Consider the following 144179-nt stretch of genomic DNA (forward strand, 5'->3'; position numbering starts at 1 on the left):
GAGCACACCACTTCTTACATCCTGCTCTGTAGGCTGTTTGTGCATTTCATTTCATAAAGCACATGGGTAAAATGAATAAGTAGTCCTGGGAAAAGGCACCTAAAAGCCTCCACTTTGTCTCACTTTTCAGGTTATGCAGAAAAAAAACTTTCTTGTATATAGGCACCTCAGCGGGGGAACTGGGACATCCCTCTGATCTGAATTTGCCTCCAACTATCCAATTACAGTGTTCTGTCAGTCAGTCCTGTGACTTTGAAACCACCCTGCTAAGAAAGGCCAGATTCTCAGGTTCCTTGATTTGTGAGTGAGCCTTTACTTAGTGAGGAGAGAGCTGTGTGGCATCCTGAAAATTTGCATAGTGGGGAGCTCAGACAAAAAGTCAGGACAATACTACTTAGGGTCACCCCTATTTCATAAATTCCTACCCAAGCAGTAAATCCACCACCCAGTGGATTAGTCAGTACTATGGAAAGTTTTATATTCCTCCAAATTTTGATCAGAGACACCAGTCACGTCTGCACTATGGGTATGAACAACCTAATGAAGACTTCACATAAGCCAGTGTGAGTGATTGGCTAGATGGTGTGAAAAAAATCAGAGTTTGGCCTGTATAAGCAAGAAGGGACTTGGGATAAATGAAAACTTTATTTGAGATAAAAGGTATTAACTTAGGTTTAGAAAAGGCAAGGCTTTTCTTCTTCCAAACCGTACCGAGTTGTGTGGATTTTGCACCTTAACTGGCATGACCATGGAGTTCACTGAGATTTGTTCAAGGCCAGACAGGAAATCTGGGACAGATCATGCTAATAAAACCCTATCTTAGGACTGTCTTTCTTTTTTGGCAGAAATTAATCCACCTAAGTGCATTATCCTCTGTATGTCAAAATGATGAGATGCTGTCATCATTTGAGCACACACTTTGTAAAGATTTTGGACTGTGAAAGAAGGATGTCTCAGTAAATAATTATAAATTACTCTGTTCAACTAAAGAAAAAAACACCATGGAAAACAAAACATGGACCACTAACATAAAAATATAGAAAATCTGTTTTACAGAGTAGTTTAACATACTGTATCATGCTTCTCAAAGGTGTTTTCAAGATACAATTAAATAACATTCTCAGTAGTGAAATAAGTGACTGGTCTCTACCTAAACATACCTGTTTTTGAAATCTGATCTTGCTAACTTTGAAATCAGTAGACAAGATGGCAGAACTTCTGCAGTGGTGGGCAAGGGATATATTTTACAGCCCCTGAAAGACATTGAGCTAAGACAATTCTCTTTAATCCATGATATGGAAAGCTTTGTGATTGTTAACTATAAAGACAACAATATCCTCCATATCCTCATTACAGAAGAGTGAGAGTGGCTTAATTTTTTCCCCAGTTGTTCCATTTCCTCACTGGGTTCTGCAGAACTTATTGAATATGTGTTCTTAAAATGCCAAGAGCAGGTTTGAAATGCTATATACAGATTATTTTTAGGAGTGAATGTCCTTGATAAAGTACTGCAATTCATGTATATGCAACATGTTAAGTATACTTCAGTGCTATAATCTTGATTTACATTTGTAACAGATGATAATTAGTGTGCCAGGAGGAAAATAAAAGAAGTGATGATGATGTGGTGAAGAACTTGATTAGTGACAACTCTGAAGAGGGTAATACATGAGAGCCAAGAGACTTAGCTTACACCTTTTTTGCCTTGCATTGCCTTGCCTTGTCTTGCCTTCCCTTCCATTCCCTTCCATTCCCTTCTTTCCTTCTTCATTTTACATTTTCCCATAATTCTCCCTTTTCCTTTCTTAGAGCATTTTAAAAGTATCCCACTATCTCTGAGTTCAGAAACATAAGTTTTTATTCATATCTACAAAACCACATTTTTAATGGGCCCATGCACTATTTCACTGTGAAAGTATGAAAACAAAAAATGTCAGAAGTTTAAATCATATTTGGGAAGTGGGAGAGGGCTTGCATAAGTTTTTCTCTTCTGAAGATTCCCACACCTGACAACTGTCTCCAGACTTACAGAGTTATTGAAGCCCCTCTGTCTCAGAGAAATATCTTTAGTGAGTCCTGTGGAAACATACTCTTTAAGGAATATTGAAAATACCTTTACATGTCCAAAAGAATACAGAAAACAAAGGTAAGACTCAGATAAAGAGAAGATAAAGCTATTATGCAGGAAAAAAATCATAAGACTTTCTGGTGAGGTCAAAATTTTTATGTTTTTTTTGCTTAATAGGATGGCAGACCCCTAAATAATGAAGACAAACCCCAGAGACACAGATACAAATATGAAATAAAAATAATAAGAAAATGATCAGTTGGAGAAATTGGGAATAATTGAAAACATTTTCACATTGAACAAATGCATAAGAGAAATTAACAGAAAGAGAAAGTGAAGTAGAAAGTAAGAAAGTGAAAATTACCTTGTAAAAGGAAAGAAGTTTTGGGAAATGGAGAGGGTAGGTGCTGAGTGAAGGATAATATTTGGAAAATTTTGAAGCGAATGTATAGTTAAGATGTTCTACAAATAGCAAGAAAAAAAGAGGGAGAAAAAAATACCCACTTGATTTAAAAGTTATGTCCAAAGCAGGAAAAGGCTGTGTGAATGGAGGTTGTTATTAAAAAAACAACACCACAAAATACACCAAGATGGCTAGAGAGAAAAGAAGCATGGACAATCAAAACCCAAAAATTACAATAGTGAATTGAAAAGACTTATGACAGAAGTAATAAAATAGTCCATAGTACATCCTTCATTTTGCACAAATTGTTAGATTTTTCAACTGAATGGATAAAGATGACAGCAAATGTGAAAGTAGTCAAAATAATTAAGATTTAAGAGTTCTTCTGTGGACTTCCTGAGCAACAGAGGAAAAAGTAAAGATAAGATGAGAAAGCAAAGGACAGCAAAGTGACTCAAGAATGGATGGTGTTCTTTAGTGTCTTCTAGAACATAAATGTCTTAATATGTTCTATAACTCAAGATGGTCCTACCACACATTATTAAAGATGTTCCATTTTTAGTGTATTTTCAGTTTGTGTATGTATTTTATACATCTTCATCCTTTTCCTCCTGCCTGTTGTCTTCCTCCCCCTCTCCTTCCCTGCAGCAGCAAATGTCATGGTGATCAGCTCTGTTGTCTTCTTGAGTAGCCCTTGTTAACAGTTTATTATCAACCCGACTGATTTTGTCCCCACCTTGGTTTGCACAGTTTTGTCTAACATGTTGAATAAATGTTCCATAGCCTTTGTCAGGTTATCAGATAGAAGTTTAATCACATTAAGCAAAGACCTAGTCAGGATCAGAGAGACAATAACAGGTGGATGAACTCCAGTGACTTGCCCAGTGACCTGAGGACACTGAGTTGGTAACTCCTTGGGGCATCCAAGGACAGTGACCAGCCCATGGGGATAAGCTCTCTGTCTACTGCCTGCATAAAGGGATGGGGAGCTAGCAGCCCCTTCCACCAGACTGCGACAGGAGAACTCACTTGGGTCCTGAAGATGTCTGGTTGTGGCAACCTCCAGTAGCTTTGTCACATAATAATTCATTTTATTCTGAGTTTTTGTCCACAGTCCCTTAAAAAACCCTTTAAGTAACTAGCTGTTACTGTGTCCATATTTTTTGCACTCTATATGTTTTCCATGCTATTGAAATATTATGCCACCTAAAATAGTTCTTACATCTGCCAAATAGTCTGTTATTTTTTTCATCCTGTGTGTAAAAAAACTATCTGTGTTATTCTCACACACACCCCCTTTTTTTTATTTTTTTAATTTTTTGTATGAAATAAAGCTTTGCATGTTGATTACTGGATTCTTTCCTGTTTCAGGTTCATTCACTCATGGATTTTTTGGATTTTCTTTTTCATGCACAGGGAAAAATTCATCACAGTAATGTCAGCTGCACCCTAGAAAATATGTGTGTGTGAGTCTCTGCTACTCAATAGAAAACCCCACAAAAGTAATTAATTTTCCATAGATGAAATATTAAGGTCTTACTCATGCCAACATTGCTCATATTAGCCCTCTGTGCAGTAAACTGGATGAGTCCATGCAGTATATAGCATCTGGCTCTAGCTGTTCTTCAGTTTTATGGTGGTGTTCCTGACACCCTAAGATATGACTTATATTTAGGCTTTATTTGAGCCAAAAAATTTTTTTAATAAGTTGCTGATGGTCTTTGCACTATTTTGTTTTTCCACTCGGGATGACTGCTTCACTTATTCCTGCTACCATCTATTATATGGCACTGGAGCTGAGGACTGCAGCAGACCTAGGTGTTGTATAAGTTATTGGAGGAGCAGGGAGTGCTTCTGAGTTCTTAGGGAACAACCTAACACACAGAAGTCAGCTTAAAAAAAATATCTGCTTGATGTTTATCTGACTCATCTTTCTATATATGCACTTACATATATATAGGGTCTTCTTGTAGTCAATGGACAGGATTAAACACTTATCTTTTTGTAAGTTATATATCTAAAATGCATAACATACACTGAAACTAAAAAATGCCTATATCCACCATCAACTATGAAGAGGCTTGACTGTCTCATGGGTAGATATCTGTACTACAGAAGTGCGAGACTGAGATACAATGTCTCTCGGTGCCTGAATCCAAACTGATTGTGATTGTGCAACTTGAGCTTCTCCATGGCACAAGTGTTTCCAATTTGTTTATGCCAAAGCCTGTTAAAATATAATTCTCCTCTTCCATTACACATTTTTTATTTGGTACAGAATATGGTGAGTGTGCAACTAATATTCTGTTACAGATGCTGAGGAATCTTCAGAGGCCCATGTCTAAGAGCTGTACACTCTTAAAATATGCTAATACAAACCAGCCATATTTTATGCCATCAAGATCAGCAATCTTCAAAGAATATATTGCAAGTAGTTCAACATCCTGTTGTCCAAAGCAATTCATTTGTTGTTGTATTGATCCATTCAAACAAGTGATTCTGACAAGTCTTTATAGATTTTATGTTCTCTCCTTGGTACAATACTGTCACATATAAAATATTACAGTTACTGTTCATGGCACAGTCTACATATTAGTTCAGCATGTGTGATAAACAGGTAATCAGTCATAAATCCCATGAAAGACAACTGGCAAACATCTGGAAATGGCAAAGACTACTTGGTTAGAACCCAAATTAGAATTATCTTCACAGATGCACAGTAAAGACAACATCATTTTTCAGTTGAGCAGGCTTACATATTCCTTCCCAGCTTTTAACATTTTTCACTTTTGGAGTCCTCTTCAACTTCCCAGTATAATATAATACTTCTTTTACCAAACTGTTGCTATAACATTTCTGTTAGAGGAGATACTAAAATGTCCTGTTAATTACTATGTAACTATTATTTAAAAAAAAAAAAAAAAAAAAAAAAAGTAATTCATTGCACTGTAAATTTTGCATAGATATTGAAATTAAAATATTCCCTGTATTTCAGGCACTTTAAATGAAACATGACTTTTAATCACATGAAGTATCAAATTCTCATTCCATTACCTTTGACTTAGATTAGAGTTGCACTTTATGCCTAATTGGTTTAAGAGTTCTTCTCTTCAGTGATAATTACAGATTATGTTTTCTAAATGTTTAAGTCAGTGGCTCAGTGCACGCTGTACACATGTACAGCATAAAAGAACGCGATCTTTCCAGGGAAATATAATGCAAGAAGCTTAAAAATAAGAATACTGGAATATTATTAACGTTCAATTAAGTGAATATTATTTACTTGAAGCTACGTCAATTTGCTAAGCTTTGTTTAGGTTAGTAGTAGTACTGATATATGTGGTACAACTATAATGTCCTAAAAATACAGTAACATTAGGAAAAATCAACAGTGTAGAAGAGCTGTTGCCTGTTGCCTTCAGTTTTGTTCATGCTGAGCAGGAATTACTCCAGATGTAGTATATTTGCAATCCAGATGTAGTATATTTGCAATCCATTTAAATTACTCCAAGGTATAACTTAACTCACAATGTGATGGCATATTTCCACAAAGCCAGGCTATGATTCCACAAGTAATTATATTTTTTAAAAAAACAACCTGATTTGAGACATCTCCATCTTCTCCTTCATCTGCTTTTACATATACCAGCACTCAGCCACCTATGAATAACATAGCTGTACATTTACCTCAGGGAAGTGTTGCAAGCCTGGCCACTAAAATGTACAAACAAGAAAACACAAATGAAAAAATTAAACAAAATAAAAATGTTATAATCTAGGCTGCCAAATTTTAGCTAAAGTAGATGAGATGAATCCAATTTTTGTTTGATTAAGTATTTTGTTATTGAGTTTAAGGAGGCTTCAGTTTCTTCTTTTTTGTGTTTGTAGATGGAATAACTGGAAACAGGGGGTGGGGGGGTGGGGGTAGGGTGGGGTGGGGATTATTTTTACTTGAGTATTCCACACCATGGAAGAAATAAAGGTATACTCTACCTAATATTTAACATCAAAACGCGTGTCTGGCAAGTAAATCAACTCTGACCAACAGTGTTCTTTGAAAAAACTATAAAAACCTACCCATGGCATAATATTGTGCATAGACTAGTCTCTTTCTGCCTTCTAACATAATTCATTGCCAAGGATTTAACTCTGCAACTAATTCTGCAGTCTAAACTGCTGTGATAATACCTTTCCACAATATTTTGCACTGTTTTCCTCCTACTTTTTTCAAGATTTTCTTTTTCCCTCCACCTTTGCTTCATTGTTTTTCTTTTAACAAGAACATTTAATAAAAGCAATAAATACTTTCTATCAACAGCATGTCATAATTACACAAACAGTAAGGTTCCTTGTTTGAAGGGATACTCAGACTCAAAATCTTTCTAGAGACTGAATAAATAAACAATGTGAAGTAGCCAGTCAATAGATATGGAATAAAATAAGGATGTTATTGATTTTGAGAAAGAATTCTTAAATTTCAATTGAATATATATTAGATCTTATTTTTCTTGATGTTCAATATTAAAACAACCTCAATAAAAATCCAATTAGATGATGCAAAGTAAGACAACATATCCAATTTATTATTGCTGGAAAAGCTAAAAATTTCTAATTATTTGAGCTATTATTTGTGAAAGTTTCCCATTGAACATTTCAGTGCTGCTTGTCAAATGAGGCTATGCAGGCAATAACCATTAAGTATGAAACCCTGAAGCTAGCATATGCTAAAGCGTGAGAGAGATTGAATCATTAAAACTAGATTTTCCCTCCTAAATAACCTCCTAAAATAACCTCTGAAGACTCCTTTTAAAGAGCATTGGAATCTGATCCTTGAAAAACTATTTACTACGTAGATATCAGATGAACTATGCAACACAGAAATTACATGGTCTGCAAGTTTTATTAAATGTCCCTTCCCCTTCCCCTTCCCCTTCCCCTTCCCCTTCCCCTTCCCCTTCCTTTTCAATATGTTGTTTAGAGCCAACACTAAAGGATTTGCGACTTTCTTTCATATTTTGAAAGTAATTAGATTTTTTCTTAATTAGTCCTAATTTGCATTTTAATTTGACATTCATCATGATTAAAAACAGAATACAGGAATTGCACCTGTGTTCCTAGTTCTAGTGGCTTTTAACATTATTTCACATTGAACGTTCATTATGGTAATCTTGCAAAACGTGCAGAGTAAACTGGTGCTTCACACAACATGGAGTATAGTGTGTCAAGAAAGTAACCCTTAATTTTTAATTGAAAATGTTCTCAGTAGTTTTGGACAGTCTGACATAAATATGGCTTGCTTTTATTTTTAGTACTTGTGTTAAGCTATATCCTTCCACCATGCTGGACTGCAGAGAGAAGCATAACTTAAAATACAATTTAATAGAACAATTTCCAGAAGAATCATGGTTTTTCACTCCTCTCATATTAGTAGTTACAAATTTACCTATTTCATTTTGAGATGTCACTATCCACATGAATTACCATGTACCCTTTTAATCTTACTTTGTTGATAATAATAGTAATTTCATTCTCCCTCCAGATTCTCCTCACCCACAGTAACACACTGAAGACAGCTAAGTTGTTCTCGCTGTTTTGTTAATAGTTCATCTCTTTATTTCATAGTTATCATTCTTCAGGAAAAGAAGAACAATTGGAGCAACTCAGCTTCAATTACTCTATATTTTTGCTTCAAATCTCCTGTGGCTTTGCCTTTCCTTCTCTTAATATTTATAAGCAGAAGTCTATTTGTGCAATAATCTTGTCCTTTACATCCAAATAGTTTTGAGTGTCTTCTAATCATAAACAGAAAAAGGAAACATTTAAAATGTTTTAAGTCTTTCTCACTATTTAAAGAACAGCTTTTATCATTAGTTATTTATGTCAACATTTGAGATCTATTATTAGTTGAATCATTAATTAAAATAATAACTATACGGGGAAAATAATTCCAACTAATCAGAAAAAAAACTTTGTTTCATTGACTTCCTGTTAATGATGAGTGCTTTAATATCTGAAAACATAATAATTATATCTATAATCAACTAGAGTGGTTTGTCATCGCAACATTTTTATACTTTCATATATTTCACAAAAAGCTATAGTGTAGCATTTGTATAGATAAAAATTCCACAGGTAACATTGCCCTGTCGAAAATGGTGATTGCAGAGATGTTAGAAGTAATTTTCTGTTCACTCAAAAAAAAAAGGAAAAGATTATTCAAAATGAGTAAAAACATATTAAAGTGTTCACATTGTTAAATGGGGTGGTTAATAATAGTAAAAGAAACTTTTTCCAGATGATTGCATATGACAAGTTCAGTGAGCCTAAGTGGAAATGAAAGAAAAACAATGCAGAGAAGATGTTAAAAAGTACCTTTTCACCTGTAGAATAGTAAATACACAGAGCTGTATTGCAAACAATGATACTGAATTAGAAATATGAGGATCAGTCAAGGAACAATTAGAATACATACAGGTAACAACAAAGTTTATAAAGGTGCTTTTATAAAGGCCCACAGCTTTCCTGCTCTCTCCATTCATTTAATGTGTTTTTAGTACATTTCTTCACCACAATGTTTTAAACCCTGCCAACTTTTGTGATTTAAACAGGCAAATTCATTGATGGATTGATTTTGTTCTTGATTAAAAACCAAAAAACAAACAAACCCCACAATTATAACCACAAGAAAACGTTGCAATGGAATGAGTCCTCTTATGCAGAAAACAGGAACATACCTTTATGGAACTGATGAGTATGAAAACTGCTCTACTGTGATATTTATGCCTGCTAAAATTTTAGAATATTTTAAAGGTAGAATTTCCTGATGAGAATATGACACGTAGGATGGATTGACTAACCATATATAGAGGTCTTAAAAGTCTGAATTGGAGTATTTTGTTTTTTGCATACTCTTTCTGGTATATATGTGGATAACTTCTAAAAAAATCAAGTAAACACTTTAACAAAACAAAACAAAAAGGTTCAGTAACTATCATCCTACTGAGTATTGTCAAATAGATTTATATGCATTAGTGTTGAACACCTTCCTTAGGCTTTCATATCATGTAGTCAAAAATGTCTTGATACTTCAGGAAAAAAAGGAAGTATAAATAACATATTGCATTTGGAGTGGGGGGCAAAGCTGAAGCTGAATGAACTTGAATCTACATTCAATTTTGAAGTTCTAAGTTGTATTTCTTCCTCTCCCCATTCTATTCTATTAATACCATTCCCAAAGTAATAAAATGGTGGCGGAATTTCCCTAAGAATTTAACTGGGGATTTCAGTTAGAACAACATGGAATAGGAAGCTTGGAAGATATAATGGAAAGTGATAGTCACTGAGATGTCCTTTTTAGTTTTATATGTAGCTTTGGGCAGTATTTGCATTAAAGAGCACACATAACACAATTTCCCATGCTTAACAGATTCACACTGCAAAAAGGTAAACAACTAAATATGCATGTGTTCAGAGCTAAGTTAACTGTGCAGTGAAAAGTCCAAGTGCTACAGATATTAAGAAATTTGCAGTTAATCAGCTGTCTAAACAGGGGCAACTATTGCCATTTTTGACACCGAAGCATATTGCATCCCTGAACTTTTCATTATTTATTTGATTTGTGTTAAAAATTACCAATTTGCTTCTAATAAAGGTAGAAAAAAATCCATGAAGTGATTGTAACTGAATTAATTACAGACAGCATGAAGGATATTTTTATCGGCTGCTGGCTTTAAAAAAAAAATAAAATCATGCCATGGAGTTTAAGAATATTGTCATTATAATTTTAACTTTTTGCAAAATGCTTAGATCCAGTAAATTGATCTAGTTATTTTCTATAGATTTATTTAATACCGATGGCAGTTTATGAGATATGGTGGTATATTTGTGCTAAGTAATGAATAATACATATATTTGCTGATTAGAGAGGATCAGTTTTCCCAGGTTCAAGATGAAGAACAGAAAGCTGCCTGCCCAGTAAGTCTTTCTGATGAGCTTCTTTATTTGTTTATTTATTCATGTTTTGTGCAGTGTTAATTTCTGGATACACTATTAGTCTTGCATGTTTTGCCAGTAAGTTGGCAGGACTGACCCAGGGTGAGTCAGTCCTTCAATCCCTGCTATATCACAAGGCATTGCCAGAGAAAAAATTTCTTCCCCCATTCTGTTTGTAAAGGATGCGTGGGAGGTCCTCCTTGGATGACCATGATCAAGCAAAAAGAAATGCTAATTCTAACTGACCACGTGGGAAACAAAAGACGTGTTGCCCTGACAAAAGGCAAAAGAGTGTATGTCCAGTAAAAGCTTTCTAATGAGAATAGTTTAAACTGTGGAACAGAGAGGCTGAAGAAATATTCCTGCATAGAAACAAGGATGACACTCTGCTATTTATGGAAGGGAACAGCGCTGGCTAGGATACTGGGCTGAGGGGTCATGCCAGTGCCTTATCCAGCACCCAGTCACAGTCTCACTGTTTTACTAATTCACAGTGACTGCAACTCACCCACTGAAAAGATTCAAATATGTTCTGTCAGGATCACATAGATTCAACAGCACTATTTGTTGCACAACAGCCTGAAGAGATACTCTTAGTTATTCCCATTTCTGTCTGACCTTTTTATCAAATATTTTGCTCCTTTGTAACATTGGCATTTCTGCATTCAGATAAGGAGCAACAGCAACTGGAAAATGAATGATTTTGTAGAACGATGTTTTAAACTGCACTAATTTTCCTTTTTTTTTCATATTCATTTCTTATAACATTCATATATATATGAACGGAATTCTATTTCATTTCCTGTAATTATTTTATTTTTTATTTTTCTTAGCTATTTAAAAATGTTTATGGAGTAGGATGCACTATAATTCTGATTCTGTAAAGGCTTAAATTCCTGTTTCTCTCTCTTGTGTGTGTACTATAGATTACAGACATAAGCAAAGCTAAGCATGAATGTATATGGGGGTTTGGTTTTGGGTTTTCTTTTTTTTTCTCTGGATCAGGCCTCATAAATGTTTTGACCAATACTAATCTAAGCATGTTCAGAGACAGATTATTTTCGGATTTTCTTTCTGACCATCTGGGTGTGAACTACTACTAGCAAAACTATAAATGTGAAGAAAATACAACAAATCAGATTTTCCTAGGAAAATGGATATTCAGTTATTTATTTTTACTCATCTCCACAGAATAAAAGAATACAATTTCATTGAAAAAATGTCAAAAAGTGGAACATTTAACATTTTAATATAACATTACCATGCAGTTTATGTGCCACTGACAAATCAATGCAAATTATAGAGACAAAAGAAGAGGGGGGGAAAGCATGTCTTACAGTACACACTGAAAAAACAGGACCTGAAAAGGTAAGATCTAATATGTTAAATAAGTTTATTGTTTCTATATAGTTCTTAGCCACTTGAAGGAAGGAGAAAAATGTTATATATAATGACCTTAGCTTTAAACCACAGATTTAGCAAACAAATATTAGAATATTGGCTACATGTTCTGTTTACACATTACATAAGAATATAAAAATATTTTTTTACCAATTCAGACTAAACGATCTAGGTCCGTGACCGATTTCTGACATAGATTAGCAGTGACACCTGAGGAGGAGCGTAAGACCAAGGCAGGCTTCCAATTATTTCCATACCTGTACACTCTTCCAGCCTTAGGACAGCTTTCTATGGCTCAGGAACAGCAGAAGCCAAATGTATTTTTCAATGTGATTTCCTTCAATAACCTTTTGAACCCATGCAGAATTTTTGTTTCCAAACCGTTTTACAGAAAGCTGTGCTATTCCCTATGGAAAGCAGATATCTGAGCACCACTGTGTAAGGAAATGCCTCCTCTTACTTGTTCTAAGCCAATATCCTGTGTCTCATTCATATTCCTGTATTTCAAATAATAAACAAACCTTCCTCAACCAGCCTCTCCAGGCCTCTCACAATTAAAAGACTTTTATCAGCCTTCCAGTCGGTTGTTTCTTTTCCAGGCTGAAGATACCTTATGTATTAATTGGCCCTTGAATGGAAATAATTCTGTATCCTTCCTGCTCCTATCAATGACTTTTTCTGCCTTCTCTGTCTGTTGAATCCTATTTGAGATCAGAGGAACAATAACTGAATATTATAATGAAATTGTAGGTACATTGTGGACTTAGAGTGAAATAGTACACTTTTCCTCATTTGCTTTTACTCCTTTGCTATCAATTTTCTGTGACTTCCTTTTTTAAGCTATTTTTGAACATCAGTGTTGACTGCTCTGCAGAGCATTTGTTACTAACTTATTATAAGCAATACTATGATTCCTTTTGTTTTTCAAGAAAGTTCTTTAGGTGTTCAGGATAAATGACACAAAAACAGCTTATAACTTTGACCTTGTGGTAGATGTTATTAGAGAATTAATTCTAATGAACAGTCCTGGCATTTTAAAGTTCAAATACTAATGCTTAGAATAGAAAATTAAAGAAAATTAATGAATATGTAAAGTTATGAGTATGAATATTAATGCTATCTATGTAAGTCTGGACTAGTTTAAAGGTAACCACTTGGAAGTTTAACAACTTTTAAATGAAAGACAATTATTTTTCATCTTAATTGATGGTGTGTTTCTAAGAGTTTTTTAGGCTTAGCTGTTACTATAAATTACAGTTAAAAAATTATACTTGTTAAGCATGAACTGTAGATAGAAACCATTTTTAAAAGTCCATTATAATGTTATAGTCACAGATCCAGTTACAATCAATGCCATCTTCAACATTTTTTAATAAAATTAGTTTACCATCAAGAGAACAAAGATCTGGTGCCTGGACATACTAGATAGCTGAATGAAAAATTATTCAATCCATTCTCCAGTTTCCTAAGGCTCTGTATGTACATATCTGTTGGAAAGAGTATACAGAAAAAAATCTCCCACTTGCAGATGTTATCATTCCCACCACCATAAAGCAGAAAGAGCAAATGTATCTAAAAGGAAGTTGTAAGGAGTGCTTTCCTAAGTTTATTTCCTAATTGTTTATTGCCACAAGGCTATTAGTAGACTTCAGGGTGAATTCCCTGCTCTATTGTGCTAGTAATTAAGAATGCAAACAAGAGCGGTATAGTTAGAGATAGAGAGATCTCTATTGTGCTAAAACTTAAGCTAGAAAAACAAATTAATAAATAAGCAAATAATGTTATCTCCAAAAAGCAGTATTCTAGAGGCTTGTGATGCTGCCTTCTATGTGTTATACTACAACGTCAGGACCCTTAAAACAGTACTGCCTTGTGGAGAAGCGGACTGGATGAACTACTTCATCACAAAATCTGTTACGTGCCTTGATAATAGATCATGGCTTCAGAAAGTTAACAATGTAAAAAGTATCATGAGCATGTGTAAGAGATAAACAACAGTTAATTTGGTTTATTTTTCTTCTTTGGTATTGGTAGATCTGCCAGGCCTGTGGTTTGTGCTAAATATTCTGCCTGGAGTGGGAGTAGGTAAAAAGGAGTTTGAATATCATAGATGATAGTCCATTTTTTTTCTAAGTAATTCAGGCTCTGACAAAGCTATCTGTACTTCTGCTAGCTAGTGAAGGAAAAGCAACTGGAGAAGAATGAGAGAGGAAACGGCACTGATGCTACAGATGTTCCTATATGATTATAGTCTTGAAAATGAGGCCATTGGACCTCAAAGCTCCTGTATGCTATAGACCAGCGTCCTCAAACTACGGCCCACGGGCCGGATACGGCCCCCAGGATCCTCAATCCGGCCCCCGGAATTTACAGAACCCCCCGCCCCTCCCCTGCTGGTGGTTGAGGGGGGGGGAAACCAAGCAGCCGCAGATGACTGCCTGCCACTTCATCCACGCACCGGCCCCCTGTTTAAAAAGTGTGAGGACCCCTGCTATAGACAAAGAGGTGGGGGAAGAGATCCAGATCCCAAAGGATGCATTACCAACCCTTCCTGCTGGAACTACTTTAAAAATCAGCAGTATTCAGTGAGTGCTGAGGGAAGTCTTCAGCAGATGTAAAGTGCATGAAGAAATGCAATGTCTGAGATACACACAGATACAAGGTAAGCAGCACTAGAAATGTAAGCAGTGGGGATCCTACACTAGGGTTCTGGTTTGTATTTTCTCTGTATTGTTTTTGCTTACACAGCAAAAAGCCTGACCTGTTGTTTTAACTTTGTAGCAAGATGCCTGCCCTTAACCCCTGAATAATACATCTTTTCTATACTGTTGAGACAGTTTTGTACTATGGGGCCAAAATGAAACTAAAATTGTTGAATCCCCAGTGAATCTAGAAATTGTGACTCCAGAAGAGGTATTAAATCTCAGTAAAGAGGGACGTGTGTGTACTCTTAAGAAAAATGTGCCTTGGGTGCTGGGGACTGATTCCAGCAAATTGCTAGAGGAGCTGCTTATTTTCTGATGATAAATTTTAGTAAAATTATTAGGAGCTCCTGTGTCTCTAAGCAAGCCTTAAAATGACATATATACTTAAGCAGAAATGCTAGAAAACTAATCATTCATATATATCCTTTAGTAATATCTAGGGATGGAAAAGGCAGGATGGAGGAATACTTGGCATTACAAAAGGCATAAGGAGGTTAAAGTCCACTTATCCCCTCTTGAATCTGTGATTGAGATATATAGTTAATTTTCAAGCTTTTGTTAACACAAACATTTTATTACTGTTGTCATAGGACCCAGCCTTATAAATCATAGTGCATAGTTGCTTCATGCTTGAAACCCTGAATCCAGTGGACGTGTGTGTAGTCTATAATGGTAAAGAAATCACGTTTTCTGCATTTTTGTTGAAAAAATTAGAACTGAATAATGGCATAGATGATTTAGAGAGGTAGTTTGTTTTTTTTGTAAAATATCTCTCTATTACAACTGAAAGCCAGATAGATTTAAATGTATAAGGCTGTTTCTTGATAACAGAATGCAGCAGTATGTTAGAGACTCTCAAATTATTCTAGAATAAGCTGACGTCACCATGTACTGTTTGTTTCAGTATAATCACTATGGATAATTACCATCAAACAGTAGTTGTGCAACATTATATAGTTAAAGGAAGGTTAATCAATAGTTTCAAGAAAGAACTTAAAAGGTTTTCTTGTGAATCTGAATCTGAAACCCAAATTGCCGAAATAAGTTGAACTGTGGTCAAGACAAGCCCATACAGGGAAAGGTAACTGAGGTTCAGTTCTTGGTCAGCTGTAACTAGAGGGCTGTATATTGTTTGAGACCCCAGAAGTTTTCTAAGATACCTGTAAGGAGCCTGTGTGATGCTTAGTTAACATAGTACCTCCTTTTCTTAGGAAATGAATAAATATGTACAACTTTTCCAAAAAATGTGATGCATAAACATATGTATGGTCTATATAATCTTGCCTAAATGTAACACGACATGCACGTTAGGTGGAATGATCCCCCACACATCCAGCACTGCAATAAAGGAATGCCTGTTTCTTAATGCTACCTTGGTGTTAAGGAGTTTTCTTATTCATGATTTAGGTGACAACATGTCTGCTTTATACAGCACAGCCTTGGTGAAGTCCAAAAGTATTAGTTGCATTAGATGGTAATTTGGTCATTTTGCCTCTACGCCAATGCTAATGTGCACAATCCAAAATCAATCCATTGCGCCTTACCTTGTGAACTGTGCCTTATGTTCTTCTACACAGGACAAGTAATGCTTGGCAGGATGTTCTTCTGCAATTAATTATATATGAAAAATACACAGGACAAAATGAAATTTGCTAATGGCCCCTCAAGACTTTAAGTTATGATACTATGACAAATGTCACAAGTTTGTGCTGAAGAGGAAAGACTGCATATGCAGATATGTCAGTGAAAAAAAAAAAAGAAAAACACAACACAACTGTTTTAAACACTTGTTCACCATAAAAATTAGAATACATTTTTTTGCTAATGATGCTTATTAGGTACTTGAAAAACACCTGTGTTCTCACTCATGTTTTACTTTGCAGGTAAAAGTACACCACTGTCAGAGCTAGAGCATTTTTAAGCATCACTACCAAAACCAAAGTCTGCCAGGATTTAAACTTTTTGTCTCAGTGCACTTACGGACATACTTAACTCATAAAACTTCCTACTCACTCTAATCCAAGAGCACTGCAGGAGACTTATGCCCTGGCTTCTTTCCCAGTTGTTGCTGCATATCTGATCTGGGAAAGCAGTTTCTGCAAGGAACAGAGTGCTGTTGTGAGCTCTGTTAAAGAAGAGATTTAGACAGGTTCATCCAAAACTTCCACACCAAATACTGTCTTCCCTTCCTTCAGCTAGAGTTGCAGTTTTGCTGGTATGTCAAGGATCTGCATACAGCAGTCTCCGTTAACAGGCAGCTATTCCCTTGGGGCTAGGGGAGCCCACCAGAACATTTTAACACCAGTGAAATTTTCCTAAGTCCTATTTCCCTCTTGCACTAAGAATGGACTGCACATACAGTCCATGCAGACTATCACCAAACCCTGTACAATACCACACCGGAAAAGGAAGTGTAAGGAACCTGCCTATCTTCCTGTTGAGAATTCCACCTACAGAAAAGTATCAGACACCACTACTGCCCGTACTACTACCCATATGCATTTAGAAGTGTATAGGGAATCACTAGCTCATCACTTCTTGTTAAAAAGTGAGACAGAGATTGATCCCTTCCTAATAATATCTAAAATCTACTCTTGCTTCACATTAAATTTGGATGTCTGAAATTAAACCTATGTGAACAATAGGCTTCATATTTTTTTCAGGGAAAAAACTGTAAAACCTTTTGTTCCAAACAGTAATTCACTGATCTCAGCAAGTGCCATTCAAGACATATTTTAAGCCTTATTTAAGATGGGTTCTGAGAAAGTTCTTTTTGGATTCTCAGTAGATACACTAGAATCATCATAGAATAGCTCAAGTCAGAAGGCACATCAAAAGATCATGTGGTCCATCATTTCATAGGAAAGGGAGCCTAGATGAGATTATCTAGCATGCTGTCCAGTCACATCTTGAAAATCTCCAGTGTTGGGGACTCACCACATGTCTGGGCATCTTGTTACAGTGCATGGTCGTCCTCATGCTAAAAAAATATTTCTTTCTTGGTCAAGATGAAAACCTCTCCTGGTGCAGCTTCTTTTCTCCATGTGGCTTCTTGTGAAGAGAGACTCCATATTCTTTGTAGATGTCCTTTAGGTACTTGAATAATGTAATGAGTTCCCCCTGAGCCTTCTTTTCTCCAGGGAGAAAAGACCTAGCTCCTTCAGTCTTTCCTTATTGGGCAGGTTTTCCAGACCTTTGTTCACCTTTGTGGCCCTGCTTTGGACCCTTTCCAGTCTGTCTGTGTGTTTCTCTAACTGTGGGGACAAGAACTGGACACAGTAGTCCAGGTGTGGCCTGACAAGCGCTGAATAAAGTGGGATGATCATGACTCTGCTCGTAATGTCCCTGTGGATGCAGCCCAGGATCTGATTTTCCTTTTTATCTGTGACAGTGCACTACTGACCCTTGTTCAGCTTGTTGTCCACCAGGACCCTTAGGTCGCTTTCAGCAAGACGGCTCCCCAGATACACAGAACTTACTACAAAAGATGGGTTACAACAACCTGAGGTATAGTTGGATGAAGCTGGAGTAACAAGTCTTAAACACAGTTGAGAATCTTAAAAGTTGATGATTTTTGGTCTTGGAAGAATTGCACTAAATGTGCTCCCATAGAAGAATATTAATCTGAAAACTAGTAAAAATAAAATTCTTAGGCAAGGGTCTCCAAAACTCTTAAGCTCAAGAGGTTTTTAATTGTTTTTAAAAAGTTTGATTCAAACTGAAACCAAAGTAGTAATATTAAAAAATCCTAGAATTCCTGGTTTGGGGAAAAAAAAAAAAAAAAAAAAAAAAAAAAAAAAAAAAAAAAAAAGGAAAGTAAGAGTCTGCTCAAATAATTCAAAATAACTGCCCATAGTCTAAATGGTCAATTAGAGAAAGCACAATTTTGCATACATGCATGTATTATGTGTAAAATACCTCAAGGTAGCATATCCAAGTGTTGGAGATGCACTTCATTTCCAAACAGTTAGATCACAGCACTCAGAATGGACAACTAATTTCCCCTTTGTATTTATGGCTTGAGACTACATCAAAGTGGCAATGCCCCAAGATATATGGTGTTCATCTCCTCTTACTTTCAGTTCCCTTTGTAGGAACTAACACCTGGAAGAACTGATTACTGAAACTCTGGCTGTTATTAAGAGAGAAAAGAGCAGCATGAGTGATTGCCTTCTGATTATGTGAGCAAAAAGAGGGCTATGGTGACTTATAACTAATCTATATTCTAAGGATATTTGTCGCTTCTACAGTTCAGATAGTTTTCATCAAAATTGTAAAAGAAAGACGTAAAACTTCTTAGAGATCCTGATTCATAATTCATACTTAGCTAAATTGCAAAGTTATTTTCTTTGAATTTTCCCATTCTTTGCATCAGGTACTATGACCAGTAAAGAATAACCCTATCTCAGGTGTCTTGTCACATTTGGAAATCAATTTTATTCTTCCCTATTTAGCCTTCTGAGTATCTCACGAAAATATGGTTTACCATTCCTTGCAATCAGTTGGTTTTCTACTGTTAACCTGTAGAAGTTAAAGGGGGTGATTTTTTCTTTTAAAGATTTTTTTTTTTTAATTTTTTAGCTAATGTGTCATATACTCCTAAATAGGAGGGTCCAAAAAGTGTTACTAAAGCGAAGAGGGAGACCAGAGTGCACTTCATTGGTGGATCACTGATTTTCCATAATTGGAATTAGGAATTAACTGATTCCCTGTTTCCAGACTAGTCTAACTCTCTGTCAGACAGATCTGTCCCAGAGGAATGTAGTCCAAAACGCTGTGAATGCCAACCACACATGACACTTAGATGCATCACTACTCAGCAATAGTTTTACAGCTTGAGGTTATGATTATACCAACCAACTGAACATAGACAAGACACGGGATTAAGCACTGGTGAGTCCACTACCTGTTAGTGTGCCCACTGGTGCTGGGTCATTAATCATTCATGCAGTCCAGGGTTGCACCTGTACACCTTGGCACACTTCAGAGGGTAAAATGGTATGGAGAAGTATTGATGAAACCACTTTTTTTTTTTGAAGGAAAAAAAAAAAAATAAGGGGGAGGTGGGGCACAAGCCACACCATGTGACTTGATTTCAGGGTTATAAAATGGACCCTGTTTCTTTGTATTTACCCGTTAGACTATGGCTGAGCCACACCAAGAGAATTGACTTTGGCCAGGCATGGTACAGTCTTTTTATAAGAAGTTTAAAACACATTTTATTTTATTTTAGGATGAATAATTTATGTAGCATAAGCATAATCTAAAAAGTCTTATGCTACCAGCTCCTTAAACAGATGGAGAGAGAAGTAATTTTGCCTATCTCATCATACTTCACCCAGCTACCCATCTTTCTGATGACAATAGAGAAGTGTATCACTTTCAGGACACAACAGAAGCTGTTAACCATGATTATATCATGCAGCCTTCATTTTGCAGACCTGTACTTAGTTGGAATCAATTCACTTTTTAGGTGATAAATGTGCTATCCTAGACACAGCTGAATAACCTTTACTTGGAAAATTTAAAATATTACAAGTACCTTAGAAGATTGTTGTCTTTTGACTCTAGACTATTCATTGATTTAAAGGGGGTATTCATTTATAAGGACAAGTTCTAAGAACCCACCTGCCATTTAGGGAATTTAGTATGCTTCATTTTCAAGATCCTGATCACTATATTCCACAATCTGATAATGAAGTTCATTATCATTGCTAACAAAGTGCTTATGCTTTACTGTACCTTTAAGTATTAGGTTTGGAAAGTTTGCAAATGGCATTTTGAGTCACCAATAGAAGTTAACTATTTGTTTAAAGCTCTTTACAGACTAATATTAATCAGGTATATGTATATCATTTTATTGATCAAATATAACCACAGACCTATTATTCTTTTCTGATAATGCAGGTGAACTCAGATTGTCCTGGGCTTCATTGTAACACTACTGCAGGTTTCTCACTTGGCATGGGAAAAGCGTAGTAACATTTCTTCACCTTAGGTCTATTACAAAAATAGTTTAACCTTACCATGTTTTTTTCATCTTCTCTGTTTAGATTTCAGTTTTTTGAAAAAGACATTATCTCTTTTCCTGTTGAAGTGCAATGTCTGGCAAAATTAAGACCATAACTTTAATGGTAGGCTTAAGATAGAACCATAATAAAAATTTGACTATTCAGCTATAAAACAGTGTTTTGTTATATATGAATCTGTAATGAATTTCTCCTATGTACTTTTAACACAAGTTACTAACTTTTTCCAGTGTTTTTTTACTGATTTATGACAGGAAAAAGATATAAATATTATTTTACCATTGCTTTTAAAAATATGATTATAAACACTAATAGTAATACATTTTAGTCTATTCATAAGGCAGGAATGGAAAAGAATAGAAATAATACTTTTTTATTGTTGCAGGTTTTGGCTAATATGATTGGAATTAAAGCGCAGATTTCCGAAAGTCAAAAAGTGAGATGATCCTGCACAATCTTAGAACAAGGACTCCATAGCAATTAATTTCATCTCTCTAGGTACTAATGAGGGGACGAGAGATTCTTCAATGCTTAGAAAGGAGTTTATTACTAAACCTGTATCTTAAAGCTCAGATTTTTATTAGCACTCAGTTATGCCCAAATCAAAGTCGGTTCAAATTTTGCTATAAATTCCAATTGGAATAAATCCACATAAACTAAATGTTTTTAAAACCCTGAGTTGAAAGGGAAAGAAGAAACCACCAAGAATCATTGTCTGATGCATATAACTAGGTCACATAATTAATGTAATGCTGTCCTAAGTACTCTTCTTTTGTCTTAAATGTGTCCATTAATCTTCGGTGTGTGATAGTTGGATCTTCATCTTAATTGGACATTAAGGGCTTCAAGACAGGAAACATATCTTTGCTAATCTGTGCTGGTTTTGTATTACAAATAGTACTGTCAGATTCTTAATGTGTGCCAAGGGTATAGGTGCACTATTATTTTATGACCAATTATTCTTTCTAATATTTACAAACAATATTTTCTTAGCTCTCTAAGGGCACATTACAAAATCCAATTTTTAATAAATATTACAGTTTGAATTAGTGTTTACTTTGAGAAGTTATATTTGTAAATTACTAAATGGCCAAATGTAACCTTTGTATTACAAAGTACTCCTTTTATGACTACCACTACAGTATGTTCATTACATTCAGATCCATTATTAAAATTATTTTTTAAGTTTAATAATACACTATTTGGATAGCTATCTTAAAATGATAAACTGATCAGTGATCTCAGTTTAAAGTTCAAAATGCTGAGACTCTGAAACCATGCTTCCTTATGTGTTTTGGACTGCTGCATCATTTTGGTGCTTCTAGGCATATAATTTGAACTCTGCATGATTCAGTGTCTCAAGATCTTTTCAAGGCAACCTATATATCAAAAGTTTTGGCTTCTCAAAAAAGATGCTGAAACAGCTAATGATAATAGTGATGTTAGAGTTTAAGAGAAACAGATTTAAGTAAACAAATTGCTTTACTGCCATTAATTTTGTTGTAATTAGATATGTGTAAGAATGTTGAAGCAGTTTAGAAAAATACATTGATGCACATGATACACATACATGTGCATATGCATATAAATACATGTATCTGTGTGTTTGTGACTGTGTATGTGTGTATGGATGTGTGTACTTATGTACAGTTGTTAAATAATTCAAATTTTCAGGGACTTTGAAAAATCTGGCAACCCCAGATTAAGAATGTATGTGTGACCTGGAATGTATTAATAAAGTTAACTTAAACCATACATGGCAAAATGTTAGTAAAAGACCACATCCTGAAAGAGTGGCAAACTTCATCTGAAGAAAAAATTGAACTGATTATCTAAGTTTGGATGGTCCACACAACGTGCAAGTTATCTATAAATATTTTATAATTTGCTAAATAATAACAAGTAAAAGTGCTATAGGAAAGAGAGACCTTCTGTGGGAAAACCAACTAGCCCTGACTAGGATTCACAATATTTAACCAGGAAGAACCATCAAAGTTTATGATAACTAACAGCAGGGGAAGGTTTGCTTCTAGAATGAGTGTGTAGCCCATAGGCTGGCTTGTTTTACAGGTGCCCCAAGTCTTTGAATTAGGTTTTTGGTATAAATGTTCCTGAGTGCCTGGGAGCCCTGGTGCCTGGCCAGCCTTGGCTAGGCATCAAAGGAAGATGTCACTGAAATGAGTAGGAGATTGCCTTCATCCATACCCTTCTCCAGGCTGTGTGTGTGCCTGTGTATACGTGTGCAGGCGTGGGGACCTGGCTGTGCCCACAGTCCTTGCAGAGCCTGCAGTGGGAAGCAGCAGAGGGGAGGGAGGGCACTTCTGTTGTCTCGTTCTCATGTCCAAGTGTCAATCCATAATTACTGAGGCATGTCCCCCTGATAACAACGATTTTAAACCCCCAGCTCCTTCAGAACCTGATTTGCCATTTAGACCAAAGGCCCAGGCATGGCCTGCCTGCTATGGTGCATCCACCTCTAGCACAATCACCTCCTCTCTTCTAAAGCGCTTTCCTGTCACTTTGTCTAAGCTGGTTTGTCAGCCAGGTTGCCAACAGTCTTGCTGTTCAGACCAGCAATTCTGTTCATGACTTCAAAAAGGCACTTTATACTCTGAAAGCTTCCAAGATCTCCAGAAGCATATAAGTGTGTGTTAGGTAGTCGAAACCCAGCTGCACATTTGGTCAGCTGAACAACATCACAAGTGTCATTAAATACCCGTGTGCTGGCAAATGAATTATGCCCTTAGCTCATATCTATACACATACCTCTAGTTACCAAAGGGTGGGGTTTAATTCTGTCTTTCAAGTCATACAAGACGAACCTTACTTACACAGGGTACCTTATGTGAAGATTTAAGTTCTGTGTGGGAGCTGAACACCTTGAAGACCCAAGAATTATCATGTGTACAGAATTATCTTCTTTTGTACAGTGCCTCTATAATGTCTTTTAATGTCACAAGCAACCCTCTCTTTCTGTAAAATAATCACTTTTCAGTCTCCTAGACTTTTGAAGTTGGAGACTGGAATATTGGGATTTTAGTTTCTTTGCTTGCTTTGAACCCTGCAGTATTGGTGTAGATAAGATGGTTCACAGCTGGAGCTGTTCTTGGCCTCAGCTTGGAGATTGCCACCATTGCCGTAAATAAAAAGGAGAAAGTCCATTAGGATATGTCTACAAGGCTGTGAAAAAAGTGGGCCAGAGTATGAAGTTGAACACTAGATCACAGATTATCCACGCTGCATAGCTATTAGCTCTTATCCTGACAATGGTTTGAATCGAGATACTTAATACAATTTTTTCTCTTCTCTCTCCCCTCCCCCTCCCCCCCCCCACCCCCACCCCCACCCCCCGCATTCCTGGGTAGTAAAATAGATGTGCAAACTGACCTCCATCATCTTCCCATAATAAGGCCTAACAGAGATGTATCTTTTATTGAAATCACTACACAGGAAATACTTCCCAAAGTACTTAATTTCTGAGAACCATGGGTTGTCAGTTTCAACATATAGATCAATAATGTATATTATATTATGTTATGTTATGTTATATTATGTTATGTTATGTTATGTTATATTATGTTATGTTATGTTGTTATGTTATGTTATGTTATGTTATGTTATATTAAGTTATGTTATATTATATTACATTATATTATATTATATTATGTTATGTTATATTATATTATATTATATTACGTTATTATATTATATTATATTATGTTATGTTATGTTATATTATATTATATTACATTATATTATATTACGGTCTATTATATTATATTACGGTCTATTATATTATATTAGGTTCTATTACGTTCTATTCTATTCTATTCTATTCATGTTATATTCTATTCTATTCTATTCTATTCTATTCATGTTATATTATATTATATTATATTATATTATATTAATTATATTATATTATATTATATTATATTATATTATATTATATTATATTATATTATATTATATTATATTATATTATATTATATTAATTATATTATATTATATTATATTATATTATATTATATTATATTATATTATATTATATTTATTATATTATATTATATTATATTATATTATATTATATTATATTATATTATATTATATTATATTATATTATATTATATTATATTATATTATATTATATTATATTATATTATATTATATTATATTATATGTAGACCATAATCAGTCAGCTAATCATACTTAAAATATTCCCATAGAGATGTTTTGAAAACAGTTATACAACAAAAGATTGTGAGGCGCCTAAGTGCTGAAACACTAGGGATCTAACAGCTACCTGATGGACTTTAAAAAGTGTGGATGTATTTTATGAAAAGTACATTTTAGGTGGATAGCCCTGAAATACCCAGTCAAGGTCTGAAAGGAAAACAATAACTGCTAGTCATGCATTAACCTTAAAGACAAGGTGGTTTAGAGAAAAGGCTAATTTTTTGTTGTTTACTAAGAAAACACATTTCGGTAATGAAAACCTATTTAAAATGAAAAAAGGAAAAAGACAACATGTATTTCAAGTTACCAGAGATCATTATGAATTTAGTACACACTTGAACTTGAAAACTGTAGTTGTATCCATTTACTAATTAACAACTTGCTCAATGGTATTACAAATGAAACAGCTGCTTTCTTTAGCAAGAATAATGTGTTGTTGTTAAATTTATAGGGGCAGAAGATGTGAGTTCAAAAGACTATCAGGAAGTCTTTAATACCCTCAACAATCTTCAGTGAGCATATTTATAAGCTTGAATCTCATCAGCACTTAAATCACGAAACTTTAAAATGCAGAACATAAAAAAATTAACTAGCTAAAAGGATGAGAGGAAAACTATTATTATTAATAATACTACTACTAATAATAGTAATGATCATTATCATGATGATGTTTAGGAGCAGGGAAAAGCATTCAAATGAGGACAACACACAGCTCTGTAATTTGATATTAATAAACAAATTAGGCTGCAATAAAATGCAAGCATCAGAAATAAAAACTTTTTTATCAAAATGTAAAATTTCAGAAGTTCAGGGTTTTTGGCTGTCATGAAATGTTCCTTTTGATATCAGGTGGTTCATGGAATTGAACGTGGTGTTCGTGGTTTGACTTTGAGACGGTCTGAGCAAATGAGTTGTGAAGGGTTAATTCAGGTAATAAGCGCTTTGTATGTCTTGCTGTGCGTTTAGCGAAGCACCAACTGGCAAAGCCTTTTATTCAGAAAAGAAACTTGACAAAGGAAGCACCTCCACTGGATGGATGGGGTTGGTATGAAGCTCATCCCAGGCAATGAGCTCAGCAAAACCAGAGGACAGGTATCTCCAGCAGGGGCAGATGGTGACCACGGACTCATTGACCACCGACTCAAGAAATCCCCCAGACCCAAAACAAGTTGAGACTGAGCATGCAAACCAATTGACACGAGAAGCGAGAGAACTATTTGACAAATGGGAAACGGAGTACTAGGTAATGAAGGAGTTGGGTAACTTTTAACCAATGAAGGCTGATGGCTTTGTATGCTGAACTGTATAAATAGTGTGAAATTTTGACAACAGGGAGCTAGGCATTTGTGCATTACCACCTAGTTTCCTACTTCAAGCAAACTAGAATAAAGAAATAAGGAATACCTCGACTCGGTGTGTGAGCTGGTGCTGCTCACCGGCTAAAGAATCTGTTTACTGCACAACACTTACCTTTTGCACATTAAATATACATCATCACATTAAATTCTTTTTCTGTGTTCTTGATATGCACCATGAAAACTGAATGTGAAAACTGAAGCCAAATTTATGCTCTCAGAAACTAAATGTCACTTACTATGTTTCAGTGGCCACACATTATGGTTTCGTAGAAGAAATAATTACACTAATACAGGATGTACGAGGTCACCCAGAGGCCACCAGTCTATGACAACATGTAAGCCACTCCTTCAGGTTAAGCTTGGATCATTGAAGCCACTGAAAGTGCATACCTACATTCTTACCATGGTTAAGTGCCTAATTCTGTGGGTAATTAGGCTTCTGGTTTAATTTTCCCTCTTTTGTTTGCCACCAACATCACCTTGATTCATCTGCTGAAAGGTATAGCAGACTTTGAGATGCAGTTGCAGCAGGGATGGAAGGACTTCCGAAAACCCATGCTACCCCTGGACCAGGACTGGAGGCCAGATGAGGTATTTGAGGAAACCTCAGAAGTTACTAGACCATTATGTCTAGGGGACACAATCAACCTTCGCCCTTACTGTCATTCACATTTGAATGCAGATGATTTACAACCAGCCTTCAGGCAAGAATTTTCTTTTGATTGCAAACAAGGCACAATGGTGCATGCTGATCCCTGTAGTCACACCTCATTTGCAATGAACTGCTACCCAGTGTCACTGAAACATCGCATAAAACTCTTCTTACTCTCTTGAATTTAATGAATTGTGTCCACAGGACATTTTTGACAGTAGGTCAAAAAGTTCCCCCACAGAAAAGCAGAGGGAATCCTTACTAAAAGAGGGATGGGTCTCAATGGCTCCCATCTAAAAGTTACTAATCTCTTCTTAGTCACCCAATCTCCTTCCATAGTTAATGTAGACACAAAGATTTTTGGCAATATACATGACAAATCATCCCATGTATATATTTAAGCAAATATTTTAAGATAGGTTGAATGATCTTATACATGTGCCTCTCTCTTATTGTTGTATTTTAGACTGACTGTTAATTTATTAGATGCTATTATCCTCATCTTTACTTACACCAGGGACAAAAAAATTAACTTCAGTATTAAATGAGTTGCTGAGATATTAAATGATATTGCTGAGAAATGTGAAGACATCTTTTCTGTGACTGTTTTTATCTTGACTACCTATATATGTATTGCTCTGACATTTTCACTAATTGTAATTAATACTTGATTTGATGATTAAATTCCAATCCCACTCTTTCCTTTCTTTAGGAGGAGGTATGAGTGGGTGATTGTTAACATTTTAGCATCAAAATATTAACTTTCTGGCTTTAATCATTCGTTCAAGTCCCACACCTACAAGGTACCAATGATTCAACTTAGCATTGGATTTTAGGATCTTTATAACAAACTAAACAAAAGTCCCAGTTTTGCAGAACGACTTTTAAAATCTTTGACATTGTCATTATTTGTGCTGCATTTTCTAGTATAGCTCATATCACTCTAGTAAAAACTTTCAGCCAGGTGCATTCAGTGGTCGAATCTTTGCATAAGGGAGGAGGATGGAACACCAATTACAGAGACCACTGATACTTATGAAGTATATAAACAGCCAGAGGGTGGACTCCTGGCAGTGATAACAAGAATCCAGTGTGTTTTGACAAGCAGTGACCTTTTTGCATAGTCTGAAATCTTTGCTAAGACTTTGTAAAGAACAGATGCTTAAATCTCAATGTTAAACAAGTGTAATTTTAATAAATTGCTAACCCCATGTGTATTCAATATACTTGTATGCAAGTATGTCATGTCATTAATTTAAAATGCACAGCTATATAGTCCTTGTTCCCACAGAAGACCTCAGACTTTTTATGGACCGTTTTAATTATGAATCATTGAGATATGCCAGAAGGTTTGTAAAATAAAATACAGTGGGTTTATGACAGCAGTCAGCTGCCCCATCACACAATAAATACATGTCATGGGTAGAGGACATTAGGACAATTCCATGGATCCTGTCAAATTACTGTTTGTCATAAGAATAATATTTCTGAATGCTTGGTGCTGCCAAAGACATTCTAAAACTAAGCAACTGTGAGTTCAGATAACAACCAGGCTGTTTTCAAGGGCTGGAAACCAGAAAAACGGACAGAACCAATAAACCCATGGACTGGATACTATTATACAGATGCTCAAGGGCAGAGTGCTTGTTAAAAAAGTAATTGATTGGGTTTTTTGCATGGGGAATCAGCTTTCTCAAACAGAATAGTCAGCTGCTGGCTAGATAGTGGCAGAAGTCTGTATTGCAATGGTCAATGTTATCTCCAGCTGGAGAACATACGTTTTCTCTATCTGGATGTATAATGCTCCATGAGCTCCCATATGAGACTGAACATTTTTCTGTAGGTATCTGAAAGCTCTCTGTGCAGAATAATTTGTTTATAAAATTAGATATCTAGAGGCATTTTAGATGTTGTGTCGTTCCTGATTTCAAGATGTGGCTTCACAGATCTCCCATAGATCCTGTGCCAGTGATGCCAGTATCTCAGGTATTCGAGGGCATCTAAAACATATGTTTAGGCATTTTAATTGCTTTCTTAAATTTATGTATCTAAATTTAGCTGTATATAGTCCAATACTGAGAAACACTATGAGGGAGTCAGTTCTGTCCTCCAGTGGTTTCAACCCATCTGAACTATTTTTGAACTCTGTGTTAGAATGAAATGAACACAGTCCTAAAAATGCTGGTTTTCTTTTGCACTTTAGCACTAAAGATGACCCTGTGTTTTGATGAACAAAGCATTTAATCTCACAGGTTGTAATTACATGAATGAACTTTGAATTGCTTATGGCAGTATACATATCTTTTATAGACTCTGGAAAACGTAAACAGTTCCAGACTGCCCTGAAGGAAATAATGTTCAAACACTTTAACAGCAATGTAGCTTAGTGAAAAACCTCATAAGAAGGAAAGATGAATGTATTTTAAAACACAACTGATTTGTCTCTCACACTCTCATACCCACAAGCCCCAAGACGTGTAAGCAGTGTGCAGGCACCAAGATGCCTGTATCCAGGTAGTCTGTGCAGGATTGCTTGCAAGGACATGGAGGAGCCAAAGTATTGGGTGTTAAGCCCCTCCCCACACTTCCTGGGTTCCTCCTAGGGGTGTGTTTGTTTAGGATTTGTCTCATTGTACCCTTTAGATGCAGACAGTGATTAATCTCTCCATCCTGCCCCACCTCTGTGAGTCACGAGGATTTATTCCCTGTCTCTGTTTCAGATCTGGTTGTCCTGAGTATTTGCAGGTAGCAGTGTGCTAGAATCTTGTTGAACTGCTACTGTAAGTGTTAGCAACACATGACATTTTTATAACCCTTATACCACTGATATTTTGTCCCTGTGTGTTCATATTCACACTCCACATACCAATATAAAACATTTCTAGTGTGATTTTCCTTAGCTCTATAATATTCCTGGGCATTGATTTTCTAATGCATAGTTACATTTTGATACCTGCTGGCAAAAAAAAAAAAAACAAAACCCAAAAACAAAAACAACCATATTTTATGATTAATAAACTTCTCAAAAGATTACCAAGGTCCTGGTATTGTCCCTTAGTATTTCAGCAGCGTAGTTTGCTAAATTTTCCACTTTCCTGGCCCAGGATTACACATGAAGATAAAATTTAGTTCCTTCAATGCAATCATTTAATCTCTAAATTCCAGTCTGGTCAAACCTTTATACTGTCCCTCTTTCTTTATAGGAACCAGCTGAGCTTTATGGTGTCCTTCCCACTTTCTCATTCTCCATCATTCACCTTTCATTATCACTTTTTATCTGTGACAAACTGGAAAAAGTTTAGAAAGGGAAACACCACTTGTCATTGACAGGACAGAGGAATAAACTTGTTCAGTGATGGAAAAAAAACCATTTATTTCACTTGTAGAAAATCTGAATACTCCTTCACTGCCTGTCCTCATCATATTTTACAAGAACTACTACATTGGTTCATCAGAACTTGGTTGGTTGTAATTGAGATGCAGCTGACACTGACACTGGCTAAAGAACTTGATTCAGGTTCCACATGTGGGAAAAAGCAATTGATGATAAACTGTCAATGCCTGAAGGGCAGGGACATCCTGGATCTGCCTTGGCCTAGGGGCAGGAGAGGCTCAACTGCAAAGAAGTGGCACTGGAGGCAGATGATGCTTTCTCAGACCTATACCAGAGGCTAGCTGGTGTGGTGCTGGCCAGCGCCAACATGCTTGAGGCAGGGAGCAGCAGAATAAGCAGAGTAAGTAATCAGGGAAGAAATATCCTTGGTGTGTGGCTGCAAATGCCTTACTCATGGTCTGACAGATCTCTGAAGGTCTTACCAAGAGGTAAAGGGATGCCTCCAGGGAATAAGGGACGGGAAAAGGAACAGCCCTTTCCCATGGGGATGCTGTACAAATAGAGAGAGGGTGACTCTTGCTAGCACTGACCAAGTGCTACTCCAAGCAATAGAGAGTGTGCCTGTGGCTCTGACCATGTTCCTCACCTCATAAAAATGTTCTGGTAGCAAGGACTTTGTGCATTCTCTGCCAAACTGGGCAGCTGACAGCTGGGGTCATCTCAGAGACTTCTGCCAGACACACTCTTACTTATGTCTGCTTGCCCTTGGTTACCTCCTTCGGCATCATTGTCAACCTCAGCTGCTATGGCCATGACCCTGTTTGATTCTTCAGGACATGACATCTTCTTTGCTCTTCCTGTGATGCCAAAGGCACCTACTGGTGCTGCTCTGCCTTGAGGGACACAGCCACAACATAGGAGTGTGACTACTGTGCTGGCCTGGTCACCAGTAAGAGGAGACCTGGGTTCACTCAGAGCCCCCAGGGTAGAGCCAGTGGCTGGCCAAGGCCTGGGTGATAGGTGCTCAGGGTGAGCTTGGCAGAGTCTCTTTGCCCACCACTCTGGCCTCTCCTGCCAAGGGTGTGTGAGACTGCACTGATGACCTTCTGCCTCTCTTGACAGTCCCCAGCACACACCCAGAGCTGGCCAGCACCAGCACAGGCAGCCAGGCTGAAAAGCCAGCACTTCTCCACCTCCACTAGACTCCCTTTGGCAGCTCTGCAGGTTGGGGCTTGTGGCACCCCCAAGGGATGGCAATGGCAGACAGGCCCTGCCAGAGGGATGAGCCATGGGGCTGGTTGCACATGCCTGACTTGGTATACTGCCTCACCTGAGAGGTACACTGTCCTCCAGACACAGGGAACTATGCTGGGTCTTGCTGTCAGTAAAGATAATTTTATTTTTGCATTGTGGCAAGAGCTGTGGAATTTAAATTATACATGAGATTTAAGGATGAAAGTCCACTTTGTCCTGTAGATAAAATTGTGGTGATGACGGATTCAGAGTAAAACCAAGTGCACTAACATCATTAATTCCTGGATGACCCAGGAGCAACCCAGTTTGTCTCTGCATTGATGAAGTAAGGGATGGAATCCAGATGATGGACCAATTTGAGACAAAGTCTGTTCTTCATTTGCTAGCTGGAAACTTAAATCATGTTTTCACCTGCTAAATTTTTGTTTAAACCACTCATCTGCTAAAATTCAAAAACATGAATTCACAAATAAGGATTCTGTCAGAAAACTGTAATTTCCTTTTGGTTTAACAAAATACAGTCACCTGATGTTTGAGTTAGGTTCTGCTCTTATACAATTCCTATTTTAAAACGCTGTATTAATAATCAGCCTTGTGATATATTAAATGTAACCATTATCATAGGTGGTGCTACTTTGAATAAATATAGATATATTGTGCTGGTTTTGGCAGGGATAGAGTCGATTTTCTTCATACCAGCTAGTATGGGGCTAATGGTTTTGATTTGTGACCAAAAAAATGTTGATAGCACAAGGATGTTTTTGTTATTGCTAAGAAGTGCTTACAGAGTCAAGGTCTTTTCTGCTTCTCACCCCACCAGCGAGCAGGTTGGAGAGGCACAAGAAGTTGGAAGGGGGCACAGCTGGCCAAAGGGATATTCCAGACCATACGACATCATGCTCAGCAATAAAACTAGGGTGGAGGTTGGAGAGGGTGGGGTGTTGCTCAGGGACTGGTTGGGCATCATTGGGTTGGTGGTGAGCCATTTTTTTTCATTTGCATCACTTCTCTTTCTTGGGTTTTATTTCTCTTTCTTTGTTATTTTCCTTTTCATTGCACTATTATTATTATTATTACTACTACTATTACTATTATTATTATTTTTTTGTTATTTTCCTTTCCATTGCATTATTATTATCGTTATTATTACTGTTGTTGTTATTGTTATTGCTGTTATTATTATTATTTCAATTATTAAACTTTTTTATCTCAATGCGTGAGATTTTCCCTTCCAATTTTCTTCCCCCATCCTGCTGGTGGGGAGTAAGTGAACGGCTTTGTGGTGCTTAGCTGCAGGCTAGGGTTAAACCACAACACATACTTAAGGTATAATTTTTTCCATTTTATGAGAAGACATACCATGCTATCGGTTCTTAAAAGAAGGCACTGTGTGCTTCTTTCAGTAGACTTTCAGATCTTGCTGTCCTCTTTCTTGAGCGGGTTAACTCTCTTAGCCACCTATCCTGTTAGCACCTTGTGGAGAGAAAAAAAATTAGTTTTCTTTGGCTAATTTTGCTTTTACTTGATATGCAATTTTTGGTGTTAATAAACTGTAGAAAAAAAGGGGGTTGCCTGTGTGTATGTTCCTGTATGTATAATAGTGTGAAGATGAGTCTTTTGTGTAGAAGATATTTTCAAATAACATTGTGATGTATGTAAGAAGATACAAGATCAAAACTGTGACACCCACCTAAAAAACTTGTTCTTCAGATCTTTCAGTATCATACATGCCATGCTTGGCTGATTGCTTCCCTTAAGTCTTCTGTCACAGAAGAAATAGAAATAGATCCTTTCTATAGCAGAGCAAATGTTGCCTCTAGGTTGCCTTTGCTGTGACATCTTATGAAAAGACATCTTTTTTCAGGATGTCAGATTCTCTCTGATTTATTATATGAAGTTTTTATTCCCATGTTCCTTTTCATAGTTGAATTGACTGTTAAATGTTGATAGATGTTTACCTCCAGCACTGTTTCCTTTACTTAAGATAGGGAAACCTGTATTTACTAATGGTAATAGTGAAAAATCTTAATGCTAAGCTACTAATGATGTCCAAAATCATTTAGTGGTGCCTTGGCATTGAGAGTATTGGATCTTAACTTATCACAGCTCAATTACAGCTTAAAAATAAGGACTTCAGAAATATATTTTGCAATGATACAGTGAACTCTATTGAAAATAGCTTTGACACTGTCACATAATTCTTTCTTTATCTGGGGCTCTTGAATGTTGCAACAACCATGAAAGGCTCATGGAATCAAAAGCTGCACAGCAAACTGCTTTCCTTGATGCAAGCTTTAGGCAATGTGACTTAGTTCACTCCTTATTTATGAGGCTGCTAAGAACTCTTGGCATGCTTGTAAAAATGAAAATAGTAAGTGGGAAAGGCAGTCTTATGCAGGACTCAAGGATTTATCTGTGTTTTTTACACAAATACCCAAAATAAAATGCCATGAAATAAATTAATTATGTAATTTCACCTGGAATCCATCATAAAACTGATTTTGAAGCTATATAGGCTAGGTATTTACCTTGTTTCTTTCTAGAAAAATGTTAGATTTTGTGACATTTCAAGTAAAATCTCAGATAGCAGTGTGACTGACAGTGAAAAGTAAAAGTATTTCTTAGTGGAACTTCTTTGTTCTAAAAATATGAAGAATTGTCTATTAGAATAGTTGGCCTCAAATGAGAAATTTCTTTTTTTCATAAATGTCAGCCAAGTTACTATTTCCCAGTACACCCTGCTTTTTTGGTGTGACTGATCAATAAACCCATACAGTGAGAGAAAGACAGACAAGGATAAGATACTCATGAAGCTCAGGGGAAATCGTAGGGAATGGCAGACCACAGCTATTCCAAATAAAGCTGAAATTACCTCAACACAAAGCGATCCAGGGGTCACTTTTATTTTAGCTAATTGGCTACAACAGTTGAGTGGATCAACTGGCTATGTTAGCTGACCAAATCAAGGAATTATATCAGCTGAATGAATCAACCAGCTGTGTTACTGTTTGTTCATGAGTTAACCAAAACATTATAAATGCTTTCCTGATATTAGCTAGACTGCTATGGTGGGGGAGAATGTATATATGGCTTAGTCCAGTGTGCAACATAGAAAATGAAGAATCAGCAAAGAATGTGGAGGAGAACTGGTTTAATGGGCTTAAACTGGTTTAAACACATATATTACTTTCTAGATTTTGAGGCTACACAACATCTTAATTGTGAATGTATCATAGAAAATGGTAATGGGAATCACAACTTTATTGTAAATCAAATGTATATTGTAATTGCTATATTCTGCTAAGCATAATTTGTGTTGTGATTTAAGACATTGCTGTATTGCTCTGTTAAATCAAAATCCTATGTAACATCAAATACCTTTTGCAGGGAAAAAAAAAAAAAAAAAGCAAGCAAGTAGTTTTGGTATTAAACCTTCCACATGAGAAATGCCTAAAAGAATCTGGTGAGAGTGTGTTAGATGCTGACATTTGGTTTCTTGCTATTTTGGTTTTATGTATGAAGAGCAACTCTGGATTCATTTCCATTGAAAACACCTTCACAGAAAGCTTACTACCTTTGTGGACCATGAAATCTCAACCCTCTCTAGTATCCTGGTGAAGGTCAGTTGTAATGCAGAAAAAGAACACAAAATCTCAAGCAGCTGGAAGCAGAGCAAGTGAAAGAATGCATGGCTATTTAACTTAATAGTTCTACCATGTAGTAGGGAAGGAGGGACTGCTGCATTTGGGATTCCTACTTAGGTGTTTCCTTATTCTAACTAAAAGACTGTTTAAAGCACTATCTTTCTGAGAAGAAAGGATAAGAAAGGTTATAAGCACAATCCTATGACATAAAACTATCAGCATTACCTTTTAAATTAAAAATCTTCATGTTGTTTTCCCAATGAATAACCATAAAGAATTCTGGAGAGAATAACAGGTCTCACTCTTTATATATGAACCAGGTACTTCAACTTTGAATAATTTTCTTCTCTCCTTCATAAGTCTTCATAGCTTCTTGCTTTCTGTAAATAAGTATAGCAAGTTGCCTGTCACTCCTCTGGAGTTATAATATACTTACCATCATAATGCAGATGCCACGTCCCAAGGCAGAGAGATAATTTTCTAATACATAATGTTTGAGGATCTAGTTCCTTTATTGGATTTAAGTTCTGAATCTGTTTGGGTTTTTTTTTTTTTTTTTTTTCTGTAATATTAAAGCCTAGCAGGGCCAAAATCATTTAGGAAAATGCCTTAATCTTCCTTGAAGATTATCTTATAGCCAGGGAAACTCTTGGGGAACAGTTAAAATGCTCTATTTTGAGTCGAAAATTTTCTTAACGCATCCCCCTACAGTAATTTATTCATATCTTTATGTGGGATATAGCATATATACTTCAAAGAATTATTTTTTAGATATGTTTTGGTTCAATTTTCTGCTCTGAAGCTTATTTTACATGTAGCAGATGTTCCAAGTCCACACAGTTTTCTCTTGTATTGCCTTCACTGCATTGTAGGAATTGAGAAGCTCTAAGCAAGACCCTACGCCTTTCCTTCCTGTTTACTGGAATTTCTTTTCAAAGCAATATTTCAGCAGCCATTTATTCTTCTTATTATGGACACAATAATGAACATGAAAACCTATGAATTCTTAGCTGTATAGAGTCTAGAAAACTTTATATGAAGGAATTTAGATATTTTATTAGCATTTTAACTGTGAGGAATTCAGCAAAACCAAGCAATTTTAAAGATTCTGAAAACTGAGCAGCTGCAGCATCTTCCTTTTGTAGATGTAAAGATGACTCTGAATAATACATGAAAGATGGAGGCGTATAATCATGTTAGGAGTCTTTCATCTCTCAGTTACTAATTCAAAACTAACCTATAATAGTATTGACCTTATTGACCAGAAGAATATGTAAAGTACTGTGACCTCAATCCTTTCCCTGGTCTTAAAACATTATCATGCTAATAGTTGTTTCAGATTATCGGTCGTTAACAAGTATTTCCATTACATTCTTAAAACAGTCAAAACAACGTAATACTAGAAAATGAAATGTTGCGTTAATGCCCACAGCACATTATAACAATGACAACAAAAGTAGGGTAAAATATGGTAGTATTTTTCAGACATGAAAGTAAATACTAGAGGAAAATATCTTCCTTTGAAGAAAGTTCATTACTAAAAGAAACCTAAACACAAAACCTTTATAATATATAATTAATATTGGGGAGAGGGGGGACGGGGCAGCACGGGGGCAGTCCTTTAAGTTATTAATTTAGGACCACTACAATAGAACAGACTATTTCAGTTGGAAGGAGCCTACAACAATCACCTAGTCCAACCCTCTGACCAATTCAGGGATGACCAAAAGTTACAGCATGCTGTTAAGGGCATTGTCCGAATGCCTTTTAAACACTGACAGGCTCGGGGCACTGTTGGAGCCAGGTTGGATGGAGCCTGAGCAATCTGGTCTAGTGGAAGGTGTCCATGGCAGAGGTGTTGGAACTAGGTAATCTTTAAAGGTCCCTTCCAATGCAAACCATCCCATGATCAACCACCTCTCTAGGAAGCCTGTTCCAGTGTTTCACCACCCTCTTGGTAAAGAAATGCATCTGTTGTCAGTTGTTTCATGTGATCTTAAGGAGCTGCTGTCAGCTAATAAATGATGGGTTTATGTGGAAGGAAGAAATGCTCCTTTTTTGTCCTTGTCAACTGTGCTAGGTTACTGACCAAAATAATGTTCCTAAAATGCTAGAAAGGAAGTAACCAAACAGCTGTTCACCATAAAAACACAGGCTTCCCTGCAACATGTGGAAAAAACTGCATTATTCCATAATATGATATTTGTACCTGAAAATAGTCAATAACAGTGATTCCCACCACAACCACCCCCCCCGAGTCTGTTTAATTTACTCGGCAAAATAAATATATTATCTTTAAGAATGAAAGGGTCATGAATCTGGAAAATTAAAAGAAAACCAAAAGTGTTTTATCTTTAAACATTTTCATTAATAGGCATGTAGATAAATACCAGAATGTACTGATAGATATATTTATACACATACATATATATATATGATTTATCTGATTATTCCAAGGTGAAAGAATACCCTCAAGATAAATATGACAAGTTTTACTAATAAAATATCCACTGGATCTCTACACCACAGACAATTTTCACTCAGAATTTCTAAAGTTACTTTGATGAGACTGACTCACAATGATCACTCCCAAAGACAAGTTATTGACAATTGATCTGTGTATGACAGATCTGTCTTAGTCTGTTGTGGAACCACAAAATTAACTATTTATCTATCAATATTCCTTGTTCAGGAAGTGTGCTGACACATATCAAACAGTTGTGAAAAGAAGGAAAACACTGATATATTCATTCAGATCTGGCTCAGGAATGCCCTACCTGGGTATATAGTTTAAGCATAGCCAGATCCATAACTCTGAATGATTTTTGTCTTGAGGGTCATTGGATAGCATGGCTTCTTCCTATAATAGTATATCTTCTTTAAGAGGTAGGTTAAGTTAGGAAGTGTAAATTTTCCATTCCTCTAAAGAATTTGTAATACTGCATAGAAAAAATAATTCAGAACTTCTCCAGTTATGGAGAGGAAACAAAGGAGAGTTTCACTGTTTCACTATTTAACCAGTTGAGAAGGTGATTTTTCTGTAAAAGACAGATCTGGGAGACCACTTCTCTGAAAACCTAATAATTAGAAGTTAAACAGGACCCATATGTGCTAATGCAGGTAGGCCGAATCTCTCAGTATGGAAGAAAGGAAAAATGTTCCTCTGTCCCCAAGATCAGATGTAGACAATGACATCTAAGATTATTAACAGAACAAGATGCACAGACAAACAAAGAACTATATATGACAAATAATCCTCTTTAAATAATTCTGAAGAATAGAGAGAACTAAAAAGAAAGCATAGAGTAGAAGTGGTAGAGGAGAAAATTCTATCCTAAGTCTCTCAAAGGCTAGATAAAAAAAAAATAAAATTACGGAAAGAGTGTGAAATATTATTTCCTTAAAACAATTTTATTTACAATCTTCGAGATTTAACTCTGGGTAAACATTAGTAAACAGGAAAAATAAATTAAACATACTTTTATAACACTAACTTACTATCATAAATATTCCATCTTTACTTCTTACTTCAAATTATGGAATCAAATTTCTGTCTTGGACAAAATTGTTACACATGTTAATCTCTAAGTACCTCCATTTCATGTTTAGCTGGGACCTATAGAATTCACTCATGAATAGGATATTACCTTTCAAAATCATGTAAATGTAGTCATCCCAGACAAACCTACTTTATAGTAAAGAATGGATACGTATTTATGTAATTCATTCCATGGTCTCAGAATACTTTGAATGTTGTATTCTCATATATTATTTATTAATTCACTTGATTCTATTATTGTGAGAGTACATGGTCCATGGGAGTTTTACTCTATATATTATTAATAAAAACAATTAAGCTTCATTTTGCTTGAATGAATTTCATGTTGTTGAATCAAGTTTTGGGGGTTTTTTCATATAAACACAGTTGAATAGAACTTAGGCATCAGCTTTTTTAACCACTGCTACTGTAAAATTACAGATTTTTCTTGTGAATACTTGCCAAATAAATACAGACTCCTAATTAAGCAGACTGCAATTTTGCTATTTAACTTCATCTACATTTTTATATTTGTAGGAGCAAAACCAGAAAATGCACAAGGAACAGAATTTGTAAAGTAAGCAATGGTTACTTACAGTATTTAATCATGGCCGGAAATGTATTTTACTTTTTCCTGACTGTGATGTCTGAAGACTATTTGGTGCAAAGTATTTCCCTTTTGTTAAAGCTATGGTACTAATCAGCATTAATAAAAAAAAGAGGCAGAAAATTGTGTAATCTCTTGATTGAACTGGTAGCATAGAAACTGATTAATAAACCCACTGTAAAATGTGGCATAGGAATTAGTCAAAGCAACAGAAGTATCATCAGTAAGGAGTGTTGTAAAGTGAAACCTTAACCTTCTTGGAGGCCTCAGGGTCACCTCCTTACTCTAGACCTTCAGTTCCATGTCACTGAAGTGTATTTCAGATTTGATTCACAATCCTTTCAGTTTCTTGTTCCTAATCTTATGTGTTTCTAATGCTCTATGCTAAAGGCCTAGGCATCTTTTTCAGAGGGTAGTATTTATCACTTCCCTCCCCACTCCCCCATCCCCATGGGTTACGATTGTTGCTTCTGATGCTTTTAACTGAAATAACTAATCTCAGTTTGTTTCTATGAGAGTCCGCATCATTAAAGAGTACCAAATCTGTGACAAGCCTTAAAGGCACAGGAGCAGGCTGTTCCCTTGCTGAAAGGTGGAACTGGTGGGGGAAAAGACCAGCCTGGCTGAACAGAGAGCTTTGCCTGGAACTTGGCAGGGGAAATAAGTTTACCACCTTCAGAAGAAGGGGCAGGCAACTCAGGACTGTAAGGATGCTGTGGTGTTACATAGAGCAAAGATTAGAGAGGTGATAGGTCTTTTCTCCCAGGTAAAAAAATGACAGAACAAGAGGAAATGGCCTGAAGTTATGCCAGGGGAGGTTTAGACGGGATATAAGGAAAAAAAAATATCACTGAAAGGGTGGTCAAGCATTGGAACAGGCTGTCCAGGGAGGTGGTGGAATCACCATCCCCGGAGGTATTTAAAAAATGTGTAGATGCAGTTCTTAGGGATATGGCTTACTGGTGGGCTTGGCAGTGCTGGGTTAAGGGTTGGACTTGATGATATGAAAGGTCTTTTCCAACCTAAATGATTGTATGAGTCTATAAAATCTGTGACAAAGGAAGAAGATTCACTTAAAGCTAAGATATTCCAGATATGATCTGTTGTCCCATGCCTGTAACTTGCTAGATGTATAATTAACACTTCAGTGTCTAAGCTCTAAAGATCTTGAACTCCATTTCACTACAGACTATAACTGCTGAAGTGTCAGTTATAAAGATGTTCTCTTTAGTGTATGTTTGGTTAGTTTGAAGTAGACATTCCTGAATTTTCTAGAATTGATTTCTAAGTTTTGTACTCTCAACCATCATAAAGGAGTATAAGTGTATAACTCTGTATAGTCAGAGTAGGTTTTTGTTCTGTTTTTTTTGGTTGTTTTGGGTTTTTTTTGTTGTTTTTGTTTTTTTTTTTTTACATGGCAACATTTTTTATTACAAACCCTTTGGGGTTTTGCTTGAAAAAATATACAAGATAAAGGCATTCTACATAATTGTTCTTCTCTGATAGGACAGTCATGCTGATTTTAATGAATTAGATTACTCCTAAATTCTATTACAATACATTTTAAACCAAAATCTATTTCACATATCCGAGGCATCATGAGCTGTACATAATTTCTTGTAAATTTTTTACCTAATGTATATATAAATTCTCCAATATTTGATATCTTGCAATGAACTTCCCACACAATTCACTGCTTTGTTAGTCTTAGACTACAGAGTTTTCCTAGGAAAACTATTTCCAAGAATGTGATATGTATTAATGCACCCTAATTATGAATCGTATGTGATTATTCCGTACAGTGCATCTGTCCATGGCTAAGCTAGTCATGTTGGAACTGCTTTGTAGTCAATGGAAAGATACACACATGCTTTTAAGGTGGGCTTCCTGTCATCAAATATACGTAGCTGTTCTTTATGATGACATGAAGGGAACCTAGAAATGTCTATTTGTTTAACATTATGCAGAAAGGGAACCACAACACTTGAGTATGTTACATTGAAAGAAGATCTACTAATCTTCTAAAGCATGACACTGTGACTCTATTTGAAGAATGACAGCTGACAGATACCTACAATAAAAGTGAGTTTGAGAATTATGCTTGACAGTTCCAGCCTTCAGCTACCCTGCTTGCTTAAAATACAGTGATAAAGCAAATATCTTATTTGAGGTTTTATCCAATCCTAGTTTTAAAATCTCATCTTAAAATATCTGGATGAAGAGCAATATTAGCCACCAGACAAGCCCACAGTCTAACTCTGTGATTGCTTTTGATGACACTAAACTGGGTGATTAAGTGAACACTTCAGAAAGGAGAGACAACTTACAGAGAGATCCAGACAGGCTGGAAGAGCGAGCTTAGCAAGAACAGTATGATGTTTAACAAAGGGCCCCTCACAATGAGAAAGACACTGAGGTGCTGGAGTGTGCTTAAACAAGAGCAGCAAAGCTGGTGAAGGGTCTAGAGAACAAGTCTCAGGAGGAACAGCTGAGGCAACTGGGGCTGTTTAGCCTGGAGAAAAGCAGGCTCAGGAGAGACCTTATTGCTCTGTACAACTACCTGAAAGAAGATTGTAGTGAGGTGGATGTCAGTCTCTTTTCCCGGGTAACAAGCGACAGGACAAGAGGAAATGGCCTCAGGTTGTGCCAGGGAAGGTTTAGATGGGGTATTAGGAGAAATTTCTTCACCAAAATGGTTGTCAAGCATTGGAACAGGCTACTCAGTGAAGTGGTTGAGTCATCATCCCTGAAGGTATTTAAAAGGTGTGTAGATGTGGCACTTAGGGACATGGTTTAGTGGTGGACTTAACAATGTTAGGTTAATAGTGTACTCAACCTTAAAGGTCATTTCCAATCAAAATGATTCCATGAAAGGCAAGTGCAATGTCCTTTACCTGGGATGGCATAACCAAAGAACCTGATACAGGCTAAGATCCGTGTGGCTGAGGAGCAGCCTGGCTGAAAGGGACCTGGGAGTCCTGGTGGACAACCAAGTCAGTAGTGTGCTACTTCAGAAACAAAGCTAAATCAGATCTTGGGTTGCATTCACAGGAGTATTACTAGTGTAGAGACATGACCATTCCACTTTGCTTGGAAGTACTGGTGCATGAAAAGATGAACACAGGCCAGCAATGTGTGCTCGTTGCCCAGAAAGCTAATTGTATCCTGAGCTGCATCAAAAGAAACATGGGCAGCAGGTTGAGGGAGGTGATTCTACTCCTCTACACTACTCTGGTGAGATCCCACCTGTACAAGAAAGACATGGATCTGTTGGAGCAGGTCCAGAGGAGGGCCACAAAAATAATAAGAGGGGATGGAACACCTCTTCTATGAGGAAAGGCTGAGAGAGTTGGAGTGGTTCAGCCTGGAGAAGAGAAGGCTTCAGTGAGATGTTATTGTGGCTTTCCAGTATTTAAAAGGGACTTATAAGAAAGATGGAGACAGACTTTTTTAGTAGGGCTTGTTGTGATAGGGCAATGGGTAATAGTATTAAACTGAAAAAGGGTAGATTTAAACTGGACATAAGGAAGAAATTTTTTTTTATGATGAGGGTGGAGAAACACTAGAACATGTTGCCCAGAGAGGTGGTAGATGTTGCATCCCTGGAAACTTTCAAGGTCAGGCTGGATGGGGTTCTGAGCAACCTGATCTAGTTGAAGATGTCCCAGTTCATTTCAGGAATGATTGGACTAGATGACCTTTAAAGGTCCCTTCCAATCCAAAACATTCTATGTTTCTACTCGGTACTTGTCAGGCCATACCTGGAGTACTGTGTCCTGTTCTGGTCCCCACAATTCAAGGAAGACACAAGCAGACTGTAGAGGGTCCAAAGGAGGGCTACGAAGATGACTGAAGGGCTGGAGAACCTGTCCTGTGAAGAATGACTGAAGGTGTTAACGCTCTGTAGAGAAGAGAAGGCTCAAGGGGGGGGTGGGAAGTGGCATGGCAGGCGCAGTCACCTTATTCCAGTACTTAAAGGGCAGCTACAGAGAGGACAGAGACTCTCCCTTCACACAGAGCTACATGGAGAAGAGAAGGGGAAATGTGTACAGATTGCACTGGGATTCATGTTGATATAAGGACTTTTTTTTTTTTTTTTTTACAGTGAAAACAACCATTCACTGGAACAAGATGCCCAAGGATGTGGTTGAGTCCCAGTCACTGGAAGTTCTCAAGATGCAGGTGGGCAATGTCCTAGATAATCTCACCTAGGCTCCCTTTCCCATGAAAGGTTGGACCAGATGGTTATTCTGGACCAAACTGGTTATTCTAGTGAAAAAGTCCTCAATTAATTGTTTTATATAAGACTTCTTTTCCCAATCCTTACCCTTTGGTTTTCATGGTAGTATAATCAACATCTAAATATCAATTAATACATGAAATTTTTCAACTCTTTTTTTCTCTTTTCTTTTGACCCTGCAATCCTAGCCATAATCCTAATCCTCATTTGACTCACAGCTCGTGGGCCAACATATTCACTGAGGATGAGTGCAAATATAAACCTTTTTTTTTTTTTTTTTTTTTTTTTTGTCCCTTAGCTTACAATAAAGGGAAGTTTCAATAATAAATTGATTTTTTAAACTATTATTTTCTGAAGGGCACCTATCTTACCTAACTTCAACTATAGTCAGTCACAGAATACTGAAAACTGACATGGACATCTAATGCCTAGAAATCCTGATCTCAGAACATAGAATGGAGAATGCTGGTCTAAGTAGCTATAGATCAAACCTAAAGTTTCACCGCTGATGACCATAGCACAAATAAATAGCCATACCAGCCTTTATAGGTCAATGTAACCTCTGGCAACACTAGTTCTTAACTCTATCCCAAAAAACCTTATGCTCAAACAATCAGTTCCATTCTCCCATACCCAAACTTATTTTTCCAATCATTTTAGGTGTGCAAGCAGCAATGAACAAGAACCTAGACTTTTGTAGTCATATGAAACATCATTTTTTTCCTGTATTAAGCAAAACAGAATAACGAAACAATGTAAATCATACTATACCTTACTATATATCTTGCATATCATACCTTTTGTTCACAGTTGGCACGTAGTCACAAAGAAAAACAACTCCTGAAACTTATTTAACGGTTCAATGGTTCTTCAACTGTCAGTACTCATCGTGCTGTGCTCAGCTTTTCTTTCTTTTTCCCCTTCTTTTTCTTCTTTTTCTTTCCAAATTATATTAACATCATACTAAATACAGGTAAGTGCCTTAGTTCCTGAAGAATCAAAGTGGTTTCTTTCTACTCACATGGCATTTGTCTGGGCTTGCCTTGGCCTGACCAAGTTTTAGTTTGCCTTAACACCTGTCTAGAGGTTATTGTCTATATGGTAAAATCTCTTTCATTGCATAGCAAGCAATAGCCTTTTACTTGATTGAGGCTGGGGTAGACTGTTGCACAAATTCCAAACTTTAGGTGGATGCTATTAAGAAGAAGAAGGTTGTGTTAAGAAAATTCATACAAATAAACACATGTGTCTCTAAGACTGGGGAGATAAAAATCTACACTGTAAACACCCTACTGTTCCCAGCAGAAGCCTTGGGATGATGATAAGTCACATACAACCCCCTTCTCAATTATTCTTGAGGAAAACGGAACATTCAAACACAGTGCAACATTGGAAGGGTAAGCGGAGCACCAGAGAAATTAATAGATACTGGAAACTATTGTGGTTAATACTGTGTAAGAATATTCACTGATTTAGTACAGAAACTTTTCTGTGTTAATTCAATTATCTGGACTGTAGGAATATTAAAACATGAACTACAGTAACAATAATTTCTTGGCTCCAGAAACCTAGTATGTTGCTTTTTTGCACATAACTAGAGGCTGGGTATGGCATGCTGGCATATACACGGTAATCATTAGTTTGATTAAATTTGCAGTTCTTTGATATAGGAAGAACAAGAAAGAAGAAATAATTCAGTGTGCACCCCTCTTATTTAAGCAAAATGAAGCCTACATGCAGTAAACAAATTCTTTGGACATGAATATAATCAATAAAATTTCTGTTTCCTTATAAGTCTTAGTGCTAACCATAACTCTAGCATTTTACAGTCACCAAGTGCCTTCCAGCAGAACTGCAGGTCAATATAAATCACTGGCCTTTAAAAACAGTCTCCAATTTAGTCCTGAAGTCTGGTGCAGACTTAATAAACTGTTTTCCTCATCTTTGCCATTCTAGTACCGACCTTGGCATTAATTACAGCCAGCTGTGTGTAACGTGGCTGTTTTCAGTAAGTTCATGAAATTTTGGAAACCTCTTCACATACCTTGGACTCTAGGTCACAACAATGTTAAACATTATACTTACATATTGAGCTCATCTTTTATAAAGATACAACTGTAACAGAAACAGGAATTTCCACCTTCATCTTACCTACAGACAGATCTCTGACATGTAGATAAAAAAGTAGAATACCATCATACGAGCCTTGTTTTTTTGACAGTGCAGCCCTGCTTTTGGTCTTTAGAAATGCTGATGTTTCTCCAAGAAAAAGCAATATACAATGGTTCTGCTTAATTTAAAGTCTATTACTAATCTTAATCATACCTAAGCAAAAACCATATTTACAAACCCTCAGTATCGATCTTTCATATTTTTAGGTATCACTTTTAATCCAGAGAGGACTTAAATTTATGAAATAATCCAAATTCTTAAACTCTTCTTTTTCCAATATTAAATCATGATTCAATAATGAACACAATTCTTCTTTTAAACTCAAATCTGTATTTTAATAGTTATTTTTAAAAGCAATTCCAGGCATCACTGTCTTCTCCTCAGTCCCTCAGCTCACTCCAAATCAGATTCTTGTTTCTCTTTTGGCTGTGAAAGTCTCCCATGAGACTTTTCAGTACAATTCATTGCAGTTCCCTCTTGAATATCTACCTCCAGTAGTCCAGCTAAACTTTTGGTCTTTGCTTTGACCTTGAAATAGTGACTTTCCCCCATCACCTTTATTTCTTCTGTACAGAGGGCCCATTGATAGCAGAGATAACTGCTTAGACTGGTTCATATCCATTGTCATTTGTTCTCATGACTGTTTTGTTAAGAAAGAGAGCTACTGGAGCTGTGAAGAGTGTTAACTATTCCAACTTTTCCTACAAAGGAAGGTATACAGAGAAGGCTTATGTGCTTCATGGGTAATCTGGTAGATCTCAATGAAAAATATCTGGATCATACCTTTTACTTCATTTTGACCCCAAGATCAATGTCTTCTGCTGGAAAGACTGAAAAACTGTACTGAAAACTGCAATTCACCCTGCCTCTCCTGAAATGCTCTTTTCAAAGAGTGAGCCATGTGCCCACAAGTCTAATTATTTGATCTATGGCACTGTTACTCTTTTATGATTACCCTTAGAAATGTCTCAGCTTCTATCAACTGTCTTAGTCCCCAATTTGGATTTCTGTTGTGTCATATTTTTAAGCCATTACCACAGATGGTCTTGGCTGACTGTTGATGCTGAACGCAAACCCTCTGCAGCACAGACATCCTACTCAGCACTGGTTTTCTGCACTTGCACATTCACTGTATTTCCATTCCTTCCCACCAGTTATGTGCTAAATTTTTATTTCTGTTCTATCAATGATTCAGTCACTGACTTCAGACCCATGATTTTGCACTCCACAGTGACAAGTTCCTCTTTTATTGCCTTAACACAGTAGTCAAGGTTACCACCCTGTTAAAGGAAAAATTCACACAGATGTGGGTACCACTAGGCTTCCTTTAATCACAGCTCAGAGCTGGGCCACCACCTGAGTGAGTGGCAGAGAACAAAGAGATACAGCACAGCTTATGTACACTTATCAAATCATTAGCCAATGTCCAAAGTTTTTAGAAGTTTCCTTTAATCTTGTCAGTTCTGCGAATCCATCACCCGACTGTCCCAGTGGGTTCATCTGTTCAGTTCCAGTCTGCCTTGATTGCAAGGTCCTCCTTGGATCATGATCTTTCGGCCTGCTTTAATTCACACAATCCTTCAAGCACACTCTACTTTTTGAACAACCAATTCTTATTCATCTATATGTTTTTTTTCTAAAATCACCTGCTTTTCTGAGATCATCAAACACAAATTGATCATTTATTGTTTTTTTTATTCTTGTACTGATTAACTTGACTGGATTTTAAACCAGCATTGGATTAAGGCTATACAAGGGCTGAGGCCTGGTTCAGCCATTTAGCAACTTCAGCACTTTAAAGTGCTTAATTCAAAATACATTTTCTTTAACAACTCTCCACATACTACAGCAACCTCAATATCTACTTTAGTTTTAGTGTTCCTGACAGACTATGAATGCTTTTTCCTACTTCTCTCAATTCATCTTTACATTTCCTACTACCATAGACAAGGTACCTTCTAGATGACCCACATCCCGAAAAATAATTTCCTTACTTAGCCTGGAGGGGAAAAATGGTCATCTGTAAATCTGATAGCAACCATGTCTAAAATCCTAGCAAGAAGTTTCAGATGACCACAGTCAACACACTAAAATATCGATATTTTTTTTTTCCAGTTTTTCTTACTATTCTGTTCTACTTCCATAGTCTCTGGCTGCAGTTCTAAAGCACATGGGATTCCCAGAGCCCCATCCAAAAGGACCTGAGCTGCTCTCATTTCCCACAAAGCTATGACACTTCCTACTCACTTTGCTTAGGCAATTCTTCTCATGCACAGAGAGACACTTCAATCAAAATTTACATGACTGTAAAGCAAATAATAATAATAATAATAATAATTTATTTTTAATACATCAGAGAGACATTAACAAGCTAGGCAAAACATTAATATTTTTACAGCCCCATGAAGAAACCTGGTTGACCATTAGTCATCAACAAGAAGAGGAAACGTTTCTACTGCTCTTTAGAATAGGCTGATTATTAATGTCATTCATTTGTCACCTTCTGAATCCCTGTTCTTTCTTTTAGGAATTTATAGCTCTCATGTTTACATTTTCTCTCTTCACTCTGAAATGTTAGTGAACTTTGTTATCAACAGCCTTACTGTCTGAAATCTTACCTTTCTTACTTTGCATAGTTATGCTCTAGAAATTTCCCACAGATCTTTCTTATAATCTAGCAATTTTCTTAGAAATCTGAGTCAAGGTTATATGGTGCCCTATCAGAGACGAGCCTTGGATCATGTAAGAGGAAGTTAGACACCTTACCTTCTGTCTACTTTTCAGCTTCAATCTTGCTTTTTATCCAATTGTCCATCTTCCTCTCTTTCCCTTCCCTCTCTCACCATCTCTCCCTCTCTTTTCCTGCCCTCTCCCCACCCTTCAAGCTAAAAGATGGTGGCAAAGAAACCCTGAGCTCTTAGCTGAGTCACAGAAGAACTTAACAAGGCTACAGCTACATTCTGCTGATGTCCTGCTGACCCTAACCTCTTCCTCAGCTGCATCACTAGAAAGCCTGTAGATTTGTCAGACTTTGTCCCTGGCCACTTCCATTCTTCTGGCTGATGCTGAAAGCAGCAGCATCCATGTCACTTGCCTTTCTTCTACTTCTGAAGTGTATCGTCTTCAAGAACACCAGGCTACATCCACAACTGAGCCTAAGACTGCTGGAAATTTTCACAAAAGACACAATTAATCTAGACTTCTTTTCCATAGTTCTAACCCTAACTTTAAACCTCAGCTTAGGGACAGATCTTGAGAGGGAGCTATAGGGATGACCTTAGTGACCCTGTTTCTTTTCCTGTTGGCATGAGTCCCAGTGTCCTCAGCTTTTATTTTAGCCCAAGTATCACTTCAAGAATCAAATGTAATGAGATATATTTGGATTTTTTTCCCCAAGAAACTGTAATCCTAACCCAAATCTTGACCATAACCCCATCATTTTTTTTTTTTCCCCCTTCCTTATTTTGTTCCCTTTATTTCCCCTTTATTTTTCAAGGCGGGGGGGGGGGGGGGGGGGGGGAAGGCAGCATATTTTTTATATAATTTCTGTAATGCTTGAAATTACAGGGAAATAGGAAATATTTTCCTGTTTATTAGTTGTTTGATTGCTAACAGTTCTTCAATAGTTAAATAGGTTTTTGATTTTATTAGTTTTTCTGTGAGTTTGATTTTTAGAAAAACAAAACTAGTTTCTTATCCACAGATATTTGCACATGCTGCAGTGACATCTATTTTCAGCTGTCATGTAAAACACCTGTTGTCAGTTAACGGATGTGTTTTTCATGAACTTTGTTATTGCTGCCAAGAAATCTGATCACTGTAAAAATATGGATAACACTAAGTTGATTTAGCTTCAGTACAGCTGGTATTATGAGACCAGCTTTTTTAGATATTAATGACCATCCATTCAGTTTTTGGTCTTAGTGCAGTGGATATATTATTTGTTATTGATGCATAAGAAAAAAGTGGAATTATACATGTTGGATACCCAGAGGAAACAGCTCCTTTTCCCTGATTAAAACTTTATTGATCTTTTTTAAAAATTAAATTTAGAATACAATGATGACTAAATACTACTTTAGACTTAGTTTCATATGCCTTCAGATACAGTAGCAGGATACTTTCTTTAGTTTGATTTTACCCTGTCACATATTTCCTGTGGAATTAGGACATTTTTTGGGAAACAGAGCCTTCTGTCTCTGGTAAGACTCCTTGTGGGAAAACCAAAAGCAAACAAACCATCAAAACCAAAATGTTGTTTTCCCTCTGGCCTTTGAAGTACGGTATCTTTGTGTGTGTAGCTGAAATGAGAGCCTAATTGTCTTGGCAGTAGGCAATGCTAGTGTTGGGCAAATAAAGAGATCAGTCATGATGATGGTATTGTAGTCCCACTCCCATGGGCAATTCACCTCAAATGTCAAGGGGGAATGGCCTGATGTTATCCATTTATTCTTAAGTCTTAAGACAACTGCAGGTAAAAAATACAATTGATCAATGGATAGATAGACAGAGAGACAGATGATAGAGTGTATGGTGGAGGTACTGTTAGCTAGCAGCCAAACACCTCCCCAGGTGCTTGCACACTCATCCCCCCTCAGTGAAACAGGGGAGAAAATAGGAAGAGGGACAAGAATGCTTATAGGTTAAGAAGAACACCGGGAGATCATTTATGAATTACCGTTGAAGGTAAACCAGACTTGACCTGGTAAAATTAATTAAATCTATTAAGTATTTTGGTTAACGGAAAACTGAAAGACAAATATCAAAACTACATTTTTCCTCTTTCCCTTTCCCAGGCTCAACTTAACTCCTTCACTGAAGACCCCTTCACTCTGTCCCCGCTCCCCATGAGATGCAGTGAGGGATGAGGGGGGTGTGGGGCTTAGAATCAGTATATGACAATTTCTTTTTGCCACTCCTTCCTCCTTACATTTTTCTTCTGTTCCTGCGTGGGCTCTCCATGAGTGGCAGTTCCTTTGGGAATATCCATCTGCTCCAGCACAAGTCCTCTGTGGGTCACAGAGGTATCTCTGCTCTAGCACTATGCTCTAGCACTAGCCACCAGCTCCTTGTCTGACCTTGGCCTTCCCTTTGCTTTTTCTCACTCTTTTTTCCCACTTCCATCTCTTTCTCTGGTGCTTTCTCCATTTTTAAACATGTTTCCCCGGAGGTGCCATCATCTTGTCTAAGGGGCTCAGCTGTGTCCTGCAGTGGGTCCGCTGGAGCTGGCTGGAACCAGCTGTATCCAGCATGGGGCAGCCCCTGGCCTCTCCTTACAGAGGCTACCCCTGCAGTCACCCCCACCCCACTAATACCAACACCTTAACACATACACCCAATATAGATAGGTAGGTAGGTAGATATCAACATATACAGATACAGAATACTGTTATGAATAATTATTGAGGATGTAAGTGATACTAAAAGAAGTATCATCTACGTTTAGTCCATTTACATGGCATTTAGACCAGAAATACCTATCTGTCTCTTTCCTCTCTTCTCCTGTCTTTCACCTTGTTGTTTATGAGGAGGTGATCCGTCTGTGTGCATACCATCTGCTTCTGGTGACCTTTGTTTGAGAGGGTCTACCCAGAGCCTTTCAGCATCTGCCATTAGAAAACTTTACTTGAGAAAACTTCACACCTTATTGAGCACTGTTCATTATGCTCCTTTGGATGCATCTTATGTCATCCTCTGGTCTACTTGTGGAGTTAACTAGCTATTAGGGCAAATTGCCCCTTTGGTGTCCTCTGAAGCCCAGAGAGATTTAGTCTTTCGTATAGAAACTCATTCTATTTCCTTCTTATCTAGGAGACAGCCTGTTTCTTAATTAAAATAATTCTGTTTGTTTTATTTTTACTTTTTTAGATGCAGTTGTTGCAAAAAATGGCTATGGAATATAGCAGGTCATTGGTCTCTATTTTTGAACTGCAGTGAGCATTTAAATATTTGAAAATGTGCAAATAATACGTAAAAAGTAATGAAAGACAGTGCAGTGTTTTTTTCTTGAGAATAACTATGAAGTGTTGAATAAATAAAATTACAAAAATAAGGTTTACTTGCTCTTTTTCTGTAGTAGATGGTTGAGACAAGCAAACGAAATAAAAATGAGACTACTGCTTAAACTGTACCTTAGTTTGAAAGGCTTATTTCCTCTAGACTGAAAAAACTGTTTTGCTTTTAGTTCAAAGACATAAAACAATAAACCTAGGGATAGTTTACACTGCAGAAAATATCTATGCCTCAAATTCTATGGTATTCTCAAGCATACATTTTCTCAGTCTATGTACAAGGTGTCACGTGAAGGTTGGACCTGAATTTTGTAAAGTATGGACAGTGTTCAAGATCTTGAGCTAGGCTTTTCAGCTTCAGTTGTTGATCACCAAGAGATACAAAAATGCAAACATTTATTTAATTATAGTTATAGGCTATATAACTTCAGATAAAGCTATTGCATTTATCTGACCCGCAGAATTAGACTTAAATATTTCTCTGGTACAAAATTTTATTAATTTAGAATATCTACTAGATTATCCTTTGAAAATTAAAGGAATATTGTAGTGAGTTTAATCTGTACAATTTGTGGTGGAAAATATCAAGAACCCCTCTATAATGAACTTAATTGAATTAAATCCCAGAAAAATAATTTACTTTAAAAGCAGTTAGATACAAGCTGGTCCATCCACTTTACAGAAGTCTAGGGTATCTATCTAACAGTCCAACAGTGACACTGTTGTAACACTACTGTTAAAAAAATGATGTATATGAAAGCAAAAATTAAACGCCTAATATAGAAAAAGGTTGTGAAATAAAATTATAGTATTGTTAGGCAAACACAGAGGGCTCTAAAATGTACTCAAAGAGAGAAAAAGAAACATCAATATATTCAGACTTTTCATGTGTTTATGTACATTTAAGATAGCAAAGGATTATGTGAATTAAGCTAACTCAGAAGTTAGAGAAAATATGGTATGACATAATTGAACAGACTCTAGATATTTTAAAAGGTATTGGCCAGTTGTAACATTTGAAATAAGTCACCACATAAAGTGTAATATGGGTTTATTAAGTTTAGCTATTTATGTGCAATAGCTTTTTAACAAATTGATAAAGGGTTTGTTTAGCAAGTTCTTACTAGGTAAGTCTATCTGATTGCCTTTCTGAAGTGACAACTATGGGGAAAAAAATAATAACTTTCTGAGGTTATCAGATTGATTAATTCGAAGTGTGAATGGATTTAATCTTGAAAGAAGCCACAGTACTTCAGAGAACTCAGGGTGTACAGTTAGTGACCTATTCATTCTACTGTATAAAAAGTGTCAGAATTTCATACTAAGTAATTGAACAAAAAGAAGTATGGAACAGGCAGTTCATGTTCAACATAAAGAAAGTTTCCTATATGTTTAGCTTCATAATTTCATGCTTGAGATGCCAGTACATCATGGATAGCAAAAGGTAAAATAACGCTAGGTCTAAGTGAAATGGAAAACCATTTGGACATAAACTCTAGATCTTTTTTTTCCTAAGTAATAAAGTGCAATTGAAATTAGAAATACGCTTAATGATGCAGAAATAATTTGAATGCCACCAAAGATAATATATAGTTAACTCCCAGCTTATCCATTTTATATCTGACTCAGTTTAGCTAGCAGACTTCACAAACTGTATCTTATATCCGAGGTTCCAAAAAAATATGAATATTCATACAATTTAATGTGATAAATGTGGTGAGGCTGTCTGATCTTGTATTTATGTATTTTATTTATAAAAGTAAATAACCAAGTATTTACTTCTATCAGTAAATAAGCAGTATAGTTTTAATAGATGGAATTAAGATACAATGTGTGTTATACACATCTTAATAAAAAATCCCATCTTAGTAATGTTCAGTAAGTGAATAGAGGTAAAGTGAGGTCAATGCTGCCCACCATTAGAAAACAAAAGATCAACTAACAGTAATATTATTTACAATAATTTTTTTTACTCATTGTATGTCTATCTAGATTTGCAGGAACTAGTCAGTGGGAAGAATGCAGGCTTAAACTACAGCTCTGATGGAATGTGTTAATGAATATTTTATCTCATTTTTCAGCTATCTATAGTGACTTTCAGTTGACAATTGCAGTGATATTAAGTCAATTGCTATCTCTTTTAAAAATCTAATCTGTAAACCTGAATGGCATTAAGATGTTAACAAATATCAGTAATAAATATATTGCAAAGTAAACCTTGGACTCATGCAGACTCACATGTTCAATGTAAGCATAAGAATAGACAAATAATAGATTTTGTTCCATAGAAAGGGACAAAAAGCAAATTTGCTTTTTCTGATAGGATAAAAAAAAGTTCTGATGGGGATTAAGTATCTGGATAAGAAAACAGGGATTAATGGAGAAGAAAAAGGCTTTGGAAGGAAAAGACAGGATATCTAACCTTTTTAGATATTTAGACATTATCATGTTATTAAATGGTAGTATTTTTTCTTACTTTTTTTTTCTTACTTTTAGTTCTGATATTCTTGAACAGTTGACTGTTGTTTTCCAAGGCACTTTTTATGCACAAAAAATATTCAGGTAAAACACTGCAAATTGAAAACTTCACAGCTTAAGGTTCCAATAAACAGTAAATCACCTTGATTTCGGAGATGAATACTAAATTGTTTTAAACAAGACAAGAATTAGCTATCTTTAAGTGAATTAAAATCAAGAAAAAACCCCAGATGTCTCTGATGAAAGCCAAGACTAAATCTTGGCAAAATTTGTTTTGAGATATCATTTCTGAGAATTTATTAATCAGATTTATCAATAAATCCCAATGAATTATATACAAGAAGGAAATTATCAGTTAATTATACACAACCCCTAAGCATTTTTTGTTTCTTTGCTTTGTGTGTTTATTTTTGTCTAGTTGAAGAACTGATTTGCAACTTTTTAGAGTAAACATGATTACTAGGCTTGCTAATATGCTTTTAAACAATGGAATGGTACATTAAATTTATTTTGTTTTATATGTAATCATGGCTGAAGTGATGGATATTTAATATGATTTTCCTATATTTCTCTTCAAACTGACAAGTTAAGGATAGTGTTTTCAACTAAGGTATCTAACTTTTTTCCATTCCTACATGGATTTCTATATCTTATTTCAAAATATATTAGTATTGATGTAATATTTTTAAAAAATAATTTTTCATAGAAAAAATGTTAAGAGCAAAAATATGAGATAATCAGAAGGATTTGGAGTGATGAATGTTAAGACTTCTGTAACACTAGAAAGATTTAGTGTTAAATAAAAATTTATTAACAGATATTAGGCTGAGAACGGAAAAAAGAGAGACACTAAGAAAACAAATAAGAAATCAATCTTAAATATATAAAATCACATTAAGACATGCAAACTTTAACAACAAATTTTACAAATTTTACAAATATGATGACACACATGAATTATGAAATTGTATAGAACACTATATTTTAATTACATTTATCTAAACTTAAAAATGAAAGAGGACCAGTAGTAGAAACAAAATACATCTTGCTGAAAATATATCGCATCCACTACCTGAAAGGAAGACCTGGAAAAGTAGAAATATCCACTCACAGACTCCTCCCCACCCCACCACTGAACAAATGTTTAATCAAAATAGAGGTGAAGAAGCCCATATTCTATAGAACAAACAGTATATTCAGGAGAAAATTCTGAAAACTCACTCTGATATAGTTAGTTAGCTCAATATTATTTATTGTCTTCTTTTCTCTCTGTCTCTACATCTTCTCAATAGAAGCATTACAGAAGCTTTATCAGGTATAGCACCATTTTAAGACAGATCTATGACTCAGCATTGCCCTATTTCCCACTTACATTAGAGGCAATTTGGAATATGTAAACATTATTCCAGAATTAGCAATTGCAAAAGCTGTTGCCTACCCCTATAAAGATATTTGAAATAAAGCAAATGTCAGAACGGGTGTTTCTGCTACAGAATAAGACTAAAGATGGCTTTGGATACTGTGGTTATGTCTGTGTTAGTAAATTAAACTGGCCAAGAGAGAAACAGGAATGACAGAGTACGTTCACCAGCAGCATTTAATTATTGACCATACCATGGTTTAAAGAGCAACATGGAGAACAGACCATTCTCCAGGCAGTTTAATAATGGCCAGTCTGCTTTGGAGGGTGACAGAATTCAATGTTATGGATATAAGCTATTCTATAACAACTTGTCTCACTGCCAGGAAACAGTCCAGTATACATCCAAGTTACTACAAAGGGCATAGACTCAGAAGCTGATCAATACAATTTGGAAGAATATGGCTGCAAGGTTTAAGAAAAAAGTGATTTACTTTAGTTACAGATGTCATAGGCAGTTTGAGGACCTAAGGCTGGAACACTAAGAATATAAAAGACTAAAAATATCTTCCCTTCAGATTCCAGAAGCCAGCTGGAAAGTGCTGGTATGTAAACTTAAACTAAGAAGAATTTTCAAAAATAGCTAACTCATTTATGGGAAAGTAAGAAATGCAATTGAAGGGGGATTTGTGGACCATTTTATCCATCCTTTTCATGGCACAAATCATTCTACTGAAGTTTCAAAACCTTCTTATAGTTCCCCACTTCCAATTATTTAGACAGTTTCCCAGAACTGAAGAACTGTTAAGGTAGGAAAACATCTGGAGATTGCATAGACCAGCTGTTCATGTCAACGCAGTGTCAGCTACAGAAGATACCTCAGAGCCATGTCCAGTTAGGCTTTGATTGTGTCCAACAGTGGGGACTCCATAAACTTCCTGGGGAAGCTGTTTCAGTGTTTGACCAGCATCACAATAATATTTTTTTTTTTTTTAAGGTATGGTTAAACATAATTTCCTGCATTTCAATTTGTGCTGGTTGCCTGACTCTTACCTTCTTTTTTTCCCTGTCATTAGATACTTATATAAACCTATAAGATATTTTCCTGCCCTTCCAGGCTGAACAGTCCCAGCTCAGCATCTACTTGTATGACAGATGCTCCAATCCCTTTTCATCTTCATTGCCCTTCACTGGACTTGGTCCAGTATGTACATCTCCTTTACACTGAGGAGCCCAGAACTGGGCACAGTATTATAGATGTGGCCTCATCAGGGCTGAGTATACAAGATCATCTCCCTTGAGCTGCTTGCAACACTTCTTTTAACACAGCTCAGGAGGCTGTGTTACTTTCACTTCCAACCTAGTGGTCCTTACCAAAAATACCTCTGATATATCTGGCGATCAACTGACCTTTTCAAAAGCTCTCTGACACTGCTTTTTAATATTTTTTCTGTGCCCAAATGGTAATCCTTTTATTCAAGCAGATGGTTGGTATTACCCTATAAGGGTTTCTGTATTTTGTCTTATTTATATTATTTTCATTCTTCCTGTGTGGTGTTCTGTTTCTTGTGTGTGCTGCTTGAGTTTCAACTTTGTCAGCAAAGCCCAACATATTACATGAAGATAACAGGAGGAAAACATAAAACAAGATCATTGTGAAGACCACCTCTTGGGAAAAAAAAAAAAATATCTATCCTGCTAACATCATTCCAACCATTTAAAACACTTTCATTTTATACAAGTCATGTTTCTCTTTACATCATAACAATCATCTCTTTTTTTCTTTTTTTTTTTTTTTTTCCCAGTTCAACAAATTATTACATAGTGCTATCAACACTATTTTTGCTAATGAAGACATATATGGTCTGCTATAGTTTGTTTCTCTAGAGAAGTCATTATCAAATGTATGATTAATCTTTGGTTTTCCACTTTATTTTCTACAAAATCTCTAACTCTTTACTTTACCTGTCCTCCAGTATTCATTAAAAGTCTTATATAGTACCGAACATGCCCCATACCACCACTGCTGGAGCTCAGCAGCACTGGCCTCTAAAGCTTCAGTTGCCTGCTTAGACAGCATTTTCCTGAATCACTTCTCCAATAGGAAATATAAATTCCAAATAAATAACTCTGGGTTCCTATGCAGTTTCCTGAACACCAGCCTAAGGGTATTGCTGACAGTTGCATTGTAGCTATTTGCATTTTTATTTGCTTTAGAATATCTTACACAGGAAGAGTTTTCTATTACGTACATTTTTAACCTGAAAAAAATACCAAAAAAAAGAGACGTATATCCACTTGAAAAATTAAATTAAAATTAAATGTCACCACAGGAATATTCTGTCTTGAAAAAAATGAAATGGAAATTCTAAGAATCAAAGAAAATTTGAATGGGCTTCCATAACAATATCTGATTCATGTACTTGCCTATGTGAACTGGCAGGTACATCTATTTAATTTCATTTGCATGCACATTTTATTGAGTCACTTACACCTTTGGCTGTGAGAGTACCCGGTGTTTCCTTAACAGTGATTTTCTCCTTTTCAGGGTCAGAACTGCTGGTGAAAGGAACAGCAGTAGACAAATCTATTTTTCAGCAGTTCTCAATTGATAAGTCCCAGAGACTTTGCTGCTTGTCTACATCTTTGTTCATGTGGATTGTTGTGGGTACCTACCACAGGAGTCAGATGCAGACGGACTCATTCTTCATACTACCTTTGTTAACAGGCTGCAAGGGCTTGGTGAGGTCAGGCTGGGTGTATCAAACCCAGAGCACTTAGGAGACATCTGTTCTGATTTAGTGTGGGTCTCTGATCACAAATTGATAGCCAGGCATCAGATTCTGACTTGATCTCATAATGAAACACTAATACACTGTAACCTCATGGCTGTAAGAAAATAGAGTGATACTTCCAAATATTTAGACAAATGACTCCTTCCTATTCAGAAAATAATTTTAGATTGTTAGTACACATGAGCAGCAATATGACTATGCTTCTAAGATACATATTTATAAATGACTTTTAAACCCCACAAGAATCTAGTTTCATGGAAAAGTCCTTCAAGTCAGTTCATCTAAAAACATCCTCCAATTTTCTTTTGTCTGCCAAAGTAGCAGAGTAGCAGCTCAGCAGATATTTCCAGAATTCTAAGTTGCTGTCTCTACTGCACCATTAAGTTGAAGTAAATAAAAATATTCCTCTTTTGTTTCTGCAAAACACTACAGATATCAAGAGGGCAATGCAATTATGGAAGAAAAACACTAGGTGTTCATTGAGAACAAAATCTGTCAAAAATGTTTTTAGTTGTTTAGCTTTTCTTCTATGACTGAATTACATCTTCACACTTTTTAAAGGAAAGCAATAAGCACAGTGTTGTTCTTAGATCAAAAGAGTTTGAAAGACGAAATAATTATTGCAATCTCTATAAATTGTTTTGCAGCATACTTGCATCAGTATTTTAAAAATTTCCCAGTAAGATTATTTTGCTGCAAGGACAAATTCTAAGGATTGCAATCACAGTCGCTTTGACAGAGCTGTGTAGGACAAATGCCATTCTATTGCACAATCTTTACTTACCTAAGTCTAAAGAGAAAGATAAACAGTGGGTTGAAGAGGAGTAGGATTTATTACTGTCATGTGTATCCAGAAAGTGGTGCAATGTCCTTTTAAGATAAGGAAGTTACAATACCCCTATATCTTATATGTCATATATGGCACACCATGAAAATTTAGAGTGGTAAAGAAGTGTAGCAACATAAGTAGGGTGCAGTGTATCACCTGACCTAATTAATTACACTTTTTAAATGTTGAAAACAAAGATATGCAAACGTACAACAGCTTATTAGATTAACTTGTTACTACAATTTTTTGATATGAGTGGTTATATATTGTTTATTTGATGTAAGCTGAATTTCAGAAATCAGATCAGTACCTTATAACAAAAATGCATACATATCGCAGACCGAATAATTTCGTGTCCCAGAGTACAAAAACTTGCAATAGGCTTTCTCAGCAAATTAACGAGAATGAAACAATGAATGGGAAGAAGGCATCCTTTCAGGTTTTGGTTATGACTTCACTGTTTGTAATGGGCTAAACAATGTTGTTGTCATCCAGCACTTGAAGGGTAGAGTTATCTTACTGCACTAAGCGGATCACAGTACGAAAGAAGTCATCTTAAAAATTCCCTGGAAGAGAACTGTCTCTTTCTTTACTGCTTAAATAGCTCCTAGAAGATCTAGTATTATGAGTGAGGTTATTTTTGATAGTCCAAAGATAAGAAATAATACTAATGAAAAACAAAACGACAGTAAATTAATGGTACCTTTAAATAGAAGTATTAATGTTATGCTAATAGTTTATGTTAGAGTGTACTATACCTGCAATAATTTTCAATGTAAAGCCAGTTAATATTTTGAAAGACTGGGAAAATTAAATGTATGTCCTAGTAAGAAGCTTTTATTTTAAAAAGTTAGCATGCTACATACTACATGTAAATACAGCAACTTTGAGTTTTATACTAACATTTTCTGAAGTCTTAAAAAGGCAATCTTGTTCTGTGCATTTTAACCGTAAATTAAGAAAGAGAATGCAATAACTAGTCTGCATAATTTATCTTAGTTTTGCATAAGAAACACTTCAGTTTATTGTAGACAAAGGTGCTTGGTATTTTTTGGTTTTTGTTTTTGTTTTTAATCTGTGGGATTTAGTTTTGGTGTGTGTTTTTTTCTTGTTTTGCTTAAAGACATCCTCCATACAATTATATGAATAACAAAGGTACTCTTGTAACTGTATATGAAGATTAACATTAATATCTTCACACAAATTTTGTAATTCTGTCCCCTTGTATGCATCTTTCCATATATTTATTCTTCTGTGCTTTAGAGTTGACTAGTATTATCCACCAGAAATCAAAGAGGAATTTAAAAAAGCATTGGACATGTTAACCAATGCTTGTAAAGTCCTTATTTTAACAGCAAGATTATGTGAATGTATATTGGTGTTTGAGGTCTCCCTCAGTGCAAAGAAATGTTCATCTTTTTTAGCTGCTCACCTAGACTGTCAGATCAAAAGTGTACAATGCTGTGATTGCAAAGTTCATAATCATACATGCAGGTGAAATAACAGGTTTAGTGATTCTCTATCTTCAACTTGACTTGAAAATATATCAAGAATGTATTTCATAAATGGTCCATGTCAATCTACTGATAAGCTTATCTACGACAAGCTTCTCTCATCAAAATAATCCTTATATAAATATAAACCAAAGTCTTATATGGTATCAGCTACATTAAGTAGTTCTCTAAAAAAGTATTTTTAACTGCATGAAGAGTATCTGATCAAAATTATACATTTTATTGTCAAGTAGATTTGACTACTGTATTACATGACTGTTCTTTTTATCCTTAAGCACCTCCTGTATGCATTGAAGAAGGTGTTAAACATTAATTTTCAAAATATACCATATTTAGTGACAAAATGAAATTTTGCAGTACTTATTTATCTATACCTGTTGTTTCACAGTATCTATTTGTCAGACAAGAAACACAGAAGTCTTCCAAGATAAATAGTCTAAATGTATCAAGTATACATGTGTCAATCTAATCAAAGTTACTGATCTTAAGCTTCAAAACACATAATGGAAAATACTCCTAATGACTGGTTTAGATGAACTGTCAGACATCTGGAGAAGATTTCAGGGTTTTTTTCTTTCATTTTTGAGGTGTTTCATTGTTATCAGAGATGACTGTAGAATATTTATCAAACATACTTATTGAAGTAAGGGTGGCATAATTCATTTATTAATCCCCTCCCCCCCCCTTATTCAACATCCTTAAATAGCTGAATGAAAAAGTTTAAATATATACTTAAAAATAAAAAAAGGTGCCATACGCAACATAACGTACTTGATGAAAGACTTGAAATAAAATATCCAGATCTATTCAGTGTTCATCAGTAAGATCGTTTGGGGGAAAACACATTGCATGGGGGACACAACTTGAGTGTTCTTGTGGCTACTGAGCTATACCTCCTTTTTAAAAGCTATGGCATTTATGAAGTACCTAATAGGAATACTTTCAATGTCTTTGAATGTATATCTTCCAAGAAAACAGCACAGCTGTTCCTCAGATTAATTGCCAAGGTCATCTATCATTCCAGGTTCCCTCTCCTCAACACTAAAAGCTCCTAAATGAGAACATTCTTCCAAATTATGCATGATGACTTTCATTGTGAATTAGATTTATGGTGAAAATTCAAAGAAACAGCAGAAAAGGACCTTGGAACTTGTTTCTTAAGCAGGCAAGTTTTTACTTGTTACAGCACTGAGAAGTGTGTATAAAGTTTTCTGATTTTGTGACATATTTTCATATTTTCCAACTAAAAAAAGTAGCGTGTGTGATTGTACCTGTGTATGTGGTGTGTATGTAGGTGTGAAGGAGAGACAGCAAGAGTAGAGGAATTACTGAAAGGCAGTGATGTTTTTCATATAGATAGAAAAAATATTAATAGCTAATTCGGAAAGCAGTTTTGAAAAGATGACTGGAATGTTCTAGGAAGGATACTGAGGAGGAAAAAGCAAAGAAAATGCTTCCTATTGTCTTGCAGATTTAATGGGGAAAAGATATTGGATAAGTTCAGGAAGTTACTTAAGGTATAGTAAGAAATACATGTCAAAAGAAAATGAGCCTGATCACTTAATTTTCAGCCTCAAATATTTGTATTTTAAAAATGTTATATTTCCCGTGTTTTGTCTCCTAGCAGACTTGCACTGAAAAGAACTTCTACAATTAACTCTTAAACAAAAAGCATATTTTTAGTTCAGGGAGGAGAAAGAAACAAAAGAAACTCCAGAATATTTCAGACAAACCACAAGTACTGATCCTCTGATTAATTCTATGCAACTACTGTAGCAGCGATCTGTAAGTAGGGTCAAACTCTCATCTTTCTTGTAGACTATCCTGTCTACCACGTAGATGTTTTAGACTTCATATAAATCAGGTTTGCCTACTTTTGCTTAATGACATTACACATGGAGAACTCCATAGCTGATTTTATCCTCTGGTTATTAATGCAGCTTTTGCTTTTGATATTGAAAATGATACAGAAATACGTTGGAAGGATGATAACCTAAACAAAACAAAACTAAAAATGGCAGTTTTAAAGCAGTAAAAGTGAAAACTCTCTTTACTGCATGGCATCATGGTTTATGTTGAAGCAGACCTGTGAGGCATAAAATTATTTTTTTTCTATACAAGATGGAAATCACAGTCTCCCATGGCTTCATAAAGATTGAAGACTTTTATCCTACTCTATCTTTCTTGTAACACAACACATCAAAGTGCCTGCCAAGAAAAGGATTCTATGATATATCACTAGCAGAAGACCATGGTTTCTTATGATGTTGTAACATGCCCTGCAGTACAGATTTGAGGTTTTCAGTCAATAGCTCTGTGATAACCTTAAGAGACAGCCAGCTTACACAGAAAACAGTACATTGATTCACTGGAGCCAATCTTTTTATTAGTGAAGTCTGCTACTTCTAAGAAGCTGTCTCTAAAATTCCAGAAACTGCTAGAACTCTTGTCACCTTCTAATTCCAGGAGGAAATGACTGCACATGTTTGCCACTGCAGTTTAATTCCAGCAGTCCTTATAACAGAATGAAGATTTTCTTCCACTTTGTTCATGCAATTGCTCTTGCTTCCTTACTCTTTTGCCACATCTTTAAATCATAGGAGGAGGGGGTTTTAAAATATTTTTGTACACTAGTATTCTGATTCCTTCTCCTTCCTTATATTCAGTATCCAGATTTCACTAGTTTCTTTTTTTCTCCCCTATATGTACATTAGCACACAATAGCAACAGTCACAGGAGTGTAGGGGCAGAGGGGACTGACTCTAAGCTGTCAAGGCCATCCTGGCCCCCTGAGAACTGCCTTGCCACTGCTGTGGCCATGGTGCCACAGAGCAGCAGGGAGAGAAGTAGAAGAGGAACTAGGGATCCAATAACTCACTGGGATCCACAGCTCACTAGTTGAATAAGAAAAAGAGGCAACTCCAGAGAATAATTCAGGTCAATAAATGTTTCTTCTAGAGGTTGTCCTGGATGGTCGGTAGACATGTTTAAATGCAAACAGCTAAAATATTTGATGATCCTGGCATAAATTGCTTCAGCAAGTAAACTTCTTCAAAGTATTCCTCAGAGTCCTGTCATAATTAAGGGATCTAGTGTCTCAAAGAAGAAAATATACTTTCCCAGGAGAAATATCATGATAACACTGACAGTTTTGTTTTGATTTGTTTTGGTTTGGTTTTAATTTTGAAAATTTGCCAGGAGAAATATCATGATAACACTGACAGTTTTGTTTTGATTTGTTTTGGTTTTAATTTTGAAAATTTGAGATCAGTCTTATGACTTAGAGGATCATGGAATCCATGTAAGTTTTCGTCTTGAATCAGTGAAGGTGGCTTCAGAAGTGAGGAAAGGGATACCAGAATATCTGAAACACTTAAGTGAAACCGTGTCAGAAGAAAGAATGCTCAAACCCAGGGAAACCTCAGCCACCACACACTCCAGTCTATGTCTATGCCTGAACCTTGGAGTCAGAAGAGCTTTGCAGCTCCCAGGTCTGAAGTGACTTGGGCCATGAGCTGACCAGAGGTCAGAGTGAGACCTGGGCAAGTTCAGGGCTTCAGCATGATCTTGTAGGGTTGCAGGGCTAGTTGAAGAACAGTCTGGGAGTCAAATCTAGCTCTTGAAAGTTTAATAGCTACTGCAGGGAAGCATAAGAGAATAAGTGATGTGGCTGTTATGATGTCACCTGTCTCCAGTTCCGTTTGCTTATGATCTTGTTTGTCAAAGTCAAGCTACATCAGCTTAGAAATAATGAAGAAAACTCAAGCAAAATAAAAACACTGCATAAGAAAATGACCTTAGAACGATTACTATAATGATAAAATGCTAAAGCAAGGATTCATGCTGCAGAAAGTCAGTCATTATCATGTGGTTATCTATTTTGCTCCCAGGCAAAGCAATGTCAGCAAAAGAGGATACAAAATTAATAAATTGCACTTGACAGCAAGACCGTCCTTATCTTTGTGCAGTGCAGCAAGGAATCCAAAAAGTTGTGGCAGCTAGAACCTCTTTTCTGAAATTGGCAGCCTGCACATTTTTGAAAGAATCTGAGGTGGACTCAGCCTCAGTGATGGAAATGAAGCTGGGTCATGTCTACAGTCTTGAGAGAACACAAAAGAGGTATTTGTGGACTTGTCTTCTGTGGAGCTAGAAGTTAGGAAGGCTTCAATACCTACACTTCAAGGTCTTGGAGAAACTCTGAGAATAAGCAACTGCCCTGGAATTGGATACAATATGAACACTACAGGCATTGGACGAGGAGGGAAATGATATGCAGTCTGGGTTCTTAATAAAATGCTAGTCCAGTACTGCTTTAGCTCTGCTTTTAGCTATTCCAGCAGGGTTCAGGCACCTGAAATTCAGGGAATTGAGATCCTGTCCTGTTTTTAACTTAATCATTTTAAAAAACTATTAATGTAGCACAGCCTACGCTAAGTTTACAAAATAAACCTAGTATGATATATTTATTATTTTCTACCACCGTTATCAGAAGTATTAGACCATGAAACCAAGGTGATAAAAAATAATAGCTGAACCAAAGAAACAACTGCAACATCAAATGAAGCATCTAAGTCATTTTGTCAGCTCTCGTTTGACCTTTTTTTCCACAGTTGGATTTTTAATAGACTGAGAGACAGTACTAATGTGTTGTGCTTTCAGCCAAAGAACATATCAGTGCTGACATAGATTTCATGACCCTGAAAAGTTCAGATATGTATCTAACACTCAGACCTAAATCTCTCTTCTCCTTTTGTCCTTTTAAGTTAACTTGTAGTTTTTTATCATTGCCATACTGCTTTTTTTTTTTTTCCCCTCGCAAACCCCAAATTTTGTTTAAAACCAAAAGGAAAATTAAGCTTCCTTGATTTTTATGAGGGTCCACTAACTCATTAACATAAAAGTATACTATTCAATCTGAGGAATTAATTTTAATTCTTCAAACTTTTACTTCTATACTTACATGCATAGGTCTACTAGCATGAATTGGATTGTTAATGAGCCTAAAGTTAATTATTTATTTGAAAAGTAGGATCTCATACCAATAACACAGTGAAGACCACAGTGCACTGGCAGGTACGCTGGAGTGAGAAATTGTGCTGCAGTAGCCTAATACCCTAGAATACTTATATCTTCCTATGGAGAAGATACTGTTTATATATAGCTATGTCACATTTATTCCCGTCTCTCTTCAGGGATCATATGCAGATGATTTCCACAGATACTTCAAAAAGCATCAGAATTTTGGTGTCTGGTATAGAAATGCAGCCTGGTAAGCCCTAGACTAGAGTGATGACAGAACAAGACAGAAAGATACCCTGAATAACTATTTCTGAACAGTAAAATACCCCAAAGGAACAAAGATAACATGTTTTACTCTTTTCAGATAAGCAGAATAAGTATTTCACAGTTATAAACTGAAAGGAATTACTGTTGTTTTCCTTTTTCACCTCCACATCTGGATTACAAATATTTTATGTAAAAAAGAAAATATACACTAATTCTTGTAAAAATAATTTAAATAGACATACAATTTCATAAGGCTGAGGGACCTGAGGCTAACACCTATATCTTCCCTTGTGAATTTGTTTGGTATTACATCAATACACTATAGAATATGACCATGACTGTACCTGTTACTTGATGGGTTTTTATTTGGTTGTTCAGATCTCCCACTCTTAAAAGTTTGCTTTTTTTTTTTTTTTTATTCTTTCTATAGCTTTTTAATTGACAGGAGACATGTTATAGTTTAAGCTGATCTCAGCATCTTTCTTAACAAAACGCTGTGGGCTTTGTTTTAGTTTGGTTTGGTTTGGTTTAATTTTTTTAGTTTGTGAAAGACTTTCAAAATATAACTTAACTTACTTGTCAGTTGACACTGAGGCTTCCAGCAGGCTGGCTGCAGTACTCTGAGACTGATTCAACTTGATGACTTTCATACACAGGCTCTTTTTCTATAGAAATCAGGGTGCAGATCTTGGCTCATTTGGGTCTCACTCCAAACGTGGAGCCAGTATGAAGTTAGTGTGGGGAGATGAGAAGTGATTTTGGCTCTCTGAGTTAGGTCATAGCTTTATTCAAACAAGAAAAGACCTTATGAGATTGGGCGCACTCAGATAATATTTTTCATAAGAACAGAAAAAAGTTGAAAATGTACGATTGACAATTCATACTTGGAATATTGTTTCTCTGTTTTGTCAAGGAACAAATACTCTGGTCTGTACATGCCACAAACACAGCTCCAGTGTGAACAGCACACACAGACCCAAGGAGAGTTCAAAACCTTGAACTAAAATATTATTCTCTGTAAAATAACGAAGGACAAACATTAGGAAAATGAAAATCAATACCAGTGTGAGACCCAGAAATACTGCTTCTTTTAGAACATATTCCTAATAGAAACCAGGGGGCATCCTTCACCTTTAATTAAGTCAGAATAGACAAAATGCTCTCGCAGAGTTGCCTCTGGATGATGGTGTAGAAACCTTGTTTGTTGTTTACCAGTTTTTTAATAGCAACACTAAGAAATATTTTCTGTTAAATCTTTCTTGGACCAAGAGATTTTATATATTTCTGAATTCCTTTCAAATCTGTGTATTCTACCTTCTAAATTAAGCCTTGCAATAAACTTTATAATTAACCAATTAAAGTAAGAATAGAAAAAATTGTCTCTGCTTATTGAACAGTAAATAGCAGTAAGGCTGCTTTAGTCAACCAGCTAGACTTAATGTAGACACCAGTCCTACAGGGATCTGCAACATAGCTCCTGTTTTCCACATATTGCCTCTCTAAAGAATTGATGGGGAAGGAGAAGTTGAAACCTTGTCTACTCTGTTTCTGGGTCAGAAAATGAGAAGCAGACTGCAGTCTTTCCTGTACTGTGTTTTTTGTGTTCCTGTCCTTTCTAACCCTAAAGTATGGAGGAAGAAAGAAAATCACAACTGAACTTTAATGCCTTACAGTTCATATGCTGTCTCATGTTCATTTCATTTCAGTAAATTCATAGTGATCCAAGAAGACCACTTACTACTTACAGACTACTTACTGCATGTAAAACACAGGCTATTCAGAGCAGTTAAGCACACATTGCTCTGACTTGCAACTAGCCATAAATTCCTTGTAATTAACAAAACACTCGAGGTTCTTTTTCATGGTCTCTGATTTCGCTTCCAGCTTCTGTTAATGCTTTGCAAAAAAATAGAAACTGGAATATAACAAAATCTTGCTTAAGTAAAAATTTTGGACCTACAGAAATACAGTTGTTATATACATTGTATGGGTTTAAGTTTCCATAACTACTCAGCTCAAGTTTGCTTCTGGATGCTGCTTTAAGACATTTTTGTTCTGGCTGAAAAATACTGCATATGCTCCAGTAATATCTACTGAAATCACTGTACTATCACACAGCTGTTAATCACTGATTTTGTGATTAACACAAGTTTTGTGATGGGGCTGAAAGTCATCTAGATCTTTAATCCGGATATGATTGCTCTTGTTTCTTAAGTAAGCACATCAGAAACAATGAAAGGGCTTCTCATCTTGAATGCTCTGGTTTATAAGAAAAGAAAACAAATCAAAACAAATGTCCCTTCCTCTCAGAAAAAGAAACAGCCTAAGGACTTTGGATCAAACTTCTAATACAGTGAAAATTAGTTATAGTCAAGATAAAGTGTAATATGAAGGACATGCTAAAAATTCCACTGGCCCCTTGCAGAATGACACCTCTTTTTTTTTTTTTTTTCTTAAACTACCAACTTTTAGGATCACCTCCAGGGGCCAAAATGTTTAATAGGACTCCATGTGTTACTAGAATTAAGTGTTATTTCTTCTGTGCCTCTGGAAAACTGCATACCTGTTTTCCAGCTGGGCTATTCAGTTGCTCTAAGAGTTTGTTGTCTTTTTCTTTCTACAGGTTTCTACCTGACTTTGACCAGCCAGCAGGAGAAAGCATTCCTCTCCATGACCTGGTGAATTCTTTTAATGGAACATACCATAGAAACACTGGACAAACAAACAAAAAAGGCATACCACTCTTCACAAACAGAAAAGTTAAACTTATGCAACAAGATGTTCTTACAAAGGTCTCTTGAAGACCTACATATTGATCAAGCACATTTATTGTTTACACAAAATAACATTATAAATGGAAAAAAAATTCAACATCAGAGAACATTTCATCGTTATTGTCTCTCACTATTTTTGTTACAAAGCATATTCCAAAAATAAATATACAGTTAATAAGAGCATAGAATACTTTCTTCTGCTTTTAGGAATTTTGGAGTTCAGCTGACATTGTTCAGCAAATATTCTATAATTAATTGTAATAAATCTCCCTCAGAATTGATTAGGTTAAATTGAGTCATATGTATATGTCCCACTAAAAGCTTTATTATTTATTTTTTCAATCTTGCTTTTGCATACATGCACATACACACATATATATATATATGTGTATATATATAAATAAAATGGGGGGGTATACTTGAAAAAACATTCATAAGATGAAGCAACTACAGCAGAGTGTCAGAATGCAAGTAACCATTTTGTATAAAAAGTAAAATTATAATGCACACATACACTAAAAATCTAGGAATATGGTATTTTGGGGTGTGTGTGTTTGTTTTTTTCTTTGGATAAGGTCAATTTTGTTAATGACAATAAGGCTTACTAGAGTTGTCAGAGACATTTTTACCTATTCAGATGAATACTACTGAGTCCTTATATACTGCAGTGTGTATGTGTACATATGTATATGTTTGTACTTTTACTTATCTTTTGTAATGGCTTTAATTTACCATTATCTTAGGAAATTCAGAGTCCGCTAACACCAGATCTGCAATAGTGGAAAAAAGATCTGCTTTGTTTCATGTCTTGCAATGCCCTCAAGGTGTGACATTATCTAAGAACAAAACAGACAATGTCTTAACTTCTTAATTACTAAATGCACACTTTTGTCTTGAGAAGTCAAAGCAATTGATTTGTAAAGTCTGGAGTTTAGAGTCTACTGTTTGAATCCATTGCTTTGCAATCTGTATCTCAAGTGAGACATTAAATTATCATGTACTGAACCTATTTTAGAACATGTGTTAGAAAATAACAAATAGGGATAAGATAGCTTAAGTTTCCTTACTTTTGATGAGGCTATTGAACCTCTTCAAAGTTAGAACACTATAGCCTACTTAAAAATCAGCAAATATTCCTGCATGTAAGCCTTGATGCATTAGAAATAGGTCTGCGCGAATACTTTAAATTATCCTTGCGTGCACAGATTAGCTATTAGGGCTACCTTAACCATATGAAGGCCATTGTCCTTTCCTTTAGGCCCTTCAGAGCATGGAGTTTCAATGTTCTGCTTCTCCATTTCCAGCTTATCTCTACCCAGTAAGATGTGAATATATCCTACCGCTGATTTCTGAGCAAACATCTGCAACGTCTTCATAAATCAAGACATGATAGTGAGAAAGTGGTGACATGAATGGTGAGATACTGGAACAGCCCCAGGTGTGGAAGTTGTGGATGCCCCATCATTGGAAGTGTTCAAGGCTGGGTTGGATGGGGCTTTGAGCACCTGATCCAGTGAAATATGTCCCTGCCCACAGGAGGGGGGTTGACCTAGATGGTCTAGAGATCCCTTCCAACCCAAAACAGGCTATGGTTCCATGGTTCTGTAAGCAGAGACATGTGTCCAGTAAGACTCTCTTTCTACACCATTTTAGAAGCTAGACCATGGGCTACCTGCATAGCTTGCATAGCTCATGGGGCTTCCAAGTGTAAAGCCCCAATTATGAAATGTGAAGGTGATTTGATAACGACTCACCTAAAACTGATTTCTTCTTGTCTTTGGAACTTTTGCTTTTGCACTTATTTCTGCTGTGTTTCATCTTAAACCAGAATGATAATGGTAAACTAATTGGGGGGGGGGGGGGGGGGGGGGGGCAGGGAGAAGAAGGAGGCACAGGAAACAGTGGGTTGATACTGTTCACCTCATTCAGTTATTTGATGCTGCTTTTTGGAAGAATCCGTATTACCTTACATTCCAATACATAACAGAATGATTGTCTACCCTATAATGAATGCACTGTCAAAGGGTGAAACTAGCCCAAAAGCATCTTTTAAAAGAGACTTTGGGTATGCCTGTTCAGGCCTAGCTCATTGATTAGTTGGTTTGGTTTTGTTTATATTTTCTAGCATGTAGAAGGAAATGCAAAAAAGTACTACACATTTTAATTTCTTTAGTTTTTTTTCACCCATACAATATAATTTGTATGATCTAACTAGTAGTCATTTGGGCGCAATATTAATACAATCATTAGAAGTTATCTTAATATACAAGTTGGCATATGTTTGCTCCTAAAGTAATCTTTACTCAACGAAGATCAGTGTAACAATAGTAATGTACTTTTCCGTGAAGAATGATATAGAAATACCTACCTGACAATTAAACCTTAACTTGCCATTCAAATACAAATGCACTGTAACAGTAAATGTAAATCTGCTATGAAAGTTTAATTGTGATATTAATTTATATATTTGTCCTGGTTTTAGCTGAGATGGAGTTAATTATATTCTTAGTAGCTAGCACAGTGCTGTGTTTTGGCTTAGATGTGAGAACAAGGTTGATAACACACTGAAGTTTTTACTTGTTGCTGGGTAACATTTACATTCAGTCAAGGCCTTTTCAGTTCCTCAGGCTTTGCCAGTGAAAAGGCTGGAGGTCAGCAAGGAATGGGAAGGGGACAGAGCCAGGTCAGCTGGCCCAAACTACCCAAAGAGGTATCCCATACCATTGGACATCATGCCTGGTATATATACCTGGGGGGTTGGCCAGGGCAGGCAGATCATTGCTTGGGGACTGGCTGGACTTCGGTTGGTGGGCGGTGAGCAGTTGCATTGTGCACCATGCATTCCTTTCTTCCTTTCCCTCTGGATTTTACTTTTCCTCCCCCTTCTCATTGTAACTGTTATTGTCATTGTTGTTATTACTGTTCTTTCATTTTTATTTTAAATTACTAAATTGTTCTTATGTCAACCCTCGAGTATTACATTCCTTTCCAGCTCTTCTCCCCACCCCTCTGGGTGAGGGGGGAGTAAGCGAGTGGCTGTGTGGCACTTAATTACCAGCTGGGGTTAAACCACAACAATATTTAAAACACAAAAAAATTAAAATATGGCCAGGTTTTTGCCTTTTTATTCCAACAAACTTAACTCAGTTTGATAACAGTTTTAAATGAATGAAGGTTGAAGAGCTCAAACCTTAGGCATTACCATTTTAAGTATCAGTTAAATGCTTTCAAAAACTGAGATGAAACTAAACACTCTCTACACAGGAAAGAAAACCCAGTTAATTTGTTTTACTAAAATGGCATAAAACCTGATTTTTTGGTTTCAGTTTGTTGTTTTTTTTTAATGGCAAATCGTTAAAAAGCATCCATGAATAATTTTTTTTCTTTTTTTCTCTCTCTCTCTCTTTTTTTTTTTTTTTTTAAGAAATTCTGCCAGGATATGCTGTATTTTAATAATGCATGATTCCTTCTAAATGATACAAAGATGCAACTTCTTGACACCTTCGTTCAACTCTAAATTAATAGAATGGAAAATGTTGGGATGCCTAATAAAAATTCAGCATTTGCTTTTCACTGTCATATTCCTTACATGTTAATTGGAGGTCAAGGTAGGTGGATAAAAGGTTTAATATTTTCAGTTGAAGAAAGTTCCATTATGAATTAAGTAGTCAGCTGAGCCTGATTAGAAATATAGCACTGGAAATTTTTCAAAGAGGCTTTGGACTTGCACAAAGTTAAGATAGTAGAGGAGAGATTATTTTAAAATCACAGATATATTTCTTGCGTAATTCCTGGTTCATATGAGAAGGTTCGGATTTTATGGTTGGTTTTGTCCTTTAGGAATATATGTCTTGTGAACACACGCAATGGTGCTAATGAGTATACACATGGTGTTTTATTCTCTGCCATCTGTTTCACCAGATGAGAGTTGATCTCGAACATGGCAAAATGATGACTTTTGTGTATCCAGATCTCCGCTGACTTTGAAACTGAACTATCCATTTGAACCAGTGAAGTTCAGATCCAGCCCCAGAATGAAAATTTCTATGACAAAATTTTGTGCATTGTGTTGTATTTTATGTTGTTTTTCTTTTCTTTCTTCACCACCCTAAACCAAACACTTACAAAACAATACTGCTTTAAATGTTTTAAACACTTACCTGAGTTTTTATGGAGATGTTGCTAACAATTGCTTTTGACACAAAAGTGAGAGTTTGAGTGAAATTATAACAAAAAGGAATTCAGAATGCACATGAAAGTCAAAGAATTATTTTTTGTTTCAGCTTTGTCCTTCTCAACAGTCAATGCACCGCTGCTTCACAGACATTTCATGACTATGTTGCCTGACCCATGAAATTGCCTTTTTCTACTTATGCATATGTTAACAAACATTGATATATTGTGTCCTCCCTGCACTAAATGGGTCAGTGGTAATGCACTATGGATTAAATGCTTGGGGGGCGTGTGAAGTCTGTTTTGTTCCATTTTTCTAGATTTTTTATTAATATAAAGATTATATTAATTCAAGATTTTTCTGTTTATAATAAAGTCTGACATAATTTGTGTATGAGTAGCATGAACATTTTTTCATATTAACTAAAAATGCATGATACATTTTTTATAGAGCACATGGAGATAAAAATAACCTATATATCTAATGAAATTGATATGAATTGAGGAGGTAATTATAGAGATAGGTTCAGAAACTGCAGGTCAGTTTTACTTAAAAAGTTATTTCTTTCACATCATATGAAAAATCTTTGAATTCTCCAAGTTGTACATTATTCATAGTTTAGACGGTAAAAATGCTTGTGGTCTTGCTCTTTGCAGTTATAACTGGCTTGTGTTAAAAAATCAATTGAGATGGCAGATTTCAACAAATTCTGTATCTCCTAATATTATATGTTCTTTTATTAACAGAAGACTCGAGTGCTGTAATGTTTTATATAAAAAATCAGATTGTCTTTTCATGTTTTATTTTTTAAAGATACCAGATTTTCCTAACAGGTCTTTCTAAAGGCTTATCTTGTTTAGATCCTTTTTTGACAGCGAGTCATTTGATATATTGTTTGGGGGGTTTTGTTTTGTGTTGATTTAAATTTTGTTTTGGATTTCTAGAACATAAAATAAATAGGTTTCCTCAATGTGTAGTATTTCCCCCTGTCTGTTACTTTAGGCCTCTGAAAGTATGGGAGATCTCAGTACTATATACAGGTATCAGCATGTGGATGTTTTCTTTTCCTGTTACTCCAGCTCTGATTTTTGTTATTCTAGGTCTTCTCTGACAAGAGCATATAAAGGAAAATTAATCTCCACCAACATAAAAGTATCAGCAAAAAGCTTTTTTACTAAAAACGATGTCAGAAAAATGCAGTGACTAAAATGGGGAATCTCTTTAGCCTTTTTAAATAAATATTCTTTAAAAATACAAAAATAAGATTGAGCTGGCAGGTGGCATGTAAGATTTAAAAGTGAAAAGCTGAGTTTGAAGCATAAAAGGAAGTGAGGAAAACAAATGGAACAATGAGTTGTTTCTACATTGAATATGTCAGGGTGTGGAAGGAAAGTATCATAAAAGTCAAATAGGTCATATAAGTAATTCTTTCCATTGACTAGATAAGTTCATTGTATTGCAGTTAGAAGAGTTATTTCATTTTGCTGGACTTCATTGGTAATCAAACCTAAAGTGTACTTAGTTAGGCCCTGGGTTTCTTTTGGTGTATATTGTACTTTTAAGCTTTTTTATTTTATTTTATGTCATACAGAATGGAGAATTTTTATGTGTTCTGACAAGAAAGACAATTTGCTCAGGTATTGTGAAAAGGTGAATGCGGGGGCTGGAAGTATCACAGAACCATAGGACCAGAGGATCGTTTAGGTTGGAAAAGACCCTTTGAGTCCAACTGTAAACCTAATATTACCAAATCCACCACTAAACCATGCCCCTAAGCACTGATCTAAGAATGTTTCCCATTCTTGGAGCTGTAGTTTATAATGCTAGGAGCTGTCATAGCAGGTTTGAATTGTATTGGTATTTTTTTTATAATGCACAACTCATTAACTTCTTACAGACCATCTAAATGCCCAGCAACCTCGTAGCACTCAACTGGTCGGAGGTGGGGGGTGGAGAGAGTAGGGAACTTACTGATGCCAGAGATCATTTTTCCTTGCAGAACTTATCTAGGTTCTGTCCAAAATGAAAATATGCATTACACAGTTCTCAATTTATTATATACTCACATGTTATAAACATATGTACTAATTGAACAGTAGAATGAGTTAAAGCTTTTATAAGATTAAAAATTTTGCTCCACATTTTAATCTCTCCTGTGTGTACATACACTCATGCTTTTGCATGTGTATATATACACACTGACTATTATATGTTGCTGTCCTTTCATGAGAGCACTGGTGACACAGCCAGGAGCACTCAGAGCATCAAGAAGGTTTACAGAGCCCTGGGAGTGGTGGTAAGAGATGCTGGAGCATGGGTGAGTTTTTCACCAATCCTCCCAGTCAAGGGGCCAGCCAAATCTGGTAAATCAACAAATGGTTATGCGACTGGTGCCACAGTCAGGGGTTCGCTTGCTTAGATTATGGGGCTCACTTTGAGAAACCTGGTCTACTGGGGGCTGATAGGGTCCATCTGACAGAGAACGAGATGTATCCCAAGAGTATGTCTTAGGTACCTTAAGGCATCTGAAAGAGCATTATGGGTGATGGAACTGAGCCTACATTTCTGCTGACTATAATAAGAACTTGGACACCTAATCACTAATGTCAAAACCTAAATAGTGCAAGTGTTTTAACATTGAGCTAAATTCCATTTCTAAGTCTGATGCTGAATCCTATCACAACTATATTTTCTCATGGTCACTAGTGAAAATAATCACAACTTTTTTCCACTAGTTCTGGATGAGTTAGAGTTAATTTTCTTCATATTAGCTTGTATAGTTGTATGTTTTGGATTTGTGGTAACAGTGATAATAACACACTGATATTTTAAGTTTTGCTGAGCAGTACTTACACAGCATGAAGGTCTGTTTATCACTGTGCCCTGCCAGCAAGTAGGCTGGGGGCACACAAGAAGTTAGGAAGGGACACAGCTGGGACAGGGTACACCAACTAACCAAATGGATACTTGATACCATATGAAGTCACCATATAAGCTGGGGGAAGAAGGAAGGGATGGGATGGTGCTCAGAGTTACAGCATTTGTCTTCCCAAGTAACCGTCATGGGTGATGGAGCTCTACTTTCCTGGAGGTGGCTAAATACCTGACTGCTGATGGGAAGTAGTGAATGAATTCCTTGTTTTGCTTTGTTGCATACACAGATTTTGCTTACCTATTAAAGTGCCTTTATCTGAACTCACGAGTTTTCTCACTTATCCTTCCAGTTGTCTCCACCATCCCACTGGGGGGCAGTGAGTGACTGCCTGTATGGGGCTTAGCTGCCTACCACGGTTAAATCACAACAACCATCATAATATGATTAACTAGTCTGGATAGTCAAAGATCTGACGGGGTATAATTATCTCAACACCAATTTACAGAAGGCAGGTTATGCTGCCTAGTAATGCTTCCACTTTGAGACAAAGTGAGGAACAGTGGGTTTGTAGTTAGGCTGACAATGGTTTTACAATTTTTGTAGATGGAGTCTGCCTTAGTTTAAGGCATAGTGAAGCAGCCACCTCTGTAGTATAAACAGATCATCACAGAGTATTTCTTATTTGCTGCTTGTTCTTATTTTCCTATTCTTTCGAATGGAACTCAGGAAAAGGGACTGCCTTGTTTTTAACTTCTAGTTTTTGACATCCTGATCATATGAAAAGCTTGCTTGATGAAAAATGTACTTTGTTGTCACTCTTGTTTTTCTTGTCTTTACAGACATTACCTCAAATAAACCTAGTTCTTTTCATTATTGCACAGTGATCACTGTCTGCTATTCGAATCATTCTTGGGAGTTGCTTGGGATGATGCTTACTGTTATAGACAAAGCACTGCTGAGACTGTGCTAACACTGTAATGTTGTAAACAGATAAGACCCAATACCTAACCTAGTGAAGTTCACTGTAAGTACGTAATTTATGAGTAAGGATTTTAGTTCCTTTATGTTTCATTTGTTTCATTAAAACAGACTACTACCAAACTAAAATTTTTCTTTCTATTTAAATTAATGAATGTCCTTATATAAGCTAGTACAAGGGGACATTAATAGAAAAAAAGTCAATCTCATTTATGGTAAGGCTTTTTTATAATACACAAGTACGTTTAAGTAATGTTTGAATAATATTCAATTACATTGTTAAGTAATGTTCATACTGTTGGAGTTGTTTATTTCAGTGACCTACTAAAATACCAAATCTTCTACTCAGTGTTGAGAAAAGTAGCAAAATTCAAGTTCCTAAAAAATAGCAATGTATTAAGTATATTATTTTCTTTTTTCAGAATGTAAAATTTCATATTCAACATGTGAAGAATTGGTATCATTAATATTCTAATTTAAATATTCTAAAGCTTAACCCCTTAATCTGAAAAATGAATGACTAAATGTATCATAAGTGTAATAACCCTAGAAATGTGATCATAGACTATTTTATTCATGACTTAGTATGCAAGGAGCCATGAGGATATAACTAGACCTCATTGACTTTAGCTTGCTATTAGCCATTTCAGAGTTCTTTAATAATGTCAGTAAATCATATGGTACAACTGAAGCATCACTTCGGTGTCATTTTTACCACCAACATTTTGTATGGTTTTGATCCTATATTTTTTTCAGCTTCTTTCTTGTAACTATACAGGCACTGGTTCCAAAAGTTTGGGTGAAGGAATATGTATTGCAGTAAAGTACAAGAAGTACCTTATTTAATTTGGTGATCTATTTCTAGACATATCAAACTGCAGTGTAACTGGGTGTTAGTACTTTTAAACACAAACTTCTTGGGACAAGGTTGTGTATCTCTTACACAGAAGATCCCCATCATCAAAGCAGTTTCCATGACCAGGGAGGAAACTATGACTTTGGGTGACTGTTCACAAATATATTTTTAAATACATGGACCTCTCTGATCAGAAAATTTGAAAAATTCTTACAGAAAGTGAATGTTTTCATTATAAAAAATCTTTCCAAATAAACTTACTGAATTCTTTTCTGTCTAATGCTTGATGGGTGGGTGCGTGTGGGCGTCTGTGTGTGTATGTAAGGTATTGCTATTGCAAAGTTAAATAGTAACTATCTGTAGTAGTTTAAACCGAGCCAGCAACCAAGTACCACACAGCTTAAATAGTAACTATCTGTAGTAGTTTAAACCTAGCCAGCAACCAAGTACCACGCAGCTGCTTGCTCACTCCCTCTCACCCAGAGGGACTGGGAGGACAATCAGAAAGGAAAGTAAAACTCAGGGGTTGACATAAGAAAAATTTAATAGATAAAGCAAAAGCCACACTCACAAGCAAAGCAAAACAAGGAATTAATTCACCACTTCCCATGGGCAGGCAGGTGTTCAGCCATCCCCAGGAGAGCAGGGCTCCAGCATGCGTAAGGTTATTCAGGAAGACAAACGCCATAATGTCAAATGCCCCCACCTTCCTTTTTCTTCCCCCAGTTTATATACTTAGCATGACGCCCCATGCTATGGAATGTCCCTTTGGCTAGTTTGGGCCAGCTGTCCCAGCTGTGTCCCCTCCAATTCCCCATGCTCCTCCAGCCCTCTTGCTGGCAGGGCCCGAGAAACTGTAAAGTCCTTGACTTGGTATAAACATCACTCAGCAACAACTAAAACCATCAGTGTGCTGTCAGCATTGTTCTCACACCAAATCTAAAACACAGCACTGCAACAGCTACTGAGAGGAAAATTAACTCTGCCACAGCTGAAACCAGGACACTATCCTTTCCATGATTCCATTTTGATGTTACTTCTTAAATTATAAAACATATTAATTTGATTAGAATTTTAATCTTCTAGATCTGCTTCTAGATCCCTTCTGACTCCTTAGCTTTAAAGCTGACAATTCTGTCTTAAAGGCATTGTCTGGTGATTTCATTAAAAAAATATTAATTTATTTATTGAAAACTTAGATTAATTGATTTTTAAATAAAAAAGAACTTAAAGTTACCTATTATCTTCAAGGAGATATAAAAAAATATTAAGAATGTTTTAAAAATTTTAACTAATTAATTATATCTCGCTATCAAGTTTAAAACATAGCTAATGAGCTTGGAATTCAATTACAAATGCTAATATTTTTACTATTATTACTACGTTTTAACTTTTCTGTAGAATCAATATGCCTAATAATGTGTATTATGGTATGTCTAAAACAATCTAAAAAGCTCATGTCTTTTCAGCTGAACAGGTATATGCCAGTGCCAACAGTACTGAGGGGAAATGGGGATTTTATTATTAAGAAATTTTATTATGGAAGTAAAAACTCCACTACTGTCCAAGACCATAAAAATCCATAAAGTAAAACAGAATAAAACAAGAAATACCTTTAAAAGACTTTTTTTACTTGGTTTAGACATTCACTGAAATTATGTTCCTCATCTTGTTCTGTCTTCCATCAAAATATTCTAACACCCCATTGCAAGTTAAAAAATCCATGGAACGGGAAACAGAGGCAGCATCTCTGGCTAATCAGGAATAACCACATGATCACAGAGTACATTGAGAATCTTCAAAGATGGCTGAACCAGACACAAACACACGAGAAAATCCTGATTGACTCTGTCCAAACCAAATTATCTAATCATTAAACTATTAACCATTTCTCAAAAGGTAATTGCCACTGTTATTAGCAGTCTTTTAGCTACTCATTTAGGGGTGCAATTCACAAGACGTCAATTCAAACCTGGTCACATATGGCTGGAGGAGTCCTGGCCTCTGAGATGAGTGGCCAGTCGCAGCCCTGGGCTGAGCCTTTCTTAATGACTAGATAGAGGCAATTCCCCCCACCTGCTTCCATATTGCAAGAGAATTAACTCATTTCTTGACCTGTGAAACATGATCATACACTTACTAGCTGTTATAAATAATGAGTTAAAACCAAACTACCTGACTTCCAGGCAATATAACATCAAAGTGTAACCTATATCTATACAATAAATAAAAGTCTGGCAGGGAATAAGCACAAACTCTGACCTCTGGTTATCACAGCCATTGGATAGACAATGTAAGAAGAAGAATGCATCAAAAGAATAATGGTCAAGGATTAGACATAATCTTTGAAGTATGACTGTTTAAGTATTTTTGGAAGTGCGGAACTAATATAAGGAATAGACAAAAGCCAGTACCTTAACATAGAAGATCCTCATAACACAGATTAAGGAAGTTAAGAGTCTTCAAGTTAGACCACTACAATTACATTTCTAGGAGCAAATATATAGGCCAGGGCACAGCCTCAAACTTAGACATGAAATCATTCATGCTGTTTAATTGTTACTGTGTTTCCTGGCTCAGTTTTAGCTAGTTAAAGTTCCCTCATATACAGACACAATTCCCCTGAATTCAGGCCTAAAATTGTTCCCTATGGGTAATTTAGTTGTAACCATCTGGGGCATAAGAGATTATAGGCATATGGATGTGAAAAATGAATGCCATTTAAACTCTTGGCCAGACATCACTGTTTGTTCTGGTTTATGTATCATTATAAAGAGTGGTACTCAACTCTTAAAGAGTGCACCCTCCCACCCACAAATTTACTCCAAAGTCAGAAGTTATGTATATAGTGATTTCATGACTTAATATCTCAGAATAACAAAAATACTAGTGGCAAAATTAATAAAATCATCAATAAAAATTAAAAAAAAAATTAATCCATTTAAACTTAGATCACGGGAATATATAAGGCAGTGGCATGACATTCAGTGTTCTGCATACAGGTGTCTTGGCCCACTGAGGATCCAGAGGAAAGTTCATTGCAGTGCTACAGGAAGCTAAAATCTTGATAAATATTTTATGAATGCTTAATTTTTTCATGATTTTGAGCAAAACTTTCATTTGATTAAAGTTCTTATAAACGTGAAACAAATCAATTGAGATTGTAGAAATTTATTGTACCCACACTCTAGTCAAGAAAGCTTCAGCTACGTTGCTTTCATGTGTTCCACACATGGTTAAGCTCTCTTTGATGTGGTAATGACAACATAGTCCCAGTCTTCCATTTTGAAAACCTTACTTTCTATCCAGTCCTTTTCTAGAATTTAGTGCCACTTACTCAGTGTCTATTCATGGAATCACAGAACCATAAAATCATAAAAGAATCATAGAATGGTTTGGGTTGAAAGGGACCTTAAAGGTCATCTAGTTCATTGGCTTTCTGGGATGCAAGTGCACATTTTTGGGCCATGTTGAACTTTTCATCCACCAGCACCTCCAAGTCCTCCTCAGAGCTGCTCTCAATCCATTCTCTACCCAGCCTGTACTGACAGTGGGGGTTGTCCTGACCCAGATGCAGGACTTTGCACTTGGCCTTGTAGACCTTCATGAAGTTCACAGAGGCCCACCTCTGAAGCCTGTCAAGGTCCCTGTTGTTGGCAACCCTTCCCTCCAGCATGTCAACCACATCACATGGCTTGGTGTTGTTGCCAAAGTTGCTGAGGGTGCACTCGATCCATGTCACTGACAAAGACATTGAATAGTACTGCTCCCAGTATGGACCCCTGACGAATGCCACTCATCACTAGTTTCCACTCGGACATTGAACCATTGACCACAATTCTTTGAGTGCAATCATCCAGCCAATTCCTTACCCACCAAGTGATCCACCCATCAAATCCATGTCTCTGCAGTTTAGAGACAAGGATGTCATGCAATACAGTGCAAAAACTTTGCACAAGTCCAGGTAAATGACGTCAGTAGCTCTTCCTTCATCAGTACTGTAATCCCATCATAGAAGACCACCAGATTTCTCAGGCATGATTCATCCTTAGTGAAGCCATGCTGGCTGTTACCAATCACCTCCTTATTTTCCATGTGCCTTAGCATAGTTTCCAGGAGGATCTGCTCTGTGATCTTCTCAGGCACAGAGGTGAGACTGATTGGCCTGTCATTTCCCAGGTCTTCCTTATTTCCCTTTTTAGAAATGGGTTAACATTTTCCCCTTTTCCAATCAGTGGGAACTTCACCAGATTGCCATGAGTTCTCAAATATGATGGACAGTGGCTTAACCACTTCATCTGCCAGTTCCCTTAGGAACTGTGGATGCATCCCATCAGGTCCCATGCACTTGTGCACCTTTAGGTTCCTTAGATGATCTCAGACCTGATCATCTCCTACAATGGGTGGTTCTTCATTCTCCCAGTCCCTGCCTTTGCCTTCTGCAGCTTGAGTGGTATGTCTGGAGCACTTGCCAGTGAAGACTGAGGCAAAACCATCATTGACTACCTCAGACTTCTTCATGTCCCAGGTAACCAGTCTCCCATTTCCTTCCAGAGAGGCCTCACGCTTTCCCTTGTTTTTCTTTTGTCACTGGTGTACCTATAGAAGCTTTTCTTGAAGTCTCTGATCAGATTTAAATCTATCAGGGCTTTAGTGCCCCTAACCTGATTCCTGGTGGCTCAGTTTCTCTGTAATCCCCCCAAGCTACCTGTCCCTGCTTCTGCCCCCTGTAGGCTTTCTTTTTGTGTTTTATTTGATCCAGGAGCTCCTTGTTCATCCATGCAGGCCTCCTGGTGTTTTTGCCCAACTTTGTTGTGACACATAGCTCCTGAGCTTGGGGGAGGTGATCCTTGAATATTAACCAACATTCTTGGGTGTCTCTTCCCTCCACAGTGCCATCCCATGGCACAAACAGATTCCTGATGATGCCAAAGTCATCTCTCCTGAAGTCTGGAATAGTGATCTTTCTGTGCGTCCTCCTCACTGCCCTAAGGATCTGTCTCGAAGGATTTTTTAATTTTGCAGAACCACAGACTTTGAGGGAAAAACGTAGTTGGAAAATAAATCAACAAAGTCCTAATTTATTTTTTTTCTACGAAATTATACCCAGTACTGTCAATAACTATCTTAAAAGATGATGGCATAGAAGTGGAAAAAAGTTCATTTGTTCAAGTTGAAGAATATAATTTCAATGACTTTACTGGCTGTTATATCACAAAAAATATATGTAATAAAAATATCAGGGAATACTCACCAAATAATTGTGAAACAATGCTATAAATATTGTATCACAGGGAAGGTCACACTCATAGTAAAATATTGTGATATTGTATCACAGGGAAGATCATACTTATATTAAAATATTCAAATATTGTATTCCCTGAAGAGGCCAAAGTCAGCTCTCCTCAAGTACATGGTAGTGATCTTGCTGTGCACCCTCCTCACTGCCCTAAGGACCTAGATTTACACCATTTCATGGTCACTGCAGCCGAGGTGGCTCTTGAGCTTCACATTTCACATCAAACCTTCCTTGTTGGTGAGAGCAAGGTCCAGTACAGCACCTCTCCCCATTGGCTCCTGTATCACTTGGAGAAAGAAGTTATCACCAACATATTCCAGGAACCTCCTGGATTGTTTATGCCCTGCTGTGTTACCCCCTCCAACAGATATTGGGTCCGTTGGAATCCCCCATGAGTCCCAGGGCTAGTGAACATGACGTGGCTCCTATCTGCGTACAGAGGGCTTCATCCACTCGGTCTTCCTGGTTGGGTGGCCTGTAGCAGACCTCCACTATAATGTCACCTTTCCTTGTCCCTGCCATCCCTTTAATCCTGCCCCATAAGCTCTCAGTCAGTGGCTCATCCATCTCCAGGTGGAGCTCCATGCACTCCAGCTTGCTGTTGACATAGAGGGTGGCACCTCTTCCTCTTTTCCCCTGCCTGTGCTTCCTAAAGAGCTTATATACTTTCATTCCAACACTTCAGTCATAGAAGTCGCCTCACACATCTCCATGATTCCAAGATCTTAGCCCCACAGGTGTGTGCATGCCTCTAACTCCTCTTTTTTCATTTCTCACATTATGTGCATTTGCATAGAGGCATTTAAGTTGGGCCCTTGATGAATCTGACTTACTGGCTGGAGCAGCTGGAATTCCTTTGTGCTGCTCTTCAGGTGCTCTCCTGCTGTCCTGCTCTCTCTCTCCAGGCTCTGGGCTTCTCTTGCTGGCATTGGCATCAAACTTGATGGAGTGGGATGGATTGAGGTTCCTCTCCACTGGCAACTTTAGTTTAAAGCCCTCTTCACCAGCTTGGCAAGCCTATGTCCAAAGTTGTTTTTTTCCCTTCTCTGACAGATGGACCCTATCAGCCCCCAGTAGACCAGGTTTCTCAAAGTGAGCCCCATAACCTAAGCAAGCGAACCCCTGACTGTGACACCAGTCCCATAACCTTTGTTGATTTGCCAGATTTGGCTGGCCCCTTGACTGGGAGGATTGGTGAAAAACCCACACATGCTCCAGCATCTCTTACCACCACTCCCAGGACTCTGTAAACCTTCTTGATGCTCCTCAGACTGCTCCTGGCTTTATCACCAGTGCCCACATGAAAAAAACAGCAACATATAATATTCAGTGGACTGTACTAGGCTAGATAGTCTCTCAGTAACTTCTTTGATACAATATCCCAGTAAGCAGCACACATCTCTAGAGTGCATGAGGTCAGCAAATGGATGCCTCCATACCTCTCAGAAGAGACTTGCCTATCACTGTTACCTATCACCTTTTCTTAGTTGTGCTGGTTGTTATACAACAGGCAGATTGGGCTGTCATACTCAGCTTCCACATCTCTTCTGATGTGATCTCTCCTCTTCCATTGGCAGAGCAGCAAAGTGGTTTTGCAAGGGCATCTCAGGCTGCAGGGGAAGTTCCTTCTCCTGCAGAACTTTGCCATTATAATCTTCCATTCTGCTGCATTATTGGTTCCCCTCTTTTCTGTGTGCACTGTTGGGGGCGTTTTTGGCTGGCTGGCTGCAGTCTGTGGGTCCATGGCAGACTGCACTTGGAACCAGCTTTCTGACTTCTAAGCCTCCCTGACATTACAAAGCCTTCTCACTGTCTCTGCAGCTCAGCCACCTATTGCAGGAGGTCCTCCACCTGGGCACACGTTTTGCAGGCACATCTGCTGCCTGTCCCTTCCTGCAGCCTGAGTCTATTGTTAGACTGTTATTTATACCTCACTCAAAAACAGTCATTCATAATTACTACCAGGTGTAAAAAATATTACATCAATCAAATAGTCACCCTACCAAGTATTGATCTGCTACAGGTCAATATTGGTAGAAGTCATCAACCATACAGAATAATGGAATAGTCATGTACATTAAAATGCAGACATTCTTTTCCAAAGTGAAATTAAAAACTACAGTAAAATGACTATGTTCTGCAAATTTTATCATTTAATATTTTAGCTTATCTTCAGTTACTAAAGCAAAAATATAACCATTCCCAAAGGCAAACCATAAGAAGACAGAAAATTTCTGAAAACTTTCCAACATGTTACAACTCAAAACAAATGAAATAGAATGTACATTTTAATCTCAGAACATGGTAGTTCAAAATGTCTTTGATAGTATTTTCACCTGAATTCTTTCTCAGAATTTTTACTTCAGTGAGATTTATTTGCCTGAATACATCTAGATAGTTACAGGAGAACATCAGCCATGGAGACAAATACTTCCAGAGAGAAAAGATGGCATTTAGATTCATCTTGTGTAAATTGCTCTCTAGAGGTGCTTATTTCTTTCCATGTTTTTGGAAGGACTAGAGTGATTAGCTCAGGTGAACGTACAGTCTGTGACTGAGATGTCTATGCACAGGCAATTAGTGCCATTTGAAAAACTGTCAAATAGCCAAAAAGACCATATAAGGATGACAAATATGGCAAAGGAGACACATGAACCAGTGATCAGAGACCAGCCCATATACTCCATGGTATCTCAGTTGGCACTGCACATCTATGATTAGGAAAATGACTAGCACATAGAGTGTGATTCAGCTCTGGATTCAGATACCTCAATAAGGGTGTCTTCACATAAGCAAACATGCACATTACCAAACAATAAATGGAGACTATTGAATACAGTAAATAAAGACTGATTCTGCTGCATATACATAGGTATTTATTGCTATCCAAGGTGCATTCCGGTGATTTATTTAATCTTTTCATACAACTGATTGTTGTAGTTTAATCCCAGCCAGAAACTAAGCACCACACAACCATTTGTTCACCCCCTGATCCCCCTGCAATGGGATGGGGGAGAGAATCGGAATGGTATCCCAGCTGAAACCAGGACACTGATACACATGTGTATATATAGCAGAGAATTAGAGATTAGTGTGATGGGAGTGTTTAAATGACTTGTAAATCAGGTCAGTTTTAAAGCTAAAAAAAAAAAAAAAAAGAAAGAAATCTTACTAGACTGATATTTATTAAAAATATGTTAATAATTTTTACTTATTATCAGTCATTATCATTATGTATTCAAAGCTGTCAGTCCTTAGAACTTACATACTACATAAACTGTGAGTATATACTTCCATGGAGCTGATGGCCATACATTGGCACTGATGGCTACCATCCCTGAAGGTTTTTAGTTGCTCAAGTCGAAGTGACCAAACTCAAAACACTTTCAAATGGGAAACTGAACCAGAATGGGTATCTTATTTCCCCCTCCTCCCGCAGTCTGGGGCTCCCTCCTTTAAAAAAGATTTAACTTAGACAATTACCAGTCCTTGACCTTCACAGCTTGACTATACATTGCATGATGTGAAGTGGAGAGTTACTTTCCCAGGCTTCCTTACTTAGCTGATACTTATTTCCTTAAAGCAAAAGTTGTCTTCTGCCAGGCCATGAGGTAGCACTTCCTCAGTAACCATCACTTGACCATCACTTAGTTGCTCACTGCCCTGGGGCCTCTGTTTGCAAACTACCCAAATTTTCCAGATATTTTTCTGTTATCCCATAGTAAAAGAGCACATTGTAACAAGAGACACTGGCTACTGAGCTCCAACTCACACATCCAGTTCCCACAGGGAGCTGATGATGACAGGCCAGCGCTGGGGCCTCACTCATTCAGCAGTCAGCTGAGATAGCACAAAGTCCGTGGCCTGTTTACTAGTAGTGGCAAAGCAATTTTTTATGTGGTGCTGGGTACAGAAATGTTTTTACTGTGTTTCTGTATTAATGTTCTTATGGTTGGATCCCAAACAAGTCAATATTACAGCCTGATTCACCAGCTTCACTGCACTTCTCTGAACACACTACAGTACCTCAATGTCTTTCTTGTGGTGAGGGACCCAAAACTGAACATAGTATTTGACTTGTGTATGTTCAGGTTCCTCAGGTGATCTCCTGATCTCCTATGATGGGAAGGATATCCTTGGCCCAGTCCCTGTCTTGAATTTCAGAGGCTTGAGACATGTGGGAAGAGAGATTGTCATTGAAAACACAGGCAAAAAAGTTGTTGAGGACCTCAGCTTTCTCCATGTCAGCAGTCACTAGTTGTCCTGTCTCATTTATCACAGAGGATACATTTTCTTTTATCTTCCCTCTCTGACCAGCATACCTGTAGAAGCCCTTCTTATTATTCCTCATCCCTTGCAAAGTTCGGCTCCAGCTGTGCATTAGCTTTCCTAATCCAGTCCCTACACAGCATCCTTATATTCTTTCCAGGATATGTCTCTGGTTCCGTTGCCCATACACTTGCTTCCCACACCTTTTTCTTAACCAGGATGTCCTTACTAAGCCATACTGGTGTACTGCTTTCCTTGCCTGATTTCTTACACATGAGAATTGAGAACTCTGGCACTCTCTGGAAAATGTCCTTAAAGAGCTGACAAGCACTTTCATTTAGTGGAACTCCTTCTAGATCTGCTCCTTTAGTTCAACTAAAAGAAACATCAGAAACTTGTTTCTTCAGTATAATATCTTTGCAAGTTTTACACAAATATAAAGTATGAAACATTAGTCTGTGGGAGTTCAAGTCTACTTTTACTGACCCTTGCTATCACAGGGTATTTTCAGCTTGAAAACATGAATGAGCAAACCTAGTGGTCGTATCCTTAATACCATATAGCCAAATCTGTATTGAGAGTCACTCTTAATGCACATTGATTTGCATACGTTTCAGGATGAAATCTCTTCTTTTACATTCTAATAATTAAAGCTGAATTTCCGTTTTCACATTAACAATCTGCATCAAATTGTTTAATTATGCATAATGGTGTTTATATATGCATATGCAAAAGCATGAGTGTATGTACACACAGGAGAGATTAAAATGTGGAGCATAATTTCTAATCTTATAAAAGCTTTAACTCATTCTACTGTTCAATTAATACATATGTTTATAACGTGTGAGCATGTAATAAATTGAGAACTACCTAATGCATATTTTTATTTTGCAAAGAGCATAGATAAGCCCTGCAAGAAAAATGTTCTCTGGCATCATTAACTTCCACTGCCTTACCCCCACCTACCCCTGACCAGTTATGAGTGCTAAGAGGTTACTGGGCATTTAGATGGTCTGTAAGAAGTTAATGGGAGTTGTGCATTATAACAAAAAAACCCCATACAATTCAAACCTGCTATGACAGCTCCTAGCATTATAAACCACAGGACCAAGAATGGGAAGCACTGCACAGACAGAAGAGACATGCAGAGGATCTTGCATTGATTGAGATGATTTAAGCATAGTCAGCAAGCATAAGCTGGTGGAAGAAGCTTCCCTCTAAGGAGGAGATCTTGGGATGGGAGGTGGAAAGGACCTGTGACCATTTTCATACTTGGCTGGTGTTTAAAGAGTGCCAGTGATCACAGATTGTAAAACAGGAACAAAGCAGTTATCACAGCAACTGAAACCTGATGCAGGTGTACAGGAGGCCTAGAACCACTGCTCCGGACTGCACAAGACTACCAGAGTCATTTCAATGAGGTGATGAATTGCCATTGGACAGTGTTAGAGGGTAATAGCAAACATTCTCAGACAGCTCAGGATGCTGCAGCTCCATGTCCCTCCAGGTCCTACCAGCTGCAATGCCGACAATGCATTCCCAGCAGGCAGACACATGGAACATGCATGCATACACCACATATGCACATATATACATGGCCAGACACACATACCACAGAGTACCCAGAGGAAGGCAGAGAGCACTGTCCTCACCCTGCTCCCCTGGCTCGCTGAGCAGGATTGAGGTCCACTAGTGAGAATACATACACACAAGATGGATCCTTCCAGTGCCTCGGCTCAGTCTGTCCAGTAGCTGCCCCTGGATCTGTCTCCCTGGTTGCTGGCTTCCTAGGTCCCAAAGACCAGACAAACATACTGATCAATAAAGTATTTGAAGGCAGAACTTCCCAAATCTTACACAAAACACATACACAAGTTGTGCTGTTGTTTTTTTGCTTTTGGTTGGGGTTTTTTTTGGTGGGGATGTCATTTTGGTTTTGCATACTTAACTCACTGGTTATATCTTCTTTTTTTTTCCCCCACTTATTTTTCAATACATTTCACTTTTGGAAGAAGTAGTTGGTTTGTCTGCTTTCCTTTTTGTACAAGAATCTCAGAAAGCTAGATTCATAATTCCTTCAGGTATTTTGCATGCTTTATTTTCAATGAAATGCACTCATTTATGCCTTTATTATGGTAACTATTATGACAGAAGTACATAGGTCTTTACCATATCTTTATCAAGTCTGAATACTATAATGTTTCTTGAGACAATCATCTAACTTCCACAATAAAATAAATTTTATGAAGTATATTTTAGTTAAAATTCAATAACATTAGTATATGTTAATTACTCCATTACAGGTTAATTGAGCAGAACATTACCAAAAGGAAAAGAAAAAAAAAAGATGTTCTAAAGGCTGCCAGCAACTGCTTGAAGGACATTTACAAAAATGGTAGACCCTTTCAAGCACTATTTATAAAATAATTATTTTCCTATACTTTAGAACATTTGATATTTATTCTTTTACAGATACATTTACATCAACTTTGCAACCAATCTGTTTCTTTCTAAGCTTACCTGTTTTGGGTTTTTCCAGTTTGTATACTCTAAATAGTCATCAGGCAAGGAAGACACAGAGTCTAAACTGCTGTCCTAGGATATGAAAAACTCATGTTTACATAAGTTTTATGTTTAAATAATAAACTGTAGTCCCCTATAGTCCTTTCCACAGGAATACTACTTGTCCAAGGATTTTCCCTTTGCTCTTCTATCACTGAGAATGACTGGTATTGTACTGTAAATCTTTGTTATCCATTTTCACCTTTACTATGCTGAAGGAAGTAACCTCATCAGAAAACACTTTTTTTTCCCACAGATCAGTTAAAAATATACTGAGTGGGACAAGTTTTACCCCAGCTTCCTATAAGTGTATTGGTCACATCATTCTGAAGTGAGAATGGCTATTTTTTGCTGCACTTTGTTTTCTGTCAGTCACTAGTTACGTATACAAGGCCTATACACAGAATATCCAGTGGAAAATTTAAGTGTTTGATTCTAGGAGGAATAGAATAGATCATCCTGTAACTAAAACCACAAGGCTAGTCTCATTAATTAAAATAATTTATGTGTAAAGTGGAAACTACTTTTTTTTGGCCTTCCATAAATCTCTAATATTAGTGAATTAACATTACACAAAAGAAATTTGGTGTTGCCATTATTTATTTTTATCTATACATTTCTAGATAAGAATTTTTCACTGATCTCTAACATAAGCAAGTGATCTAGAAAAGTGTTAACTCACTGAGTTTACCTTTGTCTTCTTGTGATTAAACAATTTTGAATTTTCAGCCTTGTTTATATTATCTTCATCTCAAGCTATGTGTCCCTAAGAATACACAATTCATAGAAAGGATACAAGGTAACAGTGAGAACTAAGGTTTCATTGAACCATGAAGCAATGAAGAAAACATTTGTCATCTTACTGTAATTTTTTAATATTTTTTTTAGTTAGCGGAAATTAACTAGTCTTCTCTGTTTATTTCACTGAAGCCTCTGTATGAAACATAGACAAGACTGAATATAACTGAATATAACTTAAAGTTATACCACCTGGCTGAGTTCTCAATACCTTTGATTATAATATACTTAATTACACAACAGTGGAAATCAGTTCTCTCTAGTTAATTCACAGCTTCACTACATTTCAGTGAAAAGCTTCTAAATTACAGAATCCTTAAAATTCATCTGCATAATCCAGGAACATTTATGAAGCAATGAAACACAGAATACGCTAATTTTTGGCAACAGAATGATTTTGTGTTTGTGTGTGTATGAAATGGATACAAATTAGATAATAATACCCTAAAATCAAATCACACTCATCTGGTTTTGACCCCCACCTAAGCCTGACTTGCAGAGACTATACATCACACTAATGAAATGCAGAAATGTCTATGAAATATAAATTCTCCATACCTGCATGCTCTACATAGCCTGGAATGACACAATGTCTGGGGAATGTTAGATGTCAATATAAAGATAAGGTGAGAAATGAGTAATCATGAAAACCTTCAGACTGTCTTGTCACAGAAGGTTTTATCAAAGCAGAAACTCCCCCCAGCTGAAACTTCCCAAGCCACAATTTTCCCAAGTCATTTGTAGGAACTTCATTACTTCTTTGTGCTCAACACTATCTGTAATACATGATTTATCAAAAGTATTTAAGGCAAACTGAAAGTCGACTGAATAGCTATCTGTATTGCCACTGAATTTGTCCCTGGAATGTCAGATTTTTTCATGTTTCAGAAATATTAGCTCTATTCTTCAAAACAAAACTACAAAACAAAACCCAAAACCTCAAACCCATGAAGAATGGAAAAAGAGTGACAAAGTCGCAACATTTATTCTATGTGCAGAAAGAATTACAGCTACATTTCTCAGCTATCAATTCAAACTATCACAGATTTTAAGTATAAAATTCTAAAAAGCAGTGTTCAATTATAGTAACTGCTGTTGACCTGTTCTGAAACACTTCTGTTTTGATTATGTTTAAGCCAAAATATAGAGTAATCTATGCAAAATTTCAGGCTGTCAGGGGCACTGGCATTGTCCTGTGTACTATCATGGGAAGAACTCAGGAATTAAAGAGAGAGCATAGTTGTGCTACAGATGTGAGATGATAGTCTTCATATTAAATGAAAATATACCACTTTATTTCCTCCTTAGAAAAAGAGGTCTGCTTCAGACATTGGCAGTATTACTGTCCTACTGCAGGGTTTTTTGCCTGTGGGAAGACTGAATGAGATTAAAGGAAAAACCTTCTGCAGTGGTGGCTTGGGAAAAGGGCAAGGAGAAATATTTATGAAAAAGATACTAATAAAAAAGTAGTGTTCAGGTCAGCTAGACTTATTTCCCATTTTCTGTTGAAAAGATAAATTATTATATTCTGAGAAAAAAATCCTCTAAAATGCAAACGTTTAAATTTCAATATTTGCATTTTTTCAAAAATGTACTTTTATTTTTCCTTAAATTCGGAAATTTTATAGAAGTTTAGTAAGAGGGAGTGTGTACATACATGGTTGGGTAAATTTAATGTTTGGTCATCACATTATTTTTTTTTGTTGCTTTTTACTTTAAAGGACAAACAGACAAAATATTTTTATTTGGACTTAAAAATTCCCTTTGATGTTTCCTCCTACTTCCCAACTATTTTTCTTTTAAAAAGGGATTGAATGGAAGTGATGACTCATTAAATTAACCAAAGATGATGAAACTCTAAACTAATTTCTAACAAATGCCATAGAATCAGAATATTTTTTTACAGCAGTTACTGAGCTGAATTTGTTGGTTTGCATTTGTCAAAGTACTAATCTACTGCTTTAGCATTTTACTCTTGGAATTAAGCTAATTGATAAAATACTGAAGGTTTGGAGTGGGGACTGATTTATTGGCTGATTTCTATTTTTAAATAGTATATCCCTTTGTGTATTCTATTTCACTACATATTTCAGCAAAAACATAAATACATATAATGAGGCTGCCTTGATCTTCCAAAGTAGCCAAGATATAATCTCAGCATTTGAAGGCAGTAAAACTCCATTTGTAGCATTTCATGGTCTCCAGGTTCTGAATTTCAGTCCCACAGCTTCACTTCTCAAAGGTGGACCACAGCTTAAACCGTGTTGTTAGTCTAGCACTAATAATTACCTATCTCTGACAAAGAACACACACACACCCCTAAAATGAACAAACAAAAAGAAACCCCACAACAAAAGAAACCCAACCAACAAGTAAACAAATAAAGAAACAAAAGCACAAAACCAAACAAACCAACCTGAACACATTTTCTGGAAAAAGTATGTAAGAAATATATTAAGGTTTTCTAACATATGGCAGATTGTGAGTGTCTCTGTAGCTGTGTATAAAAGGAATTAGAGAAACATTGCCTGGTACTGTAAAAATTAATGTCTATGGCCCTAAATCTAGCCCAGTGTTTAAGAACACATTTATCTTTAAATATGTACATGATCTCATAGATTTTACTAGGATTATTCTTTATCTCAGATCTTTCACAGGTGATATTTTGATAGGTCATAGTGTTAGATACAGTGCAAGGCAATGTATCCTTTCAGTGTATAAGAAAATCTATTATCTTCTTATGTAAGCATTTTAATTGTCTTGATGACAATACATAGCAGTTTAATAGCAGTTCCAATATGTAACATATAGCCAATTTAGCTGTCTAGAAAATTCTGTAAATGGAAGTCCTTTTGATTTCTTTCTACCTTCTATTGCAAGCCACTTATTTTTCATAATTTCATTCAAAGTACTGGCTGCATTTTTGAAGTGAATCTTGATATAAAAAAGATTATTAAAAAAAAAGTTAAGGGACGAAATAAAAGTTTTGTTACCGGGTACCAAGGAGTACACTGAAATTGAGAATTCAGAAATAACGTATTAGAAAGAAAAAAAAAAAAAAGCTGATATGTAAAAAAATACCATAAAGGAAAAGTAAGCCTTTAATTAACTTCTAAAAAGTCCTAAATTAGAATAAAATAAGAACCAGTAATTGTTTGTGGTTTCTTTCTAAGCCAGTTCAATGGAATTCAGAAATTCCTTTTCAAAAACATGCATATAATTCTGTTTGTGAACTCAGAAGGAAGCAAGAGGAAAGCATGTTGATAGCATAAAATGGGGCTGTGATCCAAATTTCAGAGAACAGAAATCCAAAGCCTATTCAAGACACAAAGAATATTCATAATCTATAAAATAGAAAGGAATAGAAGTAGACTTTCAAATATACAAAGCTGACGTATTGGCAGTAAGTAGAAAGTACATATCAAAATGTAAAGTAAAGTAGCAAATAGAGGTCAAGCAACAGAACTTCAGTACTGAGCTGTCAATTGGAGAAACTATGATGTCTTAATGAGACATCCTCATCGGTATAGTAGACTGTGAGTGACAAAGTGAGAAAGCAATGAAGTCTTCCCTCAACAAAGGAATTTTAGAAAGAGAAGGGAATAGGAAAAAGAATGGGGAAGAAAAGCAGAATGAAATCTAGCCTTGTCGACAAGCTAAAGTCTGTCCTAAATGTCTAGGTTGTCTCTGGTGAAAACAAGACTACATACAACTCAATAAAATAACCAACAAAAAACAATCGAAACACTCAAGGTAAATGCAGAACTGCAGAAACAATTGATCAAACACTTGAAACATAACAAGATTTCTATATCACTGATTTCGATCTGTGCTTAGAGACACTCGCACTGCAAACAGCATAAGTAAGAGTTTGTTGAGAAGGGGCAGTCAGCAGGAAAAAACATTCTTTTGTTGTACTTATTGAAGTACTGTAGTGTGCATCATTTAATGAACACTCTGTATCAGATCAGTTCCAAGGACTGTGCATTGTGGCAAATGTTAAGACTGCAGTAAATGCCTTCTTTTATTTCTTTTGAAGAACTTGAAAAGTTTTTCAAATTACTTTATTATAAACTTTCGTCTCATCATGCTATGGTAGTGAACTACAGGAGCAAGATTTTGAGCCTTGTAATACAACATGTACTGCTTGACATCATCTAGATTTTTCTTTTTAATAAATTTTACTGTGAAGTTAATGCTAGCTCTTTAGTACTAATGTGTTAGGAGTATTTAATCTACTAGGATAGGTAAATTGATTACTCTGTGGATCACATGGATGGGCAGGAAACCCTATCTTAGATTCAGCTTGTAATCCAGAATAGAAAGGCTTTGGTTTTCTGACTATTGCTAATGACACATTCTATTACTGTTTTCGTAACATTAGTCCAGAAAACCTCTATTTGGATTAATAATATATATGGTTCTGATGCCAAAATGGCACAGAGTAACTGCTCAGAGACCAATTTTGTCTTTAAGCAGCAAAGATATTTATTTCGTGGAATGTTGGGGAGCTAGCCGATTTGCACCGGACAAACTAGCTCCAAAGTTTTCAGTGAAAAGTTAGGTATATTTTTGTGAGAGGTTACACATTTTTACATACATACTCATTTGATTTTGACACCTCATCATTCCATTCACAATAGGGGGATCTAGGTGTAGTAGACCTTTCAATTTTCTTTGTTCAGTGATGTCCTGACTTGATGGTCTCCTGATCTCCTTCAGGTGCCCACCTTGTCTTTTCCCATTATTCAGAGTACATTCCTTTCTCAACACAAACAGAGCATCACCCAGAGCATTGTACCAAACTCATCCTGACTGATCTTTTTTTTTTTAAGACCTTGTTCTGTTTCAGTTCACATTCTTTTTAACACACGTATTAATTAAAGTAGAATTGTATTCACAAGTAGTTGAATGATTGGCTTTGAATGTCACAACAAGAGGACCTGAAATAAAGTTTTCTAGCAGCTAAATTTAAACAGCCCTTGAGATAACAGATATTAGGTAGAATAATTTAAATTCTTACATCTGATGATCAAAAATATGAAAGGAATTTTATTTTATTTTATTTTATAACTGCAGGCATGGATGTAACCCTGATATCAGTATGGAAGATGACGATTACTTTCCTCTCCACATTGAGTCACATGAAGGGAACACATTTCTTCCATCTTAATCACAAGGGTGGCAGCACTTCCAAGAGGATTTTGTGAGGACTAAGCCTGGCCAGAAGACATGAATATATGCATTATTAGAAGTTACACACCATCAAGTTATTATTTTGCCTTGGAAGAGTGCATAAATTGTCAACACCAAGGCACTGAAAGATAGCTAGGTCACTAGAATAAATGCTTAATTTCCATTAAATAGTGAAATGGAATAAATAGTAATGTGCTGGTATAGCTAATAAAGTAAGAGCGTATGAAGCAGGTCAAGATTTTCCTATTTTAAATTTTCTGTACTGTGCAAATCTTGCTAGGACACCATCTACAAAAACCTTTTTATGTGACCTTTAATGCATTTGCCCTTTGTGAGTCTTTTCAGAATCCTGAGGTTTTCTACCATCAGTAGAAATTAAGCTAGCTTTTTTTTTTTTTTTTTCATTTTCAAGAGGAAGCACAAATTCTTAGACAAAATAATTTATAACAGTTGCTTGTCACTCATGGATTGGTGGCTTATTCTATCACTATACATTCTTATATTCATCCAGCCTGTCCCTGTTTAGTGCTGGGGTTCCTGGGATATATTACAACTAACTGTTATCTAAAGTCATATTATTAGCGTAGATATGCAACATAAGCAACTGCAGTGAAGTAAAAACAATTATCAAAGAAATATCTGTAAAAGTATTACTGCAAAAGTGATTTCATTTCTGGAAAATATTCAAGAAAAGCAGCTTAGCTACTGCAGAGATCAATTTGGTCCTAATTCTGTAGATAGGGAATTCATATTTCACTATTTCTTCTTTCTACTAACAGAGCAAGTAATTTTCATAGCTAACTTACTGATAAATCATAATGGCATAAGGTTTGTGTCTTCATCCAGAGTTGTATTCTATATGTATAGATAGGATATAATAATATATATAAAATATATTTTATATTTATATATGTGTGTGTATAATAAAATGGTCTTGGGGAGCTTATTATAAATAAGATTAAATTAAATCACATTATTTTTCCTTGAGAAACTCCCCACCCCTTTTGTGTAGGTACTTCACATTACTCTCAAGCAGCTTAGGCACATCACAGTGCCTGTATGCTCAGATTCTGTACTGAGGCCAGATGTTTTGTCTGCTAAATTTGCTGCTGTTCACACAACCCATAAGGCCTGAGAGCATTCGCAGTGCTAAGTAAGCCAAAACATTAGCTCAATCAGCTTTCTCAGTCTGACCTCACCTTTCAGTCCCCTCTATAAAAACCAGGTTCACAACAGTATGCACAACATCTGTCTAGGAAAAAAAACTACCTGACATTCAATATATTTCTGTCTCTTAATTGATAGAATTTTTACTAAAATATATTATCATTTTCCTTTAATTCTACATATATTTATACAGTTCCTTTACTTTTCAAGAGCTATATTATTTTCTGTGTAGTGGTTGCAGGGTATAAGCAATATACAGCTGTACTCTCAGAAAGGCAAAACAGTGTGATCTTTGTTTTCTTTTCAGGCAGAATCATGGACAAGACACGATTATTTGTGTAGTTACAAAATTGTGACATTTGTTTTTGAAGAGTTTTGAAGTTACTTGTAATGACTATATATATAATAGCATAGTGAGAGGAGAAGAAATAACTGGGAACTCACACACTGTGCTATTTTTAAGAGACTTTTGTAGTAAGAAGCTTTTCAGAGAGGACTTCCGCAGTCATCAAAACCAGTCACTTTGCTTCAGAAAATGCATCCAAATGTAGCTGTGTTTGTACTTACTGCTACTAAAAATGGGCCAGCCTGGTCTTTCATATTCTCTCCCTTTAGGCAAAGTGGATGTAGAATTGGAAACACTGCAGTAATTCTACCAGTCGTCTGCTTTCGTAAGTATATCCACTGTTAAAAGGCACTGACCGTTGTGGAGGTCAACCACTGTTTATGCAATGATTACATGTTTTGAAACCCCTCCTGAACTGAAGTTGGTTGTGCTGACAGCATGAAAAGGATTTCTCTCAAAAATAAGAAGATTGTGTGCAGGTGGCTCTAGCAGATAGTTCAAACCTTTCAAGCATGAATAAGCCTTTTGAAGTCATGGCCTGAGTGGAAATTAAATCAAGTGTGGTGTTACACTTGTGTAAATCTGCTTTGAGTCAAAGACAGAGGACTCTGCCTAGCTGCTTCTCTTTTAAGTTTTCTGCATTGCAATGGCATCCACAACAATGAAAAGGGACTCTTTACCAAACTCATTAATTGGCTGGCAGCATACAAGTCCAAGAAGAATAGAGATTAATGGGTTGAGCATTTTTCATTTTTTTAAAATTAATATTTTAATATAGCAAATCCCTTTGAAATTTTGCATTAGTTATATATTTACTTGAGGAGGAAAAAAGGATGTAAGATGCTCAGCAGTGCTTTTCTTAAATTAAAAAAAAAACCAAAACCACAACTTAAATATATTTTTTACAAACAAATAAAATCAACTTTTAAACCAATTTTAGTATTTATTTTATATTATGGAATATGGAGTCAGCTACTATGAATGGAATTAATCATCTCGAAGTTGGGCATGTAACATAAACTTATTTATATATACGTATATAACGTAAACATAGACTTTCCTAATATCCAGTGAAATGAAACAGGCATTTCTAGAAAATGGTTCATCCTGAATTGTATGGGATGTATATCCTGAGAAATATGATGAATCATCCCTGGAAACAATTGTCCCTTGACTCTTGGGAGATCCTGAATAAATAGTTTAGATCAAATGTTAGATGTTTAACATTAGGTGAGATTAATTATATTCTGAATTTTGAACTCAAACCCAGGAAAAGGTAACAGTCAAAGTAGGAATTAAATGTTGGAGTCTCCAGAGACACTTTGAGCCTTTGATGCTGATTTACCAGGACTTTCTTCAGCAAAACTCAAACATTTTATATTTAAATATGACAGTAGTTGCTGCTGTCTCCTGAAATACCATTTTCAAACTGCTTTTACAAACTGGTTTAGAGTTTCCAGGAACTGCCTTTGCCTAACAATTAAATTGGCTCAGTGCTTTACCACTTTAGTGACAGTGGTAGCTTTTGACTTGCTGCCAGCACAGTTGTTTGCTTTTTATAAAGATTGCTGGGTTTTATGCTAATGACTAGCTATGAACAAGCATTGAACCAGCTTTTACATTGCCTTGAACTAAATCTGAAAGATACACTGAAGTGTATTCATATTATGAAAGCTTTAACATAGTTTGGTGGTCATAACAAGACAGAATTGTTGGTAAAATGCATAGATCTCTCAGTTGCCTTGCAAACTGCTTTTCAAGAAAATGTTTAGGGAAAGGAATGTTGAAATTTAGAGCCTTTTCAGAATATTACCACTTTAAATACAAAGAATCAAACTGATTGATGACTGATAAATAATTATGCATATTAAGACAAATCCATTATTAAAGATGAGTAAGAAAATTAGAATTTAGTTATTGTTTTCTGAATCTTACTTATAGCTTAATTGCTACATGATTGCTATCACCAAGAAAAGAAAATTTCCAGTAAAAATAATGAAACTGCTATTTATAGGAAAAACGAGTTTCCTCATAAAACATTTTAAATGTGAAAAATAATTAACAAGCAAAATGTCCATCTGTAAAATAAAAAGTTTTATATAAGACAATATAAATAGCTACTATAACTAAAGGGCAGAGTTATTCCTAAATAGCTACTATAACTAAAGGGCAGAGTTATTCTTAATTGATTAAAATATGCATAAATAAATATACTAATCTTCTTGAAGAATTTCTCCTGTGTGAAGTTTCTTACCTTATTCATTGTAGATTAATTTTAATAGTTCAGAGGCCCTGTAAATCATGTTTAAATTTTTAATCTGAAATTAGCTAACATGAACAACTATATTTGTGATTTAAGATTTAGATATCTACTTTAGCCTCGGTTTCACAACACACTCTTATAGGCACCTAAGTTTGAAACTTAGTGTGAGAACCTCTTTCCATGTGACTTATGAACCAGTTTGCACCTAAATTTCAATTCACCAAACCCAGACTGTTGAAATCTGCAATATTTTACCAACAAGAATTTACCAGTGGAGCACCTTACTAAAAATGTATTGAAATTTATTCAAATCAAGATTAAACTTTTCTCTATATTGTGCATTATGAATTACATGAATGATGAAGGAAAACTGAAATTCTGTGGCCATCTTTGGTGGAATCCATATACAGCTGTTACAGTGGCTCTTCAAATTTTAACTGATAAAGAAATCAGCATTTTGTTTCAGAGGACAGTTGTAACTCCACTGTAGTAGCATAGGGATGTAGTGATGCGGAAGATCATGTGTTGTGACGGAAACGTAGGAACTAAGTAGAAAACCACCCATGAAGGGGCTGGCTCTGCTACTAGTATATAAGTGCCTGCCATTTTGCCTTCCTCTCCATGGGAGTCTGAGAGCTGATGGTCCCTCAGGTGCTGCGCTGAGGTTTGGATACGTCATAAGCTACAACACTCCACCTAACCAATAAGTTAGCTCTAAGAAAATTCCACATTTCCCATACAGAAAAGTTTCACACTTTGGTTGTGAAAAATCTGGAAGTCAAATATTATTTTTCTTCATTCAATGAGACGTTTCGAATACCTAGTGAAATGCTGAGCTACATCCAATTTGCAAATAAGAAAATTAATTACCTTTTAAACTCATTTTTTCAGAACTACATTTCACTCATTATGTAGTTATCTGATTATTAGAAAACAGAAAGTTTTGTTGTGCCCACTTTTCTGTACCATTTTATGTTACCAAAAAGTTAGAAATGTTTCTTCTTTTTTTGTCCAGTTTTAAGATTAACAACTCAAATTGCTTCAAGATGTCAATTTATACTGATTTTATCAGAATATGTAGCTGAACAGCCCTATGAAATGGAGTGAATATTCATCCTTTCAGATTGTTGTAGTCCTCATCAATATATCTTCAGGGCAACTTCTGGCTATAAATATGAGTCATTTATATTATCTACAGATGATACTTTCCTTCATTGTTCTTTACATAGGATACATTAATTCAATTTGATCACCATGGAAATACTGAAGTCAGAAATCATGATGTTTTTAGTAAATCATCAGTAAGATTAATGAAACCAATCCTTTTCAGTTCTAATTTTTCTTTTTTTTTATTTATTTCTAATTGAAACCACAAAGGAAACACTTTACAGTAATGAAAGTGGATTTTTTATTAGCATTTGAATGACTCCTCTGATACCAAGTAATATTAAACTATTATTTTAAAAGTAGCATTTTTAAAAAGAGTTCTTAATAAAATTCTGCTGATTATCACAGTAAAATACTGCATGCAAAATACTGCTTTATCTGTAGTGTAAGTCAGCACAATGAAGTCAATGCAGTACTGTATTGATAAAAACACTTAATGAAGATTAAGATCAGTGTAAAATGTACACAAAATGAATAGGTTGGGTTGCGGTCACTTACTTTCAGTTCCACTTGATCTTTATTCCTTCACCATTACATGAAAACTGACAATCAGAACAATAGGGTATCAGTTTACTTTAGTTTACTGTAGCCATTTAATCCAGTCTTTCATCTCTACAAAATGCCTGTACATTTTGAACAGAGTGAAAACACAACTGTCACCAAATATTGCTTACAATATTTGCTGAAATTTGTTTATAAGTACACCATCTAATCTATTAACAAACTCCCCCTGAAAGAAGGAACACAGCCAGCAGTTTGTACAACAAGGATCTTTTTCTACAAAGCAAAGTGTAGTATTTCATTATGAATGCAAGTACATGGGAAAGAATCTAAAGAAACACATTGTGATCTTTTTGGCTTTGGTTGTATACCCTGTGGGATCATATCAAAAGTACTCTGGACAATACTTCTTTATACAGTTTGGCATATTGGTAACTATATGGTTAATATTTGTATGCTGTTTATACTCTCCTTGCATCTTATTAATCTTTGGGTATGGTCTTTAATGCGTTATTATACTGTGCACTGAAAAATGCAATCATCCTCAAACAGTAACTGTTTGTCTAGTGGAACACTATAGCTGCAAGAGAGAAACTCTCACTCCTAGTCACAGTTTTTCATAAAGTAGTGATTTCTGCCAGCAGAAGAGAAATGTTCAGATCTGTGACATGAGTCCATAGTAGTAGCAGAACTGACTACTAGTAGATAAAACCTGTAGCTGTTGAGCTAATCACTCCATCAATCAGGGTTTTTAAAAATTATTATTATTATTATTACTATTAGTTTTGTTCTGAAGGAGTTATATGTTTATGAATACAACTGAGGTCTTCTTCAGGACATTGAGTGGCAGTTCAGTATATCTGCACACGAATAATGTTTGCAGCATATTTTCTATTGCTGGTGTTTAGAATGTATTTCAACATCTTTCTTCAGAATTATATAGAAAGATTAAAATAAAAACAATCTGAGACCATGGCAGACAAATAATGGTTAATGATCAGTAAAGGTCCTTTGTAAAGAAGCTAAGGTTTATGATTTTTGACATACAAATGTGCATCCATTAGACATTAAAATGCAAGAGTCTAGATTTATGTAATTGATAATATAACCTGTCAGGGAAAGAATTACATATGCTTCCGTTGAAAAAGTGGGGTATCTATTACTACATAGGTACTGCATAGATAGTGATATTACTGATGACTGAAGTTTATTCACAGATTTTCCATGAATGTATTTTTGATATTTTAGTTTATTTACAAAATAAACTTAAACTTGATTTTTAAATGTATCCTATCTTCTTTAAATGTTAAACAGAAGGTGATATATCCCCTGAAATGAGAACTTACAAGCATGCAGCATAAGTAGATGAAAGAACTGTTCCACTATTGCAATTTTAATTGTTGCTATAATTCTCTTCTCACCATGAAAATGTTTAAAAGACATTTCAGACTTATTCATGTAAAGACAACAAAATATACTGACATTTTTGACATGAAATTCTGAGATTTCCACAGGTTCTCTGTTTCAATTAAGAGATACAAAATCCAGTTAAATAGCTCCAAGAACCTTCTACTTTTTTCCTGAATTGTAAGCTCATACATATATGAAATTAATACCTAATATCTGAGCACATAGATACCTAGGTACTTAACCAAAAAATACTATGAAGTTTATTTCCTAAAGGTAATAAACATTTTATACTCTAGGATGGAAAGTTCTTGAGCAGATGAAGTATTAAATTTGTATGTTGATAACGGGTTCAGGGAAAAAAAGATACTTTCTGACTAACACCAGAACAGTTCTCAGAACATCAAAAAAAAAAAAAAAAAAAAAAAAAGTCCTTTAGCTCAGTTGGGTTCTTTCCTTAGTCTACGTTGTATTATAAATGAAAGATATCTATGTATCTTTTAATATTAAAAATAACCTTAATTCCACCACATTTGGGACTCTTACTATGACCATTAGTGAATTAAGCAAAATGGTTCTTATTCTTCCCACTGTGGTTGGTTTGAAAGGTCATTCATAGTAATGTAAAGGGATTTTTTTGTCCCTTAACTGATTATTCTGTTCACTGGAAATAGGAATGTAAGTCCAAGTCAACAGCGATCACATCATCATATAAAAGTAATGATATTACAGAAATAATATGTGAAGCAAAACCATAATTGAATGAAAATTTACTACACTTCATGTAACTTCATTGAGTAGAAATAGCTCTGTTAGTATGCATATCACAAAAAGATAAAAGAAAATAATAATTAGAACCATTAATATAAAAACACATTTTATCAAAGATAATATGAACTTTCTTATATCATGTGATATTTCATCAACACTTCTTTCAAACTGTTGGCAGCTATAATTCTCTGATTTTGTAATGGAAGCATTAAAAACCTATTTTGTTCTCAAAGAGGAGTAGGATTCCAGTATGCTAATACAAAAAGAAAGGAAAATAATTACTTCAGTTTCCATCTTCAGTGATCTTTTTTTAATAAGCCAGACTGTGTACAGATTCCTCAAAGAGCTATTCCTTTTCTGTTTCCCTGATTTCGTCTCACAGATGTTCCTTTACACAAGCTGTTCTCTTTTGTGATAGCAATCTTTTCCTTCCTCAACTTGAGAGGTAAACCCTAGGCAATGTTAAAAGGCGTTGCCTCTTATCTTTCAACATTTCATTCTGAATCTAGCAATGAAACTACTCCATCAAGCCAACGATGAATCCTTAGTGTGGTATACATATAAATTCTTACAACAGCAACAAAAAAAATGCTTAGTCCTTGCAGAAAGTCGATTAAATAACTATTTTCACAAAATTTCATTATTAATTGCTAACAGAGATTGTGATCCTGCAAACACTTAGTCTAGGATACTATAAATATATCTCTATATGTAGATAACACTAATTCTAGGCAAAATATGTAGTTTTCAATGAAAAGAGTTTATTGAATTCAACAAAACAATTATCTCTTTTGCTAGGGATTCAGTCACAGAGCTTGCTCTGATTGCAACTGCTCAAAGAGGAGTTTGGGTGTGTGAAAATACATAGACACCTGCTGGGAACACGAAAGTAATATAATCAGTGCCTCCACCTCCTTGTTCTTACCAGAGGGACCCAGCAAGCCTCTCTCCAGAAATCTCTTGCCCTCTTCCTTTCTCAGCACTACATCTGCCTTCTTCAGTTATCACAGCATAACTCTCCTGTGTGTCACTGTTAAGGAAACTTTTACCATTCACAAAGACACTCAGCAGGCAGAATAAACAGAACTTCAAAGTACAAGGTAATTCTTTATAGGCTGACACACACACAGAGACAACTGAGATTAACTATTTACTATACTAAGCATCAGTATGTCCACCATTTCCAGTAAGGTACCCCATGAATCTTTGTCTGCTAGGCAGTCATAGCTCAGGTGATAAAAAGTCAGTATCTGTTTCTCCTTGAAATGGAGATGATCTCTGATGCTGTTCTGTTGTTGTAATGAAATTATTCCGTCCTCCATTAGATTTCTATACAATTTCACTTCAGTGTTTTTCCTCTTGAAACCTTGAATTTTTATTTCAACAATCCTACCTTTACGGATGTGCTTCCCCACTCCCACCCCATCTATATACTTTCTCAGAATTTAGCAATTTCCTCAGAAATTACAGGAACCTAGCATAACATTCCATCCTTAGAGGTCCTTCAGGAGTTTCTTATAAACATGGATTCCTAGGCAGAAGAATTATTTTAAAAGATATATAATTTTTATGCATTATGGCAAGTAATATTTTATTTCTTTCCTTCTTTCATTTCCTCCCTTTGCAAAAAATAATGATAAAGCCATACCTTTCTGATATTGCAGGAATATGTTATTATACTTTCATTCTTCTTTTAGCAAGCTAAGCATGAAATGTTTGCTTGAAGTGCATTTTAAAAGATTGCTTAGCAAAATTACTGAAGGAAATGCAGCTGGAAAATGATAACAGAAAAGACCAGTGTCAGCAATACAATTACTTCTGGTATTTATCAACTTTTGCAAAAATGTGCTGGTATTTAAAATAACAAAATTGTTCTCTGTTGTCTCTTTAAAATTAGTGAAGTGTATGAAAAACTGAGCTACAAAAGTATGAGGTAGGGTGATTCTCCTTTAGCTGCACTGTATGTGGAAGACTAGTTGACCATTATTTCATGAACCAATACCCAATGAAATTACTGAGAGCACCGATAGTACTAGCAAATAGTGATATATGGTAATACCAGTTCTTGTGTAAGGGCCAAATGCACAATTCTTTTAAATAGTTTACTTTAACTCAAAAGCATTGAAAAGCCTGATTTAAAAAAAAAAAAAAAGAAAAAAAAAAAAGGAAATAGTGAGAGTATATCTCTTGAGCAAAGAATAATTTAGATGAATACATTTTTAAGACTTCAGATCATCAAAGCACATGGATCAATCACTCTAAACTTATTCATGTGCTTAAATTTGTCCTGTAAAATTTGTAGATTGGGATCTAAACTTCATAGACATGGAGTTGCTTTCTGTTGCCTTCAACACACAGATGTGACCAAAACCCACAAGGCTGCTAAATAAATGTAGGGATGATTAAAAGTATTTATCTGAAATATTCACCTATATACTTTGCAAATTATCTCTATGATATTATGAAATTTGTCAATAGTAAGTGAAAATATACATTTTACTTGTTCTTTGTACAATATTGAGAAACAGTTTGCTACTGGTATTTTATTTTGAGGTCAGTCATTGTAACTGTGAGACCTAGGTTGTACATTGTTGTACATTGTACTTTGTTGATATTTGTTGAAAAATTGCATGTCCTAATTTAGGGGTGAGTGGGGAGGATGTCCATCCTAAACCCACAGAAGTCAGTGAAACTCTGCTATGTCTTACCATGGGATGAGTCCTGATTTCTCCCAGGAGTCCTGGAAACCTGCAGGTTCTTTCCTTTGTTGTTGTTGTTGTTGTTAAGAACTGTAACACCATGAGGTATATCATGGGGAGAAAACAAGCCTGAGAGAAAAAACGTAATTTACTTTCAATGTATCCCAGTTGCCCGCTAAATTTTATTGCATTGATATTCCCCTAAACTAACCTCTTTTAAATGAAAAATGCTAAGTTAAGTCTAAATTTTGCAAACTCAGATGAATCTGTAAGTAAAATAAGTAACTGCTGAAGGAATAAATTTACCAGTACAAAAACCTTTAATTTCTTAAAAAATTAATAATAATAATAATCATCATCATCTTTAAGATGACCAGATTCAAGTTAACAAATGAGAGATCATTATCTTGTAAACTAGACTAAACCAAAAGTATGTTAAAGAAAGTTTAGTAAGACTACATCTTAATAATGATTATCAATACAAGATAAACTGTTTAGGCACCATGAGATATGTTTTTGTGCTGTGATGTTCTGCATGCAAAGTAATTGCTCTCCTGTTGAGAACTAAAGATTTCCATAGTCTTGGTTACCAAGCTTACTTCAGTAGAATCAGAGAAGCAAAACAAGCTACACAATCCAGATCACAATTTTTCTTTTTTTTTTTTTTTTTTTCCTTTTTGGATTGCATTGAAGGGAATAAGTATCATCTTGCACACTGGGTGAAGAATTCTTTTTGTTCCTTTCCTGAGTATAAACAACTTGTGATAAGAATTTCTGCTTTTCTTCTAAGGGTTTTAGTTATCTTGACTTATAGTAACAAAGACAGTCAGGTGCCAGTTGTAACTGGGTTCTAAAATTTATTTTTTATTCCTCATTAATACAAATAGTTGATGCATTAGAACTGAGCTACAAGAAAAATAAACATATTATAAAACCAAAAATATGTGAAAAAAGCTCTGTGACTTCTTAAAAGTTGAAGAAAATAAACTGTTAGGTTTTTTGTAGCTAAACTAAACTTCTATGTATTTCAGCAGAGAAGCGTGTTTTCTTTGAAGAAAATGATTAGATGATGGGATGATATCAGCCTGCTGTAGAAAACAGATAAAGATGAATAAAAATCCATTTATACACCATACTTTTTGAAACCTATGTTGCTTGAACAGCTACAAATGCAGTTGTTAATATCAACAGAAAGTGCCACAAACATTATTCTTCCTGCCTATATAAGTATGACCAAAGTCTGATTAGATTTTAAGACAAATACTGAACTGAAAGTATTCATATACTTTAAGCTTTTCAAACAAGAATTTAATATCTGATGAAATGTGGATGATTAATTGGTTAATGACAATCCTAACTAATAAAATGCCAACCAAATTCCCAGAAAGAAAACTGCAAAACTTCCTTTGGCTTGAATGGTACACAGATACACACACACATATATATACATATATCTTCCTTGAACTCCATATATCCAAAGATGTGACTAGATATTTACTTCAACATGGAATATATTTCGTTCAGTTCATTTTGTTTCTTTAATAATCAGTTGTTTAACATTAAATCTACCTATCAGTCTCCATGAATTGTGCTACATAGATGAAATAAATGTTGCATATGCACTTTTACAATGGTTTCACTATTTAGTAAACTTATCACTTTTGGCCAAGAAGTATCTGATAGCATAAGCACAGAAAAACAAACCCCTAGTGAAATTTTTAATGTCTTGATTACATTGAACATGAGCAGGCATTAACATAGAAAGCTAGCCTCTAACAATCATGTTGAGAGTATATATCTTAAGTATCTTTGAAATACTTAAATAAGTCAATTTCATGCAGTGGCTAGCCCAAACATCAAACTGACCAAGCTGTTTCCCATATTTCGTGTTAGTTTACAGAATAATACCAAGGAACTTGTAGTCTTCTTTCTGTAGAACAGGTTCCTGTAAATTTCTAAGGCACTTTAACTGAAAACAATGATCCAGAACTTTAACGAGAAACTGTAAATTATGCTTGTACTTCCTGAAACCTTCTTTCTGTTAAAAATGTTGAACTTCCAGTGCTGTGCTAGTAAAATCTGTTTGTGTCTTCTGAACAGGTATTTCTTATTTTACATAATAACAATCAAGGTACCAGTTAACTAAAGGCCTAATGGCAACTATCCAGTAAAGTCCACTATTACACAAGAGTTTAAAATTTCTGTTCTCTATAAACAAAATTTATATAAATAGCAGCTTCTGGTAAGAGACACGTTTATTGTTAGCTTGGTATAAAAAATCCACATTTAAATACTTGAAACTTACACCTTTCCTTGTATTCCAGTTGCCCGCTATGCAAGTTGACTTGCATAGTCATTAATAGATTGCACTTTCCCATATGCATGAATACTTGTTTAAATAACTTCCCCTATAAAGCCTTTGTTTAAACTGCTGTAGCTAGATTTCTTAAATATTTAAATACAATGTCCTCACTCAAGCCTGACAACCAATGGATCCCTCTGCTCCCCAACAACCAAAACACACCAAAAAAACCTCTCAAGACCTGACAAAATTTGAAAATACATTTAAGTAGACTTCAGACATTTAAATCTACAACTGTAATTAACTAGAATCACAGAAATCAGTCTCAATTGCCCTGCTCCACTCTCAGTTGTACCAAACTTATTCAGCTGCTCCCAGCTGCAAAGAATTATGTACCTGCCTGTTAAACTTAAAAAACCCCTAGAGATGTTTATCTGCATTCTGGTTCAGTATCTTCTTGGGACATCCCTAACCAGAATGCCTTTCACAGAGCTCTGGATAACCTCCTTTGAGGGGCTTAGTAAATACAAGGCAAAGCAAAGTCTACTTTTCTGAAAAGCCTTACCTGGATAATGTATGAAATAACATAATGAACACCTAGATTATATTTCCATAGTCATGGTTCCCATGACTATTTGTAAACATAGTTGTTGATCTTCTATAACTGTTTATAAAATAGTCTTTCATGGAGTAGTTTTGAGAAAACCAAAATGCAGGATGCTTTCATTCCTGCTGCATGCCCTAAAAAATAAGCCTTAGTCCTACTGTTTATGCAGCCTTTCCCCTAATAGCCCACAGGATCAGGAAATGTGGTGTGTTTCACATTAATTTGCTGTCAGGTTACCGGACACACCGGTCTCCTGGGAGACTGAAATTTCAGGTATGGTTTGCCATAGTCACCCTGTAATTTGTTCTTGCAATACGGAAATTACTTTCAGGGAGTTCTCTTCTAAAAATAGGGAGCTTTGTGGCTTTCTGAGGGACTTAAGTCTTTAAATGCACAGAATAGAGAATCTGGATATATGCTGCTGGAATCTGGATTTCACTGTTTTTTTGAATATCAGATTTAGGTTGCCAGTTCTGGAAAGCATACAAGTTTAGAAAATATTATTACAATAAAAATGTTATATTATTCCCCTAATCAAGTGAGGGAGAAGAAGCTTAAAGCTATCCTGTATTTGAATACTGAGATCTTGGGTTGTCAAAGCTACTTGTTTTGTGTTGTGGTTTACCCCCATCTGGCAATGAAGTACCATGCAGCTGCTTGCTCACTCCCCTGCACCCGTCAGCGGGATGGGAAAGAAAATCAGGGAAAAGATGAAACTTGTGGGTTGAGATAAGAACTATTCAATAATTAAAACAAAATAAAATAATAATAATAACAACAACAATAAAAAATGTAATGAAAAGGAGGGAGAAGTGGAAGAGGAATAAAATCCAAAGGGAAGGGAGGAAATAAAGAACAAGTGTCACACAGTACCACCGCTCACCACCCGCTGACTGATGCCCAGCCAGTCCCCAGCAGTGACTGACCCAACCTGGCCAACCACACCCAGTTTATATATGATGTTCTATGTCATGGAATATCCATTTGGCTAGTTTGGGTCAGTTGACCCGGCTGTGTCCCCTCCCAGCTTCTTGTGCCCCTCCAGCCCTCTCATTGGCAGGGCTTAAGAAACTGAAAAGTCCTTGATTTAATATAAACATTTGTATTGGGTCTGGCTGAGCCCCATAGCAGCCCTCACAGTGCTGTGCTTGTATTGGTAGCTGGAAAGGTGGTGATAATGCACCAGTGTTTGACTACTGCTGAGCCGTGCTCACACAGCACCAAGGCTGTCTCTCCAACCTCCCCCCACACCCCTGCCTCACCAGCAGGCTAGGGGTGGGCAAGGTCTTGGGAGGGGACACAGCCGGGACAACTGACCCAACTGACCAATGGGATATTCAATATCATATGACATCTGCTCATATATAAAAGCTAAGAGAAAGGAGGAAGAAGGTGGGGGCATTCATTATTTACGTTTGTCTTTTGGAGGAACTGCTATATGTACTGAAGCCCCGCTTCCCAGGAAGTGGCTAAAAATCACCTGCTGATGTGAAGTAGAGAATAACAACTTTTGGGTTTCCTTTGCATCTGTGTGTGTGACTTTTGCTATTGCTTCATTAAACTGCCTTTACCTTGGCCCACCAGGGTTTTTTTCCCCAACTTATTTTCACCCACACTGTTCTGCTGAGAAGGGGAGAGAGAGAGTAGCTTGGTGGGCACATGGCATCCAGCCAAGGTCAACCCACCACAACATTACACATCAACAACTAAAAACATCAGAGTGATAGCAACATTATTCTCATACTAAATCCAAAACAAGCACTGTACCAGCTATTGAAAAAAAAAAAGCAACAAAACTCTATCCTAGCCAAAACCAGGACATTTTGTTATAAGTTTGTGTTGCTTGTTTATAATCCCAAGATGTCAGAATGGTTGAGGTTGGAAGGGACCTCTGGAGGCCATCTGGTCCAACCAGGCCAGTCATTTCATCATAGCAGTTCATCAAGTTAGTCAAGCATGATTCCCATTGGTGAAGCCATGCTGACTACTCTTGATGATTTTCTTGTTCATCATGTGTCAGGAAATTGTTTCCTGGTACAGCTGTTACATCAGTTTCCCAGGGATTGAAGTGACACCACCCTGTAGTTGCCTGAGTCTTCCTCTTGTTCTTGAAGATGGGGTGACATTTACTTTCCACTAGTCTCCAGTCAGCCCTCACAGTTGCCACAATAGATCAAAGATTATCTATAGTGGTCTTGTAAAGACATCTGCCAGCTCTCTCAGCACTCGTGGGTGCATCCTATCAGGGCCCATGGACTTACGTATGTCCAGTTCAGTTTGCTTTAAGTATTCCCTGACCGGATCTTCTTCCACCAAGTATACATTTTACCTTGTTCCAGCCTTTCCCCCTGGTCTTTGGGACCTGGGACCTCTGAAGGCCAGTCTTGCTAGTAAAGACTGAGGCGAAGAAGGCATCTAGTACCTCAGCCTTTTCCATGTCCTGTGCAACCAGGTCCCCCACCTCACTGAGCAATGGCCCCACATTTTCCTTTTGCCTCCTATGCACTTACAGAAGCCCTTCTTGTTGCCTTGACATCCTTTGGCAGATTAAATTCCCATTGGGCTTTGGCTTTCCTAACTTAATCCCTGGATGCTTGGACAATGTTTCTGTGTTCATTCCAGATTACCTCTCCTTGCTTACACCCTCTGTAAGTTTCCTGTTTTGTGTTTAAGTTTCTTCATCAGCTCACGTGTCCTGGCATTTTTTCCTGAATTCCTATTCATCAGGTTGGACTGCTACTGAGTTTGGAGGACATGATCTTTGAATATTAATCAGGTTTTTTGAGCCCTTCTTCCCTCCATGGAAGTCCTCTGAGCAGATCTTTGAACAGGGTAAAGTCTGCTTTCCTGAATTCCAGCATGGTAAACCTGCTTTTCACCTTCTTCCCTGCCCTCAGGATCCTGAACTGCATCATCTCATGGGCATTGCAGCCAAGGGTTGCCTTTGATCTTTGATCATTTTCAACAAGCCCCTCCTTGTTGGTATGAGGTCCAGCATAGCATTTCTTTTTCATTGGCTTCCCAGTCACTTGGAAAAGGAAGTTATCAATGCACTCCAGGAACCCCTTGGATTGCTTATGCCCTGAATTGCTTATGATGATCGTATGCTCTTTAGTTAGATAACATTCTTGTAGCTGAGACATGTTTTAAACTATTTTTGTGGTCTTCCTACTAATCATGAAAACTTAAAAAAAGTATATAGATTACTGTGCAATAATTGGGTTTGAAAAAAACACACCAATATATTTTATATCTCCTGCTTCATTCCATACCAACAATTTGCAGTGTTGCCTCACAGAGTTCTTTACCCAATGTGCAACAGAGACCTGAGATATCTATTTATTCATGTCTGCACAGAGACGGGTGCTAGGCGACAAATCCACAAAGCTAGCATCTTAACACATAGTAAACCATTTTATACACTTTGAACAATTGTTTACAATTACATTTAGTCACACTTCTCATTCATTCTTATGAGCCTTGTCTCCATTTAAAGGTACAGTATTCTTTTTTCCCACCAGCCATGTTCTGTGGGGAGGGGACTTCGTTAGTAAGGGTCTGTCTTTGCTCCAAGGTGGTTCTTTTAATATGCTAATTGGGATAGCCCACACATAGCTCAAGTAATTTTCTGTTTGAACTCAACCATTTGGTTTTCCTTGAGCTTATCTTGTTATTTCCTAGCTTGAGGTATTTATGGTGTCTATTCCTTCTCTGAAGGTCATGTCTTGTTAACTATTTGCAAGGATTAACTAACATCCTGTTTTTCAAATTAGATCTTGTTTTTCATTATAGATATTTACATATTTTGTCTAAATGTATAGTTAAAGAACATACTGACCTATTAACCACATATATGCATATGTCTGATCTAATACTAAGCTAGTTGACTACAATCCCCCTCTGAGACTAAGAATACCTTTCTTTAGATAAAGTCTCACCTTATCTTCAGATTGCATTACCAACATCGAACAACTTTTATAGATACATTGGAATTCAAAGAAATTGCAAATTGTAAAAACTTCATGAACTCAAAGCTTGCTCTAGATTTCAGAATTTTAAGCATACTTTTAGAAAGGCTTCTTTAAGGATTTTTCTGTGAAAACACTGTCTTAGCTTTGACTTTGGGCCAACATAATCAACAAATCAAGACAGTAGAGGACAAAACGTCACTACAGGAAGATAAATGAATGGCTGTGGACAAATGTGTTAGCTAGAACTGGAGCCTTCTATCCTATGAACATTGAGGGAGACAAAAAATGTATTAGAAAATCTGTTTGAACAGTTTGTTTCAAGATTATATGAAAATTTGGAAATTACCTTTCTGCTAATACAATCCGAGTGATAAAACAAAAAAAGGATTTGCCACTGTTACTAGGATTTAGACAAGTAGTAAGACCCATTGATATAACTTAAAATCTGCCTGCCTTCAGTCTGTCTCTTTGGTCACACTTCTATTCAATCTATTCCTCTGTACTGCACCACCAGTTCCTCAGTGCCAGGTTTCACACTGTCTATTTTTTTTCTAATTATTACTGAGTTCTGTTCAGTGTGCAATATTACAGAGTGCTACAAATAGACGGCAGTCTCAGGATGAGTCTAGCAAAGAGCAGCATTTGAATTTTCTATTCCAGCAAATTATACTTGGTACAAAAGAAATTTTAGTACCCCTCTCTCCCTTGCTTATAGTTAGCATGTTGATTGGGAAAAAAAATGACAAAACAAAACAAAACAAAAAACAAACCCCAAACCAAAAAAACCCTAACCCACCTAAAACTTAAAAATTGGTTTTTGAAACCTTAGTTAAACAGGAAGCCAGACCAGAGACATAACTGTCCTTTGAATCCTATACTTTTATGAAAGAAAATACTTCAATTTCTATCAAAGCAAAAAATAATTAAAATTAGACCTTTAATGTTGAATTTCAACTGAAACACCAGTAGTTTTAAAAGAGACTATTTTGGTCATTTAGTCTTGTGCACATTACAGAGAAGTTCAATTTCTTCAGCCAGACCAAAAATTCCATTCAGGCTAATACAATATAGATTCATTTGGTCTAACTTCATTCATTTGGGTCACTCCAAAAAGCTTTATTTCGTTGCAAGAAGCGAGAACAAAAAGTGTACCTGTTACCTTAAATTTAGAATATCTGATAGGAGCTCACAAAGCTGACATCTCCCTTTAAGTGATTTTGGCACTTACTGTTGTTATGGGAATGGCTCAGGATTCTGTCTGGCAAGAATAGATGCAGCACATAAAATTGTTTTAAATCCACTGATTTGTTACACGTTTAGGTCCATTACATTTAAGCATGTTTTAAACCTATTAAAATTAAGGGGTAACAAATGCTTTTAAATGTTTTGCTGAAGGGGACAAGTTGGTGAATTGGGACCTTGGATAGATAGGGTTTTTTTTTCTTGTCTATACACAATGCTTATAATATTTTTTAATGTAGATTAAAATCACAGTCCTTCAGAGTACAATAATAGCAAATTGGATATAGTAAACTTGAACTGTTCTTATTTTATGGTATTTCCTTTTTTTAATAACCGTATTTATTGCAAAAGCATTCTACATTTAATATAAATAAAAACATTAATGAAGCAATATAATACGATTAACATAGAACTAGCTCTGTCCTCCCTGGCTTATTGTGAGCTGTGGGCAATGAAGTAAATCCATTCCCATCTGCTAATTAGAAGTTCAGTATGTTTAACAATGCCTCAAGATTTAGCAGTAAGATAAAGCAAACATGTAAACGGTTCTGCTTACCCAAACTTTGCTTTTAGGTAAGCCAATTGAAGACCGGAGAACTGGAGCCAAGCCCTACTACGAACAATTTCTAACACCAATATGTGCTGTGTGTTTCTCCCCAAATGAGGAAAGCTGGATGCAGAAGAAGCAGAAGTTGTTAATCCCTGTTCTGTAGATGTAGATCACAAGCGCTGAATGTCTGTGTTCATTTATAAATTTATAGGTATGGAGGAAACAGGTAGTTTTAGTAGTAGATTTTAGTTTAATCCCTCAAAAGCCAAACTGAAAGTTTAATGTATATTTCCTGTGATTGTTGTGAGAACTGATTGTGAAGCTGACCTCAGCTTCTGGTTATACTCTCAGTCAGAAAGGTTTATTCCTGCTTTCATTTGTGGAGTGAAATAACATGCTTTTAAACTCTCTTTTCTTTGATATTGAACAACATTATTTTAAAAAGAAAATGGTTGGGAGATTATTCTGCTTCCATGGGGTGCTCTAGATGTTAATAAAAGGTTGAGCCTTCATGATAAATTGCTTCACAACAGCCATTTATTTTGATTATGTCAATGAAGTTATCTGGTAGAATTTTTCTATTATGAGTGCTAGCTGAAAATACTTAATCAACCTGGAGGTAAGTAGGGGCTGAGGAATACCACTGTTTCAATATTCCTGTATTAAGCTCCTGTGAATAAGTGTTTACTAGAGAAAATCTGAAATGCAGCTACGTAGGTATATGTTTCACTACCTCTTTAGACTGCATCAAAGCCCTTGCAAATCTGTGTACCATGTTCAGAATGCTGAATATTCAAACAAACCATTATAAGTATCTCAAATTGATGCAGTACTAAAAGAAAAGAGATTGTGAGTGATGAGAAACTTATTAACTTACTTAGCAAGGTCTTAAAAAAGCATCATTGTATACTTTTCTCCCTACAGATGTATGTTTACACAGGAAAAAAAGCCCAACACTAAACAAAACTTAGCGCATAAATGAGAATGGCCTTCTGAGTTCTGTTACAGCCCTTTTGGGAGCCATACATTGACTCTAGTTCAAATATCATTAGCATCTGTTGCCATCTGTGGATCAGGTTTAGATCCCAGGACTTTTTCAAGTGCATGTAATAATTCTGATTTGAAGTGGAACTACTGACAACCTCAGGAAGCATAGCAAGCCTGATGTGGAGGCTGACACATATCACCATTATCAATAGGGAAGAGTAATCTATCTGGAATTTTTTGCACTATCAGAACATAATATTTTAATAATAATAAAAAAAGTCAAACAGTTTTGTGGCAAGTTTGCTGTTGATGGGATCTTGTTAGGCCTGCTCAGAGCACAGCTTTTGTCCAGGGGTTATCAGAAGCCCTAGGTTGTACCCAGTTTCAGAAGTCAGGGAGTTTTTTGTGTTTGGGTACTGTGGGAGTCCAAGATTTACCCCCATCTCACATGAAATGAAAAAATGTTTCCTCTACCTTTTACTTATTTTTTCCAAGTAAACTAGACTTCAATTTATATGTTCTAGCTGAGCTAGGACTCTAATGAAATGCCTAGTCCAGATAATCCAGATAAACAAGGACATAAACTACAAGCAAAGTGTAAATACCACTATAGTTCTTACTCAGCTTAGTTTCTCAGTTTCAGTGAATTCCAGGAGTCATCAGTCACATCTTTGCTTGGGTGATAGGAAACTCTTGGACTGAGTTTTAAGGGAATATGTAACTTCTCAGTAAAAAGCCAACAACTCACTCTAGGTCTTTCCAGAATAAAAGAGCTGCTGAGGTTATTATATCACAGTTTTTATAGGGTGTGTCAAATTATACCAAAATCCCATTTTATGTACTTAATGCCTTTTTTCTGTCAAGATTCCTGAAAGGATACTTTCTTTATCCAGAGTTTACTGGGTAAATAAAGATCTTATTTTTTTTTTCCTAAAAGTGATGGTTCTTTATCAAATTTACTGTTAAAATGCTTGTTCATTTAATGAGTAACATTATCTGGTATATTTATTTTAAAACTGTAATATTGTATAAAGCATGTCACAGGAAATTTCATAATCCATTAAAAACATTAAAAGGCAAGATTATCTTTAAAAACAGAGAATAACATAAGATTGTAGGAAGATTAACCTGAGCAAAATTGCTAAAACTTTCCAGTTTTTTACAATAGAAAACTAGATCTTCAGGTAGTATGCAGTGAATTCTTGAAATTCACTACACTACAGAAATAGAAGATAGTAAAAGATATGGCTTAAAAAATATCAGAAATATATTTGAAATTTAAAAAAACCTATTTGTGTTATTTTTCGATTTAACTTTTTAAAATTAAGTTAAAAATCATATATAAAGCATATTAATTGGACTCTATATAAGAGTCAAATGCATATAAGAACAGTTTATTGTATTCAAAATTTGAAAGACACAATAAATATTGACAAAATACTGCTATAGTTATACTTTTGTTTTATGCTTTGTAAAGTCTTTGCTGGAACTATTTTCTCACAAAACCCACATTGAACAGAAAACAGGAAGAAAATTCATTGTACTCTTTTGTACTAGTGTATGACAGAGGTATCACTGTTGTTGTTTGTAGTTTTTTAGTGTAAAAGCATTTTGATCTCTTTTCCATATGTGAAGAAAGAGATTTATTTTTTTTATTTGAACATGCTACAATCTTGTTAAATTAAAACATAAATGGGTTTGTATTTCATAATAGATCTTTGAGGTTTTCACAGTTCAGGGATATTTGGATACTACAAGTTTGTAGGAAGGTCCATCAGTTTAAGCACTTTGTTAAAGTTGTTTTCTCAGTCTATACTTTCAGCTGAGTTTTTGAAAAGTGACCTGTGTTCATGAAGCCTTCTGTTTTGATGTTCAACTTTGCACAGCTTTTGAACACCTATTAAGATAAGTTCAATAACCTGACACCTGGGCTTTCTTCAGCAGTCTAAACACAGGCATCAAGTAACTTCTGAGTTGACCACCTACAAACCAGTAACCTTTAGAAAAACTGGATGTTCATTTCTTTTCTTCTTCAAGACTAAAAGCTCAAGCTGTTGGGGTTAGCACAGATATAAAAAACAATGTATAGACTAGTAAATACATTAGTGACAACAAAATCGAAGTATGATACATACTTCATGAAGTGTTAAGGCAGTCTGATCATCAATAATTGGACAACATTTAAAGAATACAATTTCAAAAATTTCCTAGAACTTCCATGATTAACGTATCACTTCCTGGCCAAAGAGATAATGGGATAGCCGGGATGATGACAACATGTTTCATACTCCAGCATGCACTCTTGGGTGTCATGTACAGCAATAGAGAGTACATATATGCACATAATTAAGCTTAAAACTTAATTCAGAAGATCAGATTTGTTTGTTTTCTTTGGTTGTTACAAGCTACTGGATTTTGGGTAAGCTTATTGCAGTATATTTTTCTCTAATTAACCCCCTTATTTGGATGGTTTTGGTAAATAAAAACATGGCCATTGGTCTTTGTATTCAAATAAATGAATGTTGTAATCCATGCAAATACCAGTATAGGAAACCTTAATATTAAGCTAGGTTTTTTGTTGCTTTTGTTTTTCAGTACACTGATATCAGAACCTGTTTTCTTATTCCACAGATGCATCTGAACTCTCCTTGTAACTTGAAAAGGAATCAAATTAAAAAGACATAGCAGTAACAGATCTATAATTAGAGACACGCTAGTAGCAAATGATTAAGAATGTACAATACATACATAAGTATATACAAACATATAGAATCATAGAATCATTTTGGTTGGAAAAGACCTTTAAGATCATTGAGTATATGTGCATACATTCACACGTGTGTATATTACTATGAATCAAATTTCTGGGGGCTCTGAGAATTAAGAATATGCATGACAAAGAATGTATTAAGATTATTTTGAATTGTAGGTGGAAACACATCCTCCAGTATCCATTAAGATACTGCAACCTAATGCTACTTAAAAGATAATCAGCTATGCTGACATAGGTGGCCCGGCTAACTGAGAAAGTACACTTTGATGGATGGTCAACAGACTGGATGTTTTAACAAATTAAAGAAAAAATAACCTTCAGTGGGAAAACCAATTAGCCATTACATAAGAAGCAAAAAATTTAACCATGGAGAGAATGCATCAAGGTAGACCACAACTAATTGTACAAGTAGGTTGCCTGTAAATTATATTTATAAAACTGTAATTCACACAACTGAGTTGCTAAAGCACTTTTCTTCAAAATTAGGTATGCAAAATCAATCACCCTGGTTTTCTGTATTGATACAAAGTTTAATTAAAGAAAAGTACATATTGCACATTCCATATGCCAAAAGTACATATCAGAATAAAAGTGTTTATTCTGATAGGTTGCCCTTAAGGTCTGGTTGCACTTTGGATGCCACACTAAGACATGTGCTATGCAATTCCTCTCCACCCAAGCACTTTCCCCACCTCCCAGGTGGTGCCCTGGCCACAGCACACTGCAGTTTTCATCTGACCAGTGCCCCTGGGTTCACTGGGTGCTGTCCTCTTGGCAGGGGATCTGACCCTGCTTCCCCTCACCAGGCCTGTTGCTCACCGTCACCCACAGGACACCGCCCTGGTCTGACCTTGGCCCATGCCCATCCCCAAGGAGGTGCCTGGTGCCTGGGCTGGGTGCCCTGGTGCCCCCAGCAGCCCTGCTCCTGCCCAGGGCAGTTGGATGGGCCCTGTCCTGATGGCCACAGTGCAAGACCCCACAGTTCCCAGCACCTTGGTCTCACGGAGCCACAGACCAACTCTGTGCCCAGACATTGTCTTCCATTGTATCCTAGTCAGGTTTCTTTATCGTTTGAAAGTAACAACTACTCTGGAGGACACAGTCACAGCCTGTCACTTAGCTGGACCAAATAACAAATAAAGACATACAATAATAACAGTGTCTGAACCACAACTGTTAAGCCTTGTATATTTCTCCCTGTTTTCTTCAATAAATATAGATGTTTATCACAAAAACAGATGTAGGTGAAGCAAAAGATTCAAAGAAAAATAAAAATTAGAACAGACGCATGGCTTGAGGCTGACAATAGTGACTTTCATTATGTACTCTGGGATGAATGAGGTGCTTAGAAAGAAAAATTATTTATCAATATTTAATAATGGGAATTTATAAATAATATTCAATAAATATTAACAATATGTAACAAAGTCAACACATTGGTCTTAGTGATTCACCAGCTATATAGTTTACAAAATATATTTAATAAAAATATCTGTGTGGCAATAATTTTAAAAGAATAAAACTAGTGGATGTGTTTTATGCATGATACCATTTGTTGGTGATGCCATGTTGTTTTTTTCATTAATCTTCAACAACTCACTTTTATTAAAAAAAAAAAAAAAAAGAAATGCAGCATTTGTCTGTTATAGTTCACCTTAGAGTGTGATTTATCTTTTTTTTTAATTTGTGATGAAGTAAAATATTATTTATTTGCAAAACTGTAGATTCTCTACAAGAAAATATAAGTGTAATCCACTAAATACACCAGGTTCAAAAAACAAGAGACTCATACTCATAGTTGCAAGTGACTTTTTTCTTATGTTCTATTATTTAAATGAAAAATCCCTCTCTCATCTTTGTTTTTCACAATTATGCTGCCATGCCTTTTTTTTTTATTCTTTGTTGTTCTCTATCTTCTTCTCTTAATACCCTGCTTCTCCAAAGTCTTACCCTGCTTAACAGTAATTTACCAAGGTGGTGTTTTTTGGGTTTTGGGGTTTTTTTCCTAAGAAATACTAGTATTATCTGCTTTAACATTTTCTGTAGTATTTTTGCTTTGGGTAGCTACTTATATTAATGAAAATTTTAGGTTTCATGTGGAATACACCTCATACGCTTACTCTAAATGAGAGTTGCAGTTTTTCCGGCTAGCTTTAAAATGCTTCAACCAGCCCCATCCGTAATTTTTTTTACCAGCACAACAATATTAAAGAAACATGTAATTGCGTTGTATTTTGAAAGCATTGTAAATTATGCACAATCAACAAAGCTATTATGTGACACTGCAGAATATACCACTAATGAAAATGTAATCACCAGACCTTATAATTTTAGCTGAAGTTTTAATTTAATAATAGTTTCATATCCCCAAGAGCTTTCTAACATTTATTTATCATGCCAATTTCCATTATCTAATACAAAATAATTGTGTTGATTCTCCTAAATTATACTAATAGCATCCTGAAAAGGTCTACAGTTTCAAAAGGTTTATGTCAGTGTACACATATACATCACATTAATATGTACAGGCTGTAATATACCTCATTAAGAAAGGTTTTTAGAATTTATAATTTAACCTTGCATATGTACTCTTCTGTGACCAGGCCACAGATTCAATTGGTTTCTTAGCTCCATAAGACAAAGACTGTGTCAAACGCACTGTATTTTCATCTGCTATCTTCACTTCAGGTAGTTGCTTATTTGCAATAAGATTTTCACTCTTCATGCCCAACTTTTGAAGCTCAGTTCAACTTGAAATTAAGGTTTTATTTTACACTTATAAAATCAATGTCAAGGATCCATAATTATTCTGAAAATATTTTTAAATATTGCAAGACCTGGCCTTAACTGCACAAATGGCTCCTCATGCGACTCCACTGCTGGTTAAAGCAGGAAAGGAGATAGAAGCGAGTTGTCAGTGGACGGACTAAATGCATTCTGTTCTGAAAACACAGAGAACTCTGGTTTGAGCCCCTTCACCCTCCATATGCATGTTGAACACCCAAAAATGTGAATATTTCTAAGCACTCTTGATATGACATTCTACTCTGACATTAATGCATGAAACAAAAATGCATTTTGCTAAAGGAACTGGTGCAGAGAACAAACATGAAAAGTTCAATAGTAATAAATTCACAATATTTATTCAAGCACTTTATCATATTTTCACTTCCTTTCCTTCTACCTCCCTTTTCCCATGCTGCAAGATATTCCTTATTCACTCTCTGTTTAATGGGGATGAAAAATCCAAACAATCCATTAGATCCTTCTCCAGCTTCTAAGGGAACTTCTTCTCACCTACCTTTATTTATAAACTGGTTAAAATCTTACTCAGTGTAGCATATGAAGATTTCCATAAATGTTCTCTGCAGCTTGAAGAGGATGTCTAACTGCCACCTCAAGCCACACCTCACTTCCACAGTATCTGCTAAGTCACCAGGATGACAAGAGCTTTATAGAGCTCTAGGCTAAGCAAAGCACCTAGCTTATTTTGCCCTTTTCACTTCAAATCTCGACATAGGCTTCTCTAAGTGGTAGTTCAGTTACTCTGCACAGGACATTCATGTCTCACTTTTATTACCCATCAGTGGTACTGCTATTTAAGGTGTCCAAAGCTTAAAACACAGATTAGCTTTGCTCAGATCTTTCTCCTAGTTAAACTTATTTAATAGTTGAAACGCAAATGATGATTTGCTTTCTGAGATAAGATGCCTGAAGGAATATTCCTTGTTAGTGACACATCTTCCTGTTGACCAGGCAAGTTGCCAAAGGTTTTACAGAATTTCAGTTTACATTTATAAAACGAGGTTCTTTTCAGCATGGTGAACTCCATCTCCAGACCAGTCTATTCACATAAATACTTTAAGTTGGTGACAGCATGGACATGAGCTTTAAGAACAGGTAAAAATGCCTTCCAGAAATGGGCAACAGTGATAACACTTTTCAGTACTGGGGTCATAAACAGAGTTCACCTAGTAATGACGAACAACTCCTTTAAAAATTGGGTCTTTTAAATGAGCAGTAGCTGAAGAATTTTATTTGTTTAATGTTATATCAATAATTACACTACCATTCTATCTTTTGTAATCATTATCCTGCCTTTGGCAATATATATTAATAAAACAAAGAAAAGTTTACCAAAATGTAGGCGACAATAATAAAAAAATTAAAAAAAGAAAGCTTTGCCTTCTGTTAACAGCCATCAACTGCCTGAACCGCCTGTTTACTTGCATTTTGCGTAATCCAAAGAAATAAAATACTAGCAATCATATAATAGAAAGCATTTTAACATCTGTTCCATTTGTATTGTTTTGCTCATTATGCTGGTTTTGGCTGGGATAGAGTTAATCTTCTTCATGGTAGCTAGTATGGGTTATGTTTTGTATTTGTGCTGGAAACAATGTTGCTAATACAGGGATGTTTTTGTTATTGCTGAGCAGTGTTTACACAGCATTAAGGTCTTTTCTGTTTCTCAACCCACCCATCAGCAGCAGGCTGAGGGGCAGAAACGGTTCGGAGGGGGCACAGCTGGGACAGCTGACCCCAGCTGACCAGAGGGATGTCCCATATCATATGGTATCATGCTCAGCTAGGAGAAGAAGAAGGAAGGGGGGAACATTCAGAGTGATGGCATTTTTCTTCCCAAGTAACCATTTTACACGACGGAGCCCTGCTTTCCTGGGGATGGCTGAACACCTGCCTGCCCATGGGAAGTGGTGAATGAATTCCTTGTTTTGCTTCACTTGCGCATGCAGCTTTTGCTTTACCTATTAAACTGTCTTTATCTCAACCCATGAGTCTTCTCACTGTTACTCTTCTGATTCTTTCCCTCATCTCACCAATTTGTTGGTGGCTGGGGTTAAACAACATTTATCTAGCACTGCATTGTTTTGCTGCATAAAACAGTTTTTTGTTATTTTTATTCTCTATAGCTCTAGCTGATATCAAGTTTAAGAGAAAGAGGATGAAAATACATGGTGTTCAGACATTATTTCACCTAACTATTTTGTTTCTGCTTGTCAGGAATTCTACAGACTAAACCAAACATACTTAAGTATACAAGAACAAGTCATTGTCTGCCAAGTGGAGAATGACAGCAAATATGTACTGCTTTTATCTACTCTGGTCGTAATCTTTCACATAAAAAGGTGCAACTTATCAGACACAGCAGGGGTGAATCTGGCTATTAGATTTTGAAAAGACTTCTCTTTAGATTTCTTTAGAAACAGGTCATCATAGTATAAATACGTAATCAAATAAACTCATTCTAAAGAATTGCTTGTATGTAATTTTTTCTCCGCATCTCTTTCTACAAGTGCTTTTGTTGCCCCACACAGGCACTGGTAGTGATCTATGCAAAATGCTTTTGTCAGTGGTGGATATGATAGAAATTACCACACCTAGGCATTATTTTTGTGCACAGAAATTCACTAGAGCAGAATGCATAATTGTATATTCCTGCTTCCCAAACACACTTAACTATCATTTCTATAGAATAACCTAAAAAAAAAATGATACCTGAAGTTTTAAAATTATAAAAACTAAAAGCATATATAAATAAGCAAGAAAGATTTAAGGAAAATTAAGGAAAAAAAATATCTAGGAGTAAGTTTTGATTATGATGTACCAAGACTCCAAGAGCTAGATCTGAACTGAGCAGGTAAGTCCTGCCGAGTGTAAGGGAAGTTCCTAAGTATGTAACACATGGCAATGCAAATACAGTGTATTATGTCTGCAACAGGTACTAAATACCTCTGCTACTGTTATAAAACGCACCTCCACCACTGCTAACCTACCTACCTGTACTTTCCCTGCAGCCTGCGTAGAGGACTAGACCAGAGCAGATAACCATACTGTAGCCTCTGTATGATTCCATGCAGGAGCAGGTAGATGTTTCCTGAAGGACTTGTGGTCTGCAGAGACCCCATGCTGGAGCAGATTTTCCTGACAAGCACTACAGCACGTGGAGGACCCAGTCTGGAGCAGACTGAAAGGCTGGAGGTGGTGGGAAAGACTGACACTGGAGCAGGGGAACAGCGTGCAGAGGCAGGAGTGGCAGAGAGGAACTGTTATGGACTGACCACATACCTCCATTCCCCATTGTTCTGCACTGCTCAGGGATTGGGAGGGTAGAGGATTTGGGAATGAAAGGGTGAAGTTGAGTCTGGGAAGAAGGAAGGGTGGGGAGGCAGTTTTTGTCTTTGTTTCTCACCATCCTACTCTATTTTAATTGGCAATAAATTAAATTAACTTTCCCCAAGTCAAGTCTGTTTTGCATGTGGCAGTAATTGGTAAGTGATCTCCCTGTCTTTATCTCAGCTCATGAGATTTTAAAACTTGTTTTCATCTCCATGTCCTGTCAGGGAGGGGGAGTGAAAGAGTAGCTGGATGGGGGTCTGCCAGCTGGCCAACCCACCATAGTAGCATACTGAAGTTTGTGCTGGTAAAATTCATAACAATAACCAAGTATCTGTAGAATTCTTCAGTAATGAGTAACTCTACTGCTTTTTTTTTTTTTTTAATGGTTCATTTTCTGCAGTGATTTTCTCATATTCTGAGTCCTTGTTATTTTCCTGAGCTTTCTCTATATAGAAGTAGAGCCCCTCAAAGTGATAATTTGCTCAGACCTTACCCTCAAAATACATCAATACAGAGAAGACTGATAAAGTTAAAGGAATACAATGCATAGGTAAAATATAGATCTTATAAATTTGACAAGATGTTTCTCTATAAGTAAAAGCAAACAAACAGAAACCGATTTTGGTAGCTCCTGAACAGTTTGTGGAGTTTGTTTAGGGGAATACTAGCTGGTACAGGCTGAAACCGTAAAGTTCACGCCAGTAAGTGAAGAGTAGGGACAGTTGTGAACCAGTTGTCAAGCTCGCATCTTGGCAGATTCTGATTTACTAATACAGGTACAGGATGCAATTGTCTCTGTAAGATCAACCTCTCTTCTCCATGCTGAACACAACCTGATCCCTCAGTCTCTCTTCACAGATCAAGAGCTGCAGCCCTTTAATTGATCTAGTCCTGAGAGTACTTCTACAGCTTTTGTTTGTATTGAGGAAAAAAAAAAAAAAAAAAAAAAAAAGAGCAGACTGATATTTGCAAGCATTCATAAAACTCTGTCTTAACTAGGATTAAGCCCCCTTGGGTTAACCATTTTAGTAGCTTTTCAGGAAATAAAAAAAACCTCTACATACTCATTACAGAGCCATAGCATGCTATGAGATAAAAAGGAAAGATGACTCTCTTCTGCTTCTCCCTCTTGTTCCTTAGAATAAACTTGTTTTGGGTGGGTTTTTTTGTTTTTGTTTGGTTTGCTTGTTTGGTTGGTTGGTTTTTTTTGTGATTTGCTGAAAGATGTCCATGGACATAAAGTGTGTGGATGCAGATGTGAAAATATGAAAATCACTAGAAAATATGCTGCCTAACACAGGATTCTTTAGTGTTCCTTCATGACACTATCCTAGATTAAGATGTTGAAATTGTAAATTAGAAATTTCTTAGCCCATAAACGAGCTCCTGGGCTGCTTTTCATCTGAGAAATAACCTTGTTACACAAGGGGCCCAAACAATGGAAAGCAGTTGTTTTTTTTTTTTTATGACCACTGGTACTGGTTGAAATGTAAATGCTCTGTAGCCCTATAACACAGCATTATATCTAGATAGAGTTATCATGAACTAGAGAAATTAGATTAAGTTTTAGTGAATAAAACCAGATTTTGCATCCCTCTCATTTTTTTTTAATTTTATTTCCATTTTGACCCACTTGACCTGGCAGCCTCCAAGTCAGATACATTCCTGTTGTTGTCTTTTGTATTTCCCATACTCCTTGCACTCCAGTTCTTTAGAATCTGAAGCCATTTCTGAACTGAAAGACTCAAAGGAATTCATTATCATACCAATCACACAAGTCTAGGTTATATCATGATTTTTCCAATGGAATGTTTGCTCTGTTAAACTGTCTGAGAAAGAGGAGAAAATTCTTGTCTTCATAAAACACCTGCTTTTTTTTTTTTTTTATATAGCATAAGGGGTTTTTTTTCTATGCTTGCATCTCCACTCTCCCTAATTTTTGATAGATTTTTCAGTTTTCTTTCTTCTAAGCCAGTATTTTAGTATTTCAAAACTTCTTGCCCATCTTATGTGTCCTTTAGTTAGCTAATAGATGTAGGTTGCAGTATTTTGACTGAGGATAATGATTTAAATCAAACTACCTTTGTTAAAAGCAATGAATACTAAATTTCTTGAATTGCTTTTTTTTTTACCACTATATAATGGACATAGATTACCATAATCTGGCTACTGCTGTAAAAGACAATTAAAATGTTTCTATAAATACATTAGCAACAAAAGGAGAGGTAATAAAAATTTCCATCCTTTATTGAATATGGGGCAAACATGATGACAAAGTATGAGGAAAAGCCTGAGGTACTTAATGGCTTCTTTCCCTCAATCTCTAATTGTAAAACCAGTTAGTAAGACTGTAAGACAGTCCCAGTGTACCCAGACTCCTGAGCTGAAAGACAGGAGTGGGGAGCAGAATGAAGCTCCCATAAACCAAGGGAAAATGGTCAGTGACCTGCTACATCACTCAGACACACAGACAGGTCTATGGGGCTGGATGGGATCCACCCAAGGGTACAGAGGGAGCTGGCAGAAGTGCTCCCCGAGACACTTTCATTTATCAGTAGCCCTGGCTAACTGGAGAGGTCCCAGTTGGCTGGCAGGACACACATCTACAAGGAGGGCAGGAAACAGGATCTGGGGAACTACAGGCCTGTCTGTCTGGTCTGAGCTCAGTGCCGAGGAAGGTTATAGAGCAGAACATCGTGAGTGCCATCACGCGGCTTGTACAGGACAACCAGGGGATCAGGCCCAGTCATCATGGGTTCATGAAATGCAGGTCCTGCTTGAAGAATTTGATCTCCTGCTATGACAAGCTGAAGCCCTTAGTGAATGAGGGAAAGCCTGTGGATGTTGTCTAACTAGATTTTAGTAAAGCCTTTGAGATTGTTTCCCACAACATGCTTCTGCATAAACTGGCTGCTCATGGCTTGGATAGGCACACTCTTTCCTCGGTGAAAAACTGTCTGGATGGCCAAAGAGTGGTGGTGAATGGAGTTAAATCCAGTTGGTGGCTGATCACAAGTGGTGTTCCCATTGGGGAACTTTTAAAGATGTATAGGTGTGGTGCCTGGGGACATGGTTTGGTGGTGGACTCAGCAGTGTTAGATTTATGGTTGTACTTGATGAGCTTAAAGGTCTTTTCCAACCAACCCAAATGATTCTACATATTTGATTTTACTCTATGAGCATAACGCTTACATTTCTCTGTAAGAAGTTAATAAGAACAACTTTAAAATTTTAGAAATTTTATGATCTTTCATGAGACAAAATCTTCTTTTTTTTCCTCTATTTCCTTTCAATTTGCAAAAGAACCACAGCAAGAAAAGGGACATCTCAAAGTGTGAATATTTTTATTTCATTCTCTTTTTGTCTTTGTACTTTTGTAGGTTTAATTATGTAACTGAGAAATATCTCTCAAGAGAAAGTTGTGCAAACCAGAATGTTCCCCCTACATATCTAAATTTGAAAACCATTATATTTTCTTTAAGAAAATTTTGCACCTTTTCTACAAGGCAGAAGTATAAAAAGGAGAATCCCAGCACTGAAGATCTATAAGCTGTCGATATAAACAAGAAGGTGAGTTTATGTAATAAGGAAATGCTTTTTCTTATATTTAGAAGGGGGAAAAAAATAATGCTCTTGTTAAAGACACAAAATAACTTTTACTGGGGAATGATCTTAAGTGATTATCATCTCTAGACTTTCCTAAAAATTCTGTGGGGAAATGTACTTATCAGTAAGCATCCACCCAAATGATGCTCAGCAGTCCTTACCTGCTTCCCAAAGAGTGAACTCTGGAGTTTTTAACTAATGCATTTACCTTTTATTGGGTCTGAACTCCTCCACTGTCTTTTATTTCTAGAAAAAAACAAATTCTTGACTCTAATATTCAAAGTCTGTATTTGTTCGAGTCACTAGACTCCATGCTGTCCTCTACAGAGGACTGAAAGGAAAAGAAACACATGCATGAATTGGATGACTGTGGTTACCCAGAGTCATGCTACTTGTACATAAAACAGTTGTAGAGAGAAGGTCATAGTAATATGAATTGGAAAAAGCTTTGCTTTGACATATAACCAGGAGGACTATTGTGCTTTCAGAAATGAAACAAACTCTTGGTGACTGTTCATATTTCTGCAATATGTATTTTGAAAATTCATACCTTTAGAGTAATCTTCCCAAAGCTGGAAATTGTTGTTGCAACAAACTAAAATTACACATTACGCAGTAACAGCCAAAAACGTTATCTGTGAAAAATCTTAAAAGTTCACTATTGTTAGATACACTCTAAGAAAAAAAAAAATAAAGCAAAAGGAAAAAAAGCCAGGAGTGCAGATTCGGAGGGGTGAATAATTTTTTTTCTGAAGTTATTCTAAGTCACAGTTAAAGTGGTTAAACCATTATATGCTAAGAGTGGATGTTAATTCTTAATTAACTACTAGAACAATAAAGGATTTAGTAATGACATTTTCACTGAAGAACATATTGCACCATTCATCCAATTTTGTTGTCACTGTGTGGTAAATTAAAAATAACTCCATCCTTCTTTCAGAACATGCTCCCGTCTCATTCATCTTATCTCATGTATTCTAATCTAAGTCGTCTTTATTCAAAAGACCACTGATTACATATAATACTTCAGGTTGAATGGGACCTCAGGAGATCTGTAGTACTTCCACTCAAAGCACCATTGACTATTAATAAAATCCAGATTGTTCAAAGCTTTATGATTGTGGGTTTTCATAGTGAATATATCTTTTTCCTAGTATCAGGTCATAACCTCTATTGTTTCACCTTATGACAATTTTTCCTAATCTCTATGCACCTCCTTCAACAGCCTGCCTCTGTATCTTCAGTAATAACTTCTTAAGTATTGGAGGCTGCTATGAGTTTTAACACATCAACCAGAGTTTATCTGTGCTGAACAAGCCCAGCTTTCTCAACATTTTCTCATGTGGGATGTGCTCCAGACCCTGACAATGCTTTTGACCCGGTGAAGGAATTTCTTCAAGACTATCAACATGTTCCTTTTACTTAGGAACCCCAAGCTGGATGTATTCCAGCTGTTGACTGATGAGTGCTGAATGAAGAGCAATAAGGCATCAGTAGAACAATTCTCTTAGTCTAGTGAGCATGTTTATGCTGACACAGGTAAGTATGCTTTATCTTTTCTTGCTGCCCAGGTGCATTGCTAACTCAAATCTAGCTTGCTGTCTTCTAGGTCCTTATCAAAAGAACTGTTCACCAGCCAGTCAGTGCCCAGCTTGTACCACTCCAAAAGCTAAGCCAGCAGAAAAAACTGATTTCCATAGTCTCACTTTTGTACAAAAAAGTAAGCATAAATAGTTTTAAAGCTACACTTCCCCCCCCCCCCCCCCCCCCCGGATATGATTTCATTTTCCAATAAAATAATTTTTATAGATGTAAGAAGTTTAAAACTCTGACTGAGGCTAGACTATTTGCTTTGTTCAGAGAATCACAGGATGGTCGAGACTGGAAGAGATATTTGGAGGTCATCTGGACCAACTTCCTCAATAGGTTCACCCAGAGCAGGTTGCCCAGGACTTTGTGCAGATCAAGTTTTAAGATCTCCAAGGGAGGTGACTCCACAAGCTCCTGGGCAGCCTGTGCCAATGCTCAGTCATCATTACAGAAAAATAAGCTTTTGTTTTTGTTCAGATGGAGCCTCCTGTGTTTCAGTTTGTGTCCTGTCTGGGAACAACTGAAAAGAGCCTGGCTCCATCTGCTTTTTACCATTCCTTCAGATATTTATACACATATTGGTAAGATCTTGCCTGAGACTTCTCCAGGCCAAAAGTCCCAGCTCTCTCAGCCTTTCCTCACAAGAAAGATGCTCCAGGACCTTCATCATCTTCATGGACCTTTGTTGGACTTAACAGAAAATGATAACACTTATTGCTGTTTATACAAGAGAAACACAAACTATATCAACATTGTATGACTGTAATAGTTACCTTCACCAAGCATAAGTACAGCTGTTCAAGAACTTGTGACAACAGTTTTACTATTCTAAGAATCTTCCAAACCTAATATTTTTTTTAAAAGCTGGTATTCTACATTGATGGAAGTTAAAGGGAGTTACAAACGCCTGTGGTAACTGAGAAAGGACTTACATACTTACAAATATGGAAACCATTATCAGAGGTGAGCTAATGAACCTAATGATCTACAGGTAACCATGTCCCCTGCACTCTTTTTATGCTAAAGATTTGCAATTAAGTCATGAAGTAGTTTAATTGTGTGAGAATAAAACCTTGTGACATCTACAGAAGATACTGAGCAGTAGCCATGGTGCATTGAATCTATGGCAGATCACACACTTTTAATCAATGGAGTTTATTAAAATTCCTGTAAAACAAATCATTAGGTTATTATTAATTAACGATTAATAAAAAAAAAAAAAATAGCCCAGTAGGTGACCAGTTTATCTGCTTGAGGTGAATATCAGCTTAATTGCTGCTTCAAGTCTTTTGTGCTATTAGATTATAAATAGAATTTAACCAAATATAACAATATTCTTAAGATTCATTATTGCATATTAATAGATTAGCCTATATTTGGTCTCCAAACAAAATAAATGGAAATCTATGCATAGAATTGTAATGGATTGGGCTGGCTGTAAATATAATAAAGCATGAGTTCTGATTTCATATTTAGGAGAGAAGAACAAAATTAAATGAAACAAAATGCATCTACAAAGCCTTACTGGAGAATATAAAGTAATCAGAAAAGTAATTTAAATATTGATTTAAAGGAAGAGGAGAGAACAAATAACCTTCCTCAAATTGCTGTACTTCTAGCAGAAAACTTCTCCCCACCCCTCTGCAAAAAGAACATTAAAGACCTGTGGAACACAATCAAGAACTTTGTGCACAACTCGTAAGCTTTGTATTAGCACGATACCTTTTCTCAGTAGTCCTGAAAACTGAGTTCATCAGAAAACTAGGTAGGGAAAAGTTTCAAAGCTATCAAGGGCATCTCTGCTCCTGCTTGTTACTGTCATTAATATCTGTTGCAGGTTTTAGATGTTGATAGTTGCTGTTCCAGGAAAGACTCTTAAGAGCTTATGTTGCTTTATTGCAGAGTATAGACCATATTGCTATGGTCTTTTTTGGTTTTTTTTTCCCCTGAGAAATTAGAACTGTTTTGTCCTTAGACATTTAGGAAGCTTTAATAGATACTAACTAGGCTTTTATCTAAAAAATTATGCCATACATTTTTGCCATTTTCTGATAAATTTGAGCAAACAAGATTTTGGTTTACATTTCAAGCAGAGAGTTAGGCCATGATGCACAAAAAAAAAAAAAAAAAAAAAAAAAAAAGACCAACAGGTCACTTGTAACAGTTTTAGGATTACCTACCCTTGAAAAATAGGTTTATAGCAAACGTGATAACATATGAAGTTCTGAGTGCCATGGATTGCTCACTTATTTAGCAAGCTTGATTTCTACATAGTCGAAGCCATAGTTCTGAATTTTTGCCTGTGATGAAAACAGAACAAATTAAAAATTACTTAGATATTTACAGTATCTTCATAGAATGCTGCAATACCTGTAACTCAGAGGCAAAAGTGATACCTTCTCTACACAAAACAAAACTATAGGGCTGTATATTTTCCTTACATGGTATTCTGTGAACCGCTCTTGGGCTTCAATAACATATTAAAATTATTATGGAAGAAAAATAAGAAGTGATAGCATAAAGGAAAAATCAAGGGTGAGGCTTGGAACAAAGAGCATGTAAACATCTGTACTTTGTTGACTGGAATTTTTGAAATTCAAACCTAAAATATAAATTAGAGTCAGGCCTGAAGATACAGTGAAGACAGGAAAAAAGCACTGTGAGTCCCTTGTCCGTGGCATTTTCATGTAAGAGTCATATAAAGACTCATATTTGTATTTTAAATCTGGTGAGGTAATTGCTACTGATCTTCTGTAGAGCAAAAGGCTAGGACTTCCAGAACCTGTAATCTATTTGCTAATGTAATTTCAGAGTAAGGTATCTTATGTGTAAATAGCTTGTTTCTGACAGTTCTACATAAATATAATATGAGAATAGCCAGTGATCCTCAGCTGTAGCTAATATCATTGGTTTGAGGGGGGTTTTGTTGTTGTTTTTGGCTTCTTGTGTGTGTGTGTGTGTTTCTCAGCATGGGAGCTGATTGTTTAATTCCTGTAACTGTCTTCTAGGTGTCCATTTCTTTGCTGTTCACACATCCAGGAGAAAGTTATTTATCTTGCATCAGTCAGATGTAGCAGTACTTTCAAATTCATAAATGTGTTCATGCAAGGAAATCAATTCCAAATTGTCAGTAAGAAGTAGAATCAGGATTACTTGTAGTTTTTAGAGTGTCCCTGTTTTCTGTATTTGTACAATAAATATCTAGATAGTAAAAATTCCCTACAATTAGTTCATATTTTTTCCCTTTGCTCTCCTCTTGCCTTTATGATCTACCAATGATCAGGATTAATTTGGTTTGATTTCTTGGAGGTCTTTTATGCACTTTAATCTTAGTAAGGGATGTGGGTCTTAAATCACCGAGTTTTGACCCAGTAGCACCATATACCATTTTGACTGTACTACTGCTTTTCCCTTTTTCACTCTTTCCAAAAATCATGACAGAATTCATTACTCATTTATTTATGCTTGCTGGTAGACTAAAAGCAGTATTAACAGATATTATTCAATCTTTAATAAACATTTTTCATATAATGTTTTGCTAAAAAATGTCTTACTGATTTGTACATTTAAAGGGTAGGAACAAAATGTTATTGTGAATTTGTGAATATCATATGGAATTTTTACCTGAAAGCGGTTCCTCAGGCTAGTATTTTTCTTCTGTAACTACAGAAGCTTTTTCCGTGTTGTGTGTACTCTTGTGCATGCGCTGTTTGTCCAAAAGTCAATGTGCTTACAAATTATTCTGTGTTTAATTCTTTTGTGTGCACAGTTATCTTTAGCAGCCAGTTCCTGTTATGAAGACTTGCTGCTCCACTGCCAGTAGAGGGAGCACAAATCATTGGATTTTACCAGATAAAATAAATGAAAGTATCAGGAGATTTTTTATATTCTGAAAGCCTTTCTATTTAGTTTATTAACAAAGAGTTGTTAATTTTTAATTAAATAATCAAGCCTTTACAGCTGTTTAGTTATTATGGTCATTCTAAAATCACTAGTGTGTCACTTTTATGAATTTTTAGGGTAAGGTGCCTGCACATAATTTTCTTTCAACGGTAAAATTACTGCCTGAAATTAGCTATCAGCTGGAGTTCTCATAAGCCGCCCTTTAAAATCCAATTGTACATAATCCAGAATCAGCCTTTAAACTTTAAAATACGCAATAAACTCAAACGGTATCATCACAACAAAGGTAAAATTAGTATGGTAAATAGTATTTCACACAGTCGTTTTCCTTTAAAAAAATTTCCAGTAAAAATGCGGTTTTTTAACATGTTTTCACTTTTATGGGAACAAGTATTTTTGAATAACTTAGAAATTAGTTCTTAAATTACAATATGCTGGAAAATAACATTGTTTATCTGGTTTCTCTTTATTTTCATAGCTTGCATTGGAATGAACTTTTATCACTCCTTTGCATTACAAGATGTCAAGCTGCAGGGAGTCTTACTGCATGGGGTCTTCTAGAGCTGCATTTTATGTTTTTATTTTTTTGGTACATTCTTGCTTTATCAAGCTACAATCTTGAAATGAGATGAACACCCCAAACACAATAGTCTCTCTAGGAGCTACAGCTACTTGGCAGCTCTCAAGACATACAGTTTTTGTAATATTTAATATATTTCATAGCATTACAGCAATAGGCCAATTAAGATTATTTGATTGCAGGTGGATCTTTTTTTGACTAGTAATTAATCACCGCCAAAACCCTGACTAGTCAGTAAAAGCTATGCTAGGTATGGTTCCAACTTCCAAGTCAACATTACCCTGTTAAAGTTAATGGCAATCAATCATAGGTTACAGTTATCACATAAAGGAGCTGTATTTTCTGTTGCTTGTATGTTTGTGAACATGGGCTATAAAGCATACACATACCATACTAATTTCAAGGTAAATTTCTTATTGATATGGATTTAATAAGCAATACTTCTATGATTTTGAATGGAAATAATTTGAAAATTAGTCTTCTGGGGGATTCTGAGCATACCTTAATGATCTTTGCTCCTGCTCTTTTTGTTTTAAAGAAACTCTGCTATTACTCTTTATTTGTTAGGAAAAAAAACAACCAAACACCACCACCACTACACCCCACCCCCGATTTAGTCTTAGTATCTATTGATATATACATATATATATATATATACACACTATTATATATGCCTCTTTCTTTCCATATCTTTACAGCACACAAGAAAGTACCACACTGTGACTTCTAGGTCAAACTTTAAATTAGGACACAAAGCTAAACCACTTGCAGGTACTTGTTTAAAACTGAAGGAAGATGTTACAGCTGAACCTTTTAACTCTCAACATTGTTATGGCTCTTGCTGCCCAAGAACGCACCTAACTCTCTCCTTATGTCTAGCTACTATCCTTTGATTTGTGTCGTGCAGCTTTTGACTACAAGATGAGAAAACAGTCTCTAAGCAGGCAACAAAAAAAAAATTCAACTTTTCCTGTTTCTGTCCCAGCTTATTTTTCTAGGAAAAGGCAATTAAAGCCTTTTTTTATCCAGAAATTATTTATTAAACTAGAAAGCATACTTCCTAAATAATTTTAAATGCATTTGCATCCATTTCTAAGAGAACTTTCTCTAGTGTTTCCTGGTGTCTGGGGATTTCTGCTCTGTGGATACCCTTTGCATTGTGAGCCTGAGCACTCATGGAGTGCATATTGTAATTATAATAGTATCTTTGAATTTTTTATCAGTGTAGGAAAATGATGTTTACCTGCTAGAGCCAAACTCTTATGTGTTGTTGTGTTGTCTGATAATAATTTCAGTATTTTCCACTGGTTTTAAGCTGTGTTTTGAAATCTCACTGAGTATTAAGACTGTGTATATTCATGTATATCTATGAAGATGCGTGTGCATTTATAAGTTTTAAAAACTAGATGCTAAAAATGTTATTTTAGATGTTCTTCTATTTGCTTTGAAATTATTCTGATGTATGTGCAAGTAAAAGCAACAGGGAACATTGTTTCTAGATAACTTTCATTAATGATACTTCAACAACAAAAGTCACTAATGAGAAAAAAATAAATATAATGAGATCTAAATAGATTTACTTAAAAGTGTTTCATTTAAAGCAACCACAAATTTTGGTGTATAATTTAGCAAACTACCCTACTAAAAATTATTTAAATTTAGTGTTTCATTTTTATATTCCTGACAAAATGTTTTGATAACTCTCAGTTTGATCCAATTTGTTATTTTTTATTTATTTTAGAAGACTGAAGATGTCTGCATGAAAGTATTTATTTCTATGCAAAGTAAAATATTTTTACTTCTATAAATAATTTTTAGAAAAGCCAAAACTCCTTAGTTTACATACATGTAATGCTGAGAGACAATCCTTTCCACCCCAGAGCTGAAGATTGGAGGGGGGAGGGACAGTTTGAGTGGGAAAAAATTATCCCCATTTTCCAGATGAAGAACTGGAGCATGGTTTTCAATTGATTTGTCTAGTGAGAGGTCTAGAGGCTGAAATGAACTTGACATTTGAAGAGACTGAAAGAAATTTCTTTCTGTACTATTCTGAAGGGGAAGTAATACTCTCAGGATACAGACTAATACTTCTGAAAATGAAGCAGTGGATTTCTCACTCTGTTTTCCTGTAAGGAAAACAGGGGGAGAAAAAAAATTATCAAATATCTCTTTTAAAAGGGACTCATTAAACAATCATGGATGCACTTCTTAAGAAATCTGAAAAAAAACCCACCACTGTTCCTTAGCAGAAATAATAATTTATAGTTGGTAGCATATTTTACAGGGGTTTTGGTTAACACTGTAAAAAATTGTTTTACCACAATATTCCCTTTACTTTTTCTGCTCCAACATGCATGCTTCATGCAACTCTTCTCAAACTATGATTTTGCCATCCTAAGATTTCCTGTCAAATAACTGTCTTCTAGTTCTGCATTTCTGTTGTTTTAATCTACCCATGCTTATTTTTTTTCTTATTTTCTCTATTTTCATTGCTTTTACCTCAGTAATTTTAGTGTATCCCAACTGACAAGTCTCTTTCCCACATACCGCCCTAATATCTCCATATGAACAAGTAATTACCACCCATTCTGAAACAATTTTTTTGTTCCAGTGCTTTCTGTTAATAAAAAAAACCCCATCCTTTCCTGGGAGGATTAAAATGAACTCTGGTGGATGATCCCTTATTATCAGAGACAAAGTATGAGAGTCAGAACCACCTCAGCATCATTATGAGGAATTATGTATACCTCTTAAGATGGCTGATAAGCACATAACTCATTAATTCACATTTTTCCTACTTTTTGCTACCTTTGTTTTTCTGGAATGACAGATATAAATCTTGGAAGTCATAATGAACCTGAGGCCTGTGAAAGTCCAACTATTTTGAAGTAATTTCAGTTAAATTTCCTCAGAGAAAAACAATCAATAGAGCTCTAAAAGTAATTTAATATAGAAAGAAACTGGTAACTCCGGTTCCTACATTAAACTTCCTTATGAATGAGATTTAAAATGCTTATCCTGTTCTTGCCTCCGACTGAGAGTTTGACTATTAATCTTAGTAAACATGACTGGGCTTTTTCTGTGTTTGTTCTGTACCTGTCGGGAGGATAATTAAAGAGTTGCTGCATGTCTTGACAGTTCTTTTTATTTTGAGAATCAGAGAATAACTGAGCAAGAGCCACTCTGCTCATGGATCTCTCTCTTTCCCCCATCTTCGTTTTAAAATATAGCATGATTTTTGCAAGTTGGGTTTGATACAAAGCTTACTGAAATCAAAACAACCTGTTTCCACCATCTCATTAACATCAGCATACTTTGCTTTTGACTCTAAATTTCAGTTTCGCTCTAATTGAGATTTAAACTGTACAGACAGAAAAACCTCTATTTCCTCTAGGATACTGAAGTCTAATTAGAGATTTCACTGCTATTACTATTTTTTACTAAAATCCTTTGGTATTCTCTTGTAGCTCCATAAAGCCTACTATGTAATTGCAAGTAGTTCAGCAAGTTCATTAACTAATTCCCTTAACACAAAGGGTTTCATATCATACTGACCTGCTGACTTATATATGATAAAATTTTCCAAATATTTTCTTATCTGTTTTTATCAACAGCTATATTGACTTGGTCTTCATTAATTTTTAATTATACAGACGATTTTCATCTTTTCTTAAGAGCACTTTTTAAAAAAAAATGAATGTAGAAGCTCAGTTATTTTAGAACTATCATTGATTTGCTTGCATTCTTCATTACTACACTGAAGTGATCTGTACTGTCTACCTAGCTCCCCAAATCTCATCTTATGCTGGTGTACATTACCTTGCTTTTTTTCTAATTTTCCTGGCAAGCAGTAATTTCAGGAATGGTGTTATCATGGAATATGATCTCCTGAAAGGGGAGCATGAAGTTAGTAAAGATCATTAAAAAATCCTTGATAAAACGTGTATTTTGCAAAAATGGGCAGTTACATGTAAAACAATGAAACAATTTCAGCATCCAGCTGTGTCTATAATTTAATGGGATTGTATGCAGCATCCTGTTCATACTTTCTGGATTAGATTTTGCCAGCCTTAATGAGTGTAACTGTTCAATGTGAATAAAGTTTGCAAAATAAGTCTCCAATATAACTCTACCTAAGCTAGGATCATTTTTTCCTCACCTCCTGTACTTTTCCCTTTCTTGCCTCTTCTTACATTTCTTTATAAAAAGCTAGTCAGGCTACTTAAAAGTCTACTGCACATCTCAGTTGCTCTGCATTGCAATTTTTGGGAAAAAAATGCCAGACCCATGCTCACCTTGCCTGATATGCTTGGCTCTGCTGGTGTTTTTCAGGAAGGATTTTTTTTTTATTATTTGGTTCTCATCCACCCTTTTACCCTTGCAGTGACAAGACACAGTGGCTTTATTTTGATTGCTTCCTGTGCAACCATCTGTGGCTGTAGCTAACATTCTTTTTTTCAGTCTGCTCTATGGGCTGCAGTCTGGTCAACATGGAAGAAAAATATGATTGCTCCAAGAGCTTTTCTATCAGTGAAAAGGTGATGCAGTTGTCTCTTCTATATCTTACTGTGTATGTAACACACACAAGAATCATAATGAACTTTCATTTTTGCCTCCTAATACCCTTTGGATTCTGTTCCAAAATGAAAATCCTTATCAGCCTTAGGAAATTACACTCCCTTTCTAAGATAATTCTCACAATCAGCAAATGGAGACTTGAAAATTTCAGGAACATATTTGTCTATGTATACATTCATCCCCTACCAAGCAAACATTGTTAACAGATCTGACAGCACTTTCTGCAAGATGTAGTAGTAGTAAAAAAAGATGGCTGGGACTTATACATTATAGATCAGTTATTTATTGTGGTTCTGATGTATAATTATCATAATAAAGTATGTCTCTATTTTTATATAATTTGAACCACTTCAATGAAACAATGAGTTTCTAAGTAAGTAAGTACTTACTAAGTAAATGCCCTTAGTATTTAGACGCAGCACTAGAAAACTAAACAGGGTTCTCTAAAACTAAAAGAATTTTAGTTTATGAGGTCTGCTCATGTTACTCATTGTATTTGCTCTTTAAGTTTCAACTAGTAATAAAACTTGAGATGCTTTAAGATACCATTCACAGATAAATAATGTCTTCTCAGGCAATAATTTTAGTCCATTCACAAAACAAGGGCAAAAGTATAATACTTAAAGAGAAGGCACTGACTGTAATTGTTTTATAGATTTATTGACATCTGAAGTCCTTGAAATAAGTCGTTTGATCAATGAAAATGTTTTTGCATTATTATATCAAGAAACTTTGCCAATTGAGAAAAGATAAAAGAGTTTTAGGAGGCTAAATATACTTAATAAGAAAAAAAGAATCCCACAAACCTATTGAGGCTTATGATTTAGCCACATTTTAAACTTGTATGCCATCTATCAAGCAAAATGATCCAGTCTATGATTATTGATTATTTTTTCCATACTAAAAATAGACTTTCTGAGCCTTTCAGTCCTTACTGTTGTGAAGACTGGGACCTATAAATGGTCAACTAAAAGAACAACAAAAAAAAGCACTATATCTCTACATGTAAGAGCTTGAAATATACATTTAATTGTCTGTTATATTCTTGAAAGGCTGCAAAATTTTTTGTTCTTACCTTCAAACCACACCTATTGAAAACTGAAATATTTTAATTATTATTGCATATTTGGGAGTGCAAGCTCTTCAAAAATTTAATGACTTTTTGATACTGAAATCCCAGCAAAGTACTTATTTATTTTGGTCTACCCAAATAATTGCCTAGTAACTGAAGGCAACTTAAACATGAGAACTAAACAAGTTACTTACATCTTAGAGTGGAAACCAGGCCTGTTGGGAGACTCCTAGAATCACAGAATGATTTGGGTTGCAAGGGACCCTTAAAGATCAGCTAGTCCCATGCCACTGCTGTGGGAAGGGACAGCTGTCACTAGATCAGGTTGCTCAAAGCCCCATCCAGCCTGACTTGAACACTTTTAGGGATGGGGCACCCACAATGTCTCTGGGCAAGCTGTTCCAGAGTATCACCACCATCATCACAAAAAAATGGCTTCCTTATATCCAGTCTAAATCTACCCTTTTGGGGTTTAAAACTGTTGCCCCTTGTCCTGCCAACACAGGCCCTGGTAGAAAGCCTCTCTCCATCTTATAAGCTGTCTTCAGGTATTGAGAGGCTTCAATAACGTTTCCCCAGAGCCTTCTCTTCTCCAGGATGAACAATCCAGGCTTTCAGTCTGTCTCCATAGCTGAGGCATTCCATCCCCCGATCATTTGTGTGGCCCTCTCTGGATCTGCTCCAACAGGTTCATGTTTTTCTTGTGCTGGGGGCTCCAGAGCTGGATGCAGTACTCCAGGTGGGGTCTCGTGACAGTGGAATAAAGGGGGTGAATCGCCCCCCTCAGCTGCTGGGCACACTAGTTTTGATGCAGCCCAGGATATGACTGGCTTCTTGGACTGCAAGTGCACATTGCTAGTGCATGTTCAGTTTTTCATCCACCAGTTTCCCTAAGTGCTTCTGTATGGCATTGCTCTCCCATTCATCCTGATTGCCCTGACCTAGGTGCAGGACCTTGCATTTGGCCTCGTTTAACTTCATGAGATTCACATCAAGCTACTCCTCAAGCCTGTTAAAGTCCCTCTGGATGACATCCCTTCCCTCAAGCAAATCTACTGCACCACTCAGCTTGGTGTCATCTGTAAACTTGCTGTGGGTCTACTCCGTCCCACTGTGTATATGTCATTGATGAAGATATTAAATACTATTGGTCCTAGTACATACCCTTGAGGTATAGAATAATAATAATAACAACAATAATAATAATACCTATAAAGCATGCAGAAAGCTACTTAAGATGTAACACAATAACAGTAAGACATTATTTCATACACAGAAAACTAAATCAAATGTTGGACAGTGAGACAGAAAACTAGTGGTTCACTCAACAGTGAATCATAGATTTTAAAAAGCATCTGAAAAGAGAAAATGAAAATAAGAAAAAAAAAAATAATGACAACTACTCTTTGCTCTTTTTCCTGACATAAAGGAAAAAAGAAAAAAAAAAAAAAAGAAACCAAACCCAAACCCAAACCCAGGCACAGACACGTAAGGAGGTTTAATACAAATTTTACCAAAGCATCCCACAGTAAAAGAGTGAAAAGAATGTGACATTAAATTGTAGGTAGTGATACATTTCAGTGTCACGGAATAGAAAAGTGATCACAGCTGCCAAAAGGAGATAGTCATAAGTACAGAAGAGAATCTCTAAGGATGTGGTCTCCCTTCTTTTCATATCTATGGGATACTTTCTCTTTTCATTGGTCTCCCTTCTTTTCATATCCATGGGGTACTTTCTCTTTTCATTGGACCTGAAGAGTTGTGAAAATTTTGCAATAGCGATTGGCTGTAGGAATAAATGAATCAGCCACATTTATAAAATTAATTATATATAACTTCATTTTTCCCTCCTTACATCAACTCAGACAGTATCTTGTTATTATTTTCTTGTCTAATATACTGTAAAAGTTTATTCTTGAGACTTGTAGACTAAGCTACTGAGTCTTATATCCTAATTTGTAATCTGTCTGTCTCAAAAAAAAGAAATAAATAAAAATTCCTCTGTCTAACATGAACAACTTCAAGACTGGCTTCTCAGCAGACGCAGTTGATATGACTTGTTTAGAAAACTTAATGTAAGCATATCACAGGCCTCTTAAATATTCTTTGTGTGCCACCTCTAACATTTCATAAAGTGAAAGTGGCCTTTGCATTCAGAATGGAGTTGCTTAAACCTATCAGTGTGCCCAACAACAAGGAAAGAATGACATCATTTCAGCTTTTTTGCTTTCCTGAAAAAGAAATCTTTTGAACTCTTTCCTAATTTTATTTTCTTTAGAATAGTAGTGTTATAGATGTCTCACAAATATATTTTGTATGACAGAAGACAGAAAAATAGAAATGGCAAAATGGAAAACTCCTCTTCAAGAGAGAGTCTTTCAAGATGAATAAATCTGTAGTACTTTGGTTGAGCTTGATTATGCTGGTATATGTTTATTACACATTACGTAATAAATTATTATGAAACCATGCAAACATAGTTTCAACTAACAGACACTGCAATGGTGTTACTCAAAAGATTAGTTTTCAGTTTGATTGTTTAAGTCAAGTCTACTTCATATATATAAAATGGAATTTTGTACTAAACAAATGCCAAAGTCAAAAGAAGAATGAGGGAATTAAATCCCATTTTTTTTCACTTCAGACAATATGTTGTGGAGATTATTAAATTTAATCACTTATTAAATTGGATAACAGAGTTACTATCAAGTCCTGCAATTTGGCAGCAGTAATGTTTGGTGATTTGTAGTTACATAAGTATGTAAATATGCACAGAAACATGAATTGATGCACACACACAAATCTGTATTAAAAAAACAAAACAAAACAAAACAACCCCCCAAAAATGTAGGTGTTTAGTTGTCCCTAGCCAGCTGATAAGTCCCCACCCGTTTACCCCCTCCCTCCCATCCAGTGGGAGAGGGGACAGAATCAGAAGGGCAAAAGTGAGAATAACTTACGTGTTGAAATAAAGACAGTTTATTAAGTGAAGAGGAACAATAGAAAAGACAAGTGATGCAAAGATAGTCATTCACGACCTCCCACCAGCAGACTGATGCCCAGCCAGTCTCCAAGCAACAGCTACCATGGATAACAACACCCCATATACATCCATTTTATTGCTTATCATGATGTCGTATGGTATGGAATATCTCTTTGGTTGGTTGGGGTCGGCTGTCCTGGCTGTGTCTCCTCCCAACCTCCTTCACAACCACAGCCCACTCACTGTGGGACAGAATGGGAAAAAGAAGACCTTGATGCTGTATAAGCACTGCTCAGCAACAATCAAAACACTAGTCTATCAACACTTTTTTAATCACAAATCCAACACACACACCCAATATGGGCTGCTATGGAGAAAATTAACTTAATCCCACTCAGACCCAGTACAAAGTGTCTGCTGTTAACACTGGGTGGTCGACTTTAACATTTCAGAATATGTGGTTTTCAGTACTTGTTGGGTGAAGAGGAGCAGAATATTTAATCATGGTTATGATTACAAATACTACTCAAAATTGTGTGTCCAATTTTCTTGTTGGGTAAATGACATCTACTCATCTTATGGCTTTCTCCAAACAGTTTGGTATGGACTGTGTGCGTAAAATTGGTAGACAAATCATCCGTAGTAGAAGGACACAGGTTTTGCACTGACTTGACAGTGCAGGGTCAGGATTGTCTGAACCTGTCCCAACCTGAGCTGGTTTGAGCCTGTTTAGCTGTAGAGTTGTCTAGCAGTCAGGTAATTACTTTCTAGATTTGTTTTAGTTTAATTTCAGTTTATGAAGAAAACAAGTAGTTACTCTGTGTTGGCTGAGCTGTCTATGACTCCAGAATAAAATGTGGCATAGACAAATGTAAATGTAGGATGATATCAGAGGTCCCAGGCTACAGAAGTGGAGCCTTGTATTGTTCAGGTAAAGCCAGTTTTAGAGATGAAAGAGAGTAGAAAAGCAGAATGATTGGGAACCCATGAAAAGACAGAGCAGAGCATGTTTGTGTACTGTTTTCAGGCAACATTAAAATAAAACCATGTAGTCTCAAGGCTGAGGAAAAAGAAACCATCAACATCAGTCTCTTCCTGCTAGAGAGGAGGAAGAAACTCCTACCATATACATCACCTGGCAAAGATTACAGGATGCTGATGACTGGCTTTAGCCCTCTCTGACTTAAATCAACAGCCTCATGACTCAAAGGAACACTGGAAATTTAAGTATAACACGAAAAAAGGGGTAGACAGCATGAAAAGTTGTCTTATATATAAGATTTTTAACT

The sequence above is a fragment of the Falco rusticolus genome, chromosome 2, assembly GCF_015220075.1.
Source record: "Falco rusticolus isolate bFalRus1 chromosome 2, bFalRus1.pri, whole genome shotgun sequence".
Lineage (NCBI taxonomy): Eukaryota > Metazoa > Chordata > Aves > Falconiformes > Falconidae > Falco > Falco rusticolus.